The 141,142-nt window shown below is 36.0% G+C and overlaps 3 protein-coding genes and 1 long non-coding RNA gene across 5 annotated transcripts; 2 read left to right on the forward strand and 2 right to left on the reverse strand.

Moving 5' to 3' along the window:
- Window positions 1–5,761: 5,761 nt before the first annotated feature.
- Window positions 5,762–6,208, reverse strand: LOC145661988 (uncharacterized). Its single transcript, XM_081727352.1, has one exon. It carries the CDS (start codon window positions 6,206–6,208, stop codon window positions 5,762–5,764), a length of 447 nt encoding a protein of 148 aa, XP_081583478.1.
- A 15,814-nt stretch (window positions 6,209–22,022) lies between these two features.
- LOC145688869 (uncharacterized) lies at window positions 22,023–39,710 on the forward strand. 2 transcript variants are annotated; one of them, XR_014132008.1, is made up of 5 exons: window positions 22,023–22,200; window positions 29,038–29,299; window positions 33,366–33,454; window positions 36,363–37,634; window positions 37,836–39,710. XR_014132008.1 is itself a non-coding variant. In XM_081763039.1 (4 exons), the coding sequence occupies exons 1-4, from the start codon at window positions 22,189–22,191 to the stop codon at window positions 36,846–36,848; spliced, it is 849 nt and encodes a 282-aa protein (XP_081619165.1). In that variant the 5' UTR covers window positions 22,023–22,188; the 3' UTR covers window positions 36,849–39,710. The 2 variants fall into 2 exon arrangements, 1 of the variants encoding a protein (XP_081619165.1); XM_081763039.1 differs by having other exon boundaries at window positions 36,363–39,710.
- Window positions 39,711–41,658: 1,948 nt separating this feature from the next.
- On the reverse strand, window positions 41,659–52,542 carry LOC145666582 (uncharacterized). Its single transcript, XR_014127788.1, has 4 exons — window positions 52,401–52,542; window positions 48,211–48,346; window positions 46,040–46,130; window positions 41,659–41,926 (listed from the first exon to the last, which is right to left on the reverse strand). It is a non-coding gene; the product is annotated as an uncharacterized LOC145666582 (long non-coding RNA).
- Window positions 52,543–55,990: 3,448 nt separating this feature from the next.
- Window positions 55,991–56,440, forward strand: LOC145662077 (histone-lysine N-methyltransferase SETMAR-like). The gene has a single exon (XM_081727442.1). The coding sequence runs from the start codon at window positions 55,991–55,993 to the stop codon at window positions 56,438–56,440; it is 450 nt and encodes a 149-aa protein (XP_081583568.1).
- Window positions 56,441–141,142: the final 84,702 nt, after the last annotated feature.

Consider the following 141,142-nt stretch of genomic DNA (forward strand, 5'->3'; position numbering starts at 1 on the left):
CACTGTTCTTGTAACTCACCTTAAAACTTAACTTGTATAGGCCTAAAGAAAATAAAAATATGTATGACAAACAATTGAATGAGCTTTTGTAAAAACACTGACTTCACACAAAGAAAATTAAATTAGCCTACTGTACTGTAATTTTTCTGTATGAAAACACTGAAAAGCTCTTCAAAAAATCACTAATTTTCAACTGAGTAAACTTTGATACTCTTTTTCTGCCTTCCAAATCCTTCATTCGTTTTAACAGCGAAAGCAAAAATGTGAAAAGCTTCTCTAGGGACTGTGTTCGGATTTTTGACCTTTCGGATTTATCGATGTCCTACTGTATTTTGTTGTGTTTAAAATCAATGTTAATTTTCAATTTGCGATCTTTTTTTTAAACACTTACTAATCAAGTACTGTTATTTATATACGATATACGAACAATGAAGTATCAGTATCATATGTACCGTCCGTTTCACCAGTAACTTTTGAACATGGGTCAAAACTCTCAGGCATATTCTGAAATCATCAGCAACTTCGTATTTCTGAACGATTGTCTCAATCCTCCAATAAGAATAGTTTCTTTTCTTTTTTCTTTTTTTATATCCTTTTGTGGCCACGCATAGGTACTCGCTAACGCTCTTGTCGTCGGTGCGAGCGGTCCCGGGTTCGATTCCCGGTTAGGGCACTCGGTTGAAAAACTAAAAAGCTTTTTCAGACCATCCATTCTGAATGAGGTTTTCTCATTGAGTGAGGTAGTAACTAACTTACAGGCCGCTTTTTTCCATCCCCAATCCTTTTTTCCTTTCCTACTTTCCCGGATAGTGTGCTTGCCGAGGGATGTCATCCTTCATACATAACTGGCTAAATGGCCATAAATGCCGAAAGCCCAGAAAACTAAATCCTAACCTCATCCTAACCTAAATATTACTTTTTGGGTAAGTTCCATTCTGATAAACATCACATTCGTGGTTTCTACTTTGGACTTGAGGCAGAAAAACAAGTCTTAAATCTTCGGATGGAGTCTACGAAACAATGCATTTATTTTATTATTCTATTCTTCTACAGCATTATTAATCCTATGTTTCTGCTGATAGTAAGTCCTATATCGACAACGAAACCTTCGTTTTCCAGCCACTGATGTAAAAAATACTCTGACTTTCCATTAGCAGGAGCTTCACCATGGATGAATAACCAGCCTCCATCCACGTCCTCTATTATCAAAAAGTTAGAGTTGCAGACATTTGAATTGTTAAGAGTATTCCCTCATTACTGTTATATTCACAGATGGCGCCCAAGTTCTGCACCTTTCTTGTAAACACTTCTTTATATGAGTAAAAACGTAGGAGCTACCGCACTAAACTTTCTCCTTCTCACTTCTTAGACCTAACTTGAACAATATTATGCTGCAATGATTACGAAAACGTCTATTTTCGAAATATAAACAAAGTGATAATAAACACTTTCGGAAAACTACATATATAAACCTGCAAGAGCAAACTACCCCTTGTGGACTTTTTCATGAAAAACTATTCGTGTCAGATTGTAGGGCTGTCAGAGAAAGTTTTATTTATGAAATAGGAACAAAGTAGGCTGAGTCGTTATTTAAGAAAATCGCTCGGAAAAGATACTACGACTACCTTTTGTGATTTTTTAGAATGAAAAATTACTTATATCGTACTGAAGGTTTCTTAATGGAGCATTTATCTATGAAAAATGAACAAAATTGCTTAAGTCATTTTTCAGAAAATCGTCCGGGGAAACTCACTCCAAGAGTGAACTCCAAGAATGAACTTCTTTTTGATTTTTTTAAATGAAAAATGACTTTTATCATATTGTAGGTTTCGTAGTGTAACATTTATTTATGAAATTTGAACAAAATTATCTCAGTACGTTTTGAGAAAAATGTCCGTAAAAAACACACCCCAAGATCAAATTGCCCCTTGTAGATTTTTTAATGAAAAACGATTTATACCATATTGTAGGTGCTAATAGATCATTTATTTATGAAATATGAACTAAATTACCTGACTCGTTTTTGAGAAAGTCGCCCTGGAAAATCTCAACCCAAGCGTAAACTATCCCTTCCAGAGAATTTTTCCAGAGAAACGACTTATACCATACTTTGGCGGTTGCTAATAAAATATTGATGAATGAAATACATGTGTAAATACATTGTCGGCTTGTAGGAGGCCGCTGAAATTTCGAATTCAATTTTCTTTTTCACAATCACCATATTTTCTCTCCAATCATCGCTTAAAAGTAAAATTTTTTAAAAAAATAAGCCATTTACATGCATTAATTGAAACACTTCTCTTAATGCTAATAAAGCGGCTGCTTCGAAGAAGCATTGAATATCTACGGATTCACACACAACAAATAGCATAAGCAAAACCCAGAACAGATATTGTGCTGCCGTAATGCTCTTAGTTGTATATTAGTTTGCCATATACCTTCATGAGTAATGATCTCACTCAATAATCTTCGGCTTGTTTCTAATCTCGATATAAAATATTAATCCTAAATTTGATACAAGATTATTAACAACTTGGTCGCAATTGTCACAACTCAATTTTTTTTTTAAATAATTTTCCAAAGAAAGTAATCAAAATTGTCACAGGTCACAATTGACACATATTCAGATCAAAGACAACTTATTAATTGAGAATACAGTAAATCAGCAGTGCGCAATCGCAATCAATAATACTTTGTCTCGGACTTCCCAAATATATTAAATTAATATATAGTAAGATACTTGTGGCAAATAAGGTCCGGAGGGAAATAAGGCCCAGTGCAAAATTTCCCTTGTTAAAAGCACTGTAGCAGAAATCTGGCAATGTGGCAAGTAGTGATTACTCACACAATACCTGCTTGCGAGAGCTCATCTTCCTGTCCCTGGTTAGACGGAACGCTGGTAGTATTGAATCATTGAGAAGTCAGTTTCCATGTGTTGATATAATTTACGGAGACAATCTTTTGTGTGCAGAATAAAGCTAACTCGAAATGTCTTATATATTTGTGATGATCATAGTGTTTAGTGCTTGGAATAATAGTTACTTTGTTTTAGTCCGAAACAAGTTTGTAAATAATGATTTATAAAATGACGAGTACATGGTCGGTAAATAAGGCCCACCAAAAATCTACTGGCCCTCATTACCCTACAAAACACGTATACGTTGTTAAATACTTAGAAACTGGCAACTTGAATGTGTGTTAGTTTGTTATTCTTTCTTGGCCAATGCCAGCCTGTGTAGTAGGGCGGTCTATCACGTTCGGGCCTAGTTGTTGATTATGGGGGTTCACAGGTTCAACTTCTACATTGGTATCTTTCATAATCTAAATCTCTAATTATATTGCATGCGAATGGCTCATACCACTGATTTTGGGTATATTTTAAGCACATTTTCGTGCGGTTCTGAGCGTTCGAGGTCGTTCATTATGCGCCAAAGGGTGGATCGATGACATGCGAAACTGTAAACGGTGCGGTGTATGGGTATATGACGAATGCATTGTCTTGGTCGACGCCGATGATGAGGAATTAATTTGCTACAAGTGTTATCAAGTGTAAACATTGTTGAAAGTTAGTGTGAAATCTGTTTTCAGTGGTGACTTGTTTATTATATGTCCAAGCTTATTCTTTAAAATTCAGTTAGTTACCACGACTTAACTAAAGACTGCATAACACATGAAAGATTACCTATATCCTTATTATTTCATATCCATATTTTTACTAAATGTTCTTTTATTATTAGTATTTAAAGTACTGTAAAAATATTATGTGTTAACTCAGTTCCAGTGGTCTCTTAGGTCGTAAAATTTTGCTTTTCAAATAGTGCGGGTAGTAAGGACATTTTGTATGTTTCTCTTTCAATACGTTTTTCATACAGTTAGCTCAATGTTTAAGTTGAAGTAAATATACCATAAGATAGATAAAATATTGACAAAATAAAATACATATTAATTTATATCTCTTGCGTTATAAGTATTTACGTAATGAAGCAATTTTTCTTAGGTGGGCATTATTTGCCGCAAGTACCTTATATTTAATTATATATCGACGATTTGAAGGTGAGGAATATATATAATTTCCTATGATATGTATAATTTCATATTTATCTTCATTACTTCCACTTTGGTTTTCCTTTTATCGCGTATTTTATCTCCTGTTCTTGAACCATAAGTGCCTATTTTCCCATGTTTTTACCGCCTAAAAATCCGGGTTGTAATTATGAAAAATTTGTTGGTATGAGAAAGTAGAATGAAAGGAAAAGAAACAAAAAATGAAACTTGAAAAAGGAGACCTACAAACAAAATATTATCTACAATAACACGTAGCATAAGTTATGTTAGAACGTAGAAAACGTTATAGCCATGTTAAGAAGTAGCATAAATGTGCTCAGGCTTTCGAACTAGAAAGGGAGGACCTTTATTTGAGCCCTTTCAGAAAAAAAAATGTGTTGACTGTTTGAATGTGCATTGTTTTATTTATTTATTTATTTACAGCGATGCCGGTTTCTGTATAACTTTGAGTGAGCCCGTTGAGGGATGTGTTTCGTCGTTACGTATAGCGTAACAAGGCATCAATGAGGATGCCAATACGGAGGACCAAGCAAACGTCAGGAGTCCTAGGAACCTAGGTCCCCCACGATCAGTGCCCGTTGTTATTTATCTCTATTATTATTATTATTATTATTATTATTATTATTATTATTATTATTATTATTATTATTATTATTATTATTATTATTATTATTATTATTATTATTATTATTATTATTATTATGTAGAGTGCAAAACATTAAAGAGGAAAGTAAATTGCCTTAATGCTGTTGAATACCTGCGACACCTTTATTTCTCAAGCTCATAGATTTAAATGGGAAATTATTATTATTATTTTTTTAAATTGTTCTGTCAAAATGCATTTGTAGCCTGTGTAAATTTAATATTACTTAAATTAAAAGTCTACTTCATAGAATTTAGTATTCACGAAACAAGGGACATTTAACATAGACTGGAAGAAGAAATGAGTTAAATAAAACCATTTAAATTTCAGTTCATTTTTGAAAGAAATGAGGTTACAAGAAATGTCAAAATTATTAATTGCAGAACACGATAACGCCAAGCTTTGTTTACCTATGCCATTCTGTATTTATTATACCTGACTGAGCAAAACTCATGGGATACCCACTTAATATCTGGTCGGGCCCCCTTTGGCCCTGTGGAGCGCAGCGATATGGCGTAGGAGTCTGCAAGTCCCTGATACACGTTCGGAGGCAGTTGACACCATATAGTCTGCAGAGCAGCAGCCAATTGTGGCCTGTTTGTGGGTCGAGGATCCAATGCCTGGAGCCTGAGTTCCAGGGCACCCCAAATATGCTCAATGGGGTTCATATCAGGGCTTCTGGATGGCCAATTCAGTCGTTGAATCCCACCTGCATGCTCGTCGAACCAGTCACGGACGATATTGGCGCGATGTGGCCCCTCATTGTCCTGTTGAAAGACCGCAATGTCGTCAGGGTGTTGAAACATCACAAACGGGTGGAAATGGCTTCCGAGCAGCTGACGATATCGCGGACAGTCAATGTGTCTTCCAGAACAATCAGGGAGGGCCATTGCATGAAAGAAAAATGCACCCCACACCATGACTGATACCCCACCGGCCTGGATCACGCCCTCGTGGTATGCAGGATCCATCGCTTCATGCAGTCTGCGCCACACACGGTGCCTTCTATCGGCATGGTACAGTTGATACCGTGACTCGTCGGACCATATGACTTTACGCCTGTTGCAATGTCAATCCGTGGTGATTGGTGGCAAATGCACGCCGAAGTGTCCGGTGACGCTGGGTTAGCAGTGGCACATATGTAGGGCGACGGCTTCCATACCCGAGAACAGATATGTTCCGACGGATTGTCCATTGGGAGTCGTTTCTTGCACGGCCAGTGTTGAATTGGGCCGTCATTTGTTGCACAGTTGCTCTCCTGTCTCTGTTGACCACTCGTCCCAGGTGTCGCCGGTCTCTATCATTGAGGGCCTCTAGACGCCCGGCATGGTGTCTGTTGTGGACTGTGACACTTTCATTCACCCATTCTCGGTACACCCTCGACACGGTTGAACGTTTGAAGCCGAATTCCTGCACCACCTCCGAAATAAAATGTCCCATGCGTCGGGCACCCACCACTATGCCACGTTCGAATGCCGTCAACTCACGACGACGTTGCATTTTACTGGATCACTCACACAGCCACTTCCCACAACGTCGTACACACAACAGAAGCCATCGCGGAGCCCTGCAGGTGGCGTTGAGCACACTTGGTGTCCATCCGCGAATCAATGACCTGCTATCCCATGAGTTTTGCTCAGTCAATGTACAGGAAATTTATCCATAACGCTATGAGATCTGTAACAGCATTATGAGAAAGGGATTTTGTCTTGTTAATATTGTACGAAAAGATAAAGGATTTTTTCGTCAAAGATCACAATTATTGATTGATTGATTTGCATTTACATCCTTTTCAACGGCGAGGCTATATAGGAAGAAATCTATAGTTTAAAGTGAGATTTGAACCACCGTAGTGCATTCAATGTTTTCCCAACTAGAATCGAACGAGGAACCTGTTGCAAAAAAGGAAATGCTCTTGTGCTAGCCGATATAGGCCAGTGAAGAAGTCATAATCAATAATTAATACTTATTCCAAGTAAGTCACAAATAGTTTCTGTGTTATTGCTAGAAGTATGCTCATCACTGTTAGTAATATGTGCGTCACTGTTAGAATTATGTGCATCACTGTGAGAAGTGTAATTATATTTATGACAGATGTACGTTGAACTCTGCAAATTTATACGAGTATCTCCTAGTTATTGCATGTTCCCCTCTCCTCGCCAATATTGCAGGAATACCCTTTGCTTCTGGTTTTTTGACGTGTTTAGCGTTTCCTCATTCAATGTAAAATATAAATGAGATTCAAAAAATCACTACGAAAATGAAATGAAATCTTTGAGTTTTACGCCACACGGTTATGCCGGTTAGGCTAAAGGAGACGGTGATTATGAGAAATGAATGAAATTGTGGAATGAAGAAAGTGGGAGAAAACGGGAGAACTCCGAGAAAACCCACGAGCACGGTGTTTGTCCACCACAAAGTCCACACGGCGCGAGCGAGGATCGAATCAGGGACCGCGAGCACCGGAGGTGAACGCTCTACCACTGAGCCACCGCGTCTCCCAAAAATGACTACGAATGTATGAAAATACAGAAAACAAAGCTATAAAATTAAACTTATGTGCAGCTGAGCCGTTGACTGTTATGCATATTTCATTAGCTTTTATCTCTGGTGTAAGAACAATTCGACTGTGACTCTAAAGAAAATATTGTATTTGCCTTTCGAGATCCTGTCTTCTGCTTCTTAGTTGACGTATCCTCCAATTGGTTTATAATGTTGGATAAATAACAAAATAACTGTGTCGTACCAAGAATCAAACCAGAAACCATGTACAGTAAAGGCACGCTCACTTATTACTGGATCGCACATTAAAAAAAAATTCATACACATAGAGTAAAAATAGCAGTTGTATTTTATATACGAACTGAATTTTTTTTAAGGTTAGATAAAAACTGAATGGTTGAAATAACACTGACGGGAATAACTAACGGCCGTTTTTAAATCCCAATATTCTGTACGAGTATGTATAATGTTTACATGGATCTCTAAATCTAAAGGAAAAGCTATTAATTTATACTTTTAATTTTATAATATCGGCAATATTAATGTCCTGTGAAGATTTATATCTTCACACACAACACAGAGTTCATACACAAGATATTAATGAACTACACTGACAAACTGTAAGAGATGATTTCTCACATCAAAATAGGAACAAAAGTTCATATCGATCTGTGGAAAAAGTGTGTACTTTCGTGTCTAGGAATGTCCAAAGGCGTGGGAAAATACATTCCAACAAATGTTATTTCAAACATGATGAATTATGGAGATGGAGATCCATAAGCGACGCACAGGAAGTCATACCTAGCGGCAAGATCGGAAACATTTTGTGTGAACTTTGCGTGATTGCATAACAACACGCCGCTAGTCGAGTGCCAGCAACGACCATCGCTCAGCTACTTCAAGATGTTCTATGCGCGTGTTATACCATTGAACATCTGTACGACTGGCCACTCTACCTGCTCTAGGTGGTTACATGTGATCTAAGGTGAGTACTGTATACTTTTGAACACCCTGTATCTAGCCTATGCATGAAATGTACTACTATCGCAATGTTGAAGTCAATACTCACCGTTACTTTCTTGTGTACGAAATTTGTTGCCTCCTTGAATTTCTTCTAGTTCTTCTTTAATGCATTTCCACATTTCCAGCAATATAAATCTAAGCATATAAGGGCTTCTAATTTCATCAGAGTTCAAGCTTCTAGATGCATACCGGTTTAGGATTTCAGTATACATACATATATATATATATATATATATATATATATATATATATATATATATATATATATATATATATATATAGATAGATAGATAGATAGATAGATAGATAGATAGATATAGATAGATAGATAGATAGATAGATAGATAGATAGATAGATAGATAGATAGATAGATAGATAGATAGATAGATAGATAGATAGATAGATAGATAGATATAGATATAATAGACAAATGTTTATTTTTATAATTTCCTACTCAAGCAGGGTTAAAATCTGGAACCCTCCTTGCGAACGTCACTGGATAGAAAAGTTAATACATTTGCTTTGCAGATGATATGGGCTACTTAGTGAATCTTAATCGGAAATTAACAAGATGCTAGAAATATTAGTAAAACCTGGGAAGAAATAAAACAGACAAAAGTAAGGTTAATTGGAATGAAGGATATTGTAACAGCTATAGAAAAGAAGAAAAGCATATGGGTCGCTGAAAAAAAAAGCTACAAAGACAAAACCAATCAAATGTTGGGTATTATGTTGTATGGACCAGGAACGTCGACGTTATGAAATGGAATGAAAAAGTAAAGTACTTCCCGAAATTTCTAAGTTAAGAAGAAAGCAGAAATTTATTTGGGTTAAAAGGAACACTTACGAAAAGAATTGCGGATAATAGAGGAAAAATCATGAAATAAGGAAAAAGAACACCGGCCAAAATGTAGCTCGTGAAAATTTTTTATTTTCAATGAAAATTAATAATTAGTTATTTAACGCTCACTTATAGTCTTGTCGAAGCATTCTATTGCTGTTTGGGAAAGAAATTCATATTAGTTTAGAACAATGCATAATATTCAACTTAATGTTACTCAATACTACTGAAATGATCAAATAACTAATTCAAAATTATCGGTTTATTTCGATAATCACTGTTCTGTGGATAAATTCAGTTTATGACATTTACTAACAGATGGAAGTAAAGAAAAATTCAATGAGATTTGAAAAAAGCAAAATTAGTGTATATAAGCATTTCTTTTTAATTCAATCGTAATTATCACTAAATAATTCAGAAAGCAATGCTGCACATTTGTGCTTTTTCTTTTGAGATTTATTCAATACTAGTAGAATACCCCCGTTCTTCACATGGTGAGAATACGTTTCATTTTTGACGTAAAATACTAATGGGGACTGAATTTTTATTTAAACGGCATCGAAGGTGTCATTGTTCATCTCAGCAGACCCGAAAACTGTTGATTCGGTACTAATATCGATCATTTTCGATCATATATATATATATATATATATATATATATATATATATATATATATATATATATATATATATATAAGGTAAACGCGTCTGAATTCGACAGGCACCCGAATTCGACATACCTGTGCTTAAATGTTGTGAAATAAGCGTAAGATGTCATCCCTGCGATCGTGAATAGAAGTGGCAACATTATGGGAGTGTCTTTTCTCGTGTGAAAAGTGCGGTTACAGTAGATGAGTCATACGCATGGAGAAAAGAAGGACATTGTTGTGTGTGTGATACACTCTTCGAGAAAAAACACATAATCTTAAGAAAATCATAAGACGGCAGGTTATTTTCGTAAGACTTTTATTAAAGTTAGGTTTGCTTCAAGCAAATAGTGGTACTTTAATGTTGTAAAGGAGTTTCAATCAGTGCGTTTTGCTTTCTTCTGTGAGGACAAAGGTTGTGATGTAACATGAACGGGGGGTTGTCGAAAACACGAGCCTTTATTTGTAACGTGAACCGGATTTCGACAAGGTTGTCGAATTCATACTCAGTAGTGCAAATATAATTTTAACTGAATATTTAACGTACAAGTATGTTCAAAGTCTTTCATAAAGCTATTTGTTGCATAATTCTCCGATAGTTGTAACCTCAGTTCGATATGGAATGTCGAAACCAGGTTCATGCATGTCGAATTGAGGATCATCGAAGTAACTACTCAGTTCAGAAAATTTAAGTTGTGTTCTTTTGCCCGTCTGATAATTTCTGCATAATAATAGAACAATATTTGAAGCTGAGAAGAGATTACTACTAATAATAATGCCGACCTAATGTTTTACATGGATATAATTGAAGGTGTCGAATTCAGATACCGCACTGTCGAAACCAGGTGAAGTGTGTCGAATTCGGGTTCCATTGGCGAGTTCCAGTTTCATAAAAAAATTTAACATTAGCATTTGAGCCTTGAAGTGACTTTTAGTATTAGTAGAGACTGTACATTTCAAGGAAAAAAATGGGCCAACACCGACCAATATTATGGCCACAATAGGTAATTAATTTTGAAAAAGGTCCTTAACCTGTCGAAATCCGGCGCGTTTACCTTATATATATATATATACCCCTCCCGAAGTTATGGGGCTGAATTTGGATTTAAACGGGATCGGAAGTGTCACTGTTCATCTCAGCAAACTCGAAAACTGTGGATTCGGCACTAATATCGGTCATTTTCGATCATTTTTATGTATTTCCTCTCCCCCTCCCCTAAGGTATACAGTCAAAGTGAAATGATAAAAAACATTCCAAATCTTATCTATGTGGGAAATTTGATCGAGATCGGTCGGGTGATTCACGTGTTATGAAGTCACAAACATACTCACTTTCAATTTTATATATTAGACTAGCATGAATTACCCGCTTCGCTGGATTATTTAAAAAAAAAAATGGTAATATGTTCCGTTAATCAGTCACTTTTTACTATTACTAAAGCACTGTCTGATATCGGTCATTTTCGATCAATTTTATATTTCTCCCTCTCCTCCTCCCCATGTTGTATGGCTGAATTTGGATTTAAAAGGCATTAGAACTGTCACTGTTCGTCACAGCGACCCCGAAAACTACGGATTCGGCGCTAATATTGGTAATTTTCAATGATTATATATATATTAGGATGGCCCTTACTTAGGGTAATTTCGTGTTCCGATACGCACACCCACTAAATGTATTCTATATGACGGCATACACGCATAAGGGAAATAGTAGCTCCCTATGAGAACGTTAACTCGTGCCGACTTGACGACAGTCATGAAATGACGTTTCCACATTATAATTTAGAATGTCCAACCATCATAACGGAGAAACTAAAAGGGACAGAGAAACGAAACTTTGCACGAAACAACTAGAAAAAGGACATCTGCCCGTGTACTGACGAACATCACTGGATGAACAGTGTTGCCAATCCAAAAGAAAGTTGTGTTTTTGTAAATCGAATGACCTAAATTGGATATCATTGGAAGCAGCAATGAAAATAAATACAAAAGAGATGGTAAACGCAGATCAGTGTTGTAAACTTTTCGAGACATGACGTGAAACATGTGTTACACGCAAACACCGTGGGACATACACAGGGAGTGAGGTACTAACGTTTGTTCACCTTAAATATTGACAAGAACTGTTTTGCCATCAACAGAAGAGAAAAGTTGAGTTTGGAAAAGGTACAATAACTCGGAAAAGTGAAACTAAATAAAATCATTACATATTTGTTTTGAAGATTACATTACTATATACTAAATTAAATCCTAATTCAGTTATTTGAAAAATTATCAATGCATTTCTTTCCACATTGAAATAATCAATATTACATTTCAACGAAGACATTAATCTTTCATACTCTTTAATCATTTTAAGTAAATAAGAAAATAAGACAAATCCATCGGCCACTTTACTGCAAAGTAAATACTTATTACTATTGGTCAAAAATTGAAATGATAATTTATTTTGTAAAAAAAAAAAAAAAAAAAAAAAAAAAAAAAAAAAAAAAGATAAAATGTTAGATTCTAACCATCAAAAGAAAATACTGAATAAATAAGAAAATGTTCTCAGAATCACACGAAACTGCCTATTTTGTTCTACAAACAAAATCTTTTGAAATGTGATGGCAATGCTTCCTCCAAAATACAGATGGCTAATTAATTTGTTGAAATTAATAAACAGACAAAAGATAGTCTGCAGGTATCAGTAAAATTCAGACTTGAAAATAGTTTGATGAAAAAAACCTGATCTAAAAGTTGAATATACAACTAAGTTGACGGATTAGGAGTTTGCCGGGAAAATAAAGTATGCTCCCTTGGTGTCTGTAGATGTTGAGCGCATCTTTTCGCAGTATGAAATACTCTTGGCCAGGGACGTAGCCAGAGTTCTGAGTTTGCGGGGGCCATATTTGCAAATGAAATAACACACACACACACACACACACACACACACACACACACATATATATATATATATATATATATATATATATATATATATATATAATGTGTATGTATTATGTTGTGTACTCACGATAATTCGCTGAATCGGGGTAGCGCGGCAACCGCGGTTAATCAACACGAAAACATCGTATGGATAACTCACCAATAAATTGTTTTAAATTAAACTTTAACTACTCTTTCGAGAGTTAGAAGAGTAAAGTGAACCTCTCCTACGAAATGCGATAATGAAATAATAATTTAAAAACTATGTATTAATAGTGTTGTTTACTTATGCAAGGACATCCAACTAGAACATTAAGAAAATCAATACTTCATATAAATACTTTTTGATACATTTATACAGGGTGTTTCAAAACAGCACCGACAATATTTGGGAGGTGATTCCTGACACCAAGATAAGACAAAAAGTATAGACCAACCTGGGTGCGCAAATGCTTTCTTTCAAAAAAATGAACTTTGAAGGTCCATAGCTCCAATACTATGGGAGCTACCATAGTCGGGTCAAGACTTTTATTTAGGAACTACTATATGCCCAAGTTTCAGAATCCTGTGGTACTTCCACAACAATTTTTATAGATGTAGTTCGTGAGTACTTCAGATTATATGCACGTAGCCAAACTCCCTCTATAAAAATTGTTGTGGAAGTATTGCAGGATTCTGAAACTTGGATATTTGGTTAGGACACATACTAGTTCCTAAGTGAAGTCTTGAACCGACTACGGTAGGTCGCCTAGTTTTTGAGCTATGGACCTTCAAAATTTGTTTTCGGCAGCCTATAACTCCGAAAGGAAGCATTTGTACACCCAGGTTGATCTATACTTTTTGTTTTATCTTGGTGTCAGGAATCACCTCCCAAACGTTGTCGGTGTTGTTTTTAAACACCCTGTATATACTGTACATTTTTTGCCTTGTACCTTTATATACTTTGTAGCTTGAGAAATAGTTACAAATAATATAGTAAGTAATAGGTAACAGGTAATACATTAACTACCCTAAAAAGTGACATGACTTCCATGAAGTTACCTAAACTGAACACACAAGCTCTCAAGACTTATATTTTTGCGTTAAAATGTAATATTCTACATAGTTAAAGAAACATTATAGCCTATACTAGACTAATAAACTTCAATATAATTTCTACTGACTATTGTGTAAATTTAGTAAGCATTAACAAACTTTAGTATTTGTTAAAGATCTTGATTTCCTTCATATACATTTTTATTGTTCACAAAATCATTAACGTCTTCCGTGCGTCTCAAACATATGAATATTAAAGAGGCCTACAATACTTGAACGTCCGTAAGCATAAAAAATCTAATCAACGAAGTACATATAAAATAATAATTAGTAAAATATTGGTCTAATATTACACCACCACTTTTTATGCTGTTCTTACATCCATCTGACAAGGTTCTGCCACATTGCATTTACAAATTACTTGCTGGACACAAACTGTAGCGCATCTGCGACGACTTTCTGAATAGGCCTATGTCAATAATTTTATCTTCTTCAAGCGTAGAGGCTATCTCTTGTTCTATTTCAAGTGCGGCTAATGCTGATGTTCTGTCCTAACCAGACTTACAACGAAGATATTATTTGATCATTTGGCGTATTTAGGGGGCCTCCGGACTTAAGCCCTTCCCCGAAATTTTATTTTCTATACTAAAGTAAATGACGTATCTTGCAGAATTTTCATATTTCCAGGACTAAAGTTAGCAAAGGCCCCGAAACAAAATCGTAAATACGCCACTGGATTTGAGAGTCTTATGCACGCTGAAAGAACACTCACAAGAAGCTGATAACACAGGTAGCGTCAAGACTATTTCCAGCAAGTTCGTAATTTGGGGGGGAAATTGCCTTGGGCAGAAAAGCTCGCAGGTCCGAGATATTTGTAATTTCTTTCTCCATAAGAGATTCTACGTAATTTTTACAATAACGAATTCATATTCAGGAAAATCTATTTCGAATTGCGTAGCAAACTCTTCCATTGCCTCCTTAATCAAGAACAGTTTTGTTTTAGGATGATATGCGTGAATGCAACCAATCACAGATATATTTTCCTTGCAGAATTTTCTGACAAACTCGTTCACAATGTTGTCATCATTCTCCTAAATTTTCGTAAATAACTATAAAGATGGTCCTAAATTTTCCAAATAAGTACAGATAACGATCACTAAAGTTCATAATTGACTGTTTAAGAACATGTTGGCCCTAATTGATATATCACGTGAGTACCTTTCCATTTCAAAAAATATCACATATTTCAAAATGACGGATTTCAAAATAGCGACGGAGATTCCTGATCTACTTTGTCCATTTTTCTCTTGTCAATATGTGAAACTACCCCTGTTTGAATTGTCTATCTTTCACTATTTTACGATTCAACAATTTCTTTGATATATTTCTATAACATAACATAGCCCTTCTCCCACCAAATTTGACCCCCTCCGTTCCTTATGGCGCTCAGCCGCTATAATTTTGCACATAAAAATATTTCCAGAAACTCTATCAGGTGCACTATGTCTCATCCTGCATCTCAACTTATCCATTTGGACCCTTTATTTGTTAGTCGGTTATAAAAAGTGCATTCGCATAGATTTTTAGCCCTTGGTACTTATGAGGCTGGCAACTATAAGGCGACTATAAGGCTGGAATCACTATGGGCTGGAAAAACCTAGCAATGTTAAAAATGACGAGTCCCAGCCCCAAAGCTACTGATCTTATACTCACATTACCGTTCACTTAATGTTTAAGAAATAGCCTATAAATGGGTTTAAAAAATAACCTTTTCTTAGAAGTACGAATAATTTCATTTTACTATGGATAATTTTTTTCATTTATTGTCGGATAAAAAGAATTTGTAACATAATTTTAAATAAATATTTGAGGGGGCCAAACCAAGATTTGGGGGGCCGGTGCCCCCCCTTCCTAGCTACGTCCCTGCTCTTGGCAAATCGAGAAAGTCTTGACACTTCCCAACATTGAGATTATGAATGTTGTCAAATTCAATTCACTTCTATTTCACCCTTCAGCGCCTTTAAATGTCAAAAAATCGAAGGTCAAATTGTGATAATCATTTACATTTTTCAAAGTTCAATTAAAAACATATTTTAAGTGACCAAACATCTAGATGTAGACTATAGAATTTCATACAAAAAATATTTTTAAAAATATGCGACGTAGTGCAATTATTAAGATACGTTTGATTCTACAAAAAAAAAAAAAAAAAAAAAAACTTTTTTTAAGCCATTCGACCTACCAATTTCAGTATTGTCCGTTTACTATAGCTTGACGCTGTAATTTGACACAAAACCTGTCTAGCGAATCTTAGCAGTCCTTCCCCTTCTTTCCCCTTATCGCAATGGTAACAGTGGCACTAACTCATCAACTTTAGCACTAGCAGGGTTTAATATTTGCAAGTTGCGTAAATTTCGAAACAGTTTACTTCTCCTCTAATCAGGGCCGTAACTTGTTGGGGGAAAGGGAGGGGCAACTGCCCTCCAGGGAGGTTTCCCGCCGTTCGAAGGGGCCCATTTTGAGACAAAATTTTCTTAATCCATATACAATACGAACATGAAATTATAAATGAAGCATCAAACAGGTTCACTACATTACATAAACAAAGCAGCACACAAAAGATAAATAAAACACAAATGGGTCGTGTGCTCATTTCAGTTAAAAATATCTACTATTAGGGGCCCTAGAAATAACGTTTATTCGTATGGCTTTGAGATTTGTCAATATTGTCTCCTTATTTAATTTGTCATGTATGGAACGGGTTCAGGGGCGCAAGTATTGGGCCCGCAAACCTTACCGTGAGGGAGAGCCCATAAAGAGTAAGAGAACGATAAAAAGAGGAAGCCCAAGAATTAGAAAAAACATTTTCTTCTAGGAGGCCCAAATACACTTATTAATGCTTGCCCCCCAGAAAAAAAAAAATCTAAGTTACGGCGCTGTCTCTATTGTGAATTTATTGGTACAGATCTGCTAATAGTTAACCATATCAGGTTGGTCTCTTTAAACCTTGAGCCGTGGAGAGAAAACAGTCTTACAGGAGGATAATATTCAGACTTTAAGAAGGTGGGGAAAAGAGAGCGAGTTTGAGCAAGATGAGAAGAAAGAAACGAAATGAAAGAAGCACTTCTACATTTACTTCATAACGAATTTAAGGAGTCATAAAACGAAAAAAAGGATATCGGAACGCAAGGGCGCCCATCAGGGGGGGCAATATTGAAAACCCAACAGAATTTTTAGAATAGTTACAGCAAAATTTGAAACTATATTTGAAATGTCGCTTTTTCTTGCCCCCCCTCCCTTGGTAACCACAACATGGGCGTCCTTGTCGGAACGCACCACCACAATATTTGCGAAAGTGTTGACAACATAATATTCTAGCGGAATATATCTCCCGCCAATTCTGGAGCGTCAGTGTTTGGCCCAATTCTGGCCTTACAGAAGCTACCATCTAGGCATTCACCTCGTGGGACTGAGGAAAACCTTAATAAGGAATACCAAGCACAGCTGGGTTCATACCCACGCCCGATCTACCTATTTTAATGCCTTTTTTGTGTTGGGCACAAGAGCGGACCCAGGGGTGGCGATCGAGCCGATCGTTCCCCTCCCACAGAAGAGGAAACTTTCTTATTTTGTATATAAATAAAACCCATCCTAGAGTTTGGAGCTCTTAAAAGTAGCTCTAAGTAGCAGTATTACAACCCACCGCCCCCCCCCCCAGAAGTCTGTGCTGGATCCGCCCCTGGCTGGACAGTGTCTGGTAAGGGAACCCAAACAGGGCAAATGTGTACTGCTTTAAAATGTTTACATGGTAAAATTCGCTTTATACTGTACTTTGAACACGTAATTCAATGTGTATTTTATTCTTCTTACAGCAGCATGCTTTATTTCCTAATACTTTAAGTCTATGGTTGTTAGTAATTATAATTATTGCATCATACTAATCCTTCTCAAAGCTCGTTCAATTATAAAATTCTGGACTTGGCAGTTTACAACATTGCAAACCTTAACCAACAGGCAATATGTGGCGAGAATATTTCCACCTATACTCCCATCGAAATTCCCAGCCCCTGTTTACAATCAGTACAATACGTTTCTGTCGCCTTATCATAAAAACAATGCCGTCCAGCGAACCTAACGGTCTTTGGTATCTCTGTTTATTGTTTACAATACAAACTGCAACTACACAATATTGCCAGGCGTACAAGGCTTTCTCACACTTTCGAACAAGAACACTTGTACAAAATTGAGTGGACATTATAACTAAATCGATTTGTCATACCGTTAACGTCGCAGTCATCTCAAATGCAGCAATGTATGTAGCTAGTATTAGTAATTGGTCCATGACTGTGCAGAAGTAGCTACATTCGTTTCGGCGATTCATGTGCCTGGCAATCGTGAATTAACCATTTAGGGGTGAGAAGCAAGGTTTTGACGCTCGCTCTACAATTGTTGTTTGTAAACAATTTTCCATCCTAGAGTGAACGGACAACACCATTTTTCCACTAATAATCCTAGCTCCAGTAATAATTATTAAATGCCTGCTGCTTATTCAACCAAACCCTCAGTAAAGCTTTGCTGGTTGCGGACCACTAGGCGTTCTTCATATACGTACATAAATTTAAGCAATTTTCTTTCCGTGGAGAAAATCATGGATAGCTGAATCGATGCTTAAGAAGATAGACGAAGCAAAAGGGCGAAAATCATGGATACCAAAGAATACAGAAGGCTGAGTAATGAATAGAGTAGAGAGACGGATAAAGTTAAAGGAAAGTGCATGGAACAAATATGTAAAGAAATAATAGAATTTCAACGGCGCAGCAGATATGATCTGATGTATCAGAAAGTACAAGAATTACGAGGGAAAGCTAACAAAAATATACGCACGTTTGGAGTCGAAGATCAATAAGGTCACTAACCATCAAACTATCCTTATAATTTGGGAGGAATACATAAAAGATCTGTATGATCAAAAGAACAATCCCCAAGGATGTTGTGCTCGAACCAGAGGAAGATCTGAATGATGAAGAAAAGGGACCAAATAGTGAAGAATACAAGGTATCAAAGACATGCGAAGGAGAGCCACTGGAGTCGACGACATACCAAGAGATTTGCCCAAGGGATTAGGAGCAATGTTAATTTTCGAGACTAAACACATATTTCTCTTACTTCGTATCGAATTTCGCATCTCATATCGAATCTCATCAGCCTGCGCACGCAGCCAAGTTCCGGCCATATTGCAAGCTAGCTTTACATAAATGACTACAAAGACTGAAATTATCATTTTCAAAACATTACTGTTGAGTGACTAATAACGTCAGCAACGTCAAAATTACACACAGTTAGTAGTAATGACATGTTGGACAAAAGTACCAAATTTTAATGTGTGGGAGGTCATCAGAGATTCATGGTTAATATTTACATACCCAGAAAATTCTAACGTTTAGGGTACAAATGCTAGAGGAAGAAAGAGAATCATCAACCTTTCAGTGTGTCCCTTTAATTGAGTCCAAATGGAAAAAATGTAAAACTAATTCCTAGCAATATGATTTCTGCCTAAAACTAAAAGCCAATACTCTTCCAATTAGCATATTAAAAATATAGCCCTAAATGTACTCATGTGAAATATATTTTTCGGTTAGCATCTTGAAGCAATGGCGCCAGAATTTTTTTTAAAAAAAAGGAAGGCAAAAAGTCAAGTGAGATATCAAATTATAGTGTATTTAATGTTGAATGCAAATCGTTGTTGGTTTTTCGGAATCTTATCTTTTCTTAAGCTATTTACTTCAAAGTATACTGAGGTATATGGAATACAGAAATTAGTCAAATTCAATCTACAAAAAATTAGGATATCCCAAGCCAAAGTCCGTGTCAAAAAGAAGCCAAGGTCCGAACGAGTACAAAGATAAAGTTATGAATACAGTCAAATTCTTTATCCAAGGTAAGTTATGATATCGATTCTGCCAAGTTCTTGAAATGAATTTTCTTATTCTAAAAGTATTTGAAGAACTTGGCCAACTCTCAAACGAGACTTGAGAGGTATCTCGTCTTGTGCGCATCCCTAACACGTTTGAAACTTTTAGGGCTTCACCTTAGGGCAGAGCTTCCTTACTGCGCTTTGATTGACTTACAGCGGTATCGCAAAACATGTATAAAATTTCACTGAAGTCATATATAGCCTACGATGTTTTCGAGCTCAACTATGCTTTTAATGATTTAATATCTACTTTCTCGAAAACATGTAAACCACTTTCTTTCGAACGCTGCTTCTTTACAAGAGGAAAATATGAGTAGAATAATTATTGAGTGCACGTATTTAAGGATCATTTTTAGTATATTTTTTTAAAATATATTTGGATAATATGGTAAGAGCGTGGAATAGATTATGTTTAGGGCATAACTTCAAACTAATGATTTTATATTCTCACTTCTTTCTCACAAGCTATTCGTGAATATATAGTATGTGGTTCACTTATATGTGTCTTATAGAGTTATAGGTATGCATTTTTTATATACTGTAAATGTCTTAGATATGCCTATGATCTAACTAGAACAGTAAGGAGACCGTAAACGAAAAAAGTGTGACAGACATTGTGTCAGAAAAATTATATATGAAGTGGTATTATCTAAACACCGAAGGGGGTTTCTAACTTAAGATTATACGGTAAATCTTAAGTATCATCGAGAAATGAAAATATTAATTCCATTTAACATCTCACAGTTGTGTCCTTTCAGCTAAAGGTAACGAATCATCAAGATTCTACGCTATGTTCACTCCCTTTTATTATTATTATTTTTTTAGAATTTTTCTTAATCATTTAAAGGCAATGAAGAACATAAAAAAAATTAGAAAACAAACCAGATAGTTGTCGAAATGGTATTATATAAAGTAATAAATATTTTAAAGCACTTCTGCGTAGTGTATACATTTGTGTGCCCAACAGTTATGGTGTTATAAACTATGATTCTAAATTTGTGGCCTACAACAGTTTAGGAGCGTTAGAAAGGTTAGAAAAGATTTAGGAAGTTATTAGTTTGTTTAATAGCATTTTGTAGACACTATCTGGATAATCTTCTATATATTTTATTTATATTTTTCAATGCCCTTTGGTTATTCATTAAAATTCAAATGAATGAAACTTAGCGAAATCCTTAATGAAAATGAATGATTATATGAAAGCCTTGGTGTGGAATGAGAATGTGTAAGGAAACTCCGAGGAAACCCACGAACACAAACAAAATGTTGTGCATTACAAATGCATATGGCCTGGTATCGAACCAGGGACCCCTCATACGAGAGGAAACAGCTCCACTACTAAGACCTTTGGCCACTAGCATTATGGAAGTACCTACAACTTTTTTTTTAAACTTTTTAAGCAATAAAGGAAAAGGGGAAATACCATATTTTCTGTCAATTTTCTATTTCAAGATATAGCTATCTGGGAGAAACATTATAATACCATTGTCAATCTGCATCTTCATTTCTATTGTATGACGTCATCAAAGTGCTGCTTTCTGAAGTTTCGTTCAGTTTAGGGAGGAAGAAAAAAATAATGAAAGTAACCTATTTTCAATAAAAATGAAATATCCATTTTTTTAATAGGAAAGGCGAGAGAATGGATACCTGGAATAGTTTACAGAAAGATTTTTTTTCCTTTATCATCAGACGTTCATTAGAACAATTTACCTCCTAAAAATGTTATCGATGCCAGAAAGTAAAAGCGTTAACTTACTAAAAAGAATATTATATTGATAAGAGTAATAGCGCTAAAAAGAAGATAAGAGAAAAAAGTAGAACAGAATCAAGAGTTCGTATTTGAACACAATTTCTGTGAAGGGGGTTGACAAAATCCAGAATGTGGAAAGATTTTTTTCGTTTTCTTTTAAATAGTTATCTTATTTGATATGTGTATGGAGATATCTGTGAAGAAAACGTAATGTGATATTTCGACAGCATGTAAAAGAGAAAAAGAATGAAAATATATCTCAGAATATGTACTAAACATACAATTCTGTTCCATTTTGTGAATCATGCAAACACACACACGCGGGGCGGGCGGTTTGGAAAATCCAAGAAAAGGGGAGAAAATATATCTGTCAAGGTCTCATCCCTTCTTAGAAGAAAAAAAGAAATATTCCAACCACTCTCCCCCTTCTACATCTTTTTTGTCTGTATGCATAGCTTCTTCTTCGTTCTAGAAAGTAGTAAAATTCAGGACCAATTCTCCCTCAAGGGGGTGGTGTAGTTAGTTTGGTTGGCTGAATGTGAGTAGGTTACGAGGGATGAACGAATTGCGGTCAGGGTAAAATCGATAAAAAAAAGAAAGAAAAAAAGAGAGAAAGGGGTCAATATGGAGTTAAGGAATTCTTTGCTCTTACTCTCGACTTCTAAAGCTTTGAAAAATTATAAAAAGATCTTTGCTTCAGGCCTACCTGTCACAGTAAAGTTTGAAAACGCTTCACTTTCAGTTAGTGAACATCACACAGCAGCCGAGGAACATTCACTATGAGATTATCCGTAAGTACAATATACTCACGAATATGTTAATTCGATTATTATTATTAATAATAATAATAATTATTAATAATTAATAATAATAATAATAATAATAATAATAATAATAATAATAATAATAATAATAATAATAATAATAATAATAATAATAATAATAATAATAGATTCAACGTATAATGATTGATTTAAAAAAACACACACACATAGTAGAAAATATGTAAAGGTTAGACTGTTTTTCGGGGAAGTTCGCTGTTTATAAGGAAGTAAGTGATGCAACTACTAAAAGGGCCAAAGAACTTCCCTCTTTCCCTGAAGCAAAGTTAATATGTGATATTTTTTTTAAATCTTTTTTGGTATGTTTTACAATTGTGCCCATTAGAATTAACTATTTACTAATGGACACAAGGGCTCGGAGGGGGAAGGGAATACATTTTCCCACTTTTTCCGGGAAATTTTGGGTTTCTTCAGAAAAAAACGAATTTGATTAAGAAATAATCGCGCGCCTTGTCTCTCTGTTGATATTGGAACACAAGAAATATTGTTACTACATCCAGAATAATTTTAAAAATGAAAAATTTCGAGGGTCAAAGAAAATCTATCATTCGATAGTTAAGAAAAAAATACAAATATGTGGATGAAGTGAGTCCAGTCCCAACGAATTGTTCCTAAAACTATCTATTTATAGGGGGCGCGGTGGCTCAGTGGTAGAGCGTTCACCTCTGGTGCTTGGGGTCCCGGGTTCGATCCCAGCCCCCGCCAAGTGAAATTTGTGGTGGACAAACACCGCGCTCGTGGGTTTTCTCGGGGTTCTCCCGTTTCCTCCCACTTTCTTCATTCCACCCTTTCACTCATCTCTCATCATCACCGTCTCCTTTAGCCTAACCGGCATAACCGTGGGACGTAAAACTCAAAGATTTCATTTTTTATCTATTTATAATACCAAACTATTTCAGTCAGTGAGTAACGCTAATTCCTAATAGTTAACAATCGCCACTCCTCAACGTTCGCAGCCTGCCTTTATTTGAAAATAAATAGTGATGTGCATGCTGAACATGAACGTGCTTTCCTGTTTATTACTAAGACAAGGCCCGCATTAAATGTAAATAAAATTGTAATTACCTATATAAAATCCACAAGTACTTATTCCATGACAAGCACAGTATAATTTAGTAACTAGGTAACATGTACACTATATAAACTACAGGCAGTTGTTACTGTTCATCTTTAGGACAAGGTTGTTCATGTTGTTCGGATCCCACGTTCCGGTCCATGCCTCATGTAGTTACGCTGCTTAAATGGACACTAAACTGAAATCAAATCAAAAAAGAAGCTTTACCGCCGCCACGTCACATGAAACATACTACCCATTAGCAGGACCACATATTGTAGAGTCTTCGAAAATGCTGAAACACGTATTCCCTTATTCTTAATATGGAGTTTAAATACCAAATTTCACACCTCCAACTTAACTGAATCTCATTAGATAATAGTGTTAACGATAGCTGTACTGAAAATGTGAAGGCAATACTTTTGTTCCACGAAATTGTTATTTACAATTTAACTAAATAGATGTTTTAGGAATTAAAGTCATATTTTATGTAAGACCATAGACCATTAACAATTGTTTTTATCAGATTAATAGAGGTCTTTAGAGTTCAGGGAGGAAGAGGTTATTTTAGCAGTCACCAAGTTTCTTACTTTAAACATATAGAAATAATGCTGTATGGATACAGTAACTTCACAACCACGCTAAATTTGCTAAATACTAAAATAAAGCACTCTTTGCAAAAAAAAAAAAAAATCATAAGCAGAAGCAACAAAAAAAAAAAAAAAGAAGTGCCCGCAGATTCATAAACGAAATTAATTTTGGCTATTTGTTACTACCATTAACAATATTACGTAAGAAAAAAATGTCAATCTTAAAGAATATTGTAAGAATATTGCTTTTAACGTTAGTCGATATGTCATTCTTGCAAAGTAATTTTGTTTCCTCCTTATGGCGCGTTGTCAGTAGGCTCATAACTCACTTATTGAACTGAACCGTGGTTTTTAAGAGTGGACTTTACTTTGAAATGTCACCAATTCCCTCCAAATTTCATGCAGGACGAAGAGAGGGAGAAAAACGGATTTATTATATTTTTTTCTTTAATCGCAGACGGAATCATGTTTGCTTTAAGAATTATCGCTATTATAAGAATTATTTTTGTATTATTGAGAGAGGTACAAGCTATAAACGGCCAACTTTTGGTTATAGTCGAACTAAGCGCAAGATTGTCGGGTGCCGTCAAAGTTGACTTTTTCTCCGATTTTTTTCTTTTATAGGAAGGGGGCTAGATCCTCGATAATAAATGGAACAAAGTGGCGATTTTTTAATTTTCAAGTATGTGTTAAGGTCTTTTAAACCAGGCAACAATCACTGCGTTTAGAACGGTCACAGACTTATCAAAGGAAAATCGAATCTCGTTTTTGGATTTCGCCAAAAAAAAAAAAAAAAAACAATATCCATTGTCTATTTTGACATATTTTGCTTTCTGAGATACTATTAATTCTCAGATATGTGGCTAATTTTTGTATGTTGTACATATAGGCCTAATTATAGTGTTGTTATTCATCTGCAATTTTAGAACACCCTTAGGGTTGTCAGCTGAATTTGACAAACAAAATCCGTTAAAAAAATGTTTTCAAGTTCCACTTTTCCTATTCGTCTCTCGTTTATCTGACATGGGCAAGTGATATGTGATTTTGAAGTATTGTTTATTCCCGTTCCAATTATTGAGTTACGCCAAAATTAGGAAGGACACGAGAGCGGTGAAAAGTCTTACACTTTACATTCGTTTCCCGTTCGTCATGAGAAGCGGAAAGAGCAATAGAAGAAGTCTCTAACAAGAAGAAAGAATGAAATATATCATTGTATTACCCAAAAGAAAATACAGTATCAAATTTTATGAGAAAAACTCTCTACTTTGCATAAAGGTCACATGTACTTGTGACAGTAGATCTGCATAGTGTCAGATCTTTAAATGCAACTTTAACATTGTTGTAATGATCATAGATGTGTCCTACAAGTATTTGCACAATTTGTATGTCTACTTACAACCCACAGAAGGAAAACTCTCTGATAAAGACTACTTGAAGCTCATGAGAACATGACGTGAGCGTAATTTTTATAACAATACAACTACATGTCTTTAGTGGTTTGTGTCTCTTTCTTTCTCTAAAGTACTGTTGTTAATTCATATGAAAACCTGAATTTAGGCAACGAAAAAGCATAAATGATAAGACGCTCAACTTTCAGATAGGTCTATTATTCGATAGTTAGACAACCAAAACGACATCAGGGATAATTTGGGTTGCACGACGTGCTCTTGCGCGAAAAATGCTATACCAATTTTAGACACGAATCAAGATACCCGTCCCGATTGAACATACGACTCAAAAGGGCTGTATATTATAAAGGTATTTTTTGATTGGAGATAGGAAATCAAAGTCCTAATTGAGAAAATCATAAAAGTCAAAGAAATGAAAATTTTCATTAGTCTTCCAAAATGTGACGACTTTCTTCTGTATCTTTACTATTTATATTTCAGTGCACTTTAATATTGTAATGAGTGGAGTTTCGATAAACCACTTGTTTTCAGTGTACACGCTAGTAATTTCCAACCATGTTGGGTGTACTGTTCACAACTCCTTGGATCATAAATCAAGGTATAACAGTTGGAAATTTAATTTTAATAGTACGTCCCACTTTTCATAAACTCGGTGTTGCATAAGGACGTGCAACAGAATTACGGACATTCATATCAATCTATTCATCCTCTGTAGACAATCATTAGCTTCCTGGGGATCGCGGTAGCTCAGTGGTAGCCCTCCCCGCTGGTCTAGTGGCTAGAACGTACGCCTTTGGTGTACGAGGTCAAGGGTTCGATTCGCGGTGGGAGAGCCTTTGGAATTCTTACTGTCCTGGATATGTATGTGTTCATGTCCCTGTGGAATTTAGTAAAGGTCAAAGAGGCGTTGTATACGAGGAAACTCGGGTTGCTCAGGAAACTGAGGTATGATCGATTGATCTTTAAAAAAAACGGTAGAGCATTCACCTCTGGTGTATGGGGTCCCTGGTTCGATCCCAGCTCACGGCAAGTAGACTTTGCGGTGGACAATTACCGTGTTCATGGGTTTCCTCGAGGTTCTCCCGTTTCTTCCCACTTTATTCATTCCAACATTGCATTCATTTCTCATCATCACTCTTTTCTTTAGCCTAGTCGGCATAATCGTGGGACGTAAAACTGAAAGATTCCATTTCATTTCAATCGTTATCTTTTAGAATTCTCAATGTTCGTAATAAAATAAGTAACACTTTCTTAAACAGACGATAGACGCTACATTAGTACAGGTAGAATTAGGTGGAAGCAGATCAATTTTGTTATAGGATAAATGTTGTACTTGAGACTTATATTTCATTCTTTTAGTAAGTTACTTTTATTATATTTGTTATTGTGTACTCTCTAAAAATAACACCTAACATGAAAACAAGCGATTTATTTAAGCTGAGTTCCGTTTTGAATCTGTTAACATTTTTACGAGTGACGACGACTTGAACGGTGACTATCCATATTTCATTTTCTACTGTTGGAACAAAGGTGTATATTTCTAGAAGGCTAGAAGTTATACATCGCGCCGTTAGATAGCACCACCTCCAGCGGTTGACATCTACCGAATGAAGTTGAAACTTCTAGGAGAATTTATTATTATTATTATTATTATTATTATTATTATTATTAGTAGTAGTAGTAGTAGTAGTAGTAGTAGTAGTAGTAATAGTAGTAGTATTAGCTCGGTAAACTTGAATATAACTTGAATGTGATCATGATAATATAAGAAATCTTTCAGATAAATGAATTATTAAATTATATATATATATATCAACATACCCTAAAAGGCATATGTGTCAAATGTGTTTCTCTTGGCAAATTTTTACAGTGAAGTAAGCAATATATGACGTGGGATATTTACGCATGGACCAACGTGGGACATAGTCTGAAACGGCAAATTTCCTCGGACCGGTTTTCCTTTTTTCATACTCCAGTTCTGGATAGTACAAAATTTGGAGGCAGTCATTGATATTATTGAGTCGGCATTTTCTAATGGCCCCGGGCGGCAAAAATATTAAATATAGCCCTGGTAATTACTTGTGCTATTAATTTATATATGCATTTATACATTTCATCTTGTTATACTTTCTTCAGCCTCTTCCTTCTTGATGTTATACAGAGCAGGTTTTTGTTGTAAAACTGGGAGTTACTCTCATTATTCTCTATTTGAACTCAAAATACGCCTAATAAACCGAATTCAGTTTGATGAGCAGGCCTGCTTTAAAGGAAATTAAATTATAATGAAATCTTTGAGTTTTACTTTCCACGGTTATGCCGGCTAGGCTAAAGGAAACGGTGATGGTGAGAAATGAATGAAATGGTGGAATGAAGAAAGTGGGAGGAAACGAAAGAACCCCGAGAAAACCCACGCACACGGTGTTTGTCCACCACAAAATTCACTTGGCGAGGGCTGGGATCGAACCCGGGACCCCAGGCACCAGAGGTGAACGCTCTACCACTGAGCCACCACGGCCCGATATTGCTAGGAAAAAACTTGTCTTGGGTTTCAATACACTTGTTGATGCAAGTTTAATTCTATTCGAGTTAAGCCCTACTACTGGATGCACTAAGAACTACAGGTAGCACGCGCATCTTTAGTGCATGACGCCCTCGGTTCCACTTCCGGCAGGAAAGGTTTTAAGTGTATTACGGTGCTTCGCACTCCACCTTAAATTGTAGGTCCACATTTCATATACCTTCGTTACTGAAAAAGTTTGCAAAACTTCAATAAGCAAGCAATCCACTGGTATTATGTAGTTTTGAAACTAGCTTTGACATTAAGATACTTAGTTTCATGTTCATTGCATACATATTATTTTTTCAGCAAATAGCCTCTTTGAACTCCTTTGTGGCTATGTGGATAGCATACGCGGCTTTAAGGCGTGGAAAGCCTGCATTCAACTCCCAGCGGGAGCTCATATGGTTCGGATCTCACGTTAAGCTGTAGGTCCACGTCTTGTATAGCCACGCTGCTCAAAAGAACGCTAAATTCAAATCACACACATATACACAGTAAATGGTCTGATAAAACTACAATGTATTAGTTTCTGATCTCATATTGTGTCCGTAATCAGAAACAGGAAGCCAGCCATGGGTTCTACTTATTTTGTAATAATTAAATTGTTGAAAACAATAGTTAAACTAATGATAATTATCATTTGTTTTACTATTGTCCTCATGTACAACAATCTGTTCCTTGGCAGGTTCCCAGTATTTACCAAGGGACAAAATAACCTCCCTGGCAAAAATTTCTCTAAAAGTTTCCTATTTGGCGCAATATCCTTCTAACTTTTACGATACGAAGCTGAAATATCTAGTTATTAGGTACATATTTATCCTTTAGCTTTGCTCACGTTTCAGTAAAACAAAATACTTGAATCAAAAGTGTCGTTTGGTTGAGCATCTCTCTTACCCACATCTAAGCTCCCCTGTATATGATCTTCCATTTACAACAATGATTTTTTTTTTTTTCAACAGCTGCTGCTATCATCTTTGCTTCCGCTATAGAATAGGACTTAAAATAGAACTGAGATTTTAAACGGCCATGTTTCGGATTATAATTTTCTTACTACTAACAAAACATTCTTTTGTGAATAAGGAAAGATTATTAATTTATTTCTAACCAATGAAGTACAAAGTTACTATTATTCTACTATAAATGTTATGACATTTATTATTACTATTATTCCAGACGTTTATTACGATAACTTGTGTAGCCCTGGTGCAAGGGCGCAACTTAAATCTAATGCCCAATGCTCATCAGTATCCAGCGTCAGGAAGTTTGCCTTCTTCAACGGTACAGTTAGCGTCGAATCCAATGTCGACTAACAACAGTACAAATTCCAAGAGGTCCACCACCGTAGTAGAGGAGATTGATATCATCCAGGGACAACCTATGGCTGACACTAATCAGGAAGCTTATGTTTCGGTCGTTTATCCCAGCGGACAAACAGGTACGATATAATGTAGAGTTATATATATATATATATATATATATTTTAGAATTTAGTTTTTCTCTTAAGTCATTTTGAATTGGCTGATTATGACGTCAGAGCACGTCTTTATTCTGAGATCAGCAACACACACAAATAGTTAGACAAATAGTTAGAACCTAGGAGAGGAGAAGGCGAGGTGGAGAAATATGAAGAGAAGTGTTATCATTGTACGAATAAGTAATGGATTCAACGGGTGGGGCATATATTCAAAATTATTGAGTCCATTTATCGATGTTCTTGTTTGCCTATCGCCATTGCCTTTTTAACCGACTTCAAAAAAAAAAAAAAAAAAAGAGCTCAATTTAACCTGTTTATATATACAGGGTGAATCTGAAAGATGTGCACAAACTCCGGGAGGTAGATCCGTGACATCAAAAGAAGACAAAAAGTCCTCTTGCATATTGTCGAATTCCGCGTCGTGCACGACTGACAGGGGTGCCCACTTGGAATTCACAATCGAATCCTGACAATTGGAGCAGAACAGAAAGATACTGTATGCACAAACTGCGGGAGGTTATTCGTGGCATCAAAACTAGTTAAACGTGGCTATGAACATTAGCAAAATGGTACATTAGGCAGGTTCCGCAGACAGAGATAGTTTGTGTACATCTTTCTGTTCCGTACCAATTGTCAGGATTCGATTGTCAATTCCAAGTTGGCACCCCTGTCACTTGTACACGACGCGGAATTCGACAATCAAGAGGACTTTTTGTCTTCTTTTGCTTTCGCGAATCACCTCCCGGAGTTTGTGCACATTTTTCAGGTTCACATCTGTCAGGTATGTTGTGGGCTGTTCACGCATAACTTCAACATAGGGCACGATTTTATTACTTCTTTTTTTTTTCTTTGAAAAAGTACACTTTTCCGGTAGTTTATTATAAATTTCTTTAGAATCGGATGGTAATCTTTGGAGCTATACTCTGGAACACCGCAACCGATGTTGGGATAATATGATAAAGTAACATGTTTGAATAGGTAGGCAACTTTACATTGTGTGGCGTGATTATGGTTGCATAACCTCACAGGGATTGCACTGCAAAGTTTCGGAACACTTTCATTTGTACATTATATTGTCTCTTTTTGTGTGTACTTTTAAACAACTGGCTTATATGTGTGAAGTCGGTTAAGATGTATAAAAAAAAGTGTTATAATCGTTACGCCAGGTTGCATGGTCTGGTACTTGTGACTGTACATCTACTTTATTGAGAGTAAGAAAAGCAAACTACTGCCTCGTGAAATATCGAATTGGAGATGACTATTTGTATGATTTATCTACAGCAGCTTTGTTCAAGAGTGGTCAATAAAACAAAATTTAATATTCCAATATATTTGTGTTATGTAAGCCATGTTCTTGAAGACTATTTCTTACGTCCAGAGTCCGTATGCACATTTTAACTAAAAACAAAACTCTATATTGGGTGTTAGTGCTAGACTCAATTATACACCAGAAGTTTAATGCATATTGCAATAAAGTACAATACATGCTTCGTGCACCTGTACATTGCAATCGTGATGGGGACATACTAATATAGCCACGATGCTGACGTCCTCACTACTTCTCCAATCAATCTACAAACTTAATTGTAATTCCTCGTTAAATCACCTTTTGAAGTTAACATTTTGAGAATTACGCTTCATGGTAACAGCTAAATAGTTATTACGTAGTTCAAGCAAACTCTGCTAAGGACAGTAGAGAATATCAGATGAAACTTATGTTTATGAATTAATGGGCTTGCATTTATAACCAGGATTAAGAATATTGAAATATTTTCGTCTAAATGTTTATACATGTTTTGAGTAACTCGAAAGGTTAATTCACACTTAGTGTGCCCATGCCATTTCCCTGCCATGCTCAGTTTGTGCCACGGCCGTGACCATTCACATATACCATGCAGTGCCCCTACTGGTTTCTATACCATTTCCCTTGGTTCTGATCAACTTCATGTCGTTTCATGTGCTCCGGAGAAAGCCAAAGGATAGTGGCCGACAAACCACGACCGGGCTGGTTTCTCTCCAAGGCGGCCTGTCGGAGCACGGCATGGAAACGGCACGTCATGTGTGAATTTAAAAGGACAACCCAAAGTGTTTTTATATGGAGTAAGGACTACTAAGATTATAATCTTATAAGACCCATAAGCGTGATTCTAATAACATTTCTTGTTTCTTCGAAGAATGCCAATTAACATATGCTTCAATAGGTTTCATTCAGAGTGATATCAAGTTTCGTTGGTATACCATCGTTGTTATTAAGACGCTTTGTTGTTTACTTTCTTAATTCAGCTAGTACTATGTTTTGAACTGTTGAATTGAAATAGCAATATTTTAGTAATACATAAAGACGATTAGGTTTTTATGTTCAATAAATAAACTTTGGTAAAGAAAGTAAAAAGAATCACGCGAGTACAAAAGGCTAATAATCTTTTGGGCAGTAAGAAAAGCTGCACATCCTTTTATCATAGGCAACAAATAATGCTTATCTGCTGTACAAGTTGCATATAACTAAGAAAAATCCTGGATTTTAAATTATACAGTATATTTCACTATTAACTAGCCATTATACCTAAAGATTTAACGGATTGAATTCATTAACTTATTTTGGCGAAGACAATAATTCTAGCTGTTTATTGCTAAAAGCAGAAGTCAAAAATTCGATTTTGTTCAAAAGTTATTGTATGGGTTACGGACGTGCGGATGGACGGAAGTACTAACATTACAATATTATAAGATTCATTTAACGTGAGCATAATAATATCTCAAGGTTGATGCCGAAGCGGGGTGTTGGTAGTAGAATAACATTGCCAAATTTTAAGGATATATTACCAAAATGTGTGTGATATTGTCTTACGATTGCGCAGCTTATCTGTGGGTTCTACCTTTTTAAATATTGATATTGCATGATACATTAGTATTATTATTGTTAATTAATGTAAAAAAAATAGCGTAGTCGCTAACGCTCTCGTCTTTGGAGCGAGCGGTCCCGGGTTCGATTCCCGGTGGGAATACTCGGTCGAAAAAGTGTAAAAAGCATTTTCAGGGCAGCCATCCAGAATGAGGTTTTCCTGGGTTTTCCTCATTCACAACAGGTAAATTGCGGGGTGGCACCTAACATATAGGTCCCAGGCTGCTTCCTTTCTTCTTCCTTTCCCCGGATAGTGTACTAGCCAAGGGACGTCATCCCTCATGGCCTTAGATGCCGAAAGCCCAGAAATCTAATTCCTAATCCTAATTCTTTATGGAAAAAGTATTTTTAAGTTTGACACATGGTTATTCAGTAACACGTTGCAACTTTGATTCATAGCTTCAGTCTCTGTTTCTATCTCTCGCTGTGCTACGAGCCACCAAGTTACGAGGCGGTGAGTACATTATGTTTCAAAAACTATTTTTTTCTACAACTGTCAACAAAAATCTTAGTTACAAATATGTCTACGTATTGAACATTTGCACAAAAAACGAAAAGTTTACGTTAATTCACAAACTGAAGAAGTGGAAGATGTAAACTTGTTTAATCCATGGATAGATTTTACCGTTTTTCCCTTGAGTTTTGTGTTTTACATTATTCATCCTCGTATAATGCAGTAGCGTCATTTCAGATTTTACCACGGAAAGAAGAGGACAACATTACCAAGAGTTCGCGTTTTAAAGCGGATGTGCGTGCAGGATTATTATTATTATTATTATTATTATTATTATTATTATTATTATTATTATTATTATTATTATTATTATTATTAGGGTCTACTCGTATTATGAAAATAACTCTGTTTTCAGTTAAAATTATTTTCCTTTACTATGTGAAACCATATATGTGTTTGTTATATGTAAATTTTTTATATCACATACCGCTAGGAAAAAATCTTCCTTTTTTCTGAAAAATCTGGCAAACTTATCCAAGGAACATATTTCTTCGAACAATGATTCTGACAAAAAAAAAAGGAAATATATGAAAGTTCTACGTTATAGACTATAGAATATTGGTTAGATGACATAATTGTCTACTTAAGACACACATTTCTATTTTTGACAGGCTACTCCAGTCAGAATGCAGATAATGTGGTTACTTGGTCCGAAGTAGTTTCACCGGCTGAGTCTGAACAATACGCCACAGGAGTGCAGGTATGAGTATATACACACAACATAACTTTTAGACATTATAACTGAATATTGGCCTTCAATAACACTGCATTTCACTGCATTATAGTGATCGCAAGGACTCCTGAAGCTTGACCTAGATTTACCAATTTCAGCATCCAATAGTACGCGTAGGTGTGTCCCGGTCGTCAACCTCGACCCAAGAAATTTTGCCAGTGTCGTCTCTCGCGCAACACTGAGAACATCTCCTAAGAGTACAGTGTTGTCGGATGGCCACTAAGTGTCGTTTTGTTGTTGTTGTTATTATTATTGTTTTGTATCTTTGCTGCTATTATTGTTACAATTTAATTTGAATAATTGTTCGTGTTCGTTTGTTTGTCATGTATTCTAAGTTTGCCAACGTTATTGGTGCACTTCTGCCGTTTTCACTTTTACTCAAGAGTACGTTCGGAAGGCAGCTGCACGAATTGTACCGAATTTTCCCGATGCATCACATGTGAGGGAAAGAAGTCGTACGATTCTTATACAGCCTAGACTTCACTATAGATCCAGTGAAGACACTCTGATTTTAGCCCTCCCCGCAAGAATTATTTTCCTCTGCAAGCATTTTCCACATCTCAATCTCCAAATTATCCCTAAACACAAGAGACTCCTTATTCTCTTCTCGTGTTTCAGCAAAACAGGAATGTACAAGATTGACCATTAAGTAGCAGAAATTAAATTCAAATAAATATGTAGTTTTAAACTTTTACTGCAACATCTACGTTCTACTAGATTGTAATTTCCAAACGCAGCGCCACGACGCTCTGAAGGGTCTCCTAGTTTAGTCCTGAGCGCCTCCGCTATGTACTATCAAGAAATGGCAAAATCTATTATGTATAGTGAAACTCAATGTCGAATAGATTCTCATATATCGGTATAAGAGATAAAATCATAATATATTTTCTTATATAAATATTACACATGATAAGGTCACGTACTACAATAAAATATATTTGATACGGTATTTGTTAAAACAACATTATTCAATATTTTAAATTTTTAATTTTTCTTTTCTGTTTTCTGGAGTTTGTAGATACAGCTATTATTTAGAGTTAAAACAACTTTGAGAGTCAACATTTACAAATCGCCCCCCTTAAAGCAGAAAGGTGCTAAGCGTCACTTTCCTTGATCTCGAACTAAGTGCATATCATGACTACCCATTTCATGTTTAATGTTGTGCAGAAAGGAGACAAATGGCAGGAGACAATATGAAAGATCTGCAGTGAAAAACTGAATTCTAGAAGAAAGGAAGAATTGGAATTAATTAGTGTTTCATTTGTTTTTATGCTCTCCTGAAAAATTTGCATTTTGGCGCTTAGCACCTTTCTGCTTTCTGGGGGCGAAATAAGAAAAATACATTGATTTCTCATTAAATGTTAACCCCATCCTCTATGCAAACAGATAACTTGAAAGTAGTAGAAATGATTATTAAAACTGTAACTGACATTTCAACAAACACCAATTCGTTTATCTATCCCGTCACCCTTTTCTTACTCCGTTATGTACTTTTATTCTAACTTTGTGTTTTTATATTTACGTTTATAAATGAGCTAGCGAGAAAACCCTATTTCTCAATGAGAACAGTCTCCTAAATACTTTGTATATTCACTCTAATTTACTAAGTTGTGTATTTGTGATATTCTCTGTGCTATCAACTCCTTAACATTCTCTCGATATGGTGCTTCTTGGACATCCCCAGGAGAAAAAAAAAATGGGTAGCTCTTTAATATTCTAAACTAATAATGTAGGAAAGGGGAGTAATGGGAGTCTGTGCTCTTCTCCAGATAAATTAATTGGGACCCCATTATGTTTCCAAGTAATAACGTTTTATAAGTTTATTATTTAAAAAAAAAAACATCAGTTTTCCATCATAACAAAATTTTTAGCTATATTATTGTCTTAAATTGTGTAAAACGAAAGTTACAAAAGATGTATTTGTTTTTCTTTTTAAGCAAGCTTTTTTATTTATTTATTTATTTATTTGTTTATTTATTTATTTATTCTTTTTTTTTTTTTGCTTGGTTTCAACTCTTCCATATCCTGAGTCAGTCTTTTCATTTCCATGCATTATCTCTTCCCAAAATTTGTATTATTTGGTCGGTATATTTTAATCTCGGTCTACCTCTACGTTATTTTTGCTCTGTCATTCTCTCCATAGCTAACAGGGCGATTTCTCCATGTATCAGAATGTGTCATATAATCTCTTCTTTTCTTCCGTATATTCCTTTCTTCTCCTAACATTTCCAATACTATTTTTTTCTTATTTGATAACCTTATTCACCCATCTAGTTTTGAACATCCATCTAAAGCACGATATTTCGAAGATTTTCGTTCTGCGTTTCTTCTTTGCTTCTAGAGTCCATGACTCATATCCACACTACACATCTCATACATCGGCTTTCCCGTTTTCTTTAGTTCTATGTCAATGTTTCAGGATGGAAACTTTTAGCTGTCTTCGAATGCCTTCTTCAGCTGAGATATTCTGAATTTTACATCTTATTTGCACCTATTATTATTTGTTATTTTATTCCCAATTTTACATCTTTTTTGCACCTATTATTACTTGTTATTTTATGCCCAATTTTACATCTTGTTTGCACTTATTATTACTTGTTATTTTATGCCCATTGTTTGTACCTATTATTACTTGTTATTTTATTCCTTAAGAAACAGAATTTCTGTAAATCTTTCTTTAGAAGATCTACTAGTTTGATCTTCATTTTCCTTATTGTTTCTTTTCTTCGGCATCCTGTTTTGTTGTTCTCTTATTAATATTCATATTGAATACGCAATGTGGGTAAATTTTAATTTAATTTCCCCTAATAGTTTTGACTATAATATACACTACGCAGCTGATTTATTTATTTATTTATTTCCTTATTTTACCTAGGGATGCTGCCAGCCGGTCTACACAGGAATTGACGTAGAACCTGCGGTACAGGAACCATCGGCGATACAGATAATACCTGCTCCACAACTGGTACCTGCACCTTCACCATCATTAGTAGTTGTACCAGAACCTTCACCACCTCAAACAGTCCAAGTAATCCCAGTAGTTCCAGCAACTCCTGAACCACCAAGACCGATTCAGTATGTGTATTACCAAGTACGGCCAGTACCACAAAGACCAGCACAAGTAATACCTGCACCACCACAACAACAACAGGTACAGGTAATCCCTGTAGCACCAGCACCACCACCTGCGCAGGTTGTACCAGTACCACCATCATCATCTGCGCAGGTTGCACCACTACCAACAGGACCTATTGTTCAGCAACCGTCTCCTCTCTATCGACCATTCTCCTACTTGAAAGATAAATTAAGAAACAAATTTAATTACCTTTTCAACAAAAAGCCTTACTATGGAAGTTATTAACCACAACGGTGAGATGTTGTGCTGACACTCTATTTCGCCAGTTAAAGTGGAAAAGCTCCTTTTTTCAGGTCTTTGAATCCTTAAAAGACTGATGATGTAAAAATATTAAGCCATATCGTGCATAATTAATTAGTGCACGTTGTATGGATGTACGTAAAATGAAAAGTATTAGTTAGTATTCCTCAAAGTATTCTAAAGAAATTGAAATTTATTTATAAAACGTATCAATAAAATAAGGCTTAAGTTAAAGTGAGTTAGAAAACGTGTCAAAAATTCAGGTAAAATGTTTCTAGAATATTGAATGCATTTTGCTTCAAAATGGTAACACGAAACTGGTCTAAGTCAGTCATCTTGGTTTTATAAAAGAAAAAAAAGGTACTACTTGCACAAATAGCCAGTTTACGAAGTAATGATAGCCTATATACGTAGGTAGGCTGAAAAGTAAATAAACAAAAAAGTCAATAAATCACGTAAGGTAGGAACAGGACGGCACACAGAGCGGGACCTATTCATTTTTTGCAGTTACTCCTTCCCCACACATTACAAACATCTCAAGCTTCGTGGAATTACGTTCACTTATTTTGTGTACCATACGTATCTTGTGAAATGGAGTCAAATGTATTCTTTTGTTCAAAAAATCGTAGCCACCCACCTTGTTATAGAAGGCGATATTCTGCCAAACCGTAAGTGTATTTCGGAAATTCTAATACTTTGGTTCTAAATAAAGTTCTCAATTGGCCAAAGAAAACCTACTTTATTTGATTAAATTCGATCTATAAGTCAGGGGTGCCCACAAGGGGGGGCTATGACGCAAACTGCGTCATTGAAATATTTGGGGGGGTTAAAATCTATATAAATATGTTTGATGAGGGGGGGTAAAATTAATCGAAAAGAAGATTTTTTTCATGGAAGAACACGTACGGATAGACAATTGGGCGGGTGCGTCATAGATATAAGGGGGGGTGGGCACCACTGTATAAGTAAGAGTGCAGATGGGTTTCCAAAGAGAGATAGATGACCAGGTTTTTTTTTTTTTTTAACAAGACTTACGTGCTACTAGAGTTTACCCATGAGACGAGATAAAACGAGACAAAATTTTCATGACGAGATAGAACTCTTCAAATGAAAAGAGACATACATTTCGAGACGAGACGAAACAAGACAGAATTTTCATGACCAGATAGAAATCTTCCAATAGAAAGAGACACACATTTCGAGACGGGATGAAACGAGACAGACTTTTCGTCACGAGATAGAACTCTTCTAATGGCAAGAGACATATATTTCGAGACAAGGCATCACTTTAATGATAACGTTTCGAGACGAGAAGGTCCCAACTTTTGTCTCGTGGGTTACCTTACTTCCTGTATCAACACGATTAATATGACACTTAGTGACTGAATTTTTAACAGCAGAAAACGTGAATCCTACCAAATTAATCATCATTTACAATCAATTCGTCCACATGCTGTCAATAGTTCTAATCTGTCACATTTTTCTCCTCACATGTCAGCGATCTCTTTGCCCTTTTACAATGAACGAATTTTTTTCTCACATGTTCATCGTACTTTGATCCACAGTTCCCTCACTACAATAAGCTTTTATTAAACAACGATGAAATTTCGTTACAATTTATTTTCTTCTGCGGTTAAATAAATCGCTCGTTGTTTACCACGATAACAGAGAAGACACAATTTACCCCATATCACAGAAATGGTCCAAAATCAGTGAACGGAATTGTACGAATCTTCGCATGTTCGTGCGGGGGAATGTAGTTACTAGATGGATAATATACTGCTTTGTATGCTGTCTTACTTGAGATTTGTGCTCTATTTTTTCAGCTGTTCTTCGTGTTTGGCTTCAGAAAACGGTACAAATGAAGTGCGTGTGTAAGTTAGTCGTCGTTAATTTCAAAAGAATGATAGCATATATTTATAATTAAGCAGAAGTTTAAAAATTAAAGTAATAACTGTTTACTAGGTTTAACTCTATATTTTTATTATGATATATAAGATAAAGCTAGGAAAAGCACTCACACTTTAGAAAATCACAAAAATCTTCATGTTCATTAAGATATATGGTTGAATATTAAATGAAAATTATAGGCCAGTAATTTTTGAAATAAGTTGTTATTATGGGGTTTAAAAATACTTATTTTGAGCCATTTCTCCTATCACAGAAGGTAAAATGGCGCATGTGAGTATAGAGAGAGAACAAACCACCATCGTTGGTACTATTGTCTATAAATAGAATGATTGTTAATCACATACAACAGTAATTTTGATGATAACAACGAGAAACAAAATCAATTACCCTTCAAATTTTGACTTTTTACGATCTATTTTATTTAAAGGGTCTGGATTATGTTGACCGAAAAAGGACATAAAATTATCTTCTGAAATTACACTAAAACTTTTTTAAAATTGGTATTATTTGCCCGAAGTCGTTTTAAAAATATATATTTGTTTCATCGATCGTCAACTACATGTTCTCAAAAATTACAAAATTTCATAGGAAATCGTACTTGAATATCTTGAAATTTATTTTCTTTTGGTTCTGGAATTAGCAAAAGTAGTTTGTGCCCTGGTAGGTAAAACAGTTGTGGAAGGAGACTACCGTATTTCTGGTCATGTATGTGTGCATATAGTTTTAAATATGATTCGATAGTTTAAAGAAAGCAGTAAAATGAAATAGGCAGAACTCCAAGATGTCACCACAAAATAATCACAAAAAATGACTTATTGGCAATATATAATACAAACACGTGATTTTAAAAAAAGCAAACGTTGGTTGATGGTTACCAATTAGTGCATTTTGAAAAGATTGAACTATTGACAGAAATAAGTAGGGTTATTTTGGAAACACCCAAATAAATTAAAGGAAATCGAATTTCGAAAGTACTAAAACACTTTCTAACATTTTTGTAATTGTTAAAGATCCTATATTATATACAAACATGGATAAAAATAATCAAAAACAACCAGAAAATGACTTAAAAATCTAGAAAATGATCTAAAATTTCCAGTTTTAGCCTTTATACTCGTGAATAAAATTTGTTTAAGTACGTGTATTTCTGTTTTTTTTTTTTTTTTTTTTAAATACATGTAAGAATATCCAGACTTTGTATATAATACTTGCCTGCACGCAAATAAACGCAGTTAAACACTGTCATTGAGTAAATCGAAGAGAGACTCTGTTTATGAAATATGAGTTCTATTTCAATCTCAAAGAGTGTTTCATTCTCTTTGACTTTTTGCGTCTCTCTCCTACTTAGCCGTATTTGTCCTAACTTTACCTTAAGTTTCCTTTATGTTCAATGTTCCTATATTCGGAAGTTATTTATAATGGGTATAGAAAAATATTAATATCACTTTATACCAAATTTATCAGTACAAATATAATAGAGATTTTTTTTCATTTGTTAGCATTCACGTGTGGTAGTATTAGAAATCTACCAGTCTTACAGAATATGTTACATATTTCTTTTTTAATTATTTTTTGGAGTACAGTTCCAGCTTTTTTTTGTAGCATTAGTTGTATTGTTAGTGAAATAGAAAAAATAAATTAAGTTTTAGCAAAAAAAATGTATTTTTAATTTGTTTTCCCATGTTTAATGTACTAGGGTTTGATAAGTAAAAATAAAGATATTAAGACAAATAATCAATAATGACAACTCATTTATTTCTGACATTTCATGGCTACGACTTAAGTTAATGACTTTTTTTAGGTAAAGAAAGATTTTCACCACTGTGGGTATTTAACCATCATGTCATAAAATGAAGAACGGATAGAATGAGAAAATGGGAGAACCAGGCACAATGTTGTCCAAAAACTTACATGGGATCGAACTTAGAACTCCCACACCTGAGATGGCGTGGGTCAATGAAAATTTGACCCATAGCCCACTGACCCACCACCCACCGTGGCCCAATCTAATCCACCACCCACCAAAATCCATTATCATCAAGTCTGATCCGTGATCCACGGCTCTCCTTTCCATTGACTAAAGATTTTACACTTATAATAAAACAAGGCTATGAAATTATCACTAATCGGAATTTGAATTTCTACGGACAATAGCTCAAGCACCGCTCTGTTATAATACCGGTGGATCTGACCTTTACAATATAAAATGGTAAAGTGTTTGTCACGGGCCATATTTCACGATTAATTTCAATTTAATTATCACGTATAGTTATTTTCTTGATGAAATACAGATACTTTTCAGTGAAGAATAGAGTGAAATATGAAAATCTCAAATTAGGGTAAAGTAGACCAACGTAAAGGAAACAAAAAATTAAATTCGACTGTCTCGAATGCCAAGTAGGAAGTTCTATTGCTATTATTACAATTACAATCATCAATATCCAAAAATGCCTGAAGTTCTTTAATCACTTAGAAATATTCATCTCAGGTAAGTAAATAAAACCAAATGCAAAGGAAGAAAAATGGAAGCCTTGAAAGTAAAACGCAGACAAATTCACCAGTGTTCAGAAGATTCTGTCTACAATGCACTGAGCAGAATGGGTCGGTGTGGGTCAGAGTGGATTGTGGTTCATAGTGAGTCACGTTATGTTGACCCAAGACCCACTGACCCACTCCATATCTGGTGAGCTCTCTACCACTGAGCCACCTTGCCCCTCAAAAAGTCATGTAATGCGTAACTTTTACTTGATACTATAGTAACGTTCTATCATAAAGTATTAATAATAAAGAAAGGAGAATCATAATTATCCTCTGTCACACCGTTGTTTCTATTAACTATTTATCTGATCAATACATTTAGATAGGTAAAAAGAATAATACGGAATAGATTAATAAAAACTTTTATTTTTGTTATTCATTCTTTTCCAGATAAAGCACACCTTTTTTTCTTTTTCTTACTCCTGCACAGTAGATACACAATCAAATACTGTACGTTAAATTTGTGATATAATCAGTAAGAAAAGAAGTCTAAGTTTCTTAACAAAGAGCCATCAACCCTTCATTTCCCATTGATGATGAAAGAGTCGTTCTCCTTACAATCACCAGATGTCGTTAACGCCAAACTGGTGAAGGTCTTTGCCATGGTCATCAACCTTGAAGAAAAAGAGATCGAAACGGGAAGATTAATAACTGATTCTCTATTAGTTAGAATTTAAAGTACTATAATAATTTTTCCTTGCACATTATAATCAGAAACACACAGGTTGAAATTTTGAAAAGTTTCGCATTTTCCCCGAAAATTGAGAAATCTGCTTTAGGAGGACTCCATACTTTTTTATACCAAATTATTGATTACAATTATTTTAGGAGAAAATTTTACGTTCAGTGGGTTGAAAACATTAACCAATTACAATAACACCTTTGCACTATAGAAATGAATATTTGAACAAACTATTAAAAGTCGATTCATATTTTGCTTAAAAAGAAGAAGGAAAGCTAACTAGGATACCTTAAACTGTTATGATACAATCTAAAGAATAGATTGACAACATTACTGTTTCTCTGTGGCGTATGCAAGGGATTTTTTCATTTTTCTAACATCACCTTGAATAAGATATTATGACAAATAAACATTTATCACACGAACATATGAATACAAAAAACGCACATGTCCTAAAAAGTTGTGAGTTTAATTAATTACTTGAACGCCCTTGCCGAATTTCTATGTACACTTCTGCTATCTCTATTATAATATTTGTATGGATGTCATTAAAGGACAAAGTGAAAAGCATCGGTCAACGGTAAAGCATGTCGGTCAATAATAAAGCAGTTCTTTTCTTTCCATAGAGAAGTTATTTCTAAGAGATGACAAATATTAAGTGCTCTTCACAATCTGAAATTCAAATCTATATCAAATCACATCAAATCTATCATTTTTCACAATCTGAAATCCAAATCTACAGTAAAGGTATCGTTTTTCACAATCTGAAATTCAAATCTACAGTAAATTTATCATTTTTCACAATCTGAAATCCAAATCTACAGTAAAGGTATCGTTTTTCACAATCTGAAGTTTAAATCTACAGTAAATTTCATTTTTCACAACCTGAAATCCAAATCTACAGTAAAGTTGTCGTTTTTCACAGTCTGAAATCCAAATCCACAGTAAATTTATTAACTTAGCCGGATGCAACGAAGCCAAAAGAAGTAGGGATTGCCAACGAGATAGAGTTTTCGTGACGAGAAATAGAGTTGAGTTGCGGTGTTGTGTTTTACGTCCTTGTGCAATAGTTCGGTTATGGAAAGGACATACTATTAACGTGGACTCCGAATCACAGCTCGGTCTTGAATTGATTGCATCGACGGAGACTATCATGTAAGATCAACCTCTCACAGTAACAGTGATCTCAAAACTCGCGAGCCAGGCTCTCGGGTTCAATTAGACTCGAACTCAATGATTGAATATGAACACTAAAGTTGGTACAGAGCCGAATCCCAAATCCACGCAAACGCAATCCCCAAGGAGATTAGTGAACATAAATGAGTAAGTGCGAGCCCATTGATGAATAGTGAGCGAACCCGAGCTGGATCAAGTGCAAGTCTGAGATAGCTCTCATTAAGGATAGTGAGCCTTGAGCCTGCATTGGAAAGCCTCTAAGAGAACTGGATTGCAGTACCAGGACACCGGTCCCGCAAAGACGAGACTGAGCTCTCCCAATAGAAACAGATACATTTTCCGAGACAAGACATCAGTTTCACGATACCTTTTCAAGACAAGATAGTTTCAGCTCTTGTTTCACAGGTGGCGACATGGTGGCTCACTGATTGACTGTTTACTTACGGTGTGTGATGTCCCTGGTTCGATTCTCGGTCAATGAAGTTTGTGGTGCACAACATAGTGTCCGTGAGTTTTCTTAGGTACTCCCGTTTTCTCGTACATCCTCATTCCACCAATTATTTCATCATACTTCACTTGCCTTAATCATCAGTTTCCTAAGCCTAAAGGGCATATATTTCTGGGTGTTTTATTGTGTATAATAAAAGCAAGAAACGAGTAAATTCGTAAAGTAAACGCAGTCATGTATTTTTTTAAAATTAATCATTGCTTTTAACTTTTACCATTATGTATTAAATACTTATCTGCATGTATATTTTTTTAAATATAATCCTGAGTAGTTAACAATTAATATGCTCATTAAATCAATCAAGTTTTTAAATTGTGAATCATACTTATACCAAGTACGACTTTGCTGCATTAACTATTCAAGTTAAATATTTTGAAATTACTAACTAAACCTCATGCTGTGGTGCTAGATTTCGGGTTTCGTTTATTTTAACCTTATTTCCAGTCTACTCGAAATGCGTGTGTGATTTGGTGATTTGACAATTGATTGTTATTATTATCGTTACATTCATATTCTGCTTCAATTCTTAGATCTTAGAATATAACTATTTATTATGATACAAATACCAAAACTGATTTCTTTCTATGTTCAGAACTTCTATCAAAATTGTTAACTGTATGCTCCACATTTAACGTGGTCTTCCGTGTTTGAAGGAAAATGCTGCTTCCGTTTTATTTATGATTATTTCATAAATTTACGAGTAATTTAATGAAAAAAGAAAGAAAAGGAGATAAGTTTGAAGTAGTCAAATATTTCTTATGGTACTGACCTAAATAAAATTAAAATATTACTTCGTACAATCAGCGACAAAAGTTTTTTCCGTTTGATGAAATTAGTTTCGTAAATAACTTCAGAATGGGAGGACAATTTGAGTACAGTTTTCAGTAATTAAAAAAAAAAAGTAATTGTCTGTACGTTCCAGCCATATCACCGTTATAAGGTCCAACCATAACCCCTTATTCCCAAAAGGGAAATAACTTTTTCGCTGACTGTACAATAGATTTATCATTTTGTTCAAAAATAAAAGAGTAAGCAAACAATACTGTTTTCTCATAATATTCCAGTACTCATGAATAAAAAGGTAACAAGGAAATGACCAATGACAACTCTTGAGGGAAATTACATAAATAAACGTCAAACTTTTACCTTTATAAACCACAGAAAGAAAACCTACCTAATAAACTAATTATGGCATATAAGAATTAGTACACCATAAACTTCGAATTGCCACTGATTTAACTTCCTTGATTTTTTTGTAGTTTAATGTCTCAGATTATGCTTCGGAACTAGCGGAAGCAGTGAATGAACAAATTGGTGGAATAAAAAAAAAACTAGAGAAAAACTGGAGAAAATTGAGAAAACTCACGCACGTGATATTTGTATACCACAAATCCCATTGGGAACGAACCTACGTACTAGAGGTGAGCACTCTACTACTAAGCCACCGCAGATCCCTGACTTCCCTCAGAATTAGCCACTGAAAAACATTTTTTGTAGACCTTTCAATAAGATACAATAATATTTAAGATTGTTCATGACTTCATAATGAAAGTACGATCGTTAGGTGGTAGACGGATCACCTCTGGAGCAGAGGGCCCTTGTCTTGATTCCAGGCCATGTGAGATTGTGGTGGACAACACCGTGTCCGTGGATTTTCCTGAGGTTCTACCGTTTCCTCCCACATTCTCATTCCGCCAATTACTTCATAATCATATATTTCATCAATCATCCGCTCGTTTTAGCCTACGAGGCATAACCATGGGATGAACGACTAAATTCTGCAGGCCAGTGGCGTATTTAGAGGGGTAGCTTCCGGGCTTAAGCCCCCCCCCCCCCGAGATCTTACTTAGTATAGTAAAATAAATGAAATATATTGCAGAATTTTCACATTTCCAGGCAAAGCCCCTCCCCCGAAAGTTAGCAAAGCCCCTCCCGAAACAAAATTGTAAATACGCCACTGCTGCAGGCTATAAAAGTTTATTTAAAAAAAAAACTGACAGTAGGCCTAACTATTGATCACAAATTTATGACTAAAGACATATGATTATTCACCTTTGGAGAAGAGTGATACCAAGGCTACTTCATTTGATTAAGTTACGAATAAATAACCATAAATGGAAGAGTGCACGATTGCATTGCATAAAGGGGGCAATGAAAGTCGTAATTCTTATGCGTTACTCTACGATTGTGTATGGACACTGTTCTCAGAATATAAATGTTACTTCCGTTCATCAAACATATACATCAGCCAGGAATCTTTTCGTATCGTGTCTATTATAAAGATCAAATGATGTTCACTTTAATTTTGCATTATAAAATGGGATTATCTATTAATAACTTAACATAGGAAATTTCACTTACTTGATATCTCCATGGTTTCTCCTACTTTTCCTCCTATCCGATACCCACTCCTACACATAGACATAAGGGTAGGTATATGCGTATGGGTAATCTGAAACAGTTGATAAATTACGTTTTAAAATTATACAAATCATCATACAAGTACTTGAGAAAATTTATTTCGCATAAATGGTTTAAACATAGGTTTTCTATTATATATATATATATATATATATATATATATATATATATATATATATATATATATATATATATATATATATATATATATATTAATGTCATTTGCTTATGAATCTTGTACGTACAAAAGAAGAAGAAGAATATAAAATAATGAAAACCTGATACTTTAAAGATCATCCGTATATCTCAATACGAAGAATACATAAAAGTACAACCCAGGCACGTAGCCAGGATTTTGTGAAGGGAAGGGGTCCGTGACATGAAATACTGTGGTTATCACACCACGGGCTCGATCATTCTAAACAATTTTACTGGAACATATATTTGTTCATTTAGCCAGGATTTCGTAACTGGGGGGGGGGGAGCGTGACATTAAATTCTGAAGGCCCAGGAGCTCGATCAATCTAAGCTACTTTACTATCAACATATATTAGTTTGTAAGGATATGTTGGTAAGTATTTTAATAAACTATGAAGAAATCTCGAGTAAAATTTTAAAAAAAAGTATTGAAAAAGATACAATATTTACATCCTTCCTCTGTTTATTCACATATAACAATTTCCCTTTCATTATGACCTCAACTATTGTAAAAAGTACATATTTACTATTCATTATGACCTCAACTATTGTAAAAAGTACATATTCAATAATGTCTTGTAAAATATTTTGCAATCTCTCTCTCTCTCTCTCTCTCTCTCTCTCTCTCTCTCTCTCTCTCTCTCTCTCTCATCTGCGTTTCTTTTTCTGTTGAATCAAATGTTAACAGAACTTCCTTTCCACATATATTTTTGTTTTTATTATTCCGTCAACTACTGTCTGTTTCAAATGACAGGTTAAAGGAGCAGTAAAAAAATAGCACACAACGGCACTATGCTTTCGGAAGCTTGAAATCTCCCTGACTAGTAGCAGAAATTCTGAGAATTCCACAACTTTTCTAGAAATTTCAAATTCCCTGACTCTTCCAGGATATATCGCTCACCTCGCAACCATGTATTGCAAGTAATACAAATTTCTTCATAAGAAAGAGTAACCAAAAGCTTCCTGATTTTTTAAAATTTTTTAACGCGATCCTTCCTTTTTCTCATTTCATTTTGTTTCATCCTTCCCTAATTTTTTCATTTCTGGTCTCGAAGGGGGGGGGGGTTCGAACCCCCCCTTGGCTACGTACCTGGTACAACTAACATCTTTGCGAGTTTTCTCGTTGAATGATTGAGTATGCTTTTGTTGTTTTACCTACCAATCAAGTTATTGCAATGAAAAATGTACTAACTGGTATGTTGAAAAGCTGCTGGGTTCGCATCTCTAGGGCATAGTAGCTCATGAGGCCTTTTTTTAAATATAGTAGTGATAGATGGTCAATGCATAATTGTCGTCATTATTTTAGATTTTTTTAGACCAGATATCACATCCTCTTAATTAGAGTAAATCATTCAGATTTCAGGAGAGAAATATCCTAGTACATATCGTCGCATGAACACCAGAAGAACGTAACTCCATTTTTGTACCACCTCTGGTGCTTGGGGTCCCGGGTTCGATCCCAGCCCCCGCCAAGTGAACTTTGTGGTGGACAAACACCGTGTGCGTGGGTTTTCTCGGGGTTCTCCCGTTTCCTCCCACTTTCTTCATTCCACCATTTCATTCATTACTCATTATCACCGTCTCCTTTAGCCTAACCGGCATAACCGTGGGACGTAAAACCCAAAGATTTCATTTCCATTTTTGTACGTTTACAGGCGAGAGGACAAAAATATTATTTTCTTAGAAAGATGTGTTTTTAATAAGATGGTAATTGAGCTACATTACAACAGATGATCGACAAGGAGAACAGATGGCATTACGTTCCATTTACCCCAAGTAGGGCTTTCAAAATTATGTCCAAACATGAAGAATACGGAAACCTCATTTGAGGAGTTACGTTCCTCTGGTTCCCATGCGACGATATGGCAGTACATGTGTAACTACTGAGCCACCGCGGACACTGAAATACTTACATGATCGGTAATTTGTACTGTAGACGTAAGAGGATGATGCTGGATAGACAACAGGCGAGTAATAGCCGTAGTTATAAGCGTATGGAGAGACCACGTATGTGGCGCAGGCAACAGCCAAAAGGGTCAAGAAGACAAGCTGAAAAGAAAATGAAAAAATATATTTAAAAATAAAAGTAGTTTTAAAATGTTATGCAAAATACTGTGCGCTGAGTATTCTATTTTATCTCTTCCAACTGAGACTTTTGCCTTTATTCACATGTATTACTGGTAAACTCTTAAAATAACCAGGTTACACATTTACAAAAAAAAAAAAAAAAACTTTCTTTCGATATTTTTACCTGTAATTATATAGAGTATAATAAATGAACGTAAAACAACTTCCTTTTTAAAACACGTTCTCCAATTAATGAGTTAACACCATTTCCAGCCTCCTTTAAAGAAAAGGAAAGGAAAAGAAAAGAAAAGAAAGGAAGAAACAATTGATTATTATCAGTTACAGAGACAGTAAATAGGGATTATAGCATCGAAACTATTCCTTTATTTCTTTAAACAGAGTCGAGAAATCAACCCCAGTCTGCAATTCATTTGCAGCGAATTAACTCCACTCTTCTAGACTTTTATTTCCCTGCTGCTATATTTAATCCTGAATTCCTTTTTCTTGAACTACTTTTATGAAATTTCTTTCAATTTTTGCATGATATCAATATTTCTTAAACTTTTACATAGGTTATCAGCATAAACATATTCGCATTACGAATTTCTTGTCTGTCGGTAGGTTGACCTATATAATGAACCCATTCAGTTTCTTAATAATGTTCCTTTGTATAAAATTTTATGATTAGCCAATGATTTTGCCAGTGTTATTGACATTTTTGATCATAATTTTAGTAATATACAAAGACAGTTATATAATCATTTCATTATCAGCTGAGAGTATTATTTTCTTTTACATAACAGCATGTTTATTTTATGCATGTTTTTTTTTCGTTTTCTGTGCATGTATCATTTGTATTTTAATGTATTATGTTTATTTTGTTATTTGCATGTTATTTGTATAGAAATTGTAAGTGGGCAGTTCTGTCTGTAATTTCCAGTATGCAATAAAAAAAATATATATATATTGAAATAATGATGTTGGTGACGACAATCTACGTGTAACCTGTTTATCGATATTTCTCGTAAAATTTATCCAATTTAAACGACACTTGATATATGGATTTTCTTTTAGAAGCTTCTCAAATAGACCTATTACTTGAGATTGATAAAAAAAACATAGAAAATGATGAGAAATTCAATTCTAATTTGGAAGTTTGTGCTTGTACATAATGCAATAACTAAGCTAATTTTCACTATAAAAGCTTTCCACTTATAGAAGTTTCTGTTAAATAATGCCATATATTTTCTTTGAAATTTCTCAATTATTCCCATTGCTTACGTTTGAAATTCATCAAGCACAAGAGAGATTTTTTTTTCTCATCTTGGAAAAAAAAATGTTCCAGGATCGTTTTTGTAAAAATGATTTTCATGAAATATCCATATTTCCTTTGAGAATCAGAAGTACGCCTGTTGCTTGAGATTTGTAGCAGATTAACAGTCAGGGATAAAATGCTGATTTCGCTGAATTTAATAAGAAAAAAAATAACGATAATTATTCTCAAAATGTCCAGTTTCATCACACATTGCTTTTCTTTCTTTTTCTTATTTTAAAGATTCACAGTGTATAGTACGTATTGGTTATGATCAAGGCGATGGATTCATTCTTAAAATAAAGGGACAACTTTCCTTACATAGTTTATTTTTATGAAACAACTTCGCTGATATTTTTCAATGAAGCTTCTTGTTTAAGGCTCAAATCAATCAGGGAGAAAGAGGTCAAATCATTTCTTTAAAAAAAAAAAAAAAAAAAAAAAAAAGTGTAACGAAATCTTTGTCTTAAAAAAGTTTTAATGAAACAAAACGAGTGTTCCTTGAGATTTAAGAATTTGCCTTGAGTCCAACTAGTGAAGGGAACAAAGGGTGGAGGAGTTGGAAAATGTATTTCCTGTAACATAAAATATTCTACGGTCATTCCTATTGTGCACGGCCAGTGCAATCGACGCAACACGCATTTCTACGTATATTTATCTATCAGTTCCATCATTTTAGCCATCAGTTCCGTAAAATTTGTCCGAATTTAATGAAACCAAATATATATATATATATATATATATATATATATATATATATATATATATATATATATATATGATAAGTATTGTGATTCCACTGCGTAACGATATGGAATTTAAAAGTAGGTGCTTTCTGATGAATGCTAAACAGATTTTGCCAGCTTGGCGGGATGTGGCATACGACGGTCGGATTTCCCCTTAGGAAAACCTGACAATTACTCGTAAATAAACCAGACATGCGGATGAAAACAAGATACTTCCAGTAAAGATTAGCAAGTTGTATAGGCGCTTTATAAAGATTTCCGCAATAACAAACACTTTTAATACACCATGATCGAAAAATGTAAGTTGCAGATTTAAAAAAAAAAAAAAAATATGGCAAAACAAACATTCGATCATCTGAAAGTGTTGACCTTTATTAATTACTAAAACGCTTACTGGTGGAGCACTTATCTCTGGTGCTAGGAGGCCCTGGTTCAATCCCAATCCAAGTGAGTTCTTAGTGCACAATATCGCGTCTGTGGCTTTTCTCGAGGTCCTCCTCTTTACTCCCACTTTATCACTCTACCAATTATTTCATACTCATTTACCTCCATTAAGCATCTGTCTCCTTTAGCCTAAAGGAAATAATCGTGGGTGTGGGAATTGTAAAATTTTTGCTGGTGATTGTACCAAGGCTGCGAACGGGATTAAAATAAAAGGACTTCTGGCTAGTGATATTCTCTGGTTATTGATAACTAGCTGGGTACATTTCCTACTTCCATTATAACTTTTTTTTAACCGTCTTAAGATTACAACTGAAGGGTCCCGGTCTATCATTCAAGATGCATCTTTGTAAAATTATGAACAATTGTATCTTATCTATACTCCAATCTATTAACTATGACGCTGGGATTTTTCTAAGCGCTATGACACTGGATTATTATAAAGGAGTAACTAACTGGAAAATATAATAGTAAATCGTTATTCAACTATACATAACCATAACACATATCATACGGTTAATATTAAAATAACATTTCATTTAAAAATTATTATTAATAATAACGGTAATAATATCAATACCAATCAATGATTGTTATCTTAATATTAACAAGATTAGTTATCTGGCTGTGACATATTTAGCAAAATTATAATGAATCACTGACAAATACTCTGTAACGAAAACTTGTTAAATTACAATAAAGTGTAATCAGAAAAGTGTGGTTGTTAAAGTAAACGTGATTAATTATTATTGTTATTTTTATTCATCGTTATTTAAATATAATAAATTACTCTTGTAGAATCAATCACGGCCATCCACAAAGGAGAGGAGAACGTAGTGTATAATATAAGTACATTACGACTACATGATAAAAGGGTAGAATTTTATCGGTGAACGAGTCACAATCTCGAAATAAGGGACAATGTCGTAAAACACGGGACATATACGAAAGTGAATAAAAAATTTGAATTAAGTTGTCGGGTACAAACAATATTTTCTAAATTATAGTAAAATCTTCAATATTTTCCCTATTCGTTATTTCTTTACGTTTCCAACTTGTGTTGTAACAAATATCTTTTATACGATATCTATTATACCAAGTTGTAAGCAAAATACCAAAGCATTTGTGCTTATGCTGAAAATTATGCCGTGAATACTGGGATGGTACTATACATATCAGCCTTCGGGTGGCTCTTATGCACGAACCTATTCGGAGCTTACCCTTGCCAAAAGGTCATAAATAATACAAATAATAACGTACTGCAAATATTTTTTCTATTGAGAAAAACTCTGTGGACACACAAGCTATCTATCATTTTATTTGTGTTTTTAACTAAACTTAATTATGATGGCAACGCGTTTTCAATCTTCCGTTCTATTTTTGCTATCTTAATGAACGTATAATGGCAGTACATTTGACATATACCCGTGTAATTTGACAGAAAAGCCTTACAAAGTAAATGCATAAGTTTGTACTGATACGTAACAGAGTATTTCTAATAGGTAATATAAGATTATGTAAGTTGTGCTCTACTTACAACGGTCTTCATTGTTAACGCACGGCTCACAGGCGACGTTTCAACTTCTGCAGAGATGAATCCGTGCCTGTGAATAGTCACCTGAGCCTTTATATAAGTGCGTGCCTTCTATTGTCATCCAACTCATCCTTAGTAAGTGCACGTCCTGATACATGCTATGACCCTCCCCCTTTACCCATTTGGCGTGTACCTGGAGGGCAACTCACACAGTTCCTTTGAAAAAAGAAGCCTTCAACAATCCAATAAATAATGATAATGATGCTGATGAGAATGAAGAAGAAGAAGAAGAAAAACAATTAAGTTTGGTATCTATTCGCGATTTTGTGTTAGCTGTGTGTGTGTGTGTGAATGTTTGTGGAAACGAACCAATGAATACACATGTTCCACCACGCCTGTTTTTTACTTTGCCTAATCTTAAAACAAACCGACTTGCTCGAGATCTTTTTGTTTTGCTTTCTCATCCAGATATATTTTATCTTACATGATATCTGCGTAAAATTATAAAGAACTACTGAAAAGGGGAGGGAAAGAAATTCTCCCTTCTAGGATGTAATCTGCAAATCTTTTTTTTTTTTTTTCCTTTGATTTTTGCCTGTGTTAGCTGTTGCGAACTAGATATCTTTAAGCTATATTCATTTTTCTCTTTTGATTCATAATTAAGCATGGACAAACTTGATTCGTTCATCCACTTTTACTTTCGGTTTTTCAATTTCTTTTTATTTATTTTTTTTTTTTTAAACAAAGTAATCTCTTGCACTTGTTCAAGGTTAACATCACATTCTCGTTTTCTACTTCTCACACACTCTTACATGTGAATATTGTTTATGTATACGATTGTGTGTGTGTGTGTGTTAGTAGCTATTTGCACGTAGCAGCAAGAGTGCGTGAACACACGTGGATTCATTCGTAGAATATATTTACATGCGTGTCTGTGTTAATGTCCAACCAGTCAGTACCAAAAGGATTTCCCCATGCTAATATTTTGATATTCAACAAGCATTGTTCCTCATCACTGTGTCTTTTCCTCTGACGTCAGAAAGGCACCTATGAACTTGGATAAAATGAAATTGATGAAGTAATTCAAAATTTTGATCATGTAAAAGGAAAAATGTTAGGTCTCATTAAAAAAAAATCATACGCGTTTTTTTTAAGGTTCTTATATTACAGTAGCAAAAAGATGTAGCAACCTCTCCAAATGTTGAAGGGTGCCAAAGAAATCAGATAGTGGAGAGCTCAACTAGAAGCAAAATAATGGAATCTACTAGGTTTGGCCGAAATCTGGAATTTTGTCTTACATAATTTTGGAGAAGTTCCTAAATTCAGAAAATTTCGGATTTCGAAATAATAGGGAATTCGCAAAAAAATCCAGAATTTTGAAAATATAATTCAAAAAAGAATTACAGAAGATTACAAATCATGGTTTAAAACAACAACCAAATCAAATCGTAGTAATAAACGATAGGCTTTATTTAGTTACTGAGTATTTACTTCCTTTGAGAGACAGATCTTTATTTTGATGATCATTTTATAATATTTTAATATGTTTTACGAAGGTCACGAAGTATGAATCCTTAGATTTGGTTGATTGAATTGAAATTTAGCATTTCGTTCAGCACTGTGAGTACATGAGACGTCCGAAATGTTATCGTGATACAAAACCCAATTGGAGGTTCAAGTCTCTCCATAGTAGCATGAAAAAGTGGAATTTCAACTGTCCTCGATATTTCTCCGTTTTTGTGTATCAGCATCATATGCATAGCCAGTTTCACCGAAGATTGTGCACTAATCCAACTTTTGAACATGGTCCTAAGCTCTCAGGTATTTTCTGAAATCACCAGTAACTTCGCACTCTTGAAAGAATTTCTCATTCTTACCCGTCCTATCGTTTATTCTTTGTTTCCTTTTAGGTTAGGCTTCAATCTGATAAACATCACATCCGTGCTTTCTACTTCCGACTTGAGGCAGCAAATCAAGTTATGAACCTTCGGATGGAGTCTACCGAACAATGAATTTATTTATTATTATATCTTTCTACAGCATTATTAACCCTATGTCTCTACTGAAAGTAAGTCCCTATATCCACAGGGGTATCTTCGTTTTCCAGTCACTGATGTAAAAAAAAAAAAAAAAAAAAAAAAAAAAAAAAAAAAAAACTAACTTCCCATTAACAGGAGCTTCACCATGGATGAATAACTAGCTTTCAACCACGTCCTGTGATTTCAAAAATCAGAGGTGCACACATTTGAATTGTCAGCATATTTCATCGTCACTATCATACGACTTATTCACAGAGGTGGCCAAAATGCTGCACCTTTCTCCGTAAGCACTCTTCATACGAAAAATTTCGTTGAAAAGTCCAAAACATTTAGAACAAAGAAACGTGATTTTCTGAAAGCCAAAATTAATGAACTTGAAGATAATAGTAAAAACAAAAATATTCTGAATATGTATAAGAGTATCACGAATTCAAGAAAGGCTATCAACTTCCCGCTTATATACAGGGTGATGTAAAAAAAACTCACGGATTTCATTTGGGTCTAAAATTCTAACAGAAGTCCGATTTTCATACGGTTTGTGGGAAGTGATCAAGGAAGGATGGGAGATTTATGGAACCATGTTTACTGGTTTCAATTCATCCGAGGTAATATCGGTCACGCCTCAAGAAAAACCGCAAATATTCGCCAGTGTACCTTACAATTGGAATCAAGTGCGGTGCAGTGTGAAGATTTGAGTTTTCTTCGTACATGGAAACCTCTGCAAGGTTAATAAGAATAAGAAATAGGAAAGTGGGTCGTTGTATTGGGAATTGCGCTTTACAATTCTGTGCTACTGTGTGAGTATAATCAGGACACACTGAGAATAGTGTAGTGTTTGGAGCAACATGAGTTTATTGTTAAAAGTTTTTGGTAAACGGAATCTGTTGTTGCTTCGCGAAGGTAATTTAGAAACAAATTTGCCTCACGTTCTTCCCCAGATAGTAACATAATATACCAGGGCCGGCGCGAGGGGGGGTCGAGCCGGGCCACCGCCCAGGGCGGCAAGTCTAATGGGCGGCAAAATTTGGAAAAGAAAAGAATACTATCAAAATATAATGCTTCGTAATAGACCCACATGGAAAAATAAAATTGTGTTTACCTGAGAATATAATTGGACTTACTTCACTCACATTCAGGAAAATACTCACTTAGGAAATTAAGAGCATTTCCCCTTATTTTCAATTATCAAACTACTAGCCACAGATATCTCGTTCAATATTTCCCTTGCAGCGGCGTAGATAAGATTTCCTGCTAGAGAGGATAAGATTACCAAGCTGTCTTTTATATTTTTTCTATTCAGCAATGTTGTAACGCTCCACTCCAAGTATGCAAAAGGTATACTCCCACTTGAGACAGGTCTTTCTAGCCTACAGCATCTAGGCTTTTAGGTTCTAACAGCGAGTTTTTAACCAATTTACAAATTGATCATTCCGAATATTACAAGGTTGTCCCAAATGTTCGTAAACACATGGAAAAACTTGAAATTTTATGCAATTGTTAAGTGTTTTGTATGTTTATATCGTGATAGTGATGCTCTTCATTTGTGTATTCCAGATGGCAATTGATAAGATGGAGCTGCGAGTTTTGATTTGCTACTGCTGGAAGCGTGGACTCTTAACCAGAAAAGCTGCAGAAGAGATTTGTGCTGCCGAAGGTGAAGGAACAATTGCATATGCTCCGATCTCAAAGTGGTACAAGCGTTTTGAGTCAGGCAATATGAGTCTTGAAGATAAGTTTCGTTCCGGACGGCCATTAAAGTTGGATGATGGAGACTTACAAACCGGGTTAGACATTGCGCCTTCAGCGACAACTCGGGAATTGGCTGCTGAGCTTCGAGTTGGCAAATCGACAATTCACCGACACTTAAAGCAACTTGATTCTGTTCAAAAAAGCCACGCTAAGATCCGCAGGAACTCACCGAAGAACAAGCCAACAAAGGAGTTGAAATTTGCCGTCAATTGCTCAGTAATCCATTGGACGACCGTTTTTGGAAGCGTATTGTGACGTCGGAAGAGAAATGGATATATCTCGTCCAGCTCAATCGAGACAAGTGATGAGTTAAGAAAGGGCAAGAAACGCCATCAGTTCCAAAACAAGATCGCTTCGGCAAGAAAATCATGTTGTGCGTGTGGTGGAACTTTGAAGGAATCGTGCATTTTGAGTTGGTTCCGAATGGTCGTGCCGTCAATACCGAACTTTACTGTCAGCAACAGGAGCGGATCTACGAAAAGTTGAAGCAAAAGTACCCGACTCAGATCAACCGAAAGCGCGCATTGATGCAGAAGGACAATGCAAAGCCACACACCGCCAGGAAGACCAAAGACAAGTTTGCAGAGCTGGACGGCGTTGAAGTTTTGCCACATCCTGCATACAGTCCGGACTGCGTTCCATCAGATCCATCAGATTACGGCCTTTTCCGCTCAATGCAACACTTTCTGAAGGGCCGCCGATTCGAATCGTTTGATGAAGTCGCGGAAGCGTGTCAAGAATTTTTTAACTCGAAGCCGGCTGAATGGTACTTGGACCAGATCCGAATGCTTTTAGTTCGATGGCAGAAAGCCTTAGAACATGATGGTGTTTATTTTGAAGAATAACGTTTGGTATGTAAATACTTGGCGAATAAAATATCAATTGTTAGCAATTGTTTACGAACTTTTGGGACAACCTTGTAGAACCCCCTAGTCAAAAGAGGTCCTCCAGAGCAATTAACCAAGTTTGACGACTGTCGCAGAGATAATTTCAACCGTCGGTTCACAGGTAACTATTACAAGTACACATTATGTAATGGCGAATCTGTGTTCAGAAAGTGGTTAGCTTATTCAGAAAGTGAGAATGCTGTTTTCTGTTTTTGTTGCAAATTATTTTCCACAAGTAAAATATCTTTCACAGTTGATGGCTATAACCATTGGTGCCACATTTCTGAAGCTTTGGCTAGTCATGATAGGTCTCCTCTTCACCTTGTGTCGGAAAGAAGGTGGACGGAGCTTTCAATAAGACTGAAGAGTGGTCTTACAATTGACGCAAAACAGAAAATGTTAAATGCCGAAGCACAACATTGGAAGAACGTAATAGAACGACAAGTTGCAATAGTCAAGTTTTTAGGTGAAGAATGTCTACCGTTACGCGGAATATCAGATAAATTTTACACAAGTAATAACGGTAATTTTCTGAAACTGGTAGAAAACATGAGAGGCCAAGGATATGACAATGGTTCTAATATGAAAGGCAAACATTCAGGTACTCAGAAGAGAATTTTAGAAATAATTCCCCGAGCCTTCTATGTTTCTTGCAGTAGTCATTCAAAACCTTGTCGTTAACAATGCAGCTACAGCATCTCGGTACGCAGTTTAATGTATTGTATAGTTAGAAACATTTATGACCTTTTTCTGCGTTAGTTCAACACTGAGACATAGTTTAAAAAGTTTATGACCTTTTTCTGCGTTAGTTCAACGTTGGGACATACTGAAGGAACATATTATAGAAGTCTCACTTTTAAAATCATTAATCAGTACAATGGTCTCTGACTCCATTTAGATATCAAATAGGGGAGATTTATGATATCTTACTCCAAATAAGTAACGACAATAGAACAGATAGAATGGCGCCCACGATGCTCTGCGTATATAAATTTAGCTGCGTGACTCTCTTTCCTTTGCTCACTCGTTATACCTGGTGTGACTTGTTACTCCACATAAACGTAATAAGCAAAAGTTTCCAAAGCATTGATTCTCATGTGTTGGATGGAGTTGGGTTTCTTGAAAGTATGTATGCGTACTTTGAGAGGAGCAAAAATGATGCAAAGTTTCAATCTTACTTAGTTGATGCAACGGAGTTGGCATCAGCATTAGATATGGATGAACCATGGATAGGTAATACAGTGTAAGGTGGAAGTCAAAAGAAGAAGAGATAATTTCAGTATAAGGTAGAGGATGAAGCTATTAAATATCCACAAACAAGATACAAGATCGATTTTTATTAGAAAGTTCTAGACATGATTGTGTTAGCTTTAAGAGAAAGATTTGGGCAACTTAAACATCACAACGAGTATTTCAAATTTCTTTACGATATAGTAATCGTAAAGATATACCACCTGAACTTATTGTCTGAAAAGTGTACTAAGCTTGTCAGCATTTTAACATACGAAGAATCGAAAGATATTAACTCCAGTGATTTGAAAGACGAACTGAAAATGTTGTCCACCATAATTAACCCTGTGAAAGTTCACCAAAACAGACATTAAAATTAATTAAGGAACATGACTTTGCTTCCAATGTCAGTGTTGCAGTTAGGATTTTGTTAACCTTACCGATAACAGTGACAAGTGGAGAAAAAAGTTTTCGAAACTCTAGCTTATTGAAACCTATCTATGTTCTTCCATCCCTAAAACACGCTTGAGCGGTCCAGCAATGATATCAATAGGACACGAATTGGCTCAAACATTGGACTACGCGAATCTGATAAAGGAATTTGGTCATATAAGAGCAAGAAAAAGTTCTTTAATGTATGTTAAATTTATGTATCTCTATTGTGTTTTACTACATTGTAAGGCTTAGGCTAATCACTTAGTTTTGCCATAATATCTAATTCACTATATTATCTTCATGCTCCATACTCTATTAGAAACACCTTTTGACAAAATTAGCTTAAAAATTAAAATTATTAGTCGTGACTAAAGCATTTTTTTCTGCACGCGTTGCTGTATGTCACAGATACACAGCGAAATCGAGCATACTGAATATTGTGTCGTGTGTGGAGTCACTTAAATATTACGTAAGCATTCGAGAGAGGAAGTTCAATTTTTTAACTACTTTTCCATTTCATACATATTTTTAAATGGGGCATATTGCTTTTTCCTGACACTTAAACATTTTCTCTCAAAGTAAGGTTTGCACATTAATGGGGCGGCATTTGAAAGTACCGCCCAGGGCGGCAAAATTGCTAGCGCCGGCCCTGTAATATACTTATGATCGCTAGTGAATAAATTGGAAGAAACAGGATCGCGTCTGAGTAAAACAAGGAAGCATCGGACCCTTAGGCAGCGCTTGTGGAAAATGCCATTTATCGACTCCTTAGGTCGCCCAAGAAATCTCTCCGTTGTTTGCCGCAAGAAATCAGCTGTACCTATTCGGATTTTTGGGTGTTACCGCTAACACTTAATTTATATTCTCAATAACACTTAATTTGTATTCTGCAATTTCGCTTCAAAAATCCAGAACCTCATTCCAATTGCAAGGTACAGTGGCGAATATTTGCTGTTTTTCTTGAGGCGTGGCCGATATTACCCCGGATGAATTTAAACCAGTAAACATAGTCCCATAAATCTCCCATCCTTGTTTGATCATTTGCCACAAACCGCATGAAAATCGGATTTCAGTTAGAAATTCTAGACCCAAATGAAATCCGCGAGTTTTAAAAGAATCACTCTGTATGAAGGAAAACCGACGGAACAATTCTCGTTGATACAATTCTCATTTTCAACAGGTGGAAGGAATTATTTGAGGATTTGTTTAACGTGTAGCCAAAACCTTCGTGGAGAAAAGAAAATGCACGCCGCAGAACCGTATATTCCAGAATCTAATCGAACAGAAATAAAAATTACTATAAAGAAATTAAAGAGACATAAATATTCGGGTAAACATGAAATTACGGCTGAGTTAATTTTATCTGGAGGGGAAAATCTATATATATAAAAGAGAACGTACAAATCCTTTGTCCGCTCATCACGCTAATACGGCTGAACCAATTTCTTTTATTTTTGGGGGGTTATTAGGATTTGGACCCTAGATGGTTTTTATCATATCACTTTAATTTTCAATTACCAGTGTCTTGAGATAATTGACCATTCAGGTGTCCATTACGTACAAATCCTTTGTTAGTTCATCATAGGTATAAAAATAAACGTATGTATATGCAACCCGCATGACCGTGTCACTCGGCGGGTTAACATAAATGACAGGCGTTATAATGGTTTTTATCATATCACTTGAAAGCGAAAAAGTAAAAATTATCTAAGTAACAAAGTTTATTGCGTTCGGGGGTGACCGCAGCGAAGCGGGGCGGGTTAACATAAATGACAGGCGATATAATGTTAACATTTACTGCAATCTTCTATGGTTTTTATCATATCACTTGAAAGCGAAAAAGTAAAAATTATCTAAGTAACAAAGTTTATTGCGTTCCGGGGTGACCGCAGCGAAGCGGGGTGAACGCTGCTAGTATGGAATAAAATACATAAACCCACTCTCCGTTGATGGAATAAGGAAGAATAGCCGCAACAATAGAAATAATCAATCATTATTCCAATTCATAAGAAGGGCAACACTGATTTTAATAATTATCGAGGCATCTCTCTTCTGTCAACGTGCTATAAAATTCTCTCAAACATTCTATTAGGAAGATCGACTCCATTCACAAATAAAAGATTATTGGAGATTATCAGTACGAATTTAGGTGAAATAGATCAACTATCGATCAGATATTTATTATTCGACAAATAATCGAAAAGAAATGCGAATACAGTACCCTGGCAATTATTTATATTAGTTTTATTGAAGAGCCGCATCGAAACATTAGAATGCCGTTCATTCTACCTTTATTTCATTTTTTGTTATTTTATTTTTAATTAAGAAAAAAAGGTATTAAAATGTGTCTCTGAGACCCGCTCCTCATAAAAAAAACTTAGGAATCAACAAAAACTAACCTAGGATTCAAAAATTCACAGATAGGCATCACTTTCTTTTCTAAAACTGGTTATTCAACTGTCAACAAAATTCCTTAAGAACTATATTTGATAATATTTTGTTTAAATTCGCGCTTAGTTGCTTGTTTTATCTTAGTGCGTCAAGTTTTCTTCACATATAAAATTGTTTTGTAGCATTTTTAAAAAAAAGTGAAAAGTAAAACAAAAAGAAAAAAGTCCTAACTTCTGAAACATCTTTCATTTTGACCTTGAACTAAAATATAATGGCCAGTCTTTTTTATATTATACCCTTGGGTCAGGGCGTACTCTGAGAAGATCCAAAGAAGAGAGAAAAGAAACAAAAGAAAAAAAGAAGAAGCGTTTTCTAGATTAGGTTATGCTCTGTGCAAATCCTAATAACCATCTGAGAATGAAAACGCCAACAAAATTACCTTTTGCGGATCATTTTTGTCTAGAACTGACAAAACTGGTTTAAGGTTTCTGTTACTAATTACATAACCAAGTTGAAGAATTTTTTAAAAAATATTTTAGTAGCTAAAGTTCATTTGCATTTACAATATTTCGTGTTTTTTTTAAACAACTAGCATTTATCATAAAACTAAACAAAACAGTTATTTTTTTCACTGACATGAAAGAGATAGTTACACGTTTTGAAGAAACACGTTTATTTTCTTCTTACTCCAATGTTTTATCTGTGGAGAAGTACGAGTAAAGACCATTTTGAAACTATGAATGTCATGGAAGTGTAAATTCTACAGATGCTCTGTATTTACATAAACTTGGAAAAGGCTGATGCTCTCTTATGAACTAGCAAATGCTGACACTTGTTACTGCAGGTAATATTTTACGTTCCTTCTTCTGCGCCTTTTATATAAAATTGGACAGAGGTCGAAGTCTAGCATGAAATTCAAACTCTTTGCATGGACATGAATAAAACAACAACGCTTGACCGCCAACTCCTAAACCACTACACCGACTTTGATGATTTTTGGTACTTGACTGGACCATGGTTTAACTATTTTTTTAAAAAATCGTGTTACCTTCATCAAAGTAAGTACCCTAAAATGGGAGCGTGAGAAGGTTCAAAATTTATGCGAAAACAACCAATATTAGTATCGAAACCAAATGTTTTTGGAGTCATTGAGATGAATAATTACACTTCCAATGTCGTTGAACTCTAAATTCAACCCCTACTACCCCCTAGGTGGTGGGAAGAGGACGTGTAAAAATAATCAAAAACGATCGATATTAATGTAGGATCCATATTTGTCGTAGTCGCTAAGCTGATAGGTGACAGTCACGATGACATTCCCGATTGAGCTGGACCGGGAATTTCGATGTTTATTTTTCTCACTCATATTGACAGGGGCAAGACCGAAGGTATTGCTTTTTGTTATTATTTTATTTCACTCACTTATTTCCAAATATTTTATGTATTCTTCCCATGCGAAAATTTAATTCAGTTTATATGCAAATGAATATAACGATATTTGTCCGTCAACTTCTGTGACCTGCCCGCTGAGGTTTGGACACAGATATTCTTTGGAGTTGGTGAGAAAGTATGCTTCCAGTATGCCTCTATTGACTGAGCCTTAGTTCCTGAGTCATAGTGATGGACCCATGTTTCATCCTGAGTTATTAGTCTGTCAAAATGACCCCCTGGTTTTCGTGGTGTAGGGCCAAAAGTTCCTCGAGCAAGCGACTCGTTCCTGCTTTTGTTACTGGCCGTAGAACCTATCGGACAAACATCTTATGTTTATGTAAATGCTCACGAATTTTCTTTCCACAGACTCAACACTTCTCTTGACACGTTTAGCTAGCTGGAGAATGGTTAAGCAGCGATCGCCGAAGATGGCTACTTCTACTTCTCCAATAGTGTCTTATCTAATGGAGGATTCAAGTTGCCCTGGAATGAAAGACTTTTCCACGGAAGTCCGATTTCACTTGAACTGATGAGGCCAGTGCTTCACAACTTCAAATAATGGACATTCTTCTCCATTTAAGTGACTTTTAATTCATCAAATGTTTCCTTTGGTGTTCGGCTTCTCAAATACAGACACTTAATCACTTCTTGGGATAGTTTTACTCCTCTTTACCCTTTCTTTCACGTAAGATGTTATAACACAGAAAATGTTAGGAGATATGTATCAATACACGTGTAAAATTTCTGAATGAATATCTAGCGTTACTTTCATCGTCTTTTTTTTCTACACAGTTTTCGTCGCTTCTAGGGAACGTATTGAAAAATGCTGAAATATTTCTTTAACTATTTATAATTAAAAGTCTAAATTAAAAAAATTACTCCTGGTCTATAAGATAAAGGCCCAAAGGGGTATTCCCAGAGCTGGTAAAAATTTAAGCATCTTAGGAAGATGCTCCTTAAAGGATTTCGAGATATGGCCATCGTATTTTAGCAATTGCAAACGCCATCCATTTCTTCTTTCCACTCCTTTTCTTCTACCTAGGTATAGTAGGGGAAAATCAAGAACACTTCGAAACACGTCTTTACTTATTTTAAATGAAAGTTTAAATATCAAATTTCATATCTCTAACTTTAATAAATTTCGAGATATGGCTATCCTGTTATTGTAACCCCACCCTGATAAATCCCCACCTTTTTTCTTCCCTTCTAGGGAAAGTATCTACAAACGGTGAAACACTTGTCTGATTATTTTAAATGAGAAGCTCAAATACCAAATTTCTTGTCTCTCTAACTTTCAGAAATTCGGGCATATGAACACTTCACTGTAATAATTCCTCCCTTCCTCGTCGAGTTTCCAAAGATCCTTCCTTAGTGGTATCTTACGTCACAAAGTATATGCACTGTCAAAATTTCAAGTTTCTCGCTTAAGGTGTTTGACCTGAGTATTGATCAGTCAGGCACTCATTCACTCAGAATAGAATTTATTTTATATAGAGAGATTAGTTCTTACAAGTATAATCCATTTAATATCCATTCGCTATTTAGTTTCAAACATAGTTAACATTATTAGTCATCATTATGAGTTTAAAATGTTTTTTTCTATGCATAACCTCCACACTGTTAATATTAAAATCTAGTTATCTATCTATCTATCTATCTATCTATCTATCTATCTATCTATCTATCTATCTATCTATCTATCTATCTATCTATCTATCTATCTATCTATCTATCTATCTTTAGCTGCTAGGGGTCTAAAAAGGACGAAACAATAGATACATTCTATATTTTCTAACTTTGATTTATTTGCTCCTCTCTATACTATATTGACTAAATCTTGATCTGAAGAAATGCGTGAAGCAATAAAACTATGAATATGCTATTGCCATCAACACGTTCTGTTCTAATTTAGTTTTCGGAATGTCATGATATATTTCCTAAAATATCACTATTTTTGCAAAAATGACTTTTGATGTCACCGTTTTACAAAGAAATAAGTATAAAAAGCTTTATCGACCCTATTATCTATTCACAAATAAATATTTTGTTGTTTTTTAAGAAACAAAATGTATTTTGTTCATTACATATCACCAAGGCATCTTTCTGTGAGGCGAAAAAGTCGAAGGACAAAAAAGTTTAAATTTTCGAATAAATTTTGTTGAGAGTGGTAAAGGACTGTGAGAAACATTGTTATAGAAAGTTTCATTAATTGATTTTAATAAATAGCATATTTATACATATCTATAATTTTGAGGGGTTTAAACGGGACGAAATGTTTCCAATAATTTGGATTTTTTAAAAATAACAACAATATTTTACATCTTATTGCAATGAATCTGACATAATTCAATCTAAGTAGCATAAGAAACGTTTTCCCGAGACGTGTCAGTAATTAGATAGAAATAACGTTGATCGATATGACGATATATTTTATGGTCAAGGGGTTTTTTCGGGACGATTTTTGGTTATTTCCAGGTATCCAACTCTCAACAGAATGTGTAAGAAAATGTCGGCAACTGTGAGCGTACTCTTTAAAACGTCTCCTCTCAAGCATTTCTCATTTCATAAACTATTCTGTTTAAACAGTTCACAGAAATTAGGATGGAAAATTGACAAAAACAGTGTGTACCAACATTTCAAATAGAACATCATTGCCATAACAATTGCTTCGGAGAAAGTCACACCACCGTTCGCTCATAGCAAACAGCATTGAGAAGGGGGAAATAAGTGGAGGAGGAGCCCTCCCCACGTGCGTCACGCAGCAGCTCAATAGTTGATTGACACCTGGAGTTCCTTTATAGCTGTTTTCTTCCGCTGGTTATAAAGCAGTAAAGCGAACAAGAAAGACTGGTTACAGATTTCAATAACAATTGTATAGGCTGTGCTCTACACAAACATATTTAAAGCTGAGAAAATATGCAGAAGCCCTGGACTAAAAGACACACATCATTTGAAATATTATAATAAATAACTACAATACATGTATATAGAATAAGAAATACATGTTACTCAATGATACTTAAATAATCCAGTGTAACACCAGTCTGCAATATATCCCATATTTTCAGGAACACCATCAATAAGACCGTTATATTACTGTTTTATTTATGGTTTAGTGTCTCACTGGTAATTACACTGAAAGGAGAGGTTCCGACTTCATATGATTGCATGCAGTCTTTATATGGTTTCTTGCCTTTCACTCCTTACATTGTGTCGTTTATTATTATTATTATTATTATTATTATTATTATTATTATTATTATTATTATTATTATTATTAGTGAGTTGAGTTGATTTTGAGTTTAACGTCCGTTTCAGCAGCTAAGCTGTATGAAAAGCGGACGTACTGATTAACGTGGAATCCGAAACACATGAGCTCCTACTGGGAATCGAACCCAGGCACCTCACGCCACAGACGCGTACGCTAATCTCTTAGCTATGGAGATACTACTACTACTACTACTACTACTACTACGACTACTACTACTACTACTACTACTACTACTACTACTACTACTAATAATAATAATAATAATAATAATAATAATAATAATAATAATAATAATAATAATAATAATAATATAGTTTAAATTAAAAGACAAATTCTGACCAAAGCATACATTAACTAATAAATAATAGCATTACAGTTTCGGCAAATTGCTTTGGTTAGACTTTGTCTTTTAATTTATAGAAGAAGTTCCAAAGCTAGAATGAGTGATATTCAAATAATATAGTTAATAACATCAAGAAATTTTGAAAACAATAATTTTGGGAGAAAATAGTTTTTGTGGTGGTAAATTGAAGAAATGAAATTAACACTAAAAGCATTTGCGAGATTAAATGTTTTTATAAACTAAACTACTTCCCTGATATTCGAGAAAACCGCACTCAATGTTTTTAATTTCTTCATTTTATCTTCTCAAAAATAGTTTCTTCTTTTTAATGCATTTTATAAAAACTTTGCTTTGTTATAATTTCAGCATCATCTTTACCAAAGGATTTACCAATGAATAAATTAGAAATTTATTTATGACCTCTTTCTAGTACCGAAGTTATACGTTGCTTGAAAGCAGTAATGGTTTTAGATTTTCCCTCAGGAGTGAGGATTTTAATACACTAGGTGTGAAAAGTAATATTGTTGAAATGGTGGGAAATACACATTTACCATGTCCAGGAGGAATTCAATAGCTCCAAGGGTCTCCCTGTCACTCTCTGAAATAATCACTGATTGAAAATGAAATCTCTGAGTTTAGTGCCACACAATTATGCTCCAAGGCTGAAGGAGATGGTAGCGAATGAAACAAACAAATGATGGTAAAATCTTGGCGATATAAAAAGAGGGAGGTAATGGAAGGTATTCGAGAAAACCCGTGCACATAGTTTTCATCCTCAATGAAACCGGCTTGGAGAGAACCAGGACCGAAGCTGGGGCCACATATCCTAAGAAGTAGGTAGGTGCTCTATCACTGAGCCACCGAGGTTTCCGTATAAGTGAATCCTACCTTAAGATCGAATCAGATATACGTTAATGAGTTCAAATTTTAAGACTGATCAAGAATCGAACTTGGAGCCTCTTAGATCACGCTCGCTAACCACCAGAACAGAGCGGAGACTGTAGGGGGTGAAATACAGGGACCTGATCATTATTAATTGTAACTTCCTGAAGATAGCTCCCCACTCATCACAAATATATATTCCAAATATTATACTTTATTCCTTTTAAGACATTTTTAGTACTCAAAGAGCATTCCCTAAAAATCTCGAAATCTAATTTTGTAAAACAAACACAGGGGCGGATCCAGGATGGCGATCGGGGGCGATCGCAACCCCAAGAATAGGATTAAAAAAAAAAATAAAACCCATTACAAAGTTGTAGCTCTTGATTTTTTTTAAAACTTTTTATTATAATTGTAGAATAAAACCTAAAATAAGTAAGTCTTCAATTGCAAAAGTTAAATGAATCAATACATCTCAATAAATTACTTGCATTGGAATTCTTGCTCAGAAAATGCCCACTTTCGAAAATATAGGTGGCCGCTTCTCTTCTTTCTTTTCAAGATGCAATATTTTGAGCTATCCGTTCCTTCTCAAAACTGATTTCTGCTTCTTGTTAACAATTGGTAAACAGTAAGCTATAAACCCATTTATCCGCAAGTGTTTGCCAATATTCCTGTTTTAGAAAGTCCATTTTGTCAGTACAGAAAGTCAATAAACGTAATGGTTCTGGCATTTTACATGCAAGTGCAATTGAAAATACAAAGAAGGAAGTAATATAACTAGCGTATGAATAGAAGTTAAAGTTCATGATTCAAGAAGAATTCGTATTCTTATTATTATTCTTACTCTACTGCTACTTCTGTTATTTATTATTATTATTATTATTATTATTATTATTATTATTATTATTATTATTATTATTATTATTATTATTATTATTATTATTATTATTATTATTATTATTATTATTTGTAATCCATCAGTATCAACGTTTAAACAAGTCAACATGCATGGCAGTGCATGGCAGCCAAGTTCCGCGAAGAAAATGAAAACTGGCCTGCACTGCCGTAAGCATATTATACACGAACAAGAGTTTTGGGTAAAATCGCCGATTTCGAGGCTCTGTAAAACCGATTCTAGTAAGGGGATAAAACATGAAATTTAGAATTTAAGGAGATATCCGAGAGATGTGCTCATATATCAAATCTCACATTCCTACCTTCAACCATATTCGAGTACTGGACCCCTAAAATATGCAGTTTTCAGGTTCGCTGACTCACTGACTCACTCATCAAATTGATTAGGTACTTCCCAATGAGACAGAGACGTGAAACTTAGCACAAAGGTACTCTATAACGACTTGAGTATAGCAAAGGTCCGAAATCTAAGGAATGTACTATGGAAAATTGTTTACGGACAAAAAAAAAAAAACTGTCATCAGCCAAGCAAGAAATTGTTTCATTGACTCACTCATCAAATTGATAAGGTACTCCCCAATGAGGTAGATACGTGAAACTTTGCATAAAGGTACTCTATAATGACTTGAGTATAGAAAAAGTCAGAAATCTAAGGAATGTGCTATGGGAATTTTTTTATGGGCAAGAAACTGTCCTTAGCCAGACAGGAAATCATTTCATTAACTCACTCAACAAATTGATTAGGTATTTTCCAGTGGGATAGAGACGTGAAACTTTACATAAAGGTACCCTATAATGACTTGAGTATTGTGCTATGGGAATTTTTATAGGCAAAATACTGTCCATAGCCAAGCAAGATATCGTTTCACTGACTCACTCATCAAATTGATTAGGTAGTTCCAACGAGATAGAGATGGGAAATTCTGCATAAAGGTACCCTACAATGACTTGAGTATGGGAAAAGTCTGAAATTTGAGAAATGTGCTATGACAATTTTTTATAGGCAAGAAACTGTCTTTAACCAAGCAAGAAATCGTTTCACTCACTCACTCATTAAATTGATTAGGTATTTTCCAGTGAGATAGAGACGTGAAACTTTGCGTTATTAAACACATCATGTGCATTGTGATAATGTTGTCAATCGTCCGAGTAGTCGAGTTGGTGCCCTCCTCGCTGTCTATCATGTGCGCCTTTGGAGTATGGGGTCCCGAGTTCGATTCCCGGTAGAAGAGCCTTTGGAATTTTAACTCTCCTCGATGTTTCTGTGTTCGTGTCCCTGTCGTTCTAGATTAATAGAAAAACGAGCTAAGGTCACCGACAAAAATTCGTTATCCGGACATCGGTATATTGTACAAATATACGGGATCCTTTTGCTTACTATGCTACATACGTACTGGCCTCTTTCCCGCTTAGATGTTACTCAGTGGCGTTACAGGATGTCTGACATCTAACAGTCTTCCGCACATTACGTACGTCAACTATAAGTTACAAACGGCCATCTGTATGTGAGATCCTGACTGTCTATATAGTTCTTTCCTTTGTGCGGAAAGTACGTTTATTCGGAACACTTATACGGAAACTATGTTCCGTATGAATTTACTACAGGATTTACATATGTAACCTACGTACGCCACATATCTACCTATGTAACCTATGTACCTACATACATTTTTTTCTCAGTGTGCGAGTAAAATAAGTGAAAGCTAGTAATAAGTAGTTAAGCAAGTTAATGAGGCACATTCTGAGAATCAGTTAACTTTTAAAAACGTGGGCTAAGACACGTACATACTGCCGTAAATTTCGTGGTTGGAAACCCAGACAAGGGGAGCCAATATTTTTTTCTTTTTTCAGTGAAGATTTTTCCTTTATTGCAGTCAATTGTATTAAATAGATATTGAAATTAATTGATAAGTAAGAGATTGTAGAAGTGAGTATATTTAGAATTAATAAAGTTTCCGAAGAAATGAGAAATTTAATTGTTCGAGTTTACGTAAGACTAGCAACAAAATGTAACCGATTTCGTAAATATATTGGTACCACGAGTTGTATTATGGTTACCACAGTCATTATGTAAAAATGTTCTTGATGCTTCGTGTCTCTATCTGTGAACAGTGTGCGAATCTCTTACGTATCAGCCTTTTCATCAACAGTGAATTTTGTGCCTTTGCTCTTCATATTTCCTGAATTTGCCCACCTGGGGGTTCGCCCCCACGCGTCCGCCTTTGCTCGGCCTACTTCCTCACACCTCTTAAGCTCACAATTCTACCGAATTTCAAATTACTTTTCCTATTTCGACTATCTAAAACATAAGATTTTGTATCCCAGGAAAACGCCTATTTAAATAACATGGGGATTTCTTTATCTCCCTTTAGATTCCTTAAAAATTAAAAAAAAAAAAATATATTCACTTTAGCAATTTTCCTGTAGGTTAGTCGCGGGAGGCTACAATCGTGCCAAATTTCATCATTCTAATCTTGCCGGAAGTGAATAAACATTTTGGGGTGTAGAAGACATCCAATATAAATAACATGGAAATGTTTTTTCAGTTCCTCTTAAAACTACTCTAAAGTTGGAATTGTTTATTATTACTGATTACTTAGGTAATACTAACGAAAACGTAGAAGCATACTGAATTTCAAGATCCTATTCCAATTCCAAGTTCCTAAAACATGAGATTATAGGTCCAAAAAAAGACCCATTTAAATAACATGGGGAAATTCTTCATCCCCTCCCTCATCATTTCAACTTTCCACGTCAACCGGAAGCACCTCTTTAATTTATGTCGGTTCATGTATTTTATATACAGTTAGGATATGTTGGTGGCAAATATTATTAAGATTACAAGCTATTTGAAAGGTGTATATCGTTGGAAGGAAAACCCGAGGCAGTATGAAACTGCGCAACATTCGCGCCATGTAATGAACTCCGTAATTTTGCAATGTGGAATGGTAAAGAACAATTAAGTATATTGAAACACCAGCCATGTCTAGTGATGTAGCAGCGAGGATTCAGCATTAAGGGTTTTGGGCCCTGTTGATACTCTTCGTATTTAGGTAATGAAAAATGAGATGTTAGCGATCGTGATTTTGTAGTTCTGGTAAACGAATTAGAATCTCGTTTGGACATAACTCTCTGACAGATATTTAATAGAATGAATCTTCCCCGCTGTTCTAGTGGCTAGCATGTGCGCCTTTTTTGTACGGCGTCCTGGGTTTGATTTCCGGTGGGAGAGCCCTTGGGAACTAATGTTGCATGTGACACATTATGACTCCTTTAAAAATGTACAATTTTAAATTTAAATCCAATAATATGCCACAATTAAGATATACGATATTGACATGGTGAACTACAAAAAGAAGTGAAATATGAACAAAAACACCAGAGGTACAAAAAGTGCAGCCAAGTTCGTCAGCCTCAAAAAGTGTTGAGATGAGGATAGATGAACCAAGTTCCTTGGCCCTGCATCTGAAACGAACACTGGAACTTGGCGCGAGATGTCAAGGAAAATGATGTTAAGGAACCTTAGGGATGGTGTTTGTGAGCGTGGTGGATTTGGGGGTCACCATTAGCCTTATGGCTGAAATGTCCCGGCCGTGAAACTAGGAACAGACATCTTAATGTATTCGAATATGTTAGACATCTCGCGCCAAGTTCCAGTGTTCGTTTCAGATGCAGTGGCCAAGGAACTTGGCTCATCCATCCTCATCTCAACACTTTTTGAGGCTGACGAACTTGGCTGCACTTTTTGTACCTCTGGTGTTTTTGTTCATATTAATTCTACAGAAGAGTCCATTCCCTTTTCTAAAATTGTTTGACTTTTCGTTTTTTCTTTCTTCTTTCTTTTTTGTAATATATTATTACCTTGTTTTGAGCTCGAACGACTGCCCCCCCCCCAATATTCAACTTGGATCCGCCTCTAGTTACACAATTAAGGAATTATCCACAGAAAGATACATTTATTTATTTATTTTTTTTTTTTTTGTTTATTACAAGCGCTTGCATGCGTGGAATAAAAAGAAATTTCTATTTTACGTAGATACCAATGTAAATTAAAGCTAATTAATGTTAACTGGAAAGCAAAGTTGTTAATGTTTAATTTAATCGGCAATGTCCTAGTGAGATCAGAGAAGTTAAATAGTACCGGATCTGGCCCGAGTGACCATGCGTACTCATTACATGGTATCGGCATTTCGGTATACACCCAGCGTCGTGAGGACAATTGGGGAACTACTTGAAAGGAAATATTGAACTCGGTGACTTCAACTTTCGGCTATTCACGATTCATCTAATAACCTCAGGCAATGAAATTTGCAGATGTGAACTCAAGACAAAGTGTAAGCGAATCTTGAATTCAAGTTTGCCTAATGTGAAATTATGTTGGTTGTACTGACAACAAATGACACAATTTAAGAAATTTGTAGTTTCTAAATTTTTAAAAAAATAAAATAAAAATAAAAAGTACAGATCAAAACAGTATTAGCGCAATTACACTATATGACTAGATATTATATGTTTGACACCAAGATATGAAAATATTACATGAAGTTACAAAATGCATTACAGAAAATATAAAATGAAGTCACAAATTCGACGAGAGTTTGCATAATTCATAAAATAAAATTAAACAAAGCACCAAAGATCAGTATAAGCACAATTACGGTATAGATAGTATACGCTTGACATCGAGCATCACCATTAAAAGTGTAAATTTTTAATTAAGTGCAAACTGTTTTAGTGCAGTATGCAGGGGTCTGAACCGAAAAAAAAAATAGTAACAATAAAACTTATGGGACAGCTTCTTCCCATCAAGTATAGGCATATCCTAAAAGTGACGAGATATTCACTTAAGCTTCACCCAATATGGCTGCCATATCTCATGTGATCGCCGCAGTCTATAGAATATCCATGTTTCCTTGATTTCTTACCTTTCGTTCAATTATACGGTTTTGAAACTTATAACAAAATATTTTGTAAACAAATTTCTTCTCGTTTGATATAAAGTACAATCTCTGTAGGTTAGGTAGATATAAAGTTACAAATGAAGGAGAGGTTGTGTCGTTTAATCTTGTCCTTTTTTTTTCTCAAGCGTATTTTTCTGATTTTTCATAAAGAAAGCAGATTTCATCAATCAGTCAAAATGTTTAAATACATGAAAATACAGGAGGAAACATGGATGATGTGATGATATTTTTACATGAATTTTCAGGAAGTAACATGGCTTTGTCTCTGTTCCAAAAAGGGAAGAAAACCTTTGAAACTGCTCAAGAGATAGACAGTTAATTGTAACAGGTTATGAGTATATTCAATAATTCTACCACGAATCCTAAAGAACTAGTAAAAGTGGGATAACGTTTCCAATTATACTTTTATACATCCCATGGGGTGACGCACTGGCTTTCTGTCGATATTTCACATACAGAAGACTTATTTCACACCAGTCACTTACTCCTCAGTTTTACTCTTAAGAGCAAATGTGAGCAGACGGCACGTATAGAAAGTGTACAATGAGGAGCTAACTTTGCTGGAGCAACATATTCAAGTAATTGATATGGGGGAGCAACATATTCACGTATTGGGGATCGGAAGAGAAAATGGAGAACGCTACCTAGTTCGTTGTTTGGACATAGCAGCATATAATTTTTTTTCTTCTTAAAGCTCGTGTATTGCAAATGTAAAACTCTCATGTACTTGGGCCTATTATTTATGTTCGAGATTGTTTCACTCAGACATGCAGTGACTTGGGGGCCACCCAGCAGACAACGTGGAATGGAGGCCCTTCTCTACGTCCTACATCACGATTTGGGGCCCCGTGATGGCTTCGCCCCCCCCCCGCAATGCGGGGTCTGCGGGGCCCTTATTTACGCCCAACCGTATCGTTTATGTCCGAACAGTGTACCGTGCCAGGGATTGACTTTTTTTGTCTTTTATGTACCATAAATTATTTCTCTCTTATAAAAAACTGAATTTTGCTTAAATAACGTTTTCTCTATAGATTATTTTGCTAAATAAGATGACAGAAACTTCCGTATAATGCCCTATTGTTCTCAAATGCATCATATTTTGTATATATCAAGTGTAATTCTAGCATGTTCACATATTTTCTTTCTCTATTTTTTTTTTTTTTTTACTTATATAAATATTATTTATATAAACAAACAAAGAAATCAGAAAAATACGCTTGACAGAAACACAGGCACAACATTAAGCGATACAAGCCTACTCCTTCATTTCTAGATTTATATCTACCTGACCTACAGAGATGAATATACGAAACGAAACGTAATTTTATTCATAAAAATATTTTGTTACAAGTACCAAGACCGTATAATTGAACCTAAGCTAAGAAATCAAGGAAAACATTATTTTTCTATACACAGTGTCGGCCAAATTGAATATGGCAGCCACATTGGATGTAGCTCAAGAGGAATGTTCGGGGACTTTCAGGATATTAGTATACTTGATAAAAAGAAACTATCCTGCAAGTTTCATTAGGCTATCAATTTGCGCTGGGTTTGTCAAAATTTTCCGCTACACACTGGACTATTTAATAAGAACGTGAAAATACTTTCAAGAAAAAATGATAACTATTAATAATGTGCAGGACTACCAACGTATGCGAGCTAAACGAAGGGCTTTAAAAAATCAACTTTTCGCCTAGTATGAAAATTAACTGTCATCGCTTTGATTGACGTTTGCATAGCTAGGAGGATTAGGCGAATCTTGAATAGGCGAAACTTGAAGCCCGGTGAACTCCCGTCTTGTAATCCAGCATTAACGGCGAGGGGGCGATGTGCTGACCACACATCACTCCAAAGGCATGAGTGCCGTAAACCAGCTTTCAAGCCATGGCCCCCTAAAGGCTGTTACGCCAGTGTTTTTTAAAGTTTAATTCAGTGAGGGTAGGTATTATTCTGAGATTTATTATTTTTCTTTTTCCATTTTGCATAATTATGTTTTTTTTTCTCGTTATTATATATATAAAACATTCTAGCAGTTTCGATTTGCTCGACTACAAACACGGAAGTGTACGATAATTTAGAACTATTCATACTGTTAGGTGAAAAAAAAAAAAGATTGTATACCTATATAATACATCACAGTCTTATGAGCTTGTATAAGAAACAGAAAGTGAAATCTGAACTAGGAGAGATATCTGAGTTTGAATCTCGTGTTTGGTGACACAATCCGAGACCATAGATAGTAAAAGATGATTCTTGGATTTGAGTTTAGTGTCTCGTTCTGCATTAAGGCTATATGAGACGCGGACCTACAGCTTAATGCGTGACTATAATATTATGGAGAATAAGCGCATCGTAAGGTTGCAATAAGCTTGTGTTATAAAGTGTCAATTAAGGCTGATGTTGTGAAAGGTAATTAAGGATTTCATCCATTTGAAACAAATATTGGATTAGTAAAATATATATTTGTTAAGATAATGAACGTGATTTTCTTTGTTTAACATGGCAGTCAAAGAAGAATTAATGGATAATAAATACGAAATTGTAAAATTTAAATTTCCTATCGTTTAAATACATTCTTGCTACTATCGACGGCATTATCTGGTAGGAATGTTGAATAACCCTGATTCAGCAGGGAGAAAATAAGCTATAGTATTGAAGTTGATTGGTTAGAGTTTCACTATATAACAAATATTGAGGTTATATGAGACAAGATATGTTGTTTAAAGTGAAATGTGGATCATTATCCAAGTGTGTTTTATCCAAGGCTTGATATACGTACTAGTGATTGAATCCGCAAACACGCATAGGAAGCACGAGCATTGCAACTTAGCTACGAATGACACGCCATTCAATAATTCTAATTCAAGAATGAAGGCTAAAAATAAGAAAGATGAAACGATAGTCTGTAAGATGATACTACTTTCACATTTTTTATTTCACACTACTTATTCCGAGACGAAATCGAGACTTGACATTCTAGATCGAGACAAGCGTACAGTGTGTTTATCGAGACGAGATCAGGATCGAGGCCATTATTTGTCAAACGAGACAAGACCCACACTGCGGTCTCGTCTCTATACCACCCCTAATCCGAACTCCTCTAAATTGGACGATTCTCTAAAAGAAGTTGAAAGAATTATAGGCTCAACAACCATTTGTAACATAGTTTAGAAAATGTTCATGATTTTTTGATGAACTTTATACCAATTTACCAACATTATTAGGGAACTATTCACACAGGTCCTGAGAATAATCAAGAAATCACCACTGGAATTGTTCACATAGGCGGTGACAAATATAACTATGTGTAAAATTTTGGATGGCTGATGCCGTGAATGATAAGAAACAGTAGCATGTTTTGTGAAGTTTATTTCTATGTGCCAAACAAAAGGAAAGACAATCGGAAACAATGAAAGCAGAAATTTTATCTGCTTCAAATCCACTCGCTCATTTCAAACATGGGAGAGTGCGACAAGTGAGCGATGGAAAAAAAAAACGAAAGAAAATATAAACGAAAAAAGACAACTGACATAATTTACCTGGAATATTGATCATAAAAGAAAGTTCAAAACAAAGAAAACATTTTACTAGATGGTAGAATAATTATTTCGTTCTGATCAGTAACCTTAACAAACAAGGAGGTGTGTAAAATTATGCATGTCTGCATGAACTCGTTTCAATCCCTGTACTTGTTTCAAAATTAACGTGGCATTTCTAGACATTTTCTACGTTCTATCTTCGCACTTTGCCCTCACTTATCTCCCACCCAGTATACGGTCTGCCACTAAACACTCTCTTTTTCTCTGTTTATTTTGGTGCTGAATCCAGTGCTACTAATCAGTTTCAGCAATTTAATTCACCAAATCGGAATGTTCCCTTGTGAGTACTATATGTTCACGGAGTTGTTACTTGTTCTTTAGAAACACTTCGTATATGTCGTTACTTTGGGGATTAAAGTCGATCCTTTGGCGATATCTCATATGGGCAGTAATGATTTCAGATTTGTTACTGATGGATTTCAATACATTGGATGTGAAAAGTACTACTGCAAAATACTGGGAATCCCCATTGAGCTCGATATGAAGTATGCCCTGGGGGAAATTTCGTAGTTCCGGGAGCAATACCTTGGGCTACCTCTTGAAAAATATTACTGCATATGGGTGCTAGTGACCGCAAATTATTCATATAACAATTAGTTCTTCGTGTAGCTGCGGATCTCCTATTGATTTTTCGTTTAGTTAAACATTTTATATAAAGTCTCTTTACTGAAGTTTTTGCGCTAAAAACTGCTTTGAAAGAGAAATGGGGAATATACATTATTATTAATTATTATTATTATTATTATTATTATTATTATTATTATTATTATTATTATTATTATTATTATTATTATTATTATTATTGTGATGCTTTATTTTGTTTAACCCGGGAATGGTCGACAGGTGAGCGCAGCGCTCACCCTATTTTATATTTTCGTTTCAAAGCCGCCCTAGTGAGGCCACAGACCTGAGACGCTGGCTAGCTGTCTTGTGTGTGAGAGCCAAGTGTAACCTTTTCATTCTCTTCTGTTGGAGTAGTACTGGCTTTATAAATGTGACTATGCGCAATTTGTTTGCGCCACGCTCACGTGTTGACCGACGACGTGAGTGATTACAAAAGAAAGGATTGCTGCATGTTTGTGTGAGAAGCTGAAAAAAGAAATATATATATATATATATATATATATATATATATATATATATATATATATATATATATATATATATATTAACAACCTCTAAAACGTTACTTGCAATTTTGCTTTAACACGTTCGCTGCTGAGAACGCACATCGGCGTCCAGTACTGAATTTCGCATATGCGCCGGACGCTTCTCGGCGGCATGGGGTCCCTGCAGCTGATTCACTTTCCACCAGCGCTAGTGCAGGTATTGCTAGCGCTGGCGGGAAAGTGAATCAGCTCCAGGGACAAGCGCCGAGAGGCGTCCGGCGCATATGCCAAATTCAGTATTGGACGCCGATGGGCGTCCTCAGCAGCGAACGTGTTAAAAAAAGAAAGAAAGAAAAGAAAAAAAGAAAATATTGTATTTAAAGCATATTAAGTTTTACAAGTCTTGCTTTTTTCTCTTTGGTGTGCATGTGCATGATCAATTTTTAGGATGGGATAAACGAAAGTTCAAAGTTCATGAGATTTATTCATTTATTTATTTATTTTTGTGAAAATTTTCAAAACAATGTTCGAATAATATTATTTAAAGAACATAAGGAAATTTTTGTAATAACTTGAATAAATTTACACAAATAATCCAGCTTCCAAACAATTTATCGCATCTATTATACTTTCTAATTTCAACGACATGGAGGTCCTACAACTATCGATGGTATTAAACCTCGTTGTATATGCTATGGCGAAATAATTATTCAAGAAAAACAGGACCGGGCTGGATAGGCACTCTAGTTCTATTGAAACATTCAGAGCCAAGTAGCACAAATTGACTATGAAATGTATTTTTTCACTTTAGTTTGATATTAAGTTTTTCTATGCAGTGTCAGTATAACCCCGAAAAAAAAAAAGCTAACCCTGTACGAATCTGGTTTTACAACTTTGAGGAAGGTGTTCTAAACGTCACGGTTGTCTTGCACTGCAGCGACTGCGGACTTGTTATCCCAGTTACTGCTTCCCTAATGTATTTCTCGTAAGTGCAAGTTAAATAATTAATCTGTAAGTTATTTTCGATACCAGTTTGCTTGGAACCTACCACAGCGTTCCGTTTCTTTTTAGTTTTCATTTCAAACTCACGATGAAATATTTCTGGGTTGTCAGTACTATAGTAAACATGAATAGATTTAAACGAGAAGGATGTGAATGAAGCCCTTAAACTGTATGTCCATGTGTCATATGGTCTAACTGTTAAAAAGAGACGTTAACTTCAATAAACAACAAGCAAAGGGGATGGTAAGGGATGAGAAAAACGAATGATATTAAAGAAACAAGTGGAATTAAGAAAATAGGAGGAAAGGGCAGAACCACAAAGAAACCTACACACATTGTTTTTGCGCAGCACAAACGTGCAATAAGCATGAGATGGATTGAATCAGGGATTCAGTACCAGAGGTGAATACTATACCAGTGATCCACCGCGGTCCCGTAGTTAGGGGCCATGTCTCAAGCATCCCTCCCCCTACAAACACACAATTTTGAAATTCAAAGTCTTTTGTACGGCAAAGTCTTGTGGTATTTTTTTTTACCTTTTGTACCGAAAACCCCAAGTTTTGTGCTCTCGCAGTTCTCAAGTTATAGCAAGAATAATTTGGGAGGGCTGGAGACTTCGGAAGTTGAAAGTTCATTCTGTGCAAAAGTTTTGTACTAGTTTTGTGCTGAAAACTCCTAGTTTTGTTTTCTTGCCGTTTTCGAGTTCTCTCTCTATTAAATATGGGGTACTCATTTCTCCAGCCACTATTTTAGAAATTGAAAATCTTTTGTATGCCAAAGTTTTTTTTTAAAACCTTTTTACTCTGAAAACCCCGTTTTGTGCTCTTGTAGGTTCTCAAGTTATAACAAGAATAAATTTGGAGGTGCGGGATGAACCTCCCACTTTAGAAATTGAAAGTCTTTTCTATGTCAGTTTATATCCCCAGTTCCGTGCTCACATTTCTTAAGTTAAAGCAACAATAAATTTGAGGGGGCTGGAGACATGCAACAACCCACTTTAGAAATAGGAAGTGTTTTCTATGCTAAAGTTTGGTGCCGTTTTTTGCTGAAAACCCCGAGTTTTGTGTTCTCACAGCTTTCGACTTACCCCCATTTTAAATGTGGGGGATGTATATCTCTAGCCCCCATTTTAAAAATTGAAATTTCTTTGTATGCGAAAGTTTTATGCATCTAGTCCAACTTCTCGCGAATATTCTTAGAACGTACACCAATCGTTTATGATTTGTTTGGAAGGATATAGGAGTGAAGTCCCGAAGTTAGAAGTTTACTATTTTAAAGATACATTACCGCAAAATTGGGGGCCAACTTCGTGAAGTTAGTACCCCATACGTCACATATAATTTTAAAACCTACATCAATTGCTTTAAAAACTTTTGAGAGGATTTAAGACTGAAATCCTAAAGTTTACAAGTTTACACTTCTCAAGATGCAACCAGTAAAATAAAGGGGGGCCCCCATTCGTCACGAATAATGAAACCTACGTTAATTGTTTTGGATTTGTTTCGAAGGATTTAGGGGTGAAATTGTTAAGTTTATGTGTTAAAAGTTCTGGATATACAGTGCAACAAAATAGTGGGGTCTCCCATTAGTCAAACTCTTCGTGAATATCAATCGTTTAGGAGTTGTTTGCGAGGACTTAGGAGTAAAGTTCCAAACTTCAGGAGTTTTTTTTTTATATATATATAGATAAAGGGCTGGAAATAGTTTACGTGTTGTTTGCCACGACTTCATTTTGGTGTTGTTTGCCACGGTATTATCTCTGGCTTATCTTATATCACATTAGTGAAGATTTATACATAATCGACTCATAACCTGACGGTTGCCAGATGACCATATCATAAAAATCAAATCTATTATATTTATAAACATAATACATACAATACAAACTGTCCCAAGCACGTTATTGGGTTACTACGCTATCAGCTGCTAACGCCGCTGTTAAATTTATTCAAGTTGAGTTCAAGCACTCGAGGTAATCATTTGTGTGCTTAAAATCTCCCGAAATGCATTTTCAAAATTTATATGACGTACAATTTGTGTGTAGCCAACGTTGAATGTAGGCATTTCATCAGGACCACCCATAAGTAGGAGGTAATTATCCCGAAAAATGAGAACCCGGACCTTTAGGAGGGGCATGTTTTTTTTCTTTTAATCTTTCATAGCTTTCCTAGAGATTAAATTAAACAAAATTAGATTTAAATATATGGATTTAGCGAGAGAGAGGAAGGAAACTTATATCAGTAATACAAAAATTTAGTGACTTTTGTATTGTTAATTGGCTAATTTCAAGCCCACTCAGAGAGCTCCTTTGTGGCTAAGCGGTTAGTGTACGCGCCTTTGATGTGGAAGACCCGGGTTCGATTCCAGCGGGAGCTCATGTGGATCGGATTCCACGTTAAACTGTAGGTCCAGATCTCATATAGCCTCGATGCTGAGCGGGCCACTAAAAATTAAATCAAATCAACTCAACAGAGATTATTAAAATACATGGGTCTGCAATCCCTTCATAGCTTTTGTGAAACAAGATGGAATGTGCATGAATTGAAGTAGATTTGATTTAAACATCCCATTCAGCAGCAGACTGAGACATGAACCTACATCTTAACATGGATTCCGATCCAAATAAGTTTTCGCCGGTAATCTAACCCAGGTCTCGTACCCCAAAGGTGCGTGGCTATCCACATAACCACAAGGGAGCACTGTGTACGATTTGATACAATAAAACCTATGGCAGAAGTAAACTAGCAGATTACATTTCTCTAAGTTTAACCATTAATTCTCTCGGACGTTTGAAGGTAAGATTTAGACCATACAAATGTAAGAAGTTGAATTCCGCAATCGAAAGATAAATCATTCGATACTGAACCATTCCAGAAAAAAAGAACAATTTAAAATATTGTTTTTGTGGTGTAATCGTACACAAGATCGTATCTCAGATGGATTCTAGGGGTGCAGAAATGAGAAATATTTGCTTAATTTTTTAAGCAAGTCTCAGAGTAAACACTTTAGATGACAGTGATGCAGTTGGTTCTTCTGTTTCCTACCACTTTCTTCATTACACTATTTTTCATTCATTCTGATCATTACCATATCCTTTAGCTTACACGTCACAACCATGGGAAATAAAACTGAAATATTTCATTTCATTTTTCTAAAGTATATAAAACCCAGTTCTTTAGTCGCGTAGCATAACTAAAAAGTAACATTTTGTAACAGCCCATATTAAAAACTCAGTTAAAAGAGAAAATGCAATTATATCAATTTACTAAGCTATTGTGATATTAATGATGTTTTGTGTTCAAAGGCGAGAACATTTACCACTTGTTCCAGAGAATCAAAAAGAGAGGTGCCTTGCAACCCTTCCTTTTACTCCAGGTGTGTGTGAATTTTCGCGATAATGAGATATGGTAAGATCGGAATGCAAATCGTTGCAAAATGGTGGCAATCAACACGAAAATCGAGTCGTGGCAAACAATACGCCACCTGAAAATACTAGGGATTAGCTTCGTGAGGGAGTAACTTCCTGAAACTAGCTCGTCACAAAAAAAAAAAAAAAAAATCAAGCTCACTCTTGAAAGTCTCGGTCTCTCGTTTCGAATATCGACCAAAAAAAATACATATATACCATTGTCTTTACTCAAAATGCACGCATTGTTAAGTTACATTTCTGATAGTAAACAATTACCCTTGGGTGACCATGTTCAGAGGGGTATTCACGGGGGAAAAAGGAATTCCTCCTCTGATCACACGGTATAACGAAAGTGTTTAAAACAACTCAATTTTTGAGTTGTGACTCAATATACTGTAGATCTATTCCCTTTCAAATCATTTTTAGTCAAAGAGCATGTTTTCAACAAATTCAGAAACCTAATTTTGTAAAACAAGCACATAAGATTTCTACCTTCCAATATTATTTTGTTACACATAGCGGTAGATCCAGAGGATTTTTTTTTTTTTAACGTTGTAGAAGTTTAATGAAGCAATACATCGCAAGAAATTACTTGCATTGGCGTTCTTGCTCAGAAAATTTCGACCTTCGAAAATGCAGGTAGCCATTTCTTGTTCTTTCTTTTTAAGATGTGATATTTTGCGCTATCGCTTCGTTCTGCAGGTTTGGTGCTGACTGCCACGTGTGCTGACTGCCACAGCCAATTATTGGTGCTGATTGCCTCGACTGGCGCTGATTGCAAATATCAAGGTGCTGACTGCCACGACGGTGAGCTGACTGCCGCGAGCCTGAGAGAAACTATTTGGAAAGAGCGGAATTAATCCGTCATACTAAATTTACTAATCATCATACTAAATTAATATGAGGAATTAATTTAGTAATCATCACAGCAAATCTATGTAGCATCCTGTAAGTTACAAAGTTGCCCACTAAATGTAACGACATACGCTTGGATGTTTATAAAGGGATTGTCTTTTCTGTTATATGTACAATTTGCACATTTCGTTGTTTAAATTAATTGTTTTATTGAATTATTTAATGGATAAGTATTATAAAGTAAAATTAGTGTGTATTTATTCACCCAAATAATGTTTTTAGAGTCAAAGGAAGGGCTATTTAAACAATGCTAGAAGGACAGTTCTTGGCATCAATAATAATAATAATAATAATAATAATAATAATAATAATAATAATAATAATTCCACGTCTAAGGAACTAGATTTTCCGGATGATCATCTTCGCTTCGAAGATGGAACTTCCTTTCTGCAGTACGATAGATTGGAACAAGATAAACGGATTTTGTGTTTTGGATATGATGGTCTGAAGTCAGTGCTGACAAGGGAAGTTCGGGACAAAGCACTCGCCTGCAGAGAAACTAAGCATACCTTATGAAGGACCAATTCATGCTGATTTCAACACGTAATAATATTCCTGTACAGCTGAGAACTGTTCGAGATATTCAGATTGGAAGTTTTATGAAAAATGAGTGAATGCATATTTAAACGCGTTAAGTATTTTCTCCCATAGCGAAGCCTGATGTTTTGAACTTGCTACTGCTTGATCACTGGGTCCATTCACAGACAAATTGTTAATTACAAGTTGCATGACGGATGACAAAAGACGTAATGTTTGAGAAGGTACCAAAGAACTGCTGCACACGGGGATACAATCATTTGATGTGTTTGGATTCCTATCAATCAAAGATTACGGCAGAAGATTTGTACAGAGTATGAAACTTCATCAGGACATTATGATGTACCAACGAAATAATCAAATACAGTTCGTGTCCATACGAATCAGTTCCGATCACCGCAATACATTAGATTGTTTCATTTTGCGTTTCACAAGGCAGGTTACGAACAAATTATAGGCCTATACCTTTTGAATCACTTGTCGAATTTGCTTTCTGCTTTGGTTCTGCGAACTGTTCCCTTGACGGATGCAACGCAATTGCACATATAAAATGTTCATGGTGCAAGGAAGTCTTTTGCCTGTGTCATTTCTTCATAAAACAGATGAACAACAGTGATCAATTTTCATCTCTAACCTATCATTATTGTGAACAATATAATGACTAATTGTATCTAACAAACCCGTTAGTTATTGCAAAACAGTTTTTTTTTGTTACTTCCGATAGCTTTCAATTCGTATGTCAATATTCATTGCTAATTATGTTGTACTTAACGTGTTTAAATGTGCATATCCTCATTTTCTCATATAATGCCAAGTTGAATATCTCGAACAGTTCTCAACCGTACAGGAAATTTATTAGCTTGTTGTAATCAGCATGAATTAGGTCTTCAAATGGCATGCTTAGTTTCTCTGCAGGTGAGTGCTTTCTCCCGAACTTCCCTTGTGAGGAACAGCCAGCAGTGTTTTTTTTTTCTTTTTTTTTTAATGTAATTTTCAAGAGCTGCTCGAAACAATTTGCGCAGCTGTACCTCCTCATGCTGACAGAGGAAGTTCAAGTGAGAACACATAAATCGTACCAATTTTGTATGTACCGCTCCCTGACAAAACTGAAAGTACATACAGAGACCTGTTTACGTTTGTTAGAAGTTGGTCTGAACAACATGATCCTAAGGTTCATCACGTTTCTTTCATGCTTCTTGACGTCCGGTAATGTTACAGATAGCAACTTCCTCTCAGGCTTGTGGCAGTCAGCACGCCATCGTGACAATCAGCACCTTAATATTGACAATCAGCGCCAGTCGTGGCAATCAGCACCAAAATTGTCTGTGGTAGTCAGCAGCAATGACAATCAGCACCGATCCGTCCCTGGTTACACTGTTAAGAAATTATCCACAGAAATACACGTTTAAAATTCCCTGTTGTTTTATTACAACCGCTTGTATGTATGGAATAAAAATAAATTTCTATTTTACGTAGATAACGATGTAAAACTAATTAATGTAGTGGAAAGCGAAGTTATAAATGTTTAAATAACTCGGCAATGCCCTAGTGAGATCAGCGAAGTTAGGGAGTGTCAGGTCTGGCTTGAGGAACGATTGCCGACCATGCATACTCACTAGATAGTATTGGCATTATGGCATGCACCCAGCGTCATAAGAACAATTAGGAAGCTACTTGAAAGAAAGTAATAGCGAACTCCGGTTGAGAAAGCCAGCATTAACAACGAGGGGAGTCGAGTACTGAGCACTCATCACCCCCACAGGCATGAGTGCCTCAAACAGACTTTTAAGTCATGATACCCAAAAGGGGATTTTTTTTTGTAAACTTTAATTCAATCATAGTATTTAGTGAAGAGCAAATGCAAGACCAAGACCAAGACCGGGGTGGTCTTGGCCTTGGTCTTGCACATCCAGTCTTGGTCTTGGTCTTGCACTGCAACCCTTGGTCTTGGTCTTGGTCTTGCACACCCTGTCTTGGTCTTGGTCTTGGTCTTGCATGCAAGAGTCTTGCAAGTCTTACATTTAAGAAATCTCAAGCTTTTCATAGGTAAATTTTACTATGGATATAAGGGATAATAAACTCTACAATGCGCCAATAGTAACGGAAATACAATGCATGTTTCTAAATGTAATATAGTTTTAAGTTTGTGTAAGTATCATGTTAGTGTACAACATAGGTGATGACCTTTCCTTTTTTAATGGGTGCCCACGCTTCACTACTTGTAAGATATGCCTAAATCACAACGTTTCGTAATCTGTTTATATTTTTAACAGATCCAACACTCCACTGGTTCTCAAACTGGAGAGGCTACCCCTAAGACTCATGAAAGATAAATCAAGACGGCACAGATTATTGAAGTACCAATTGCAAAATTATTTTTACACTCTAAAGGCGTCAGATTTTTCTTTTCAACCACGATTAGCTAATCTTGTATTAATCAAACTTCCAATTAAATATTGAGATTTTGTTTTACTGATTCCAATATGTACTCTATGGGTCAGAAACATTGACATTACGCAAAAAAGTGATGAAAGAATTGCAGGATTTCGATACATGCGCGTGGAGGAAAAAGCAGAGAATTAGCTGTGTTAAACGGACAACGAATGAGAAGGTGTTAAAAAATTAGCAGTAGGGAAAAAAAGAAGAATTTTAGATATTGTTAAGAGAAGGAAGAGGAACTGGTTAGGATATTGGCTGAGGAGGAACTGTATTATGAGGGACGTCCTGGAAGGTAGTGTGGAAGGAAAGAGCGGGAGGGAGCGAAGGAGACTAGTTGAAGGAAGGTATTAAAACAGAAAATTGCTACGTCAAGACGAAGAGACTAGCTGAGGACCACCGAACATCGAAGCTTCTCATTTGCAACAAGTAACCTGCTAATAATGGCAGAATAGCTATTATGAAGATCATGAAATATTTAGCAATATTAACTAAAAAAGAGAGAGAAAAAATTAAAATAATAATTATTATAATCAAACCTCTTAATATTGTAGAATAATTTGAGTGAAAACTGAAAACGATTCAACTGTCTATGCCTTTTGTGTAAATTCAATCTATATAAATACTTTTGACCTGTATTGGAAATACAAAATAACGGCATCAAACTCCAAGTTATTTGAAGTCTCACTTGTGAATATGGATTACTAGCATCAATTACCCACTTCGTTCTGTTACACTTAAATAATAATAATAATAATAATAATAATAATAATAATAATAATAATAATAATAATAATAATAATAATAATAATAATAATATATTTCGTTAGTTACGTTTTACTATTAGTAAAGCGCTCTCTGACATCGATCATTTTTGATTATTTTTTATATGTCTCTCTCCTTCTCCTCCCCAAGTTCCGGGGCTAAATTTGAATTTAAACGTCATCAAAGTGTCGCTGTTCGTCTCAAAGATCCCCAAAACTAAGGATTCGGCACTAATATCGGTCATTTTCAATAAACTTATATATCTCCTTCACCCCCCTTCCTATGTTGCGAGGTACGGCATCGGAAGTGTCATTGTTCATCTCAATGACCTCAAAAACCATGAGTTCGACATTGATAATGGTAATTTTTGATAATTTTATATATATCTTGTTCCTCCCTCAAGTTGCGGTGCTGAATTTGCATTTAAACGGGATCGGAAGTATCGCTGTTCATCTTAGCGACGCCGAAAAGTATGGATTCGACACTAATATTTGGCCATTTTTGATCATTATTATGTATCTCCCTCTCCCCAAGTTACGATGCTGAATTTGGTCGTAAACGGTATCGGAAGTGCCAGTAATCGACTCAGCGAACTGGAAAACTATGGATTCGACAATAATATTCTTCAATTTCGATCATTTTTATATATGTTCTCTTCTCTCCGCCAAGCTACGGGGCTGAACTTGGATTTAAATAGCATCGGAAGTGTCACTGTTTATCTCAGGAACCGCAAAAAACTATAGACTCTATTTTAATATGAGTCATTTTCGATCATTTTTAAATATCTTTCATTCCCCCTCCCCTAAACTGCACCGTCAAAGTGATATGACAAAAAACACCTCAGGTCCGATCCTCATCTATGTTGAAAATGAGATCAAGTTCGGTCGGGTGGTTCAAGAGTTAATAAATTTTATTTATTTTTGTACATTTTCCATCCCCACCTCCTACCGTCAAAGTGATTTGATAGAAAAAACACCCCAAGTCAGAACCTCATCTATGTTGAAAATTTGATCAAGATCGGTCGGGTGTTTCAAAAGTTATTAAGTTTTATTTATTATTTTATAACTCCCCCTTCCCCTCCCCTAAGTTTTACTGTTAAAGTGAAATGATGAAAACACTCCTAGGACCAAACCTCATATATATATATATATATATATATATATATATATATATATATATATATATATATATATATATATATATATATATATATATATATATATATATATATATATATATATATACATACCCCTCCCTTAGGTTCTACCATCAAAGTGAAACAAACCCTAAAAACCTTTTCAGGGCCGAACCTCATACATGTTAAAAATTTGATTGAGATCGGTTCAAGAGTTATTGAGTCACAAACTTAGTCATATTTATTTTTATTTATATTGATTTTTGTACATCTTCCCCTCCTCCTGCTCCCCTACATTGCTCCGTCAAAGTGAACTGACAGAAATCATTCCCCAAGTCAGAACACCCCAACACCCCTTAAAAAACACCCTAACACCTCTTAAAAACACCCCAAATCAGAACCTCATCTATGTTAAAAATTTGATCGAGATTGGTCGTTTGGTTCAAAAGTTATTAAGTTTTATTTATTATTTATAACTCCCCCTTCCCCTCCCCTAAGTTTTACTGTTAAAGTGAAATGATGAAAACACTCCTAGGACCAATCCTCATATATGTTGAAAATTTGATCGAGATCGGTCTGCTGGTTCAAGAGATTAGGAGTCCCAAATATAGTCATTTTCAATTTTATAATATAAATTTATTGTTGTTGTATTGCTAACAAGGCTAAATATTAATAAACAATTATTCAATGTATAAGCATCCGCCCATGAAATCAAACTTGCGATTACATGCACTAAGTGTTTGTCAATGTCATGAAAATGTTATTTCGATATCAGTTTTAAGAGTACACATTGAAAATTTCCAACGGATGCTTGAGTCTCGGAGCCAAGGCCATACCCATGTAGTCGACACCTATGGTGTACGGTATTACTGATGTTCGATCTACATTTCTCTTCAGTTTTGGAAGAAGAACACCACTAATATGCTTTGAAATGAAATGAAGTATCTAGTTTAACGTCCCACGATTGTGCACCAAGGCTAAAGGAGATGGTAATGATGAGAAATGACTGAAGAGGTGGAATGAAGAAAATAGGAGGAAACGAGAAAATACCGAGAAAAACCACGCACACGGTGTTTGTCCACCAAAAAGGCTCACATGGTGCGAAATGACACCTGTATGGTTTGAAAACGAGTAATATCTACAGAACACGTGAACAAGCAATTCAGAAAACGACAGGGGCAGATCGACTGACACGGATTGCATAAACTACTGGAATATATTCACTTCAGCAGCATTTTTACTGAAGCCAAGTAATCCATTACCTTCTTTTTTACATTCTATAAAAAAATTCAAGTAGTGCCGGTATTTGTGTAAGACTCTTGCGCAAGAGTCTTGGTTTTGCAGGTATAGTCTTGGTCTTGGTCTTGCACCTCTTGGTCTTGGTCTTGGTCTTGCATCGGGATTCCTGGTCTTGGTCTTGCATGCAAGACTCTTGCAAAAACTGCAAGGCCAAGACTCTTGCGCTCAACACTAATAGTATTCAGCATTCTGAGATTTAAACTTTCTGTTGTCGTTACGCAACTGTGCTTTTTTTGTAATTATATAAAAAAAATCTAGCAGTTTCGTTTTCCTCCACTATAAACACGAAAGTATACAACAATTTGTAATTTTCATTCTTCACAACATAAAAAAAAAAAAAAAAAAAACATGCCTATATAATGCATCACGATCGTATGAGCTTGTATAAGAAACGGAAAGTGCAATTCGAACTACGAGAGACATCTGAGTTCAAACCTAAACCTAACTCGATTGAAGACGCAACCGAGATTATAGATAATGAAAGGTGATTGTTTGATTTGAGTCTAGCATTCCCTTCTGCACCGAGAGTATTTGAGAAGTGGTCCTACAACTTAATGTGCAGGTATAGTATTATGGAGAATAAGCTCATCATAAGATTGTATGTAAGAAGGTCGTGTTATAAAGTGTCAATTAAAGTTGGTCTTGTGATAGGTAATAAAGCATTTCATATATTTGAAACAATTATTGTAGTCGTAAAATATCTATTTGTTTAGATAATGAACGTGATTTTCTTTGTTTAACATGGCAGTCAAAGCAGAATGTAATCTATAGGCTATATACAAAATAAAAGTGACTACATTTGTGACTTAATAACTCTTGAACAACCCAATCGATGACAATCAAATTTTTAACATAGACGAGTTCCAGCCCGGGATGGTTTTCATTATTTCATTTTAACGGTACAATATAAGGGAGAGGGAGGAGATTCATTTAAAAATGATCGAAAATTACCGATAGTAATGTCGAATCCATAGTTTTTAGTGTCGTTGAAATGAACAGTGACACTTCCGATGTCCTTTAAATCCAAATTCAGCTCTGCAAATTGGAGGAAGGAATGGGTATATATATATACAGGTATATATATACAGTACCTATATATATATATATATATATATATATATATATATATATATATATATATATATATATATATATATATATATATATATATATATATATATATATATATATACCTTTCGGGTCCTTGTCTTCAAAAGCGAATTGCACTTTGTGGCAACGTCGCAGATAAAGAACCATTGATTACATCTACCAATGCATCAAATAATTACATCGATTCTTGCCAGATGACAGTTAAAGTCAATCATGGGCGTCTCTAGCATGTTAAAATTGGGGGGCGGGGACGACTAGAATGCTAGTAGACCTCAACTAAAGTTATGTGAAAATTATGAGTAAACTGAAATCTACTTTACTAATGACATCCGCTGTTTCTAGCCTTAGCAACACAATTCATCATAATTTTGTTCCATTACTTTTAGACTACTTGCCGAAAAAAATTATGTTTGTATATAATATGATTATTAGGTAATTTCTTCACCTTGATATTCCTACCGTTGAATTCCTGCTCAGTTTTCTTAAACACATTCGCAGCAGTGTAGTTTCATAGTCCTCATATATTTCGATTCTTTAGCTAACAAAATCTTAACTCTTTGAAAGAAGTCTTACGATGATGCTTGATTTGATTGTGAATTTCGATTTTTTCTAAATTTTCTTCTGCATTCTTAATGAACTCAAAATGTATATTTCTAAATTCTTTTTGGTCACCTTCGCTTCAATTGTTTTTTCCGTCCTTGTAGATTTCCCTTCTTAATTCGCAGATAAACTTTCTATACATCCTTGCCTCCCCTTATTCAGTCTCCCTTCGTCATGGAAACCAATTGTTGCTGGTTGAGCAATGAAAAACTTATGTGCCTGCAGCAGATACTATTTTGACTAACCAAGAAGCGTAACTTTAAAAATAAATAAATAAATAAAATCCTTCTTTCAAAGTGACATACGTCAGGCGGACATTCTATTCACGTTAACCTAATGTTTAAGAACAGGCATAATCTTAATTTGTTCTGCCTATATTTTTACTTCTTCCACATAGATCTAAATTCTTTCAGCATTGATCCATTTATCTCGTATTCAGAATATTTGGGGGACACGTCCCTCTTTAGACCGCCAGAGACGCCCGTGAAGTCAATAGAGTTGACAGTAGCACCAATTATTATCTTAACAATCGATATAACTGTTTGATGGATTTGTAGAGCGATGCTAATGCTCCAAATTAATATGCGATGTTGCCACATAGTGAAATTTTAATTCCCCATACCAGCTGAGGGAGGCCCCGAGCATTCTATCATATAAGATTTTCCCTTTATTTTTACCTGCAGAATAGTGTTCTGTAGTTTGTGGGCGCCATTTTTAGGACACCCGATACGTATATTTATATCTATATATAAAAATAACCGATAGTAGTGTCGAATTCATAATTTTCGGGATCGCTGAGACGAACAGTGACACTTCCGATGCTGTTTAAATCTTCTAAGTCCAGCTCCCATTAGTGCTCTTAAAGGGGATGGTGACTTAAAAATAATTGAAAATGATAGATATTATTGTCGAATTCATAGTTGATGGGTGACAGTATTTTTGCCCTATATGTCCAAAATGAAACTTACTCTCCCCGAGAAAAGAACGGGCATTCTGATAGCGAACAATAAATGAGAAATTGTAAAATTTTAATTTCCTATCATTCAAATACATTCTTGGTGCTATCTACTGTGTTATCTGGTAGGATATTGAATAACTCTGATTCAGCAGGAAGGAAATTAACTATAGTATTGAAGTTGACTGTGAAGAGTTTCTCTGCATAGCAAGTACTGAGGCTATATGATAAGATCTGTTATGTAAAGTGAATGTGGATCACTATTCGAGTTTTATCCAATGCTTGATATACACCCTAATGATTGAACCCGCGAACACGCAAAAAAGCACGAGTTTTGGCCACCTAGCTACGAATGGATATGCCACACAACAATTCAAATTGAATAATATAAGCAAAAAATTATACTACTTACACATTTTTTTTATTTTATACTATTTACTTTGAGACGAGATCGGGACTGAGACCACTTTTGTCAAACGAGACGAAACCGGAACTGCAGCCTCGTTTATATACCATCTCTACCCGAACTCCTTCAAATTCGACGATTCTGTAAAGAGCTTCAGTTTAAAAAAAATATCTATAATTTAATTTAGAAAGTTTTAATGATTTTTATGATCAATTTTATATCAATTTGCGATCATTATTAGCGAATCATTCATATAGGTATTGCGAGTAATCAATAAATCACCATAAATCATCACCAGGACTGTTGTTCACACAGGCGGTGTCAGATACAACTATATGTAAAATGTGAATGGCTGATGCCATGAATGATAAGAATGGTACCATATTTTATTAAGCTTATTTCTATGTGCCAGATAAGAAGGAAAGACAACCATATCTTTGAAGTTTTTTAAGGTACACAGACAGTAGAGCCTACAAACAATGAAAGCAAATATTATCTACTCTAAATGCACTAGCTCATTCGTAACACTTGAGCAAGTGACAAGAGAGTGTTGCTTTTTTATAATAAGAAAAAAGAAAAGAAAAAGAATGAAAAAACAACTGACATAGTTTTCTTGAAACATTCATCGTAAAGGGAAATTCAAAGGATTTAAGAACACAAAAGAAACATTTAACTTGATGATAGAACATCTATTTCACTCCCGTCAGTAACAAAAATGCAGGTGTTTAAAATGTTTGTTCTATTTTCATGTATTGAACCAACAACTTGCCACATGGAAGGAGTTCCCCCCCCCCTTCCGCATTATGAAACCTTTTGCTGTGATTTAGCTTTTTCCGTTTGCCGACTATCCACTACCGATTTTTTCACACAACTGGATACTTGAGATGCAGTTTACAGAGGGCACATGGATCACAAGCACTTTGGAAAGAGACACCTGTGAAAAAGGGGGGAAAGGGTCATCGGGTTAATGATCTCTAAAGGGTACCGCAGTGACTAAGTGCTAAAGGTATAACATCTGATGATATTCGTCGTTTGTTCAATGGCAGGAAGTTTCATGTGAATTTTATAGTGTACAACGCGGTGTTTGAGCTTTATTCTACCTTTCTTTGGCGTTTTCATTACATGAGTTCCTCCATTATAATTCACTGTACATCATTGTTGTTCTTCATCTCAATGGGAGTAAAACGAAGATGTCGAGGACTCATGCTTGGTTTAGAGATTAGAACGCTTGCCTTCGGCGCGCGTAGCCCTAGGTTCGATTCCCACTGTGATACGGAAAAAGTGGTTCTGATTCCACAATAATAAGTAGGTTCACGTCTCCTTCAGCCACCACGGCGTAAGAGTGGGACGTTAAACTCGAACAAACTAAAAACAAAAATAGGTTAAGCTTTCATTTCATGTCGAGTTTTCTTTAATTATGAGTTTTATTTTTAAAAGTAGTGTACTTAACCCGTAGTTTCAAACACAACTTACGAGTAACGAGTAAGTTCTGTGTTTAATTCTATGTCTAAAATCCGTCGATCGAGTTTTTCATTGTTTCAATGTTTTGAAATATTTTCCATAAAACTTATTCTACCCGTGCGAATAGCGGGCATCATAGGCACCGACTTTGGGGGGGACAGGACACTTTTGGCCCCCCCAATATTTAAAGGTGGGGTCCTCGTTCCCCGAATATAATCCAGTTTAGGAAAAAGTAACAAAGAGGAGAAAGAGTTTCTGTCGTAAACTTCGTCGTACATTTAATTCAATATTAGAAACAGCCTTCTTATTCGATACAAAACGCCACTTTCAAAGTTGTGTTTAATAGAGCACTGAAGCTTCAACCAACGCTATCGCAGCACTTATATGACAAGGGACGATCAATGTGGTGCGCAAACTTGCAGTGAAGTTCCCAAATTTTGAACTTTTATTTGTTTTAGGCAAATTTGATTTAGGTTTTGAAATTCGCAGCGGAACGGATGGAGCGGACCGAGATCCTGTGGGGGAGGGGCTTTCATCCAGCACCTGATAGAAAACCTCTGAATATGATGATATATGTATTCATTGTTTGCCCCCCCCCCGATCGGCGCAAATCCGTCTTCAACATTGAGCGGGAGGGGTAATATATGTTCAAAATATTTACGAAATTCAAAAACAATGTTGTGGTGGAGGATCAGGGGAGCAGAGTTGTCTTCAGTGGCGTATAGGGTGCTATCGGGCTCAAGATCGCCCCGTAATAAATATGTTAGTTTTTCACATTCCACTTAGAACAATAATCAATAATCCTTCCTAGCATTTCTAAGAATTTCATTGACTTTCCATTTTCTTATGCTCTTTGTTCAGAAATAATACTGTATTTGCCAAATTTCATATAATGTAAGAATTGCGTCCTCTTTTTCTTTCTTTTGTCCTTTCTAATTTTCTGTTTCTTTTTCTTGATGTTACTATCTTTGGTTTCGCCTATCATACTTTATCGACCGTTGTTAGTTGTGATTCAAATCGGCCGTCATCAGTAACATCTAAACTAAGAGGAGTTGATAAGCGAAACTGGTGTTCGACACCAACTTGAGCAGATATCAACATGACGGAACTTTAGTTATTATAAGAAAGGAAAAATTATATTGTTTTGTTATTTTAAAAAGAAGGAACTGTTTGGATTAAAGAAAATCAAAACGGGGGAATAATTAACCTGGAAGATTAGGTAGGCCAAGAGTATACTTCGTTTTTCTTCTATGGATATAATAAAAGGTGAGATTCACTCCTAAGTTTTTGTATTACACTACATAGGATTTATTGGTCTACAATTCTTGCCATTGAAATTTCAATTCATGCATGAATTAAAATACATTTAATTCTCAAACTCAGGTGGGCAATTGCCACTTCCTTCCCTGTGTTGGGCGTAGCCCCTCGAAACAAAATCCTAAAGGCCCCACTGGTTGTCTGCAACATTGCGAGGTGGGCAGATTTGAGACTTATTCTAGGGAAGGGGGATGAAATCCATATTACGGTAAAGAGCCGCAGTGACACAGAGGTAGACCGTTCACCTCTGGTGCATCGGGTCCCGGGTTCAAACCCTGCTCCCGCGACGTGCACTTTGTAGTGGACAAACACCATGTGCGTGGGTTTATTCGGGGTTCTCCCGTTTCCTCCCACTTTCTTCGTTCCACCATTTCATTCATTTCTCATTATCACAGTCTCCTTTAGCACAGCCAGCATAACCATGGGACATAAAGTCTAAGATTTTCATATTACGGTAGATGAACCTGATTTCTGAGGTGAACATGTTGTAGAGTATATTATATATTAGGCAATGTAGATGAAGTAGTAGTAGTACATATCCGTATTATAAATCACTGCCGTGAACGCATTCTGAAATCTTAATACATGAATATTTATAATTGGTATGTTTCCAATTAGGCATCAACAATGATCCACGTTAAAATTTTGGACACTTGTTTTATAATAATATAATAATGACTTCCCAAAAACTAAGAAGAAAGAAAATTATGTATGACGCAACAATACTCTTATTTGAGCAAAATGATGATAATCTCAATAGTATTACAGGAATCGTTACAGAAATCTGACATGTGTCATATACACTTCAGTTAACAGTTGTAACCTTAAGATTACGGAGAAAAATATTCCAGCAATTAAATTATTTTCTTTACTTACGAAGCATGAGTAGATGCCTAGTCTGATACTACAAATAGATGAAATGCGCGTTTACTGAAAAGACGGGTTCTACTGACGTAGGGTAGTCTATAAACTCTTCGTGTGCTAGGGCCTAGGAGAGAGGAGGAGATAAGATTTGACATCAGGTTACGTCACGCACAGTCGCACACCTTCATTTTCATTAAAAATGGAAAAGCCAAAAGAAATCAATTTCATCTCACTTTCCTTTGAGGCAATCGGACCCAAATCAACACACTTATCTGCAAAAAGCACTTTTCAAATCGGATTATTGGGGGAGCCTCCAGTTCCAATGTTGGGGGACATGTCTCCCAATTTCCCCGGGATTTTTACCCGTACCTACAGCTGAGACAATTTTCCAGAATGAGGAGAGGGACATATTTTCCTCTGGCATTTATTGCAATTTGTGCCCAAGTAGCGGATGTGGAATTAATACATATTGATGAAACTACTAAACGCACTACAGCATGAAGTTCAGTTTGAACTATTACAGATACGATTCTTTCTACCGGTAAAAGCTAAGAGAAATAAATTCCATCATACATTCCTTTATGACAGACGGACACAAATCATAACACTTATCCCAAAAAGCACTTTTCACGTCAGATTATTGGGGGGACTGTTCCCCAGGTCCAAGATTGGGGGACATGTCCCTATCATCCTCCCGGGATTTGCGCCAGTGGCCCCCGGAATATTTTCTTCAAGTCGGCGCCTATGAGTGTTACATTCCGTTATTTTCATCTTTTTATTAAGTCTTCTGGGGCATGATGTGTGTATGTTTGGTATAAGTTATTATTAATATCTGTATAACATGAATTATGATATTATTCTTATTAACACTCCTAAAGGCAATATTTAGATGCATGTAGCAAATTCCTTAGTGTGTCGAATTTTCAACAGCTTCTCTCTCCCTACTATGTTCTAAAAATATGGGTATATTTTACAGGTTTTAAAATATATCACCGATAAAAGCGTCAACCAGAATAGCTATAGCGCAAATACCATTGCAATCAGTACAATACTTTCCAACTTACAAAGGTGTATACACAATTTTGAATCAACCTTTTATCTTATCGGTGTCATTATGAGGTTTCACTGTATATTATTATTAATATTATTATTTTATGTCATTCTTTTTTTACGACGTAGCATTCATATATCACATAGCTGGAAAACTGGGATTATAATTCTGTAGTTGATGAGACCATGTAATACATTCGTTTAATGTATCTTTTAATGTCTTTATTACTGATCTTGAACAATAAAGCACATTTTACTTATTTTTGCATAAAGCGTGATATTTGATATGCTTCTTAGTAGATATAGCAAATGTGTTCCTCAGGGATATTGCTATTTCAAGAATTTCAAACCAAAGTATTCTTAAATCAATACTTTGTATTTTTCTGTAAACATAAAGTATGTAACTGAATTAAATTATGTACCGCTGTATTTCTAGTTTTCTTGTATTGCTGATAAAACATTCTAGTCTTGGATTTGTGTGCTGTAATATGCATCTCTATTACAGTACACAAATGGCATGTCTGTTACAGCATAAATATTCATGAGCCAAGTGAGTTTATATCATAAGTTTTGTAAAAGGAGCTTCAATTCTTCCCAGATTCTGTATGCAATAAATAAACTCTTCCTTGTAATCTTTGGTGACTTTGCCATTCCACCCTCGGTATTCATATCTCCCTCACGTAAGAAATCCATCTGGCTATTCGAGGCCGCGGTGGCTCAGTGCTAGAGTGTTCACCTCTGGTGTATGGGGTCCCGGGTTCAAACCCTGCTCCCACCAAGTGAACTTTGTGGTGGACAAACACCGTGTGCGTGGGTTTCCTCGTGAATCTCCCGTTTCCTCCCACTTTCCTCATTCTGCCATTTCATTTATTTCTCATCATCACCCTCTCCTTTAGCCTAGCCGAAATAACCTTGGGACGTAAGATTTCATTTCATTTTCCGGCTGGCTATTGGCCTTCTAATCTCCTATTTCCTCGCTAATAATACTTCTGTGTAATTGGCAATCGCGGAAAATAAACTTCCACAGATTCTAAACATTTCATCTCAGTCTCTACTGCGAAGGCACGGAAAATTCTGGAGTGCTAGATGTTAATAGAACGACGTCATAATTCTATCTTTTTAATCGATTATTAAATTTGGAAGTGGTAAAAACAAAGTAATATGGAAATCAAGGAATCGGAACAAAACTCTCCCAAAAGACAGAATCTACTGCCATGATGGCTTGTAGTTAGGGATGGACATGGCGAGTCAAATCCAGTGTAGTTTGAAGTACACTGGATGGGCGAATATATGAGGGAGAAAGGATCACACGCAAGCATTTTCTTTGTTCAAGGGAAGGATACAAGGAGGAGTTCGGACCTTCAGCACCGAGGTCACATTCGCCCTTTAGGTTGGGCTAGGATTAAGAAAGAAAGCGGCTCTAGCCTAAAAGAGTAACTATCATCCCAGCATTCACCTGGAGGGACTGAATAAATCAGGAAACCCCTCAGTCAGGATGTCCTATCGGAGCATGGGCTCTTCCCAACCTCGACCTACTAAATAACGCTTGGCAGGCATAGTGATCTCTACTCCACTGGCTGAGTGATTACACACGACTTCAATATTCATGGCAGTGCCGTTACTACTCACAAGCAAGAGGAAGGGGCAAATCCAAAACAAAATTAAATTAAAACAGGGTGAATTTTACTATACATATGTTTATTAAAACGTTATATAAAAAAGAAATATTTGTCTACTGAGCAATGAGCATTACTATTTAAATAGAGGTGACCTAATAGATTAACCCTTTTGGGATCTTGTGTTTTTGGGCTATTTTTTAGACTTTCAGTCAAGCAGCTACTGCATCGTCTCTATTTATGCTAGGATCATGGTTCATACCTCATTCTCTTCAGAATAGAGCTGGCTTTGAAATGGTACCACTTGCATGCTCATACCATATACCAGAAGCAGGAAAAAATGTCAAAGTGAAAATTTCGGAGGGAATTTCTTTTTCTCGAACTTTGGCCCCCCCTGGACCCCTCCCTGTGTGAATGTAGCCATCTAAAAATCTGAGAAATAGTACTTGGTATACTGAATGTGTGTGCCAAATTTCAAGTTTCTATCTTGAATACCAAGGACGAGAGAAATTTGATCAGAAATTCCCACCATGCCCCAAATTACCGTAAAACACCATGATCTTAGGTAAAAAATTTCCTGAGACATCCCTAATTACCCTAAGGTCATGTTTCGCCCATCATTCTCTTCAAAATAGAACTGCCTTTCAGGCAATACCATTCACTTGTCCCCATCATGTATCTAAGGCGGGAAAATCCCGTGAAAGGGATATTTTGGTAAAAATTCCCTTTTTCAAGGTTTAGCCCCTCTGTACCCCTTGTTTTAACGCAGAAATCTGATGAAAAAAATATCGTAGATACTACTCGGTGGACTGAATGTTTGTGCACAATTTGAATCTTCTACGTGCAAAAATAAGCCCGCAAAAAATAATACCGAAAATGTCCAAAATTCCCCTATACAGAAGTATATTTTGGTAAAAATTCCCTGACACTTCCCTAATTACCCTAGGGCCATGTGTCGCACATCATTCTCTTCAGAATAGAACTGCCTTTCAGGCGGTACCATTCACTTGTCTCCATCATGTATCTAAGGCGGGAAAATGAGGAAAAACGGAATTTTTGGGTAAAAATGTCCATTTTTTCAATTTTTTGACCCTCTGGATCCCCCCTGTTTTAACGCAGAAATCTGAAAAAAAATCTGGTAAATACTACTCGGTGGACTGCATGTTTGTGCAAAATTTCAATCTTCTACGCCCAAAAATAAGCCCGCCAAAAATACTTTACATAACCCCCCCAAAAAGTATTACACGAAAATATAAATTTTAGACTTATGACGTAATCACCTCCTATGTCTCGACGCAGGAAGGTGTGAAACCATCCGTAATGTCTTCTACAATGCCTCTGGACTTGAAAAAAAACGGACGAAAAAACTCAAATAGGAGAGTTATAACGCAATGCACCATGAAACACCCCGTATGGTACAAAAGTTACCATAAGATCCCCAAAGGGTTAAAAAATTTGTCTTCAGAACAACAACTGGTAGTTAAATGTTAACTTGTACTGTTCTCCAGCGTTGGATAAAGGGAAAATGTCTGCCTATTAAAGGGTTTATTCGTTTCACAATAAATGAAATTTCAACGTTGAATCAACGTATGTATTACTAAGGTTGGTGGTGGCGCCAGTGCCGTGAACATTGAAGTGGGATGTGATCCTTCATCCTTCATATGCTCGTCTCTTCCATCTTTCATCTTTCGTGGTTCAGAACACTTCAAACTACCCCGTCTTTCTTTCACTTTGTCCATTAATGGCGCGGAGTGGTAACGCTACATTATTCTTTAATTGAGCGTTACACTACTGTAGAGCTCAGATGTTTGGTCCAATTTGAAATATTGCAACATTTTAGACCGAAAGCCTATACTTTCCAGTAACATTGCTCTCTTATGTCTCATCACTTTTTCGTATCTTTAATCGCTATCTAGATGGCCTGTGCAACCAGACTTATGGGGCACCGTTTATTTATACAGTACGCTCACATCCTATATGATATACTGTGTATACGGGGATAATGTGTGCAGATGGACGTTTGTTGTTCATGAAAGTAATCATACTTCAGATGTTTTTAATAATATTGAAAACAAATCTTTCACAAAGCCTGTAACACATTGTTGGAAATCCCTGAGAAATTGAATCGTTGCAGAATGTTAAGCAGCAAGCAGGGGTGCAGCTGCACTGCAACAGAAAAAAATACTTATTCCTTGTCCACTTTGTTGAAATATTTTCTTAAAGAAATGTAGCGTTCAGAAAACAATGCTCTGAATAAGTAAATTTCTCCACCAAAAAAACGGGAACAGTAAATGAAAAATTGAAGTTGGGGTGCACATGCATTCAATTGGTGCTACTAGGTTTAAAATGAATGGAAATAAAAGTTTTATATAATTTCAAACTTAGTTTTAAATTCTATATAAGAAGTGCTCTCAAGGTACTCGTATTAGTAACCCCTGAATCAAAAGGCCAGCCTAAAAAAATAACTATATGCATGTGAGGAAAATGGATGAGAATAAAGTGTAACAGTTTCAAAAGTTTCAATTCTGTAAAAATGCTCCAAAGAACCCTGTCATAGTGTTTCTGAGGTCAACTTGAAAATTTTAAGTGATACCTGTTACAAAAAGTAGTTTTTTCTAATTCTCGAAGTTAAAAAAGTTACTTCGGATTCTGAGGGAGAAGCCCCGAGAGGAGCTTTGGGGACGAAACCCACATGCGTAGAAACATGGAATATGAGGGCCTATCCCTATGCTTGGTTCGTCGATGTCCGGGTCAGGGCACCTTGCGGCGGATTATCAGGGTTTTACGGTAATAGATTTTCACACTATTCTTCCGAGTTCATCCGGAGGTTAGTAAGCACTGTGTTAGTTTTTTCTCGAATTATTGGGAAAGAATCCTATGTACAAAATTTTAGCTTGATTTTGCTACAGGCAGCGATGTTCATGAGACGATAATTGAGATTGTCTCGTGTTGTCTCAGGGTAATGTAGTCTCGTCTCGTTTTCGGGATGTGACGAGATGTGAGAATTGCCCTTTCTCGGGAGCAACACTAAAATTATTCTACATTACTGCTTACTTTTTCATAGCTTTCGTTTTCGAAACAAAGAAATCTATGATCTCTAAATGAGCTAAAAGGAGCCTCACGGGTGAACGAAGTATCAAACTCGATTCGACTCGAAAATCGACCTAAAAACTGTGACTAGAATACAGAAAATTTCTCTGGCTCGGCTGAAAACTCGACTCGTGCCCATTCCTACTTGTAGTATGACAGTCTTCTAAGGCTATTCGTGGTATTTCTCGTGCCTTAACCGGCCTTTGGGGCCGCGATTGTGCACCATTTTGTGTAAAAGTAAACAAATCACTATTTTGGCAGAATATTCTTAAATATTCACGAATATAACCAGAACTAGGAATTCAGAATACATGTGTGTGTGGTTTTGTTCGGAAAGTATTTCCGTGCTGAGGATAATGACGTATAATACACGACCCACATGACTACACCAGCAAATCAATTTGTAGTTGAAACTATATTTTTGGAATGTGCATTTTCAGTTCTCCGAGAAGTATTGAAACCCTTGTCCAAATTGTTCGAAATTTCAGTTTTCCTGAAATTATTTGTCTTTCTTCAAGAGAGTAACGCATAAATAGGTGATTATATTACGATAATTATCGAACGATCTATGGACCCTCGAAAACGGACATTTTTCTTGTAAATATACGCTGATAGAAGAATTCTTAAGGGAATATTACACATGGCTTTACGCTTCTTTTTAAGTCCAATTCCACTTTTGAACTCTTAAGTAACAAGAGAATTTGGCCGTAGAAATAACAATGGAAATGAAGATAGTTTCGAAAGTAAACTGGGTAATTTGAATTTCCTTATCTTGTGTTCCATTCTATTATTTTTATATCTGCTCCTTTAAAAAAATTATAAATGGGTAACGATAAAAGTCTATATTATGAGAATTCAACTAGACAATAATACATTATAATTCATTTTAGAAACAAAGTCAATCTCAAAAGTCGAGATGTGACTACGTGAGATAACTTAGTGCCGCAACGTAGAATAGTGGTCAAAGTACTTGTTCCAGTTTCTATTCTCGGTAGCATACTAAGCCGTGAATGAAGAACAGACAAAACGGACCATATCTTTACAGAAACATTATATTATGTAGCTTCGTTTATGAACAAGAACGTCAGATTGCACCTAATAAAATAATCGAAAATTTATTTGTTATACTTTGCGCAATTTTATCACTACAAGACGCTATATACACAGGAATACTTCCTTGTTACTTACCACCTAAGTAAAAATCGACCGTACTCACCAGCTCGTTTCATTGATTGGCATATTCTTTGCATACCCTGTTGTAATGGCAGACAAATGAGTTGTAAAGCAATAAATCACCTCTAGTTTTCACGTGTCAGTACCTCACTAATATTCTTTTCCTCTTGGGAATTCACTTTACCTGTAGTTTCAACTTATACACGATATACCATAACAAGTAAGCGGAAATGATGTGTTTGTTACGATTTTCAGTAATATTTTTGTTAATTTTTTATTTTCAAAATTTAATACCTACCATGTTCCATATTTAGTCAATTATAAACACACAATAATCTTTGAGTGGCTTCGTGTAAATAGACAGAAGGCATACTAGCTTAGAGTAAGCGAAAACTTGCATTGACGCAATGTAGTGTCCATAAATCATGTCTATTTACTGTATAATTGCAGTATCTTTTCTTTTTCAGAGAGAGAATGAAAATACTGTAAAGCATATCGAGAATGTAGATTAGATTTTATAACAAGCGCGAGCCAAAACTATATTTGTAACAAGTTTTGGCTATTTTTGTCTCATGATAGCTAGCTAGCTCAGCCTTTTAAAACGGGAGTGATAACAGTGTATTGAAAAATAGTAGAAAACGTTGTTTCATTTAGTCGTCCGTTTTAGACCCCTTGTATATTTTAGTTCATTCCAAGATGGGTCTAAACGCGCCGGAAACGATCGGAAGAGGCCCCTTGGATATGTCGCGTATCTATCTACCTCTGGTTACAATTAACAAATCGCTACAGCAAAACAAGTGCAGTACTTTGGCTCAATAATATGTGGGCAACACGTAGACTTCCAATACTATTTATCGTTTATTTCTTTCGAAATAGAGATTTGATAACTCATAATTCAAGTGTTTTCCAATTGTCTCAAAACACGAAATCAACACTGTAATAGTCAAAATAATTTAAATTGTGAAAGAAATAAGTCATAAATATTATAATGTCACAATATGTATTTTTGGATTTTTCTCCCTAATTTTCTCTTATAGGGGCGAAAATGGGAAGTTTCGAGTTTTCTACCTTCACCTGTACTATAAATCATACATATGAGGCATATGTTTAGTTGTTATATACAGGAAGTTGCCTATGGATTTTGAAGAAAAATATCACAATTGAAATGACAATGTGTAATTTCAAAAATGGCCCCTAGTTTACTCTCTTTGAGGGGAAATTTCGAGTTTTCGAATTTGTATTATTTACTTGTGTCACAAAAGCTATATATTTGCCAAATTTTAAGTTCCGATATTTACAGCAAATATTCTATAAGCTTTGATGAATGAACAAGTGAGTCATATCCCAAATATATAAGGTTTTCAGGACCCTGTTATTTGTAAATGAATTTGAAATGGAACTTCGAATTTTCAAGGCTGTCGGCTGGTGCAGTTTAGAATAGTAAATTCTCATTGTATCATCTTCAAGAAAAGATAAATTTGCACATGTGCAGAATAATCCCTGAGTTGCTCCTCGTAACTAGACGCACAGCATGCACCAGCTGAAAGTAAGCGAAAACTTGGATTGAAGCACTGTTGAGCAACTAAATCATGTTTATTTACAGTATTATTGTAGCGGCTATTGTTCTCCACAGCACATTGAGAATGTAGATTATAGTTTATAATCGGCGCGAGCCAAAAGCCATATTTGTAACAAGTTGCTGCTATTTTTGTTTCATGTTATCTAGCTACTTCAGCCTTCTAAAACGGGAATAATAAAACGAACAGTGTATTCTTTTATCTAGTCGTCCATTTTAGACCCCTTGCATATTTTAGTTCATTCCAAGATGGGTCTAAAAGCGCCGAAAACGTCGCGAATAGACCCTTGAATATGAGGCGTTTCTATCTATCTGAACTTACAACAAATGGCTACAGCGAATCAAATGGCATACTTTGACTCAATAGTGTGTGGGCAGCGCGTTGACTTCCAATAGTATTTATTTTTTTTTTTTTCGAAACAAAGATTTGATAGCTCATAATGTAAGGGTTTCCCAATTGCCTTAAAACACGAGAGCAACACCGTAATAGTCATAATAAATTAAACTGTGAAGGAAAGAAATCTTGAAGAATGAATTACGAGAAGATAACTTACAGCTTAGAAGCTGAAACAGAACAATCTTATATAGAAAAATGGTCACGTGATGAAAAAGCAGTTGGAGACAGAAATATTTTTGTACTGTTAATAATATTAAAGTATTAGCAGAGAGTGGTGGGTCTGGTGTAACCAAACATACTAAACATAAGTACATCAACATATTGTAATATAGTAATCAAAAATAGAAAATTTTCATCATGAGTTTAAAATACTTTTGTATCTGTATGTACATAAAACCATTTGCTAACTTTTATTTTTAACAGAATGCTTGGTTTCAGGATTTTTCTATTGCAAATCAGTAAAGATTACCGATGCTCGACCAGTAAATACACATCCTGCTTTGACCTCTACTGTTACACATATTTGTGGGCAAGTAAACCTCAGTATGATGAAGCCATAGTTACTCTGTTATTGTATACGTAAAATCTCTAATTATATAGCTTTATACTCTGCAGTTTTCACATACATTTTGAACAAGTTAGAATTGCTCTTTCTAATTGTGTACTATTAGTCTACTAATCTCGACTGTGTCCAGCAGAATACTTCCTTACAAGTACACATACATGCACAGATGCATCACTTTCTAGTAGCAGAACCCTGACAGGACTGGATTAAATCATTTGGAAATCCGGGGCTAGAAAAAAATAGTGACCCCTGTAGACTTTGCTTAATATATTTCTGTGAAAGTGCAATAGGAAAGTTAAGAGAATAATATTTTTGGTCATATTTTATCTTATGATGATTGTATCTTGTATGATTCGTTTTAGACAGCCAGTTGAGGCTTTGATCAAATTGGGGGGCCCCATCCGCCTTTAGGCTCAGGGCTACAGCCCCTTAAGCCCTCCTTAATACGGCCTTGATCCGTGGGTAGGAAATGAAATGAAATCCTTGAGTTTTATGTCCCACGGTTATGCCGGATAGGCTAAAGGAGACGGTGATGGTGAGAAATGAATGAAATGGTGAAATGAAGAAATTGGGAGGAAATAGGAAAATCCTGAGGAAACCGACGTACAAGGTGTTTGTCCACCACAAAGTTCATTTGGCGTGAGCTGGGATCGAACCAGGAACCCCAAGCACCAGAGGTGAACGCTCTACCACTAAGCCAATGCGTCCACTAATCCCAGGGTAGGTTTAACAATATTTTTATTTAATTATGCTATATCAATTCCTGTTGTTCATAGAACTTTCGTGTGGCCTTAAACTTAAAGTAATTTAACAATAATTGAATTTAAAAAAATGCAAAATAACTATAGAAGAATATACTCAAAACACAAACTGCACAAAACATAAATTTAGATGAGAAATTAGAGTAAATACTGGCATATTAAGAAACATTAGATATTTTTAAAGTTGGAAAATTAACTGCATTAAAAATCTTTACTTTGCATTGGAATGATCATATTTTTTTAATAATATAAACGATAACACACAGTGGCGTATTTAGAACGGTCTTCCGGGCTTAAGCCCTCGGAAATCTTACTTACTATAGTAAAGTAAATGAAATATCTTGCAAAATTTTCACATTTACAGGCAAAGCCGCCCCCCCGAAAGTTAGCAAAGCCCCTCCCGAAACGAAATCTTAAATACGCCACTGATAACACATATTGCAATTCTCCACTCATTCAATCTAATGATTGTAATCCTTCTCTCCTTGAATTATAGAATCTGTAAATCCGAGAATGTTAACACAAATAAAAAGCTAGTTGTTATTAATGATCCTATTAGCTATGGTGATTACTGAGGGAGTAATCAAAATTCGTATTACATAATTGTCAATTAAAGAAATACTCATTTTGGAACAGGTTGGCCCCTTTTGTAAGTGCGCATTCATGGTATGGCTTCCACATATAAGGGCACGGGTTCAATGAGATGACATATATCTTTCATGTTTAACTTAAACCAAACATACTAGTGGCCCTTCGTTATTTGATATACATTTAGGCTTTATGTCTAACTTACCATCCATCCAACTGCAAGCTTCCAAATATCTAATTCTTAATTGGGTTGTAGCCAGGGAAGTGTGGGGTAAATGACAAAGTATAAATAAATCATTATGTGTACCTCTAAGAAGCCTGCGGTGATTGGAGCGCGGTGACTAGAAACTGTTTGCCACTAGATGGATTTAAAATACTTTTTCCCAAGTTAATTTTTTTCCTTACCAAAAGCGTAAGAGTAGTGAACTTTGAATGCATACTACAGGTATCTCTTTACTGTTTCATAAGTTGAGACTAATCTAATTTGCTTCCGTGTATCCCGATTTTTTATTTATTTATTTATTTTTTTTAGTTCTTGTGAAAGCTGGTAGATCAATTTTCAAGATGTAATATATACACTTTCAATTTTTCCCCAAACTTTTCGCTGGTCTAGTAATTAACACGCGCCCTTGGTTCATTAGATCATGGGTTCGATTCGTGATGAAAGAGTACCTAAATTTTAAAGTGTTATGGTCGTTCACATTCCATATTTCACTGTAGATCCACGTCTTATATAGCCTTGGTGCATAAAAGAGATGCTAAACTTCAATAATCATCATAGTCTTTCCCCCACATACTTGTAACCGGTTTGAGTTTTATAAAAGTTGAAACACATTTAGTTTGCAACATCATACTTGAAAAAGGACTTTGACCACATTTCGTGAAAATAGTGGAGCTTCCAAAATGATCTTTTCTACGGAGGCTACTGAATCCTCCCACACTTGATAATAAATAAAACGGGAGAACCCAGAGAAAACTGATGCACATGGTGTTTTTCTATCCCAAATCTGACTTGGCACTAGCCACCATCGAACCAGGAAACGCCACCATAAGCGGTCTACCACTTTATCAATAAGATATTTATAAACTATACCGAAAAGATGTTCCAAATTGTAAGCGATACATCAAGTGTTTAATGTTTTACATTTCTATTTTAATGTTTTTGTGTATTTATCTTTTTATTTATTAAGTATTCCGAATTATTTGGAATTAAGATGTGTTTTGTTTACTTGGATGACTGTACTTTTAGTGATCTTGGTATAATGGTAGAGTCGGAAACTAGTATAATATTTCTCATTTAAAAAAAATCCCAAATGAGATGGAAGAAATACAATGGATATATGTAGTTTGATACTATAATGCTACCACAAGCTCTTATGCCATGATTATTGCTATTCTCGTTGCTATAGTGGTTAGCACTCACGACTTTGGTACGTGGGGTCCCGAGTTTGATTCCCGGTTGAAAAAGAACGCCCGGTTGAGTTCGGATTCCACCTCAAACTTTAGATTCAAGTGTCTAATAGCCTTACTGCTGAAAAGAAACACTAAACTTCAAATCACTATCAGATAAGCATAATTTATAAAGTTTCAGTAAACACTTCAAAAAAGTATGTTGGTAGCACTGATCGTCCTACTTAGACCCCTCCGTCCCATTTAAACCCCTATCGTCCGGCTTAGACCCATTTTTGGTCCTCAATAGACCCATTCGTCCCGCATAGACCCCTTGTGTATTTTCGTGCATTGCAAAAGGGGTCTAAACTGAACGAAAACGTCCGGAATAGACCCATTGCAGCTACCTATCTATCTATCTATCTATCTATCTATCTATCTATCTATATCTATATCTATCTAGATATAGATAGATAGATAGATAGATAGATAGATAGATAGATAGATAGATAGATAGATAGATAGATAGATAGATAGATAGATAGATAGATAGATAGATAGATAGGTAGATAGATAGATAGATAGATAGATATCATAGTTTAGGGCTTCTAATAAGGAACGGACATGTACGTGTCATCCAGACATCCGAATCAAACCTAGTCCATTCGATAAACATAACAAAGATATGTTCATGCACAAAAAATTAGGTGTCATGGATAACGAAGTAAGTCCCTGGGGCCCATTAACCCTGTTAGTAGGTCTATAAAGAAAATCGTAGACTCGCAGTGAAATAGCTATTGCATCAACACTGTTCATTGGAAAGTCATGGTTTATAGTTCATTCTCTTCAGCACGAAACAAGCTTTTTAAAGGTGCTATGTATTGGGGCCCATAACGTACTTGAACAGAGAAAATTGGGAGAATCTCGGAAAAAATTCTCTCCAGGAATCCCTCCTATCAACTTTGGCCCCCTCTGGAGTGGCCGCGGGTAAAACCACACGATGTAAATGTATTTCGAAAAATACTAAAGGGGATATGAGATGTGTGTACCAAGTTTTGTATTGATAGATGGAATAGATATTAGTAGCCATTAGGTAAATGGTCGTAATGTTTTGGTTGGTCAATGTACATTAATCAAGCATTTCCTTATAACTCTAGTAAGGTGACAGTATATAGTATGGTTAATGTGGTATAGCCCAAAATTATTATCTTCTTTTAAGCTTCCAGTTTTGTTTTACTGTAGCATTGTCCAAAGATAAGGCATATTTGAAGCGATACATCACATTGAGATGAAGAAAATGATATGCTTGAGGGTGAATTATCATGCGTAGTTTTCGAAAAATGAAAACTACGTGGCGCTAAAAAGTATGTAGTTCGTTGAAAATATGATTCAGTGGTAGAGCGTTCATCTCTGATGCGTGGGGTCTCTGGTTCGATCCCAGCTCGCGCGAAATAAGCTTTGTGGTGGACAAACATCGTATTCGTGGGCTTTACGGAGTTCTCCCGTTTCCTTCCACTTTTCTCATTCCACCATTTCATTCATTTCTCATCATCACAGAATCCTTTAGCCCATATGGCATAATCGCAAGACGTAAGATTTTATTTCATTATTTTCTGCTGGAATGGTATTTTTTAAATATTAATTTGAAAGAAATTAATAGTATTGTATAAAAAAAATATGAATAGCTTAGTAGCTATTGTTATGTGATATCTCCTAACAGTGACGTACACTGTACTTGTAAAAAAAAGTTCAAAGAACCTTAAAAGTTCTTCAATTAGAAGCATTGCTTTTTTTAACGTTAAGAAAAAAAGTAGAAGACAATTTGTACTGATAGAATTTGCTATTTGTATGGCGCGCCGAGTGAGACTATGAACATAAAACATGCACTACATTAGCAATTCAAACAGTTCCAACGATTGAAATTCAATTCAGAGCCATTGTTCTTTCGTTTATGTTGAGACAATGCTAAACTTTATGAGATTTAACAAAAACAAATCTACAATTAAAGTTAATTTCTTCTTTTATTTCTCAATGTTGTTGCTTTGTCCAAAATACCAGGTATACAGCAGTAAACGACCAAAACATTTAATGCTCAGAAAAAAAATATAAGATTGGTATGAGGATAAAGCCTGATACATGACGTAAGTTTAAATACGATGATGTGTTTCCTCGTTTAAACTACACACATTAAAATTCAGACTGGTTGTTTGGTATTTTGCAGCCTGGAAGCAAATCACGAAGATTTTTTTTTTAAAGTGGATGTCTTTGAACCATGTTTTACTGTTCTCCAAGGATCTTTTATGTTGACAGTTCAGTATAATTTTTCGCACAAAATTAATTGTCTAAGCAGACAATGTCAGGCATCTGTTGATAACTCGGGGTAATCGTATTTAAGACAAGACCATCGTAACTTACTGAAGCAGAACAAATAAGTATGTTGAACTTCACTGCATAACTCGGATAATTTTTAGCTTAATCTTTGTATTCTTCATGTACGTACGTCAAGAGATGCGAAATTAGAAATTTATCATGTCATATAGTTTAGTTTAATCCTTATTAAAACGTTTCAACATTCCAAATAAGTAATTCCAAATTTGTTTTGCTCTCTTATGCATATACTAGCTCAATTTTAATATAATAATTAAACGATATTATTAGCATTTAAAGAAAAAAGGATTACAAAGATTATATATATTAATCTTTCCCAAAAATGTTTTTTTTTTACTCTCCTTTTACACATGCACCTGACATACACACACACACACACACATATATATATATATATATATATATATATATATATATATATATATATATATATATATATATATATATATATATTGAACAAATTGTATTGAACTCATGGAAATCGTACAGTAGAAGGAGAGCAAGAGAAAGCAAAATCACTAAAAAGAACAAAAAGAAAACACCCTTTGCAGCCACAACTACTCCAAAGCGGCTCCTGAATCTGGAGCACGCAGCCTTCACGGTATCCCTGGGGAGAGCTGCAAATGCCGCCTGAGTCCTGTCGATGAACTGAGTCTTTGTATTGCAGGGAGTGCAGTTGGTGTGTCCACACCATGCCCCACACATAATAATATAATAGGATTGCAATCAGGGAAGTTAGGGGGCCAGGTATCGGGACTGGTGAAGTCGTACAAATTGTCTTCAGCCTTTTCAATCAATAGTTGGCTTTTACGCCTCCCGTAGGAGTGATAACGAAGGTCCTCGTTCAAAGCCAGCTTCATGGTTGACGGGGCGACATCCATTTCTCGCGCTAGAGCTCAGATTCCCTTTCCTAGATCTTCTTGTACATTCTCTTGCAATTGTTGCATGGATTCCTGTGTGCGGCGACGGCTTTGTAGTCACCGTTGCACTTCTGCATTTCACTTCGTATCGCTTTCACAGTGTTCAAGGAGCATTGAGCAGTTAGCTGTCTTGATTCCAGAATTTGATTGGCCGGCACGAGTCATCATGATGTAAGTAACTCTTTCCCAATATTCTGCTTCCACTCGTCCATTGCAGTTCTGTTTGACCACAGTTGTATCTGAAACCAAAGAGAAGTAATATGTGAGAACGCTGGCAGTATCTTCCGACAACTCATATCTACATGCAATAAAACCAACTGTCAAATTTACCCTGTATCAATCGTTATATCTCATCAAGTTGAACAAACTGCTGTGAGTGAATATATAGATTCTCATGAGTAGTTTTTGAGAAATCGAGAAAAATGAATCTTTTCGTAAAGCTAAAAACTAGTGTACGACAACCACACCGCCTATTAGCTTAAAACTAAAACTGAAGCATAACCTCAAACAGGTTTTTCATTATGGCACTAGCAAGAAAATAGTACACATTATAGTTAATGAAATATAGTGAAAATTATGAGTAATTCTTTAAATTTTAATTCTCATTTAAGTACAATATAATTCAAAGATAAGGCACATGCATCAGCATCAACATCATAAATATTCTGTCATTATTGGCAGGTCACTTGCCACAACGGAGAAGTTTCCAAGCACCATGGTCTTCAGTTAACCCCTTTTTGTCTTCACGTACGGTACGATATTTTTCCTTTGATACCGTTCAGCACTTGTAATCTCCTTCGCCCTCTCCCTCTCTTTCCTGCTAAAATTTAAAATCTTTTAAACAATAACAACTTTAACAATTTTCATAGAAGAGAAACTACAAACAAAAAGAAAAAAAAATAATATGTCATTTGTAACATTTCAAGATTTCCTAGAAAACGGCAGATACAGTTCAAAATTATGAAAATAATTCCTTTCTTGCATATAAAGACCAAACACTAGAAAAGCTCAGGACATTCTAAAAATCTTCACAACAACAGTAAACAGCGGTAATAGAGATACTCTTACCAAATATTTACTGAACTGCTATCCAGCTTTGAAACTTTGCTAACATGTAAATCCTCACTTGAAGTAAACAGTCATAACTTTTGTAAGTGTAACCAATACAATCAGAATTAGTCTTCAACGATTCCGCTCAGTCGCTTTCATTTAAAACTATAATTTTTGTAATATGTTCACCAAAATAAAACAATGTCGAAATGATCCGTAATCAAAGCTATACTTGCCCCCAGGGCCGAATTAAGAGGTGCTTAGGGGGGGGGGTTGTAGCACCGGGCCTACCGGTGGAAAGGAGCCTCTGCTATGATCAAAATCTCAACTCGCTATCTAAAAAGAATTAAGGAGATACAATCATCATCATAAAATAAAATATGACCAAAAATATGAAACATTTTCCCTTAACTTGCCTACTGTACTTTCACAGAAAAGTATTAGGCGAAGTCAATAGGAGCCACATTTTTCCTAGCCCCGGGCCTCCAGATGGGTTAATCCGATATTGCTTGCACCTGACAGTTTGCATATTCACTGTGGCCTATGTTCTAAATTTTGGAAAGGCTAACAACTGAGTTCCTATGTAGATGACATCCAGAAAGAATGATTAAACAAATAAAAGAACCAGCAAAAAATATACATAATTTAACCGCTTAAGATTTTAATTCTTCGAGGAAATAACATATTGTGTGTACATGATCGATATACATATGTATGTATCGAACAATAAAAATGTAACTCCTGTAATTATATTTTCCTTCAACTACACGCTAAAGTGCAATTAATGACGCTTTGTTTAGAAACAAAGAAGAATAATTACAACTTGTTATTGCAACTAATGCAGAAACTAAGATTTATGTTCTGACACTAATTGTAACGTCTGCATGTAAGTTAATTGCATGCTGTCTGGATGTTTAAATTCACTTATAACTACCAGAGTTGATGTTGCGTCAAGCAATATTCATCTTTCCTTTTTTTCTTTACAAGAAAGCATAGCTCAAACCACACGTAGATACAGTACTTTACTTGCAATACTTATTCGAGTAATTTTGACCCTGAACTCGCTCTATTTCAGAATTATCTAAGATTATAGTATATGAATCCGCGTGTCACCGCTCTGGTCAATATTTTGTCGCTCCCTCTCTATCTGCCTTTTTCATATTTTGAATTCATGAAAGTAAATAACATGTTCATATTCTCTGAAGCAAAAAGCTCCAATATAATATATTTCGTGCCTAATTCTGTTGGCTAAGAAATCGATCTCAAAAAGATGTGAATACTACAGAACTTCTAGTCTCATATCGCACGAAGCAAAAATTATACTTCGAATAGTGAACAGAGAACTATGTGAAAAAAACAAAACAAATATGAGCTAGTTGAAGAGGAATAGTTTGGATTTACAAGGGATAAGGAAACAGAAAATATTATTGGGTTATTAACACTTTGAGTGCTGAATTCTGAAGTGCTGGCTGTTTCAAGAATGCTGTTTTTTTTTTTTTTTTTTTTGCAAGCTTTTAAAAAATTATATATCAAAATCTAGAAAAGCTAAAATAATACAACATGCACCGTTTAGAAGTTTAGATCTTGCTCTTTATTCTTATATATAATATTTTGTATTCTAACCACAAAACCATTAGAAATCACAAATAACATTTAGGTCTACAAGCAGTGCAACGGAAATGAATGCGAATATGAGAACCATTATTACAAGGCATATCTGATGTTTCTGTTGCTACATAGTCTAGATCATTCTCACAATCGTCCAATAACTCTCCATCAAACAAATCACCGTCACTGTTAATCAATTCCGCTAAACTGAAGCGTATTGAATCGTCTGAAAGGTCAAACAATAAGCCCATGGTTTTTGAACCCTGGCGGTAACAAGGTATTAATTAGAATCTTTACGCCATCTATTGAAATACATTTTGAATCACATCACGTATAAATACGGAATCTGCAGTCTACAGAAGATCAGATACTCCGTAAAAATATGGAATTAGCACTCAAAGTGTTAAGAGTAGTCGGTGTAAAAATTATAGAAAAGGAGGAGTTGTATCCTGTGTTTATTGATCTACAAAAGGCTTTTGATCTGGTGAGTTGAAAAGTGTTAAGAGGAGTTATAAGGCAAATTGGGTTGGAATGAAAGAGTCTTAAATGTAAGAACCAATAAATAAGTGTTAAAACAAGGAAAGCAATAATAGAGGAACGTGCAATTTAAAGGGGAATAAGAGAAGGATGTTCGTCTCATCAACGTAATTTAATATAGATCTAGAAGACATAATGAAGAAGTCTTTCAATAAGGAAGATGGTATTTCGGAAAGAGATAGAATAATTAAATGAACGTGGTTAGCGAATGAATGTGGCATTTGTTGCAAAGGCTGAAAATAAAATTAATAATGTAGCTATTTAAAAACTTGAGAAAAAGCTGCAAAGATAATGGGGTGAAAAGAAACGTTAAAAAGTCATTTTCAATGGTGATGGTAGGAAAGCAGTCTGTATCAAATGTACTGTAGAAGTCAGAACAAATAACTACATATCGGTATCTAGGTGGTACGATTTAGTGAATACAAGAAGTGTGAACGTGAAACAAAAGCAAGAACAGGAATGACGTAAGAAGCATTTCGGAGGAAGATGAGTTTAATTTGGGGGTCTTTTAATAAAAAAGTTAGGAAAAGACTCATATTGTTTTCGTGTGAAATATACAACTCAATAAGGCAGAAACATAGACATTAAGCAAGATTGACAATAATGGACTTTATGCTTTCGAAATACGAGTATTAGTCCAGTCAATGAAGGAAAAAAAATAGGCTTTTGTCGGGACTAATTAGTAGCAAGCTGAAACTTTGCGTTATTACATCATAAGGGAAGTATTTCCTCGAAAGTCCCCAACCCTCCCCTTCTTGCTCCCCTTCCCCCACGACCCTAAACATGCAAATTTGCTTACCTACATTGAAATGTCAATAGCTCGATTATGCCAGCTCGAATCAATATGATTTCTTTTAAAATTAGCTTCCTCACATTACGTTCTTTAAATTATGTTCTTATGTGTTTTTAGCTAAAGTAAGTAGATATGGCGCTATTGAAATAAATTGGTGAGAAAGTAAATTTTTCAATATAGTGTTTAACATTTTTGTTATTATTACTAAAAACCTGATAACGCTGCAACGAAATGTTTCAAATAAAACTTTTAGCTTGTTTTATTAGTTTTAAAATGATGTACGTATTAATAGGTTTATAGGAATGGAAACAATGCTCAGAGTAGAGACCTGCACGGGCAGGGCCGACTCTGTTATTTCTTTGAGCCGGGCCGGGCTGGGGCCGATTAATTGCAATTCTTTAATAATTATTGACTTTCGTTAAACAGTAATTAGAATAAAGGCAAATGTTGAAGAAGTGTGCCCGTGAAAAATGTTACAAAATGAAACTTTTAAAATTTATCGGGCCCGGGCCGGGCTTGGGCCAAGAATGTTAAAAAATCTTATCGGGCCGGGCCGGGCTCGGGCCGAAAATCTACAAAGCTTTTCGGGCCCGGGTTGGGCCGGGCCTAGGTACATTCGGGCTGGATTGGGCTCGGGCCGGTTAGGTGCACGCCGTAAACCCAGCTACTGACACTGTCTACCTTTATACGTCAGTTTCAGCAGGAGATTTATGAAGTTTGTATGTACTAAGTGATTTTGTGCAGTGGAAATGAGAAGTACTTAATGGGTACCTAGTAGGTTCTTTTTTTTCTGTAATATTTTTGGTTTATAATTTGAAATGTAGGCATATATTAGTATGCCTTTAGTATTCTGATTTGTTATCTTTAACTAGAATGTAACATTTTATTTACTTACTCATAATCAATTTAGATTTTTATGTTTTAAAAATCTATAGACAAGTTTACGTTAGAGCAGTTTTCAAGTATAAGGCAAGCATTGAAATGTTTACTCACTACATGATTATTCACAGTCAATTATAATATATATATATATATATATATATATATATATATATATATATATATATATATATATATATATATATATATATATATATATATATATATATAAAATATGCTATGCCTGGATAAAAACCCAAATGTGTTTCATTTCAAAAACTAAACTTCAATTTAAAATACATAGCTCTTTATAAGGTTTTGTGATTATATATTTTCGAGCTGGCAATATTACTATTTCTTTTTATCAATATCACCTACCGCAACTAATAACATAAAGTAGAAAGCAATGTTCCTAATTTTAAACTTGAATTTCCATGTCATTTTGATTTTATGAAACTTTGACAAGAGTGTAGCAACTTCATATTGTTCCAGGCTACCTGAGACACATTAATATATACATATATATATATATATATAAAAGGATAATTTTGATTTCATTTGTGTAATTTATGGAAATGAACTTAACGTAGACACTGTAGTTGTAAAAATTGTGTACTCCTTATTCTTGAAGCTAGTGTACAAAGAAAAAGCGATGTACATGAAAAGTTACAGAGAAAGAGTATTAAGAAAGTGGAAATTTTAAGAATACAATTAATTCAGGGGGCAAAAATTTTATTCCAGAAGGTCTTTATATTTTTACATCACAAGTTACAACAGACGAAACTTAATTGAATCCCAGAAAGTTGAAAGTAAGTGTGTTGTTATAAATCAAGCTCTCGTATTTGCTCTAAGACCTAAATCGTTTCTGTGACTCATATATATAGACAAGCCTTGCTCTAAACCTACATCGATTATATACGGTTCAAAACACTTCATAAACATAGTTCATCAATGGGAGTGCGAGAATCTTACCATGAATCCACAATCTACCTAACATCGATCATTAAAGCTCTCTCCCCAGCTATTCATTCAGATTGATTTCTCTAACATGTTTTTGATAACATTGACGTAAATGTGTGAACTCTTGATAGCAAAGGCCTTTTCTGTACAGTGGGAGGGATACATTGTGCCGAAACTCAGACAAAAGTTAAAAGAATTCCATTGAAGCTTTTATTAACACTGCAACTATCCAAGAGTGTTTATATCCAATGAAAAAGAGAAATATAGATCTTTCTTCAATGGTCATTGAAGACTTAAGTGAATTTCAACAAGTAAGATTTCTTACGTAACAGTCTTCACTCTCAACCTTATATGACTTGTTGGATTACAGTTGCAGCCAGAATGGAGTGGACTGTGTCCAATCACATGTATTATAGCAATATCGCAATTAATCAAAGCAGAAAATAAAAGATTTTTTCCCCCGTAATTCTTTTAGAATAGATATTGCAATGAAACTTGGCACATACATTATGTATACTAGAAAACAGTATTTTCAAGGTAGCTTATATTCAGGCACCTGTAACCGGTACTGCTTCAGGGGTCCCCAAATTTCAAAAAAGGGATTTTTGGAGGGAAATTTTCAGATTTATCCCAAAATCCTTTTCTTGTGTACATTATAAACACATGCACATGATATCATTTAAAATCTTGTTTCATTCTGAAAAGAATGGCATATTAACCATGATACTTGGATGTATAGTACTGTGTTAGGAAACTTATTTTTTATAGGGCCTATATGTCCCACCTTGAAATTCCGTATTGTCAAGCAGAATTGAGAAATGTTTTTCCTTCGTAATCATTCTAGATATTGCAATAAAACTTGGAACACGCATTATAGGCCATAGTATTTTGCAAGGTAGATTATATTCAGGTACCTGTAACCAGGGTTGCTCCAAATGGCTCCAAATTTCAAAAAAAGGAAAAGTTCTCTATTTTATCCCGAATTTCCCTTCTCTCATACATCATGCAAACATGCACATGATACCTTTTGAAAGCGTGTTTTATTATGAAGAGAATGACGTACAACCCATGATACTCGAACGAATAGTACTGAAGTAGTAGCTACTTAACTGAAAGTCAATATTTTCCTCAAAAACTGCAAGAATCTAAAAGGGTTAAGAGGTCTAGAGGGGAAAGCAAGAGGGGAGGGGTGGAGACTTTTCAGCAAATACCCCTTATATTATGGTCTAATGTTCCTGAAAAATTCAGCTTGTTACTACTTAGTCCCGACATAAAACCTTTATTGACTGGACTATATGGAGAAAAACGAAGAAACTGAGCTCGGTTAGTTAGAAAAGCAATGAGAAAATGTTAGGAAGAGTAAGGGATAAAAGAAGAATATTAGATGTAATTAAAAAGAGGAAATGGAAAATTCACTAAGAAGGAAATGTAGAGATGTGATAGGTTAGTTGGAAGGAAAAACACGGAGGAGACAAGAGGCTTCAATTAAAGAACAGAAATACAACTGCAAGTTGCCACATTGAATCAAACAACTAAGTTGGGGATCGTGGTGCCAGTGATGATTTCAGATTTCCCTCGGTTGCAATCAATACACAAGGAGTGAAGGAGTAGTGAGAAACTAGTGGTGATCAATGCTGAGGACGATTGGAGATATGTTCCAGTGGAAATTTCGTAGCTCCAGGGGATCTCCAATGGCCACCTCCTGAAACAATCACTTAGTAGTGCACAAAAAGTTTCTTCGTATGCGGTAAATGAAGATGGTATGATGACGTATTCACAGAAATTCTGGTTACCAATTTCAAGGTACTCAAGAAAAAAAATCTGATGCATTATTAGCGTTGCCACATGTCCATATTTTGTACGAACTGTCTGTATTTTTGGGGGTTTGGGTACAAAACCTCGCGGCCAGAACCTCGCGGACCGAAACCTCGCCTGGCCAAAACCTCGCCGGGCCAAAACCTCGCCTGGCCAAAACCTCGCCGCCCAAAACCTCGCCGCCCAAAACCTCGCCGCCCAAAACCTCGCGGGACAAAATCTCGCCTGGCCAAAACCTCGCCGCCCAAAACCTCGCGGAGCCAAAACCTCGCCACCCAAAACCTCGCCTTGCCAAAACCTCGCGCACCAAAATATCGCCTGACCAAAATGTAAATGTTCCAACAGATGGTACGGATGACGGTATAAAAGACGCTGTTTCAGAAGAAGTATCACGGCAGTGGCGTAGGGAAGGGGGGCCCGGAGGGGCCGGGCCCCCCCCCCCAAAGAGGTCCGACAATGTACTTTGGTACTTTGATGTTTGTAATTTTTTATATATTTTTATGTTTATAAATTTTTTTGTTTGTAATTTTTCTATATCTACCTATAACAGCACTTGGGCCCCCCCCAAACACACATCCTGGCTACGCTACTGTATCACGGGTATTTGACCAAGTCCCGCGATACCATATGAACATTATATTTCTGTATTAGAGGATTTCAATGTGAAGGTAGGGCGACAGGATGTTTTTAAACTGGTTATAGGGAAAGAAAATCTGCATAAGGAAAGTAACGACAACTAACGGGGTTAGTTTCGTGAACTTTGGAACATCCAAAAACTTAAAATTTTAACAAAAATCTAATAACATTTATGAAAGTATGAAATAATATATGAGTTTTTACGACGTCCCTTGATTATGTCCTATAGGTTAAAGGAGACGTAGATGACCAGGATGAAGGAAATGATCAAATAAAGAAAGTGGGAGGAAACGGGAATAACCCGAGAAAGCCCACGCACACGATCTTTTGTACCTTCTTCTTCTTCTTCTTCTTCTTCTTCTTCTTATTATTATTATTATTATTATTATTATTATTATTATTATTATTATTATTATTTGTAATGTGGAATTGCATATTAAGAAACTCATTGGGTAAACTTTAAAGAAAAGTTTCATTCGCGGCGAGGTTTTGGCCCGGCGAGATTTTCGGCGGCGAGGTTTTGGCAACACGAGGTTTTGGCAACACGAGGTTTCGGCCCGGCGAGATTTTGTCCCGCGAGGTTTTGGGCGGCGAGGTTTTGGCCACGCGAGGTTTTGGGCGGCGAGGTTTTGGCCACGCGAGGTTTTGGCCCGGCGAGATTTTGTCCCGCGAGGTTTTAGGCGGTGAGGTTTTGGCCGCGCGAGGTTTTGGCCACGCGAGGTTGTGGCCCGGCGAGATTTTGTCACGCGAGGTTTTGGCCGGCGAGATTTTGGGCGGCGATGTTTCGGCCGCGAGATTTTGTCCGTATCCCATTTTTGGGTCCGTGTCCGTGTCCGTATCCGTATCGTACAAAGCATGAAATAGAAAAATATCCGTATTTGAGTTTTGGAGCTGCCCGAAAATTTCGGAGGCGGGAATCACTAAAAATCTCTGGCGAAAAGAATCGTGTTTTCATCATAACATATATCATATAACCTACTATTAATGAAGTAGGTTATGTTTTTAAAAAGTGTCTCATTTTTCCATTCCAGGGTTCTTTTGGTTAGATTTAATATACGTAATTTAATTGCATGATTTATTATATTTGTGTTAATGAAAAAAAAAATAAAAACATGTTAGTTTCCAATAGTGTTTTAAGTATTACAGTAAAAAATTGTGTGATAACCTAAAAAGGTGATTTTTAGGTAAGAAATTTCAAAATTTTATTCTGTGTTTGGGCACAGTATCTTTGATGAGTCATCATTTTAGGTCATATTTTGAATCAAAAATATGGCAACTCTATCAGGGCCGGATTTAGGGGGTATGTATGTGCACCGCCCTCCGTTGTGAATATACACTATCTAAAGTGAGAAGCTGGTAGAGAAAATAGCAATACTTTCCGAAAATTTCATGTCATGTTTCCATTTCGGGCTTAAAAGAAAGTTTTGTAAAAGCAATAATTTAAGTCAATTCCTCATACACACCACAGATACCTAAAAGCATTTTAAAAATTTAAATTTGATTCAAATGTACTGGTAGTTATTGGTGCACCCCCCTCAGAAAATCCTGGATCTGGCCCTGAACCCTATGCATTATCAGCTGTAAAAGATGAATCATACACTCTCACGCCCCCTTTTGCTGTGGCCCTGGTACGCGTAATAATAATTATTTCTTCAAGTCTACTTATGTTATGCTTTGATTCCTTAAGTTATTTTAAGATGAGAGGAACGTATTAAGGCACGAGAAAATAAATATAGTGTTTGTTTATTTAAAGGACGAATTCAAAACATGTATTCTAAAGGTGAATATTCGCTATTTCAAGTTACGGCACGTGATGTAATATTATAGAACGTGTCCAATCATTGAAATGACTTTTTTCAACCTCACATAGCAAGGGAAAACAGTAGCTTCTTCTTCGCAGACACTTAATCAAGGGACGTCCTTGATGCAAATGGAGTGTGCTATCGTGCTTTTATTTTACATTTGCATACGAAATTCTCGCTATTAGACATTAATTACGCTTTGTGTATCGCCACGTATTTAAATTTCTGATTGTTATTTCGCGTACAATGGAAAAGAACGTTCTTAGCATCCATTATTCCATTCAATTCAATCAAGGTTGATAGCTATAAAGAATCTTCCTTCGTCTTACGAATATTGTTCACTCAAGAAGCGCACGTTAGTTAATTAAGATACAAGAATATTATAGACCTATACAAAGGCTAGCCTTTGGCTAGCTGGGGGTGCAGCCATCAGACCCCTGCGTTTGCTCGGCCTACGGCCTCGCACTTCTTAAATCCACAATTCTGCAGAATTTCAAGTTTCTTTTCGTATTTCGACCAGCCAAAAGATAATATTTTGTATCCCGAGAAAACGACCCTTTAAATAACATGGGAATTTCTGCATCCCCCCTTTAAGTAGATCCCTCGGGGGGAAAATCATTTTTGGAATTTTCCTCTCGGTTAGTTCCAGAAGGTTATAATCATGCCAAATTTTATCATTCAAATCCTGCCGGAAGTGCCTAAACATTTTGGGGTGTAGAAGGTGTCCCATATAAATAGCTTGAAAAAGGTTTTTCAGTTCCCCATAAAACCACTATACAGTTGGATTTTTTTTATTTTTGATGATTTACTTAGGTAACGCTAACGAAAATAAACAAGTATACCGAATTTCAAGTTTTTATTCCAGTTCATAGTACCAAAATATGAGATTATACGTCCAAAAGGCCCATTTAAATAACATTGAGAATTTCTTCGTCACCCCTTTAGTATCTCTAAAAATTACAAATATTTACTTTTGGCAATTTTTCTGTCGGTTAGTCCCGAAAAGCTAAAATCATGTCAAATTTAACCATTGTAGCCCTACAGGAAGTACCCAATAATTTTGTTGTAAAAAGAGTCCCATGTAAATAACATGGGGAAGATTTTTCAGTTCCCCGTAAAACCACTCTAAATTTGGAAATTTTTATTATTAGTAATTTTGTTAAATAATCCTATACAAAACGTACAAGCATACCGAATTTCAAGTTTATATTCCAATGCCAAGCACCTAAAATATGAGATTATAAGTAAAAAAAAAAAACACACACACATTTAAATAACATGGGGAATTTCTTCATGCCCCTTTAAACTCCCTAAAAATTAAAAATTTTCACTATTGGCAATTTTCCTGTCGGTTAGTCTTGGGAAGTTACAATCATGCCAAATTTCAACTTTCCACGTCAACTGGAAGTACTCCTTTAAATTATGTCAGTTCGTGTAGTTTTATATATAGTCAGGACTAGCCTTTGGCTAGCTGGGGGCTCCGCCCCTAGACTCCCACGTTTCCTCGGCTTACGGTCTCGCATCTCTTATGTATCAGCATTTGCATCAACAGTGAATTTCGTGCATTTGCTCTTCATATTTTCTGAATTTGCCCAGCTGGGAACTTCGCCCCCACACCCCCGCCTTTAAACGGCCTACGGCATTGCACCTCTTAAACCCACAATTCTACCGATTTTCAAGTTTTTTTTTCTATTTCAACTATCTAAAAAATAAGATCTTGTATCCCAAGAAAACGGACTATTTAAATAACATGGGGATATATTCATCCCCCTTTAGACCCCATAAATATTAAAAATATTCACTTTTGGCAATTTTCCTGTAGGTTAGTCTCAGAAGGCTATAATCAAGCCAACTTTTCTCATCCTAATCCTGCCGAAAGTGCCTAAACAGTTGTTTGGGGTGTAGAAGGTGTCCCATATAAATAACAGGAGAAAGATTTTTCACTTCCCCATAAAACCACTCTAAAGTTAGAAATTTTTATTTTTACTGATTTACTTAGGTAAACATAACGAATACGTACAAGCATACCGAATCAGACGTTTGTTTTCCAATTTCAAGTACCTAAAATATCAGATTATAAGTCCAAAAAAGGTCCTTTTAAATAACATAGGGTATGTCTTCATCTCTCCTTTAGACTCCTAAAATTTAAAAAAAAAAAAAATCACTTTTGGCAACTTTTCTGTCGGTTAGTTCCGAAAAGCTACAATCATATCGAATTTAATCATTATAGCCCTACAGGAAGTGTCCAATAATTTTGGGGTGTAAAAGGTGTCTCATATAAATAACTAGGGATGCGCACGAGTCGAGACATGTCTTGAATCTCGACTCGACTCGACTCGAATTCGAGTCGAGATTCGAGTCGAGACACACTTTGTAAAATTCGAGACGAGTCGAGACAAACGTATTTCTCGACTCGAATTTTCGAGTCGAGACTCGAGTCGAGTCGAGATAGCTGGTAAAAATCTCGACTCGACTCGAATGTCTCGAAAATTTTTCTATAATTTTTAATATTATTTTGAAGAAAGTGCTCGCTCAGAAATACTCGGCACGAGAATTTCGGAAACTGCAGGACTTGTCAGGTGTTCGAGGAGTGCTGTGGTGATTGTCTTCAGCAAGTGGCGAAACCAAGGGCAAAAGACGTCCAAAATACAATACAATACAATACAATGTCGAGGGGTTGGGTGCCCCCCACCTCATTAAATATGTCGAACGTCGTAGGCTGGGCAGACTGGTAAAACAGAACAGGCGGCGAACTGCGTCGGAACTAAGATCAGAGTTTAATGCTGGGCAAAGTACAAGTGTGTCTGAACTAGTGTTGTCAAATTTCCGGAAATTTTGAACGTTCTTTTTAAAAAACGTTTTTTTTTCGATTTTCCGGAAAAATTGAAAAAAAAAATATGTTTGTATTAGGATAATTTTACTAGTAATGATATCTCTTTTTTTTTTCAAACACGCGAAAAATGTAAGTTCAAAAATTTCAATATTGCGAATATTAAAAAATAGCACTCGAAAATAAAACTCTTCCAATTATTATCTATATATTAAAATACTAGATTTACGCGTATATGTTTCTCCTCACAGTAAAGTTTATATGTTTGTCTCCAATCCTTTCAACAATGAGATCTCGAACCCACAAGTGCTAGAAACGTGCCGTTTTCATTTGTCGATTCCAAATTTTATGTAAATTGAAGCTCTGTTGGCTATTCGAAGTGATCATATGACATATTAAGGAACAATCAGTGTTGTTACCTTGCCTGTTCGTGAGCAGTTCGAGAGGTGCACACATAACCGTCTTGTGTCATGAGCCATGTGAACAAGGTTTTCCGTGCCCCAACACCAGTATGTGCCCCATTTTTTAGTGTATCTTAAAGCATTAATTCTTGTATGATATATGAGTCAAACACAAGCTTATTCATACACTATCTTAAGAGTCCCTATCACTGCGAAATTAAAATACCGCTAATTTTACAGTAATTATGTGATATCTTCAAATAGATAAAAGATAATCGAAAAGTGGATCAAGACCTCCCTAGACGATGTTATTTGGCATGAGGTACCGTTATCACGAGTCACCTAGTAGCTTTCCGTTTGCAGTTATTTAGAAACGCGAAAATAAATGCCGATTTTCTAAATGGCTGGAAATCGAAAGCAGATAAATGAGTCGTAATAACGGTATCTCACGCAAAATAATATTGTCTAGGGAGGTCTTGTTCCACTTTTCAATTATCTTTTATCTATTTGAAGATATCACATAATTACTGTAAAATTAGTGGTATTTTAATTTTGCAGTGATGAGGCCTCTTAAGGTCTTGTGTGATATTTCAGCTGAACACCTAATTTTTTGAGCATTATATACAGTGTATATATATATATATATATATATATAGTAGCGGATCCAGGATATTGTAAAGGGAGGGGCTAAACCATAGTTTGCAGTTTTATCCAGTGTAAAGCAGGATTGAAGCCCATTTTATGCAGTGTATACTTGAGTGTGAAGGGGGTTTCTATAGCCCCCTTGGATCCTCCTCTGTATATATATATATATATATATATGATCGAAAATGGCCTCGAATCCATACTCGCTGAGATGAACAGAAGATGCCGTTTAAATCCACAAATTCAACCCCATTAGTACTCTGAGGAGGATGGTGACATGTAAAGATAATTTAAAATTATCGATATTAATGTCAAATTCATAGTTTTGGGGCTCCACAAGTTCATTGGTGACAGTTTTGGTGCCCTTTGTGTCCAAAATGAAACTGTTCCTCCCGTGCGATGAACGGATATTCTGCTAGTCTGTAATAATAACTAACGGAAGTTTTTTCTTAATATATTTCTCGCTGCTCAAATTTACTCACTTGTGCGATATATGTGTGTAAAGTAGAATTAAAACCTGTTGCTTTAAGTATTTTTCCGTTAGCGAAATACATTGTATATACAGTAGTACGTCGATAATCCTAACTTCAAAAATCCGAACGCGGTCCCTAGAAGCATTTTACATTTTGTCTTAACGCTAGCGATAAACAAACAATAGCGTGCCCATCGACGTTATATGAAGTCAGTTTTTTCTACAAAAGTTCATTTATATGTAATTGTTTGTCATGTATTTTTATTTTTATTTTTTCTTAGGCCTATAAGTTTTAAGTGTGACTTACAAGAACAGTGTTATTTAGAGTACAAGCAAGTTCTTCAGAAACATTAAATGTAAGTAGCCTTACGTACGGCATTGTAATTACTGTATGTACTGAATAACCACTGTATCGATAGAAGAACATACCGTACAGTATACGTAAGCCTAAATGGCATTTTCTTAGTCATTTTCGAAAATACGAACAAATTGAAAATCCGAACAATTTGAAAATCCGAATACCTGTGGTCCCAATTAGTTCGGATTTTCGACTTCCCACAGTATATGTTGCAGACATGTTACAGCAAGTAAGATTACTAGCATCAGGCCAACAAATAGTTTTTAAACTACATTTTCCTGTTTTTGCCAATATTTCCGAACAAATGATTTTTTCTAATGGTTTTAAAATTTCTGGAATTTTACATAGAACAATGAAGATATCTCTATGAAATATGTGTTTGATTTAACATATTAGCTAAAATGATTCTGTGATTAACAAAAATGATGATTCTGATAATACCCAAATTTTCCGTTTTTTCCCCAGCTCGGGAAAACAGTAAAAAAAAGAACAGTTTTTTAAACCCAAAATTTCCGTTTTTTTCACAGGCCTTCACAACACTAGTCTGAACATATAGTGCACCGAACACTCCTAACGATGGCGAATGTTGACACCACGACATCGGCAACTATAACTGAAATGAACACGTGACCATCGCCACTAGACCTTGGCACAATGGCAGAGCGTTGCATTGTCTGACGAATCCCGATATCTTCTTCATCATGACGATGTGAGGGTACGAATCCGTCATGTTCAAAGGGAACAGCTCTTTGACATCTGTACTGCGGGACGGAGACAAACTGGCTGCGGCTTAATTATTATCTGGGGAACATTCAGGTGAGCATCCATGTGTTTAGTGGAGCTCGAGCAAGGCACCATGACGGCCGAGGCGTCGCACGCTGCTTGCAGACTACGTACACCCCTTCATGACGGCCATGTTTCCCATCGGTAGTGGCATTTTTCGACAAGATAATGCACCATTTCACAAGGCCAGGAGTGTGATGTAGTGGTTAGAGGAACACAGGAGCGAGTTCCAAGTGATGTGCTGGCCCCCAAACTCTCCGGATCTGAACCCAATCGATCACGTCTAGGATGTGATTGAACGTGACGTGAGGGCGCATCACCCCCTCCACGGAATTTACGGGAATTAGATGACCTGTGTGTGCATATGTGGTGCCAACTCTCTCCAGTGACCCACCTAGGAACATTGCTACCATGCCAAGACGCGTTGCCGTTGTTATTCGTGCCAAAAGATGGATATACTAACAATTAGGTAGGGAGTCCATACGGTCTGGCTGATGTGTGTATATATTTTAACTCGTATATTTTGTCTCGACTCGAATTTCGAGGCGTCTCGACTCGAATTCGAGTCAAGTCGAGACAGAGACTGTCGAGTCGAGACAGCAACATATTTTCGAGTCGAGACACGAGTCGAGACAACATTTTCTCGAGACGAGTCGAGACAGGCTTAAATCTCGACTCGACTCGACTCGTGCGCATCCCTATAAATAACATGGGAACATTTTTTCAGTTCCCTATAAAACCACTCTAAAATTGGAAACTTTATTTTTAGTGATTTACGTAGGTAATGCTAACGAAAACGTACAGCCACCAGCAAAAGGATTTCCCCCCTAAGTGTTCTAATTCCATTACTTGGGGTCCAGATAATTTGCAGTTGTGAGAACGCTTGGACAGATGCAACCCAACTTACACCTAACTCTTCCCGGCACTGACAGCAGTTGGTAGCCCTGAGTCAGATCTTTATGCTAGGAAAATTGTCAGTATATGACGCGCGAAACAGTCCTCCTTTCTGATATGAATCTCTATGGTACGGATCGTGCTCTCCAATGAACACCACATATTATTCTCAATATTGCCGTGTATGTAATGTATTATTTCGTTATATACTGTATATCCACAGAAATAAAAATACTGAACACGCATGAATCAGAAAATGCTTGAAAGTAGATGAAAATATCAAATCTAGAACAACTGCTGGAAATAAGTTTGTAAATGATTGGCTCCATTGACAGACCTTCTTCAATTCTCCTCATTCGAACATATTTTTCTTTCTGGAGAGATCATTTTGCTTGTCACACTGAGTATGCATTGAAATTGATATTGAAATATTGGAAAAAGTTTCAACCAGGCTGGGATTTGAACCAGGGTCCGCCGAATAGAAGTCCAATGCGCTAACCAATCATCTAGAGCATCACTTCATACACTAAACAGCGTTGTGGCAAAATATAGTTCATATGGGTCACCGTTTTCAAAATGACCGCCGAGACATGGTGCCTGTATCAGATTAAACGTCCAGTACCACTAATATGAAAACGGTTGAAGTTAGTAACGGATGAACAAAATAAAACTCCTATAGAAAATCACAGAGGGTATTTATCATTCTAGGGCTCAAAAATGCAACAGAGAAGAAGATGAATAGAGTAAAAGTGCCATAATGCAAAGCAGGAAATTTAGTTCCTAGAAAATCATCGTTCCAACGTCCTCCGTAATTGGGTGAAGCGGGACGGGAAGGAACGGTGAAATTGCATATGAGAACCTTAGTTTTTGTAAATTGTATCTACACAACACAATTATCTGAAATGTGTTTTTATAACAGATAGATGTCTGTAATGGGAAAAAAAGTAAATAAGATTCTTATTAAATGGTACGTTCCATTTTGATTGCAACCGTTTCATATTGGTGGTACTGGACGTTTAATTTGATACAGGCACCATGTCTTGGCGGCCATTTTGAAAATGGTGACCATATGAACAATCTTTTGTCACAACGCTGTTTAGTGTATGAAGATCTATCGAACGAAGTATCACTTGACCCATATTTTTGTTTAAAATTTCAAAGTTGGGCCTGGGCCTTAATGAAAGGCGGCCCTGGGAAGCACCGCGATATCATTCGATTTGCCCCATGTCTTTCCTATTTGAGTTTTTGTTTGGTTTATTTATCTTCAACCGTTTTCATATTACTGCTACTGGACGTTTATCTGATACAGGTAACATATCTTGGCGGCCATTTTGAATACAGTCACCGATATGAAAAATCTTTTGCCACATCGCCTTTTAGTTTTTATAGATCTATCGAACGAGATGTCATTTGCTCCATGTTTCCATTTAAAATTTTAAAGTTTGTCCCCGGGTCCCCTTGAAGAGCGGCCCTGGGGACACCGCGACATCACCATTCGATTTGCCCCATGGTATTTCCTATTTGAGTTTTTGTTCAGTTCATTTATGTTCAACCGTTTTTTTATATATTTCCGTGGAAATATTAAAATAGGCCACCCTGTGTATACAGTATATATATGATAGAATGTTATAAGGGTACTATTCTTATTAGAACCAAAGGGGGATGAAAAGCAGGCATTTACAGAAAGGGATAAAGAAAATTTTGAATTATTTCGTGTGCTTATTACTATTATTTTTTAAACATAGATACGTGTCCATTTAGAAATATCAAATAGCTGTTGAGTCTGGGCAGTGGCTACTCCAGAGTTCTACAAGAAAGAAGTCACTTCGTCAGTGCCATCGATAAATAATTTCCCACCCCTGCAACGTCCCTAACTTTAGAGCCTTTTTTTTTTACTTTGAAGATTTTTTTTAAATTCTCATGTGAGCCACAAATATTACAGGAAAAATAACGCATTTGCCATTGCATAATCATATTTTAGTGGTACTGAATTTGAGTGGGCAATAGTGCTACAACTTAACATATTTCCAGTTAACAGGGACTCAAATCCGAGCATCTAGAATGAACGTCGATTATTCCTTTTACAAGATCATGAAAAAGAGTTACGTATATTCTTTCGAAACGGTAATGATTTCTTGTCAGTATAACATCTTTGTCATTCAAGTGCTTTTAGGTTATGGTTGGCCTCACGTCTTAGATGAAGGTGCTTCCCCTCCCTAGTAGCAAGGTTGGTTGGCCATCCGTTGGGAATTTAGTGGAATTTGGTTAAAACGATGGTGATGGTCGGTGCAAGCCTATTGGAAAAAAAACTTACGTTGGCCCAATGTTGGTTAAGTGTATGGTTAGCCAACCAACTATTCTTGCGACCTTCACGCAACAATACTAGAATTGACTGTTTTCCCAACCAAGAAATACGTTACTTTAGCGTTGGCTAAATGTCGGGGAACCGCTCTACGAAAAGCACTTGTCCCAGCACTCGCCCACTTTGTTTTACCGTTGACCAATGATCGCTAACTTCATCATACTTGATGCTAGTAGAGTGCGTCACTGCTCATACGCAGTTCCTCACCGCCATCTTGTTGTGTTCCAATTACGAAAAGAAAAGAGGAGTTCGTGTTGTAAGTGTTGAATCATTTTCCTATACATAATGTATAGTAAGCTTTTTTAAAAACAAGATTTACAACGCACAACCGCCAAATATCGAACACTTGTAAAGTGTATGATTGTGGTCGAGTTGCCCTCCTCGTTGGTCTAGTGGCCAGCACGTGCGAATTTAGTGTATGGAGTCCCGGGTTCGACTCCCGGTGGGAGGCCCTTTGGAATCTTAACTGTCTTCGATATTTTTGTGTTAGTGTCCTTGTCGTTCTTGGTTATGTGAAAAACGAGTAAAACAAGTAACATTAAGTAAAACCTAATAATAAATAGTTAAACAAAAATTGAAAGCATGTCTATTCGCCAACCGAGTAACTGGGGTTCGCGTCCCGTACACTGCTGTTTTCACTTTTTCTTTTCCTGCACGGTCGAGGTACAACTAAAAATTAATCGAATATTTAAAGGTCCTGCCTCTATGAAATAATCGGAATATCTCAGGAATACATATAAAAAGTCAAACGTGCTAAGCTGAATACATCACCACCCTACTCCACTCGTCGCAAGGACACGTTGGGGAACATCAGGGAATTAACTTATACTAGATTTGGTTAGGTAAACGTCAGCATTTAGATGGTGAACCACCATTCAATGTCGAGGTTTGGAACGTTGGGAGATGGTGGGGTAATCGAATACCCAACCCTCGTTTGGTTGAGAAATGGTTGCCAAAGCGTCCAAACCTGACGTTGGGCGACCGTTGGTATGTCGCATCGCCTCTATTTCCCTAACGTTGGGCCAACCGATTTTGCTACTAGGGCTAGAATTAACCTCGTATTGCGTTCTTGCATTTTTCAACGTGAAAAGTGTTCTCTTGGTCCCTGGCCAGCAGATTTGTTCTGTTTCTTCTGTGTTGTCCACCTGAACATAAAATTGTAAAAATTGAAAAATAGGAACTGAAGAGTTATGTTGAGATAATCATGGCTGAGATTATTTTCAGGAAGCGGAAGAAACTAGGAAAGGAAAGAATAGTAGCTTACCAGTTTGGGAAAGGTAAAAAAAAGTCACTTGAGTTTTATTTTAGTCGCAAATACACAATAATTATTTAATACATAAAGATTGCGTACAGGGAGAATCCAAAATAGACACAATGTCTCGTTGTGACCTTATTCCACTACAAGATGTCCAGTATACGTCTTATATTATTGAACTTAATTTTCAATGCTATATTCAATACAAAGAATTAAACTGGTCAAGAAGAGGGAAGCAATTGATGTTACGAACACTGCTCAACCTATTTCTTAATTGATTCTGTAAAAGTCGTTCGGTCATATACTCATTAGCATACATACTTATTATCAGGTAATTTGAAACTGATACGAAAACCAAGTAACAGTGACAAGTTAACTACCTTCATTTCTCGTATATTTATATCATAATATTTATCATGGAATAGGAACACAATAATGCTTTAATGGTGCACTGAAATTCATGTATGCATTCGATTTCGATCGTTTCACAGCAAATATATATATATATATATATATATATATATATATATATATATATATATATATATATATATATATATATATATATATATATATATATATATATATATATACAGACCTCCTGTTTAACGTAGAATCTGAATCACATAAGCTTTTACAACGAATTGAACCCTGGATCCCATTCTTAACATGCGTTTGCTAGCCGTATATCTATGAGTGAGCTCCGAAATATGCGTGAAGTTCTTGAAGTCTAACGTGGACCGAATTTACAGAAACCTTCGTGAGTGTTGCAAGCCTTAAACCTACCGTACAACTTAACAATTGACTCAAATCCACGATAATTCCGATCTTCGTGCTAGTAAAACAATTCATGAGAATAGCAAAATGTCCAAAAATAAAATTTCAAATTTTATAAAGAAATATATAAACCTGAGAACTGATAAATTTTTGCCGCCCCCCTAAAATTTTCATGGCTGGCTTGCAAATTATCTATAATATGGTTGGGTCGGGCCCCCTCAGTTTCGGGCTGGCTACCGGCCTGGAAAGAAGTACTCAACTCTCTGCAACTATAATCGAAAAGGGGCTATGACTAGCTAGACGTAACACGTTCAATGTGCTGATGCATGGTTAGTGCACCAGTTCTGAGGTGTCGTTATTTCCGACTTTCTGGACCTGAACTCCTTACTTCTTAATTCATGTACGTAGTTCTCCAAATGATTGATGAAGAAATGAAATGAAATCTTTCAGTTTTACGGCCCATGATTGTCTTGGAGGCTAAGGAGGGTGATAATAATGAACGAAATGGTGGACTGAAGAAAGTGGGAGGAATCGGAAACACACAAGATAACCCACGTAATGGTGATTGTCCATCACAAGACCAACTTGGCGCGATCTGTAATCAAGCCCGGTACCCCACGCACCAGAGGGGAGCATTCTACCACAGAGCTACCGTGACCCTTCATGATGATGGGTCGACTCCAGAAAATGTTAATGGTCGAATTGGGAATAGAACCAGGGACAACGCACTACGAAATCACGTACGCTAACAATTCAGCTAAGCAGGTAAGTATTTTTAAAAAATAGAGCAACCTGTTCCTTTTTTGATGCTCTTATTAACATCCTCAGACGGTACATTTTTATGCTTATGCTGACGAGAAAGAGCCCTTCCCCCAAAAGAATTCAGTAGCCTCGACAAAAGCCACGTATTGGTTCGGATCACACTTCAAGGGTTTTCACTAAGGTCGTGTTACTTTTCTTAGTAATAGATTCTTCGTATAGTGTATAAATGTGGGTGCCCAAAAATTATGAAGTCATAAACTTCGCACCGAAATTTCTATATAAAAATTGTTTGGAAACAGAATAACGTATCTAATAGAATTTTGTACGTACATATTGTTTTGCTTACTTTTTATGTCTTTGATATCCTTGATAATTAAACGTTATGTATATTAGCCTTTTCTACAATCCACATCACCAACGATATTGCATCCAATAAGGACGTCAGTGAAACTTATGTTTTTTTTTAAAAAAGGGGGGGGGAGGAAGGATATGGTGTCTTGAGAAGATCCATTAAAATGTGTTATGACCCAACTATTACATGCGTCCCAATCGATAGTGAATCGTACAATTTGCCAAATTGAAGCTACAAACTGTACACAGTAATAGAAGGTTGTAGAGCGCCAATTTGCTGGTAAACGCTGGAAATTTGTGGAGAAAATAGATGAAACAAAGATCTATTTAGGCGACCGTGGAAAAGTTCAGGCCATCTCTTACAGACTGGTTAATTGAAACAGGTCGATGTAAATTTAACTGTGCGTAAATACAAAGGAAATTTCTAGCAAGGTTTAATGGTTGTTACTGGTTTCTGCTACGAAAAGAAGATAAGATTCATAAGATTTAAAATTATCAACGCTGCTTAATAGCACGAATATATTCTATATCCAGTTTACACAGAAATGAATGAAATGGTGGAATGAAGAAAGTGGGAGGAAATGGGAGAACCTGAAGGAAACCCACGCACACGGTGTTTGTCCACTACGAAGTTCATTTAGCTTGACCTGGGATCGAAGCAGGGACCCCATGCACCAGAGGTGAACGCCCTATCACTGAGCCACCACGGCCCCTTACATACCGATAGAAATCACACTAAGTATGGATGGTGACGGAGTGGAATATCTTAGATAACAATAATAACTTGTTTGGGTAGAATCGGATGAGCCTCTATATTCGTTGCACAATGGTTTCCGGAGGAATAGAGATCATTCTTCATGCAGTACATTTATTATTAAACATAGAACATTCCATAATCCATTTCTCTCTTTCAGAATTCTAGAAGTGTATGTTCTGCTGACAGGTGAATTTTCTTCGGAAGTTTTTCTAAGTCGTCTATTAACAATATTGCTCATGCTTCATAAAATTTCAGTAATAACTAGGGAGCATGCCAGTAGCATACAACGAAGCTAGTCGCGGGGAGAGGCGTGTTCAAGCTCCAAGTTCATATAATTTCAGATGTCTGTATATATGATAAAATGCATGTTTTGTACAACTTACTCGATGAGATATCAATATGGTAAATGCTTATTTTTTAAAATCCCGAACTTTCCCTGCATACGCCACTGAAGCATGACATGATTTACGATATAATTTACGAAATGGGAGCGCAAAAGCTTAGTGTAGTGCCCCGTATGTTCTTTATCACTAGAAACATTTAACATGTAAATCACATGATTACCGATGGAAATCACTACTAATGAGCGAGTTTGATTTTAGGTTGTATCTAATCATAAGCAGTAAATGGACTGATTTTGTCAGGATATTCAAGGTTGATTCATTAATACTTTTCACATGCTCATAACCATTGGGATTTCCCTATATTTCCGGTCTGTTTTAAAGTGCTATGTGCTAAGTATTGTCGCCCCTTGATTTTTTCAAGAAAGCTACGTTACTGATTCCTTAACTTCCATCAGATTATCGTAAGTTCAGAATTATAGGTTACTACAACGAAAACTTTGTTTCAATATTAATTTTCAAAATTTTATATTATACTTAAGCCCACTGGCGCAAATTCTGGGGGCACGTATCCCCAATCTTGGACCTGGGGAGATGTCCCCCCAATAATCTGACGTGAAAAGTGCTTTCTGGGATAAGTGTGATGATTTGTGTCCGACTGGCACAAAGGAATGTAAGATGAAATTGATTTCTCTTGGCTTTTCCATTTTTAAAAAAGAATCGAATTCTGTAGTATTTCAAACTAAACTTCGTGCTGTAGTGCGTTTAGTAGTCTCATCAATATGTGTTAATTCCACCTCCGCAACTTGGGCACAAATTGCAATAAATGCCAGATGTGGATATGTCCCTCTTTTCATGCTGGAAAGTTATCTCAGCTGTAGGTACGGGCACAAATTCCGGAGAAATGGGGGAACACGTCCCCCCAACATTGGAACTGGAGGATCTCCCAATAATCCGATTTGAAAAGTGCTTTTTGCAGATAAGTGTGATGATTTGTGTCCGATTGCCACAAAGGAAAGTGAGATGAAATTGGTTTCTCTTGACTTTTCCATTTTTAATGAAAATGAAGCTGTGCGACTGTGTGTAACGTAACCTGATATAAAATCTTATCTCCTCCTTTCCCCTAGGCCCTAGCACACGAAGAGTATTTAGACTATCCAATGTCAGTACAACCCATCTTTTCAGTAAATGCGCATTTAATCTATTTGTAGTATCAGCCTAGGCATCTAGTTATATTTCGTAAGCTAACTAACTCTATGGCCTAAGGAACCCGAAGGTTCAATGCCGCATTCACAAAAGCTCTCCACCGACTTCTATCCTTAGCCAATTGGATCCAGTTTCTACTTTGTATTCCTATTTCTGCGAGATCCATCTTAATATTGTTCTCCCAACTGCGCCTTGGTCTTCCTAATGGTCGTTTTCCGATAGGCCTTCCAGTCAAGACTTTGAAAGCGTTCCTACTTTCTTCCATCCTAGCTACATGACTTGCCCACATAAGCCTCCTAGAATTAATGACCCTAACAATGTTTGGTAAACCGTATAAATTATGAAGTTCTTCGTTGTGAAGTTTCCGCCATTCCCCATTCCAGTTCCTCTTGGGTACGAATATTCGTCTCAGGATCTTGTTCTCAAATACTTCCTGTCTATGTTCTTCCCTCAGAGTAAGCGACCATGTTTCGAAACCATACAGAACAACATGCATAATTACCGTTTTATATATTTTAAGCTTCAAATTCCTTGACAGAATTCACGACAAGAGCTTTTGAACTGAATAATAACACGAATTCCCTGTTTTTAGTCGACATTTAATTTCTTCGTGAATATGATTTTCGTTTGTTAATATTGATCCTATCCACTTTATCAAAAGTATTAATATTTTAACGCATTCATAATTTGCCGTATTACGGTCCCGACGCACTTCCATGTGTTTAGTTTTCTCTGCAATTACTTCTAAACCAATGTCCCTGCAAGCGTTTAATAAGACCTCTGCATTTCTTTTTATTGTTCTCCTATCATCCCCTATTAAATTTACATCATCAGCGTACGCCATAACCTGGTGAACACCGTTCAACTCTAGGCCTTGGTTGCTATCTTTGATTTTCCTTATAGCGTATACCAGGACAAAGTTGAATAATAATGGCGACAACGTATCTCCTTGTTGCAGGCCATTTTCGACGTGAAAGCTCGTGGACAAAAATTTTCCTACCCGGACTTTACTTTGGGATTCATTTAAACATGCTTTAATTAATCTAATTAGCTTTTTCGATATTCCAAATTCTGTAAGAACGTTGTATAATGTTTCTCTCCTAATCGAGTCGTAAGTCTGTCTAAAATCAATAAATAGTTCATATACCGGGGTATTGTATTCCCACTTCTTTTCGAGTATTTGGCGAATGATAAATATTATATTTGGTCGATAGTTGATCGATTTCGTCTAAATCCGCACTGAAAATCCCCAATAATTTAATCTACGTATAGGATCAATCTTGTTAATAGAATGTTTGAAAGGATTTTATAGAATGTTGACAGAAGAGATATGCCTCGATAATTATTACAGTCAGTTTTGTAGCCTTTCTTGTGGATTTGAACACTGACTGATTCTTTCCACTCTTGTGGTAATTCTTCTTTGTTCCAGATAAGGAGAATGAGTTTGTGTATCTTGTTCCACAATTTTTTGCCTCCAGCTAAAATTAACTCAGCCGGTCGTCTACACCCGGAAATTTGTGTTTCTTTAATTTCTACTTCTATTCGATTGGGTTCTGGAATATACTGTTCTGCGGTGTTTGGTATCTCCCTTTCTCCACGCATATTAGTTTTTGGCTGCGTGTTAAGCAAATCGTCAAAGAAATCTTTCCATCTATTTAAAATGTTATCTGTATCAGTGAGAACTGTTCCGTCAGCTTTCTTTAATATAAGCACCAGCTTGATAGCCTTTCTTAAATTCGTTGATCCCTTTATACATGTCCCGAATGTTTTTATTTTTACTATTATGTTCAATTTTCCTTAATTTTAGCTTTCAAAAAATCGCGTTTCTTTTTCTAAAAGTTTTGGAAGTTTCCCGCCTCATGTATACAAAACTTTATGTAGTTATTTCATTCGGATTTTGAAGCCAACGTAATTTTGCCTATTTTCTCTTCTCTGCTAGTTTAATGCATTCCTGGTCGAACCATGGTTTGTTCCTACGTATTTTCGCGTGTGTCAATTTTTCTTTTGAGAGAGGATGCTTCGTAAGCAAAGAAAAGTAATCAATTGCTGGAATATTTTTCTCCATAATCTTAAGGTTACATAGTACATGACATGCGTCAGATTTCTGTAACGATTCCTGTAATGCTATTGGCTATTAAGATTATCATCATTTGCTCAAATAAGAGTATTGTTGCGTCATACATAATTAATATTCTTTCTTCATAGTTTTGGGGAAGTCATTATTTATATTATTATAAAACAATTTTAAGGTGGATCTTTGTGGATGCCTAATTAGAAACATACCAATTATAAGGATTTACGATTTTAGATTTCTGGGCTTTCAGCATCTAAAGGCCATTTAACCCTTCACGTTTTGAGGTATGACGTCCCTTGGCGAGCACACTATCCGGGGAAAGGGAAGGAAGGAAGCGGCCTGGGACCTATAAGTTAGGTACCAACCAGGAAAACCTCAGGGAATGAGGAAAACCTCATTCAGGGTGGCTGGCCTGAAAAAGCGTTTTACACTTTTTCGACGGAGTGCCCCCACTGGGAATCAAACCCGGGACCGCTTGCACCGAAGGCGAGAGCGTTATACCAATTATAAATATGCATATATTCAGATTTCAGAATGTGTTCACGGCAGTGATTTGTGATACTGATATGATACCACTATTTGTGATACTGCTATTAATACTTCATCTACATCGCCTAATATATAATATACTCTATAACAGGTTCACCTCAGAAATCAGATTCATCTCCCTTCCCTAGAATAAACCTAAAATCTGCCCTCCTCCCAATGTTGAAGACAACCAATGGCGCATTTAGGATTTTGTTTCGAGAGGCTATGACCAACACAGGGAAGGATGTGGGCAATTGCCCACCTGAGTTTGAGAATTAAATAAATTTTAATTTATGCATAAATTGAAGTTATAATGGCAAGAATTGCAGACCGATAAATCCTATATGATATGGTACAAAAATTTAGGAGTGAATCTACCCTTTATTCTATTCATACAAGAAAAAGGAAGCATCCTCTTGGCCTACCTAATTTCCTGGACTAATTATTTCCTAGTTTTGATTTTCTTTAATTCAAACATTTCCTTCTTTTAAAAATAACTAAACGATATAATTTTTCCTTTGTCATGTTGATATCCGCGCAAGTTGGTGTGTAACACCAGTTTCGCTTATCAACTTCTCTTAGTTATAGTGTTATGGGGCGTTTACACTTAGTCGATTTGCGTTCGATTCAGTTGAATTGACGTCACTTTCAACTTAATCGACCGTGTAAACGGGACTTCAACTTAATCGCTTGTTGATCGAAGGCGACTAATCGACTGGCAACTGAATTAAAAGAGTTCTATTTTCTGTGGTTGAAATAATTGAACACATCCATCAATCTGATTCGGCCTAGTTGCTTCGATTTAGTGGCAAATGCAGCGAGTCGATTTAGTCGTGAGACTAAATCGACTAAGTGTAAACGCCCCATTACTGATGACGGCCGACTTGAATCAGAACTGACAACGGTCGATAAAGTATGATAGGCGAAACGAAAGAAAAAAACATCAAGAAAACGAAACAGAAAAGACGAAAGAACAAAAGGACGCACTTCTTATGGGGCGTTTACACTTAGTCGATTTAGTCGCACGACTAAATCGACTCGCTGCATTTGCCACTAAATCGAAGCAACTAGGCCGAATCAGATTGATGGATGTGTTCAATTATTTCAACCACAGAAAATAGAACGTCTTTTACAAGGTCTGTATGATAAGTAATGAGACTCGCCGCGCCGCGGCGCGCGTGTCGCTGGAGCGGGTTTGTCGGTGATGGAGGATGTAGGGGGGGGTCCGAGCAAAGCAACGCACCGCGCGTCAGTTGGCTCCGAGCCTTAGTGGAGCGCGGACAAGCCTTGGACAAAGCCCTTGTGAACATTCTTGTCACGGCGGAAAATCAACAAACATGGAGGGTTCCATCGAACAGCGTTATGCGATCAAATTTTGCGTTCGCCTGGGGAAAACGGCTACTCAGACGCTTTCTCTCATCACGGAGGCCTACAAAGAGGAAGCCCTATCCAAAGCCCAGGTGTTTCGTTGGCACAGTGCGTTCCGGAACGGTCGGGAAAGCGTTGAGGATCTGGAGAGGGCTGGACGCCCGACAACAGTGACTACGGACGAAACTGTGGCAAAAGTGAGGGATCTCCTGAACTCAGACCGTCGATTATCGTTGAGATTGATTGCTGATGAACTCGATATGAACCACACAACAGTGCACAAGATTGTGACGGAACAATTGGGAATGAGAAAAATCTGTGCGAAACTGGTGCCGCGAGTGTTGACTGACGAACAAAAGCAACGACGTGTTGATTGTTGTCAGGAACTGTTGAAACTCATGAACAGTGACCCTAACTTTGAAGATGACGTCATAACAGGTGACGAGTCGTGGGTGTTCCAGTACGACCCTGAAACGAAACGTCAAAGCGCGGAGTGGCACACTCCTGCGTCCCCGCGCCCCAAGAAGGCCAGAATGTCGAAGTCAAAGGTGAAAACAATGTTGATTGTTTTTTTTGACAATGTGGGGGTGGTCCACAAGGAGTTTGTACCCCAAGGACAAGCCGTCAACGCCGCCTTCTACAAACAAGTCCTTGAGAGACTGCACAGGAGCGTCAAGCGGAAAAGACCGGCGATCGCTAGCCGGTGGAAGTTGCATCACGACAATGCCCCTGCCCACACCGCCTTCTTAGTGACCTCCTTTTTGACCCGGATTGGGGTGGAAGTCCTTCCACAACCACCCTACAGCCCAGATGTGAGCCCGGCCGACTTCTTCCTCTTCCCGAAGCTGAAGCCACGCTTGAAAGGAACCCGTTTTGCAGACGTCACAGCCATCCAAGCAGCCGTGACCACATTTCTAAAGGACATGCCGGCTGCTGACTTCCAGGGGGCGTTTGCAGCGTGGAAACATCGATTGCAGAAGTGCATCGACGCAAGAGGAGAGTACTTCGAAAGCTTTTAAGTCCCTGTACAGATCAGATCAATAAAACAATGTTTCCAGACCTGGTCTCATTACTTATCATACAAACCCTGTAATTCAGTTGCCAGTCGATTAGTCGCCTTCGATCAACAAGCGATTAAGTTGAAGTCCGTTTACACGGTCGATTAAGTTGAAAGTGACGTCAATTCAACTGAATCGAACGCAAATCGACTAAGTGTAAACGCCCCATTACATGGAATGAAATTCGACAAATACAGTATTATTTCTGAACAAACAGCATAAGAAAATGGAAAGTCAATGACATTCTTCGAAATGGTAAGAAGATTGCTGTACGTGGAATTCAAAAAACTAACAAATTTATTTCGGGGGGAACTTAAGCCCCTCCCCTGATCCTCTACAGCATTCTACTTCAACTTCATATTTTGAACATCGCTTTATATATATATATATATATATATATATATATATATATATATATATATATATATATATAGGAACGGTCTTTTCCGTCCCCCCATATTGAAGACAGATTTG

Source organism: Thermobia domestica, chromosome 1 (assembly GCF_964235325.1).
Source record: "Thermobia domestica chromosome 1, izTheDome1.hap1.1, whole genome shotgun sequence".
NCBI classification, from domain to species: Eukaryota; Metazoa; Arthropoda; class Insecta; order Zygentoma; family Lepismatidae; genus Thermobia; species Thermobia domestica.

Coding starts and splice junctions, on each gene's coding strand:
- LOC145688869 (XM_081763039.1), top strand. Junction 29,300..33,365: donor TTATCCCAGCGGACAAACAG/GTACGATATAAT, acceptor TATTTTTGACAG/GCTACTCCAGTCAGAATGCA. Junction 33,455..36,362: donor AATACGCCACAGGAGTGCAG/GTATGAGTATAT, acceptor TATTTTACCTAG/GGATGCTGCCAGCCGGTCTA.
- LOC145661988 (XM_081727352.1), bottom strand. CDS start 6,208: ATGCAACGTCGTCGTGAGTTGACGGCATTCGAACGTGGCATAGTGGTG.
- LOC145662077 (XM_081727442.1), top strand. CDS start 55,991: ATGGCAATTGATAAGATGGAGCTGCGAGTTTTGATTTGCTACTGCTGG.